General features: G+C 39.9%; 2 protein-coding genes across 2 annotated transcripts; one reads left to right on the forward strand and one right to left on the reverse strand.

Moving 5' to 3' along the window:
• The first annotated feature begins 640 nt into the window (after positions 1–640).
• On the forward strand, positions 641–80920 carry XRN2 (5'-3' exoribonuclease 2). Its single transcript, XM_082856291.1, has 30 exons — positions 641–816; positions 18645–18772; positions 18855–18966; positions 20863–20974; positions 22505–22563; positions 22640–22729; positions 23703–23775; positions 23915–23965; positions 24449–24606; positions 25966–26040; positions 26127–26260; positions 26360–26417; positions 26501–26608; positions 30867–30911; positions 32589–32720; positions 38266–38384; positions 41528–41663; positions 42915–43022; positions 43121–43210; positions 44362–44434; positions 48481–48564; positions 49619–49716; positions 50369–50448; positions 51703–51759; positions 59641–59709; positions 59803–59934; positions 61776–61903; positions 72767–72830; positions 77899–78037; positions 80383–80920. The coding sequence occupies exons 1-30, from the start codon at positions 742–744 to the stop codon at positions 80446–80448; spliced, it is 2853 nt and encodes a 950-aa protein (XP_082712417.1). The 5' UTR covers positions 641–741; the 3' UTR covers positions 80449–80920.
• Positions 80921–87272: 6352 nt separating this feature from the next.
• NKX2-4 (NK2 homeobox 4) lies at positions 87273–88653 on the reverse strand (the record flags this gene model as incomplete). The annotated part of the gene is made up of 2 exons (XM_082856190.1): positions 87273–87883; positions 88200–88653. The coding sequence occupies 2 exons, from the start codon at positions 88651–88653 to the stop codon at positions 87273–87275; spliced, it is 1065 nt and encodes a 354-aa protein (XP_082712316.1).
• Between the last annotated feature and the right edge of the window lie 55526 nt (positions 88654–144179).

Raw genomic sequence — 144179 nt, forward strand, 5'->3', positions numbered from 1 at the left:
TGGCCTTCTCATCTGTTACGTGAAGATGATAAAAGCACCCTCAGAACGCCCAAGTGACGATCAAATTTGAGAATCCCTTAGCCAATGCTTTAGCACATTGTAAACGCTCAATTAAATGCTGGAGAGTGATACCAGTAATTATTTTATACGCATAAATGTAGCTGGATGCTTGAATTAGATGCTGAACGGTACATTCCATTTTACAACTATTTAAAGTGAGTTACTTATGCAAACCAGCCATCATTAGTGCAAAATACTTTTTAAAAATACGGTTGCTAGTCCAGATACGTACTGTGGCATAAAACCGGGAGAAAGCAGGAAGCAGAAATAACGAGTGCGTGTAGATGCTTAGATTCTACGTGAATCAAGATAGGTGGGAAAGAGGAGGAGACCAAAACGGCCAAGGCTCCCTGGCGGCCTGCGGGGCGCAGGGATCCCGCCCGAGGGGCGCCCGCCGCAGAAGAGGCTCCGGGACACGTACCGCCGAGAACGCGCGCCGAGCCGCGCCGGCTGCTGCCCTCGCCACCCGCTCCGCTGGCCAGCCCCGCCCCCGACCAGGCCCGCTCCGCCCAGCCGGGCCGGAGCTTCCTTCCCGGCTTCCCAGGCGGCAGCGCCATCACCTCACTTCCTGTCGCCGGGTGCACGTGGGAGGAAGTGCCAGTGCCTGTGGCCCGCTGCTGCCTGTCTCTCTGGTTACGTCCGTCCGCGGGCCGGGCAGCCGCCTACAGCTGCGCCGCCGCTATGGGAGTACCGGCTTTCTTTCGCTGGCTCAGCCGCAAGTACCCGTCCATCATTGTCAACTGCGTGGAAGAGAAGGTGAGGAGGCGCCAAGAGGCCGCCACGCCAGCGCCAGGAGCCCCGGCGCGTCCAGGCCGCGGTCCTTGGGGCCCGCCGCCCGCCCGGGGGGCGTCGTGCGGGGGCCCGCGCTGCGTTCGCCCCCGGCAGCCGCGGCCCGCCGGGCGCCAGGCGCGGGCGCTCGGACTCGGGCTCCGGGGGTGGCATGGGCGGGGCGAGGGTCGAGCGGCGGAGCTCGCGGAGGGATGCTCCTCCCCGGTCCGCAGATTCCCCGGCGGAAGGCCCCGCCCACGGCTTTGTTTCTTCCCTGCTCGCCCGGTTTGGGTTTCGAAAGCGGCTCCCCGGCCGTCGGGCAGCGCGCGGCTGGTCAGCTGAGTTAGCTGGTTAGGGATGCGCGGGTGCTCCTGCCAGCCTCTAACCACTTTGTGAAGTAATGCTGGGGGGGAGGGGAGGCAGCTTTTTGTCGTTTCCTGTCCTAGCCTGAAAGGTTTTCTGCTAGGGGAGAGGCCATTTGTTGCTGTTGTCAGGTCCTACGGAGAGAGCAGCACCTCGGAAATGTCTAGGATAGGACAGAAGTCCCTTAAGTGCCCCCTTGTCTAGGTGCCCGACTGCTGGGCATGCCTTTGACATTTTCAGAATTCCTGGATGCACTTGGACAATAAACTTTTTGCTGTTGGTTTGTTAGTGTTACGTAGACTGTTGGCCGTTCTTGAGTTTTGTATTTGTCGTTTCCTTGTTTCCGTCCCAGTTCGATTTTGTACACTTAATGAGAATTTCCGGATTGGGTAGTTCAGGGGCACATTATGCTCCCCACCCCTTCGTTTTTGAAGGAAGTGCCCAGTCGACACTGGGAACTTTTTGCTTAGGCTAGTGAGATTTGTTTGTTCGTTTGTTTGTTTTTTGGACAGGTAGATGGATCTCCAGGGTTCATTCGATGTGAGATCTTGATTTTGCTTAGTTTCTATCCTAGGAGGAACCGAAACTCCTGATGAATTTCCAGTACTCTCTGTGCTTTTCTCAAAGAGAAACTGTTAAACTGAATGCTCATGTCCTTTGCTTTTAAAACTTTTATCAAACTTTATTTAAAGTTTACTTACATCTTATCCCATTTCTACTCTCCAGTGATAACTTCTTTAAACTATGTTTGGTTCTATCTCTAAATGTCCTGCTGACATCTGATTTATTGATTTTGAGTGTATCTGTTGAATTCTAGCTATGATAGAAGAGGATGTAGTCACTTATACAGTGCCCTTCCCCACATGCCCCCCCCATCCTCCTAATCATTATTTTTATTTCTTCTATTGGTAAACTTGATAAATTTAAGTAATATTCCTTTATTGTTCTACTCCATCTCCTTTACAAAGTATCCCGTGATTCTTCACATTCTGAGGTTAGGTATTAGCTTTTCTACTGCTGTTTCCTTACTCTTCATCCCAAGCTTCTCAGCTGTGCTCTTGCTTCTTTGGCATCCAGAATTAAATTGTCAGGGCTTTGGCTATACAGGTTTGTTTCAAAACATGAAAAATCAAATAGTATTGGTGATGATTGCCACTGTGTAGATTCAGATTATGTACTGTGACTGTTTCTTCTCTTGTGCTACTTTTGTCTTTTTCTGTGTGTTGCCTGTTTTCCATTATACATCGTTCCCCATCTAGACTCTCCTTCATCAGTTATTCTGTCGAGTCCTCTTTCTAGTTGGAGACTGCTTGAAGTCTTTATTTCTGTTGCTGTCACACCTGGTTATTTAGACTTGCTAGAAAGCCGCTTCCTGAGATTTTTAAAAATTTCTTCAGTTGGAGGTACTGTTTTCTAATCATTATCTCTCTTGGCTTAAACCCTTCCTTGGTTTTTGTTCTTACTTGAGTTCTTAAGAAGTGGTGTGTGGTATGTGAGTTTTCTAAGTCCATTCTACCCTTGTATACGTGAATAATCATTAGCTAAGCAGAGTTTGAAAATTACTTTCCCTCAAAACTTTGAAGGCATTGTTCTTTTGACTTCTGTCATCCAGAATTGTTGATGAGAAGTTGAATGTTAATGTGATTTATTTATTTAGCTAACACTTATGTAGTGTTTAACATGTACTAGGCACTTCACAGATGAATTTATTAAATCCTCATAACAACTACATAACTATTTCTCCTTCTCCTCCCCCCCCCTTCTCCTTCTTATTACAGATGAGAAAATGAAGCACACAGGGGTTAAGTAAGGTACTCAAGGTCTTGTGGCTAATAACATGTCAGAGCCAGTGTCAAAACCAGGAAGCCCATGCTCTTGGTTTCTGTGTTCTTTTGCTTTCATTCTTTTGTAGTTGATCTGTTTTTCTTTCTGAATTTTTAAAAAATCTTTATCCTTGGTGGTATAGCTTTTGTAATTATGTACTTAGGTACAGATTTTTTTTTAAATTTCAATTCATTTTGATCAGTGCTTGGCTGACTCTGAGTCTGGAGGCTTGTGTTCTTTAGTTCTAGGGAATGCTCTTTGATTTTTTTCTTGTTTTCCTTTTACTCTGCCTTCTCTGAACTCTGAATACTGGTCCTCCTAGATTGATTTATTTTTCTTTTCTCTGTTCTCTCGTCCCTCCTCCACTGAGGTATAATTGACCTAGAACAAACTGCACGCATTTAAAGTGTACAATTTAATACATTTTGACATATGTGTATGTTCATGAACCCATCACCACAATCAAGATAATGAACATCATCTCTGAAACATTCCTTCTGCCCCTTTGTTGTTCCTCCCGATAACCCCTTCCCACTGCCCATCTTTAGTCAACCACTGATTTATTTCTGACTCTATAGATAAGCTTTCATATCCTACAATTTTATATAAATAGAATTATACAATATGTACTCTTTTTTTTTTTTAACCTGACTTGATTACTTTCATTCAGAACAATTATTTTGAAAGTCATCCATGTTGGTACTTATATCAGTAGTTTATTTCTTATTATTTTTGAATAGTATTCAGTGTTGTGCATATATCACGTTTATTCATTCACCTGATTGGTGAACGTTTGGATTGTTTCCAGTATTCGACTATTAAAAAAAGTCTATGAACATTGGTATACAAATCTTTGTGTGAATGTATGCTTTCATTTCTTTAGAGAAAATACCTAGGAGTGAATTGGTTGCATTGTATGGTAGGTGTTTGATTATTTAAAAAGAAAAACTTGCCAGACTGTTTTCCAAAGAGGTTGTACCGTTTCATTGCCACCAGCGGTGTATGAGAGGTCTGGTTGTTTCGCTTCCTTGTCAACACTTAGTATGGTTAGTTTTCCTAGTTTTAGCCATTCTAGTGTAGTGTTATCTCAGTGTGGTTTTAATTTGCATTTCCCTGATGAGAAATGATGTTGAGCATCTTTGGGTGCTTATTTGCTTTCCATATGTCTTCTTTTTTTTTTTTTGCGGTATGCGGGCCTCTCACTGTTGTAGCCTCTCCCGTTGCGGAGCAAAGGCTTCGGATGCACAGGCCCAGCGGCCATGGCTCATGGGCCTAGCCGCTCCGCGGCATGTGGGATCTTCCTGGACCGGGGCACGAACCTGTGTCCCCTGCATCGGCAGGCGGACTCTCAACCACTGCGCCACCAGGGAAGCCCTCCATATGTCTTCTTGAGTGAGGTGTCTATTCATATCTTTTGCCCATTTTTAAGTTAGGTTGTTTGTCTTACTGAATTGTAGAGTTTCTTACATATTGATTTTTTTTTTGCAAATATTTTCCCTTAATCTGTGGCTTGTCTTCTTATTTAGTGCAAAGAAGAGCAAAAGTTTTTAATTTTAGTAGTCTGCTTTCTTTCTTTTTCCTCAGTATTCCTGCTTTTTGTGTTATATTTAAGAAATCTTTGCCAAGGTCACCAAGATTTTTTCTTGTGTTTTCTTAGAGATGTCTTATTATGCTTTTAGTTCATACTATGCTTTCTGTTTTTTAGGGGTTTTTTCATGGTGAATTACATTGATTTTTAAATGTTAAACACACCTTGCATTTCAGGTGGATAAATCCCACCTGGTCATGGTGTATTATTTTTATATACTGTTGGAGTCAGTCTGCTAACATTTTCTTGAGAATTTTTACATTTATGTTCAAAAACGATGTTTGTCTATAGTGTTTTTATAATTTTTTTTTTTTTGCATTACACAGGCCTCTCACTGTTGTGGCCTCTCCCGTTGCGGAGCGCAGGCTCCAGACGCGCAGGCTTAGCAGCCATGGCTCACGGGCCCAGCCGCTCCGCGGCATGTGGGATCTTCCCGGACCGAGGCACGAACCCGTGTCCCCTGCATCGGCAGGCGGACTCTCAACCACTGCACCACCAGGGAAGCCCCTATAATGTTTTTGTCCAGTTTTGGTATCAGAGTAATCTTGGCCTCATATTGAGTTGCGAGGTACATACCCTCTTTAGTTTTGTGGAAGCGTCTGTGTAGAATTGGTATTATTTCTTCCTTCAGTATTTGGTAGAATTCATCATTGAAGCCATCCGGACCTGAAGTTTTTTGGGAAGGTTTAAGCTAAAAATATAATTTTTTTAGTAGACATAGGGGTATTCAGATTATCTTTTTTTTTTTTTTTTTTTTGCGGTACACAGGCCTCTCACTGTTGTGGCCTCTCCTGTTGTGGAGCACAGGCTCCGGACGCGCAGGCTCAGCGGCCATGGCTCACGGGCCTAGCTGCTTCACGGCATGTGGGATCTTCCCGGACCGCGACGCGAACCCGTGTCCCCTGCATCAGCAGGCGGATTCTCAACCACTGCGCCACCAGGGAAGCCCTGTCTGTTTTTTTAATGAGCTTTTGTAGTTTGTATCTTACACAGATTTTGTTCATCTAAGTTGTCCAATTTGTTGCTATAAGGTTGTTCATAGTATTCCTTATTATCTTTTTAATATCAGTAGAAAATGTAGTGATGTCACTTCTCTCATTCCTGCTACTAATTTTGTCCTTTCTCTTTTATTCCATTATCAGTCTGGCTAGACTGATCTCAGAGAACTAGCTTTTGGTTTCATTGATTTTTCTATATATTTTTTTCTGTTTTCTACTTCATCGACTTCTGTTCTTATTTTTATTATTTCTTATGCTCATTTTGAGTTTAGCTTGTGTTTCTTGTCCTCTTAAGGTGGAAGCTGAGGTCATTGTATTGATGCTGCTTCTTTGAGTTGCATCTGTTGAGTGCCATAAGCTGCCTGCTAGGTGCTGTTCCAGTGGCACATCACAAACATTGACATGTTGTCTTTTCATTTTCATTCAGTAAAAAATACTTTCTCATATCCCCTTGACTTCTATGGCCCATTGGTTATTCAGAAGAGTGTTCCTTAATTTTCAAATATTTGGGGGATTTTCCAGGCATTCTTTTTCTGTTATCGACTTCTAATTTAGTTCCCTTGTTAGAGAACATAACTTTCCATAATTTGAATTACGTATTTTAAAGCTTAACTGATTTGTTTTATGACCCAGAATATGGTCTTGGTAAATGTTTCATTTTGACTTGAAAAAGACACAAGTTCTGCTGTTGTTGGGTAGAGTGTTCTGTAAATATTATCTTGCTGGTTGATAGGATATGGAAGACTTGAACAGCACATTGATTTTCTGTCTCCTGTTCTATCAATATATATGGAAATCTTCTATAATTTTTTTGGATTTGTCTGTTTCTTCTTTCAGCTTTGTTGGTTTTTGCTCCTTGCATTTTAAAACTCTTTTATTAGTGCATAAATGCTTAAGATTGTTAGGTCGTCTTGATGAATGTTTCTTATTTTTTGAAGATTTGATACTTCTCTTTTTTAAAAAATTTATTTATTTTTGGCTGCATTGGGTCTTCGTTGCTGTGCGTGGGCTTTCTTCAGTTGCGGCGAGCAGGGGCTACTCTTCATTGCAGTGTGCAGGCTTCTCATCATGGTGGCTTCTCTTGTTGTGGAGCACGGGCTCTAGGCGCGTGGGCTTCAGTAGTTGTGGCATGCGGGCTGAACAGCTGTGGCATGCAGGCTCAGTAGTTGTGGCTCGTGGGCTTAGTTGCTCTGCAGCATGTGGGATCCTCCCAGACGAGTGTCCCCTGCATTGGCAGGCGGATTCCTAACCATTGCGCCACCAGGGAAATACCTGAATGTGCTCCTTTATCATTATAAAATGATCTTTATCCTTGGTAATATTCTTTGCTCTGAAATCTGTTTTGTCCAGTATTAATATAACCAGATCTTTTGACTAGTGTTAACATGGTCTATTCCCCTACTTTCTATCTTATGAATTTGTCTATTCTAGGAGCTAATATAAGTGGAATTATATAATATTTGTCATTTTTTGTCTGGTTTATTTCACTTTTTCATTTCTCATAGTGTTTTCAAGATTCATCCATGTTTAGCATGTATCAATTTCTTTCTTTCTCTTTTTTTTCGGATTTTGGAAACGTTTTAATTGAAGTATATATACACAAATACATATATGCATGTATAGTCACTTAAATGTTTAAACTCTTCATATATTGAAGTTATATAACTGTGTATAGCTTGTTAATTTTCACAAAATAAAAATGTATGACTTGCATCCAGATTATGAAACAGAATATTATCATAGTATTAATACCCCAGAAGTTCCCTTTTTCTCCCTTCTAGACAGTGGCCACCCCACAATCCTGTCTTCTGATAGCAAAGAGTAGTTTTGGTAACGCTTATCTTGTTAAAAATGGTACCGTAACCTCTACTTTGTCTTGTATCTGTGTTTATGAGATTTCATGTTTCTTTGATTTATCTAAATTTGTTTCGTTACTATGTAGTATTTCACTGTGGAGCCCATTGTATGAAAATGCAATTAATTTTATTGGAAAACAGTTTGGGAGCATCTGTAAAACCTGAAGATACATATATTCTATAACTGTTAATTTTTAAGTCTGTATAATGATATCCTGACACGAGTTATTTTTACCTTTTGGCTATTGTGAATAATGCTACTGTGAACATTGGTGCACAGGTATTTGTACCATAGATCAATACTTTGGGTATATACCTATGAGTGGTCCCTGCTTTTGATTCTTTTGGGTATATATACCTATGAGTGGAATTGCTGGGTCTTATGGTAATTCCATGTTTACCTTTTTGAGGAATTGCCAAACTGTTTTCCCAATCTCTGCCTTGTAAATCGGGCATTTAGAACATTTACATTTAATGTGATTATTGATATGGTTAGAATTAAATTTGTAATCTTACTATCTGTTTGCTGTCTGTTTCATCTGTGCTTTGTTTCCATTTTACAATTGTTCTCCTTTTTTATGATTCCATTTTATTTCTTCTTGGCTTTTTAACTACTCTTAATTCATTCAACCATCAGTTTCTTTACTTTGTGTCCTTGGCTTATACAGTCCTCCACTCATTAGCTTTCTGGTCTTGGGAAAATGACTTAAACTCTCCTAAACGATGAAGAACTGGAGTTTCTTGCATTTCACCACCCTGTTCCTACAGTCTCTATGCTCTGGTCATCTCTGTATGAGAGCTGAAATAGGGCAGAATGTTGCCTTGTTTAACATCAGTTGGGAATGTGTGTGTCAGTGGACTCAAATTTTTCACACTTCTTGTGTCTGTGAATGACCTTGAGAGTGCAAAAATTGATTTGGGGGGGGTCACAAAAAATTTTAGTGAGCGGGTGAATTAGCAAATATGGAATTTGTGAATAAAGAAGATCAGCTGTATATGTGCCACATAAGGTGGTTGTGTGGATTAAGTCAGTTAATCCAAGTTAAGTGCATGAAACAGTGCCTTGCACTGATATTTCAGAATTTTACTTGGTAAGTTAATTTTTGGTAGTTTATATGTCCAAGTAAAAGTGGGGATATTTTCATGTCTAACTCTTGGTAACGTTGTGTAATACAGAATTGTGCTGTTTGCATGTAGTGAAATCTAAGTTTCCCACCTTGCTTTTTTTCTTTCTTGGTCAGACTTGCCAGAGGTTTGTCAATTTTGTTGATCTTCTTTGGTTTCATGGATTTTTAAAAATTGTTCTTTTTATTCTCTGTCATTAAATTTTTCTCTAATACTTGTTGTTTTCTTCTTTCTGCTTGCTTTGGGTTTAGTGTGCTCTTCTAGTGTCTTAAAGTGGAAGGTTAGGTTTTTTTTTTCTTTTTTTTTAAATCTTAAACGATATGTGAAAAGATTTACGGGTATATAGGGCTCTTAATTTCATAAAATAATAATTCAAGTCATATCAATACATGTTAAAAAGAAGCTTCTAATTTTCCAAATATTTTGATACAAAAAAATTTTAAACAAATATTTTATAGACCTTTTGTGAGAAGAATATAAGGATAGTTACAAGAAACATGCTGTTCAAGTGATATTCAGTTCACTTGGCCTTCTTCAAATCAGTTATAATCAACATGATTCCAATGAAGGTTAGGTTGTTGATTTGAGATCTTTCTTATTATAGACACTTACAGCTATAAATTTCCCTCTGAACACTGCTTTTGGGCTCTACACTGTAAGTTTTCATATGTTGTGTCTTCATTTTTATTCCACTCAAATTATTTTCTGATTCGCTTTTGATATCTTCTTCAATTTATTGGTTATTCATTAGTGTGTTGTTAAATTTCCACATGTTTATGAATTTGCCAACTTTTCTCCCATTATTGAGCTCATTACTTTGTTGTGGTTGAAGAACATACTTGGCATCACTTTTATGCTTTTATTGAGGTTTGTTTTATGGCCCGGCGATTGGTCTTTCCCAGAGAATGTTCCATATGCAGTTGAGAATGTATATTCTGTTGAGTGGAGTGTTCTGTAAAAGTCTGTTAGGTCTGGTTGGTTTATAGTGTTGTTGCAGTTATCTGTTTCCTTGTTGATCTTCTGTTCAATTCTGTCCATTATTGAAAGTGGAGTATTGAAGTCTCCAACTATTATTGTTCAATTGTCTGTTTCTTTCATTTTTGTCATTTATTAAAAGTTGCATGTATTTTGATGCTGTTACTAGGTGCATGTGTTTCTAGGTGTTATGTCTTCTTGATGGATTGACCTTTTTTATCATTATCAAATGTCATTATTTCCAGTAAGTCTTTTTTAAAGTCTAGGTATTTTGTCTGATACTAGTACAGCCACTCCAGTTTTCTTGTGGTTGTTGTTTGAGTCTCTTTCCCCATCCATTTACTTTCACTCTGTATCTTTGAATCTCAAGTGTGTCTCCTGTAGACAGCGTATAATTGGATATTTTTTAAAATCCAGTCTGACAACTTTTGTCTTTTGATTGAATTGTTTAATCCATTCACATTTAATGTTATTGATATCACTGAATTTACATTTGTCCTTTTACTTTCTGTTTTCTATATGTATTTTTAATGTAGCGTTTAGATTTCATTAGTGATCTTTTTAAAAAATATATCTTAAGGGCTTACTATACACATTTTAATCAGCTTTAGATTTTTTTTTTTTGTCTTTTGGCCGCACCACGCTTACAGATCTTAGTTCCCTGACCAGGGATTGAACCCAGGCCCCTGGCAGAGAAAGCCCAGAGTTAGCTTTAGATTTATACTAGCTGAATTCCAGTAATATACAGAACCTTTACTGCTGTATGGCTTGATTACCATTTTCCTTTTGTTTTTAATTTTATTTTTGGCTGCGTTGGGTCTTTAGTTACAGCATGCAGGATCTTTTGTTGCGGCGTGCGGGCTTCTCTCTAGTTATGGCACATGGGCTCTGTAGTTTGCGGCACACGGGGCTCTCTAGTTGAGGCACGAGGGCTCAGTAGTTGTGGCATGCGGTCTTAGTTGCCCCGCAGCATGTGGGATCTTAGGTCCCCAACCAGGGTTTTGAACCCACGTCCCCTGCATTGCAGGATGGATTCTTTACCTCTGGACCACCAGGGAAGTTCCCCCATTTTCCTTTTTTTATATGGTATTGTCATTATATGTATTATATCTGTTAATGTTACAAACCCAACAGTGCATTGCTATAATTATTACTTTACCATCTGTGGTTACTTCCATAGCATATTGCTATTTTGCTTCTACCCACCTCTTTTTGGGCTGTTACTAGGAAATATATTACATTTATATTAAAGTGTGTGTTGTAAGCCATAGTATTTTACAAAATATCATTCATCCAACTGTTTTTTTGCAATAGCAGTTAAGAAAAGAAAGGATTAAAAAAATGTATTATTATCTTTAGTGGGGTCACTTAACTTTCAGCCTGAAGAACTTCCTTTAGTATTTCTTGTAAGTCCAGTCAGCTAGCAACAAATGCAATTTTTGTTTATCTGGCAAAGTCTTTATTTCACCTTCTTTTTATTTTTTTGCGGTACGTGGGCCTCTCACTGTTGTGGCCTCTCCCATTGCGGAGCACAGGCTCCGGACGCGCAGGCTCAGCAGCCATGGCTCACGGGCCCAGCCGCTCTGCGGCATGTGGGATCTTCCCAGACCGGGGCACGAACCTGTGTCCCCTGCATCGGCAGGCGGACTCTCAACCACTGCACCGCCAGGGAAGCCATCACCTTCATTTTTGAACAGTGGCCTTCCTGGATATATGATTCTTGGTTAACATTTTTTTTTTTCTGTTTCGGCACTTTATATATGTAATCCCACTGCTTTCTGGCCTCCATTATTTCTTCTTTTTTTTTTAAATTTCCTGTGGAGATTTTATTGAAATCATATCAAATTTATAGATTACTTGAGGGAAGGCTGACAATTTTGCAATACAGTTTAAGGGGCTACTCTTTGTTGTGGTGCACGGGCTTCTTATTGTGGTGGCTTCTCTTGTTGCAGAGCATGGGCTCTAGGTGCATGGGCTTCAGTAGTTGCAGTGCGTGGGCTCAGTAGTTGTGGTGCACAGGCTCTAGAGTGCAGGCTCAGCAGATGTGGCACACGGGCTTAGTTGCTCCGTAGCATGTGGGATCTTCCCGGACCAAGGCTTGAACACGTGTCCCCTGCATTGGAAGGCGGATTTTTTTTTTTTTTTTTTTTTTTTTTTTTTGTGGTACACGGGCCCCTCTCACTGCTGTGGCCTCTCCCGTTGCAGAGCACACGCTCCGTTCACGCAGGCTCAGTGGCCATGGCTCACAGGCCCAGCCGCTCCGCGGCATGTGGGATCCTCCCCGACCGGGGCACGATCCCACGTCCCCTGCATCGGCAGGCGGACTCTCACCACTGTGCCACCAGGGAAGCCCTGGCAGGCGGATTCTTAACTGCTGCACCACCAGGGAAGTCCCTGGCCTCCATTATTTCTGCTAGAAGCCAGCTGTTAAATTTATTGGGGTTCCCTTGTAAGTGACTCGTCATTTTTCCTATTGGTTCTTTGAAGGTTTTCTCCTTGTCTTATACCTTCATCATTTTAACTCTGATGTATCTGTATGTGGGTCTCATTGTGCTTATCTTACTTGGAGTTGTTAGAGCTGCCTGCACGTGTAGGTTATTGTTTTTCAATACATTTGGGAACTTTTTTGTTATTATTTCCTTGAATATTTTTTCTGCTCCTTGCTCCCCTTTCCTTCCAGTACTCCAGTTGTATGTTCATGTATTTATTTCTGTCTCATATTTCTCTCAGGCTCTGTTCGTTTTTCTTCATCCTTTTTTCTCTCTACTCCAGCTTGCATAATCTCTATTAATCTAAGTTTAAGAATTCTTTTTTTTTTTTTTTTTTTTGGCACGTAGGCTTTCTCTAGTTGTGGTGAGTGGGGGCTACTCTTCGTTCCGCTGCACAGGCTTTTCGTTGTGGTGGCTTCTCTTGCTGCGGAGCACGGGCTCTAGGTGCAAGGGCTTCAGTAGTTGCAGCACGCAGGCTCAGTGGTTGTGGCACGTGGGCTTAGTTGCTCCGCAGCATGTGGAATCTTCCCAGACCAGGGATCAAACCCATGTCCCCTGCATTGGCAGGCGGATTCTTAACCATTCAGCCATCAGGGAAGTTCCAAGGATTCTTTTTTTATTTTTTGGTGTTTTTTTTTTTGGCTGTGTTGAGTCTTTGTTGCTGCACGCGGGCTTTATCTAGTTGTGGCGAGTGGGGGCTACTCTTCTCTGCTGTGTGCAGGCTTCTCACTGAGGTGGCTTCTCATGTTGTGGAGCACGGGCTCTAGGTGTGTGGGCTTCAGTAGTTGTGGCACACGGGCTCAGTAGTTGTGGCTCGCGGGCTCTAGAGTGTAGGCTTCAGTAGTTGTGGTTCACGGGCTTAGTTGCTCCACAGCATGTGGAATCTTCTGGGATCAGGGCTCGAACCCGTGTCTCCTGCATTGGCAGGCAGATCTTAAGCACTGCGCCACCTGGGAAGTCCCAAGACTTCTTTTTTTTGCTAGTTCAAATCTATTGTTGAGCCCCTGTAGTGAATTTTTGATCTCAGTTATTGTATTTTTCAACTCCAGAGTATCCATTTGTTTTTTATAATTCTTGTTTTTGTTACTATCTCTATTTGATAAAAGTCATCATACCTTTCTTTATTTCTTTAACCATATGTGTCTTGAATTCTGTGAACATATTTATAATAGCTGCTTTAAACTCTATTCTGTTAAATCTGACATCTGGACACTATCACAGGTAGTTTCTTTTGCTTGACTTTTTTCCAGCATGTGGGTCATACTTCTCTGTTTTTCTGCATGCCTGGAATTTTTTTTTTTTTCCTGCGAACAGGATATTTTAGGTGCTGGTCCCCCCAAGCCCTTCCCAGATATGTTATTGTTATTTATGTTGCTACTGGCTGGATTATTTTAAGGAGGTGAGTTTCTTTCTCAACGTGTTGTTATGCCTCTAATACTGATCCTCAGGGAGGTGCAGTTTTGATGTGCCCACAGTCACCCTGCGATGACAGTGGCACACATAGGGCTGTCTCCTACTCTCACCCACTTAACTGCTGCGTGTGATCACCCAGCAGTTAAATTCCATGGATTTTTGTCCATTGCGCCATTGTTTTCAACAGCGCTCAGGGAATAAATTCCTCTACAGACTAATGCAGTGAAATTGTGGCACCTTCCAAGGATTAGCTTCTGAGATTAATGTTATTCCCCAGTTCTCTCCTGCAGACCAGCTGGTCTGTGGTCTAGGCTGTATCTTCGTTAGATCCCTGATTCTCTACTCAGTTCTTTTCACCACACCTTATGCCGTTCTTGAGAATGAATGCCCTTGGGTGTAAACTTCTCCATGCTCTGTTGCAAATGAAGTCATTTCTGAATTTTCAAAGCTTTTCTTGACTAGATTGCTGTTTGCTCCTTGGACTGTTTCCAAAGGCTTTAAATGTTTTGGTTTTTTAAAAGATTTTCTCTAGTTCAGCTGGGGAGCAGGTAGGCAGAAGTCCTCATGCAGTCATGCTGGTAGCCGAGCTCTCCAATATGATCTCTGTCTTGGAGAGTGAAGATCAGATTCACACATCTTGCATATTATGTGTCCCCCATAGTTCTGGCTGTAGTCCTTGACACACATTATAGGTGTTCAATAAGTTTATGCTGAATCTAGTGAAATTGCAATTAATCAGTCTGACATACCGCTTAAGATACCAGCTCTGAATTCAGATGACTGGGTTCAATCCTGGTCTCTGAACTTGGCAGAAGTGTGACTTTGGAAAGCCACTTACCCCCTCTAAGCATTTGTGTCCTCATCTGTAAGTGGGATACTCTGTACCTCACAGGGTTGTTGTGAGGAGAGAGGGAAATAATCCATGAGTAAAAGCGCTTAGAACAGTATCTATCCCATTTTAAGTGTTCTGTAAACGTTAGTGATCAGTAGTAGTCCTGCGTAAAAATGGAGAGCTGATATACATGCAACTTGAAAAAACACTAATCACTAAAAATACTAAGTTTTTTTTGTTTGACAGCTACATCAAAATTTATGGCCCGAATTTTTAATGCAAATACTAAATTTTTCAGTAGCCTTTTGACCCTTTCTCCCCAAAATGTCACCTGTGTTTTGCAGTTCTTTTTTGGAGTTCTGAGCTGCTTTAAGGGAAGTCTAAAACCAAGTTCTACAGTATGTTATCTACTGTCCAACAGTGGGAGCTCTCGTTGCAGTGGAACCTCAGGCATGAGTCCTGATATTCCTAGTCCTGCTGTTAAATATTGTGCAGACTTACACAGAAATGCATTTAGTTAGGTATTACTGATAGTAGTGGTTTCCGCCTTACATTTGAAGAGCCAGAAAGCCGTATAATGTTGACTGGAACAGTAGGTTGATGTGAAGCTCATTCTGGGGGTTTACTTCAAAACCTGTGGAGTGTATTTTTATACAGATTCACTGTTTGTGTATGTGTACCATCTTTACTTCTTCAAATACCTTCTTTATTTTGATTCCTTGGCATATTTGTGCACAACCAGGGTAATTTCTCAACTGCTTGTTTGGGATACATATATCCCTTCCTCTTTCCATGCAGTGGGCTTCCTGCAGGGCAGAACTGCCTTGACGGCCAGCCTTTGGGTGGGTGTGCTCCCTGCCCCTGCGGGGAACTGCTGCTCAGCCAGGGTACTGACTGCCCTTCCTCCGCAAGCACTCGTGTTTTATGGGAATAACTGTCTCAAGTTGACTGGTCCACATGGGGCCTGAGAGGGCCAGGGGAGAGGAGAGTGCAGGGCTTGACCCACTGGGCTGTTCCTGCTGCTGCTGCGGGATCATCCAGATGCTGTCCTGTGAGCCCCCTCTGGGCCCAGAGCCGTCTTGTGTTCTCCCACTTCTGCATGTTTGAGGCTGTGTGTTCCATCTGATCAGATCTACTAGTTTTCCACATTTTGGGCATCCCCTGTGATTTATCAGTCACAGACGGATCTCCTTTTGGTTTTTCAGCACAGTTATGCAATTGTGGTTATTTGTTTGTTTTTAGTCATTTTTTTAAAAAAAATTATTTATTTATTTGGTTGTGCTGGGTCTCAGTTGCAGCACGTGGGATCTTCGTTGCCGCGTGCGGGATCTTTAGTTGCGGCAAACGGGCTCTTAGTTGCAGGATGCAGTTAGTTCCCTGACCAGGGATCGAACCCAGGCCCCCTGCATTGGGAGCGTGGAGTCTTAATCACTGGACCACCAGGGAAGTCCCTGTTTTTAGTCTTTTATGTGGTCTGGGGATAGAAAGGGAAGGCTGCAATGTGTGCTCAGTTTATCATCTGGAAAACCCGAAAGATAATGAAAAGCTATTTGAAATGAATTGGTTTTAGGGTTCAGAGTAGCTCTCCTTTTAGCTACTCTTTGATTGATTAAGAATCTCTCTTGAACCTAGCAGGAGATAACTGGCATTGTATTTAATGGCAAGGCTCTTGAAGAGTGAGTACCTTTGTTGAGTATCAGAATCTTCCCTTGAAGAAAGAAACTCTAAATTTATATAATTAATGTGTTGAAGATATCCTCAGAACTCTGGAGAGAAAAATATGTTCCATTTTCTTATTGGGAATGCTTGTAGCTCTTTTCTCAAAATTAGGACCCACCTATACCTCCTTCCCCAGGCTATACTTTCTAGGTAGTGGAAGTGGAAATTCTCATGCAGCTGCATTCAGCATTCATTGAAGAGCTGCAATATAGCAAACCAGTGGTTTCCTGTTTTTGTAAAGTTTTATTGGAATGCAACCATACTCATTCATGTCCATCTTGTTTAGGGCTGCTTTTACTTTATAAAGGCAGATATGAGTCATTGCAACTGAGATCATTCAGTCAACAAGTCTAAAATACTTACCATCTGGCTTCTTGGAGAGCATAAAGAAAGTGTGTTTGGATTCTCCTGAGTGTGGTGTCTGCTTGGCTCAGGAGAAAGGAAAATGTGGACTTTGAATGTAGAGGTGAGGTGGAGAGGCACAGAGCCTCCTGCCTTCATTGAGCTTGTTTTTGTTTTGGACTCATCAGATTATCTTGTTTGATAGACCTCCTGCTTTCCTCCCCACTTATCCCATTCACTGCTTCTGATCAAGCCCCTCTTTCCTGATTTACAGGGTGTCTGCACAGATCACTGATAGCTTCTTCCCTGTTTTGATATCCGTTTCTCCCCATTATACATACAAACTGAAGCCCAGTCTCATTCCTTCCCTCTCTCGAAGATCCCCACTTGTCCTGAAATTGGTGTTCATCATTCCCCTGCTCTTTCCTTTGCTTTCACTGCATCCGTATTCGTCCCTGAACAATGCCTAATACTGTTTTGTGTATTTTATAACTTCCTGTAAGTGGTATACTGTGTTTTTTCTTCTTCACCTTGCTTTTTTGACTTAAGATATTTATGACCTTCCAGCCCTATTTCTTTGAATCTTAGTTTTGTCTGGCATTCCGGTGTATGGATGTACTACAGTTCATCAGTCCTTTCTACAGGCTCTTTTTTTTCCTAGTTAAGTTGACCTTTTGTTTTTATTTCTTTTTTAAATAGCTTTATTGAGATATAATTTATATACCATAAAAATCACCTGTTAAAACTATACAGTTCAGTGGTTTTTAGTATATATGCAGTGGTACAGCAATCACTGTTATCTAATTTAGAACATTTTCGTCATTCCCCAAAGAAATGTTGTAACCGTTTTTAGTCACTTCCTATTTCCCTCACCCTTTCCCCAACCGCAGATTGAAGGTAGTCTATTTCTGTCTAAAGATTTGTCTGCTCTGGATCTTGTAAATGGGATCTTTTGTGGTCTTTTGTAACTGGCTTTTACTTAGCAGAATGTTTTTTTTTTTTTTTTTTTTTGCGGTACGCGGGCCTCTCCCGTTGTGGAGCACAGGCTCCGGACGCGCAGGCCCAGCGGCCATGGCTCACGGGCCCAGCCGCTCCATGGCATGTGGGATGCTCCCGGACCGGGGCACAAACCTGTGTTCCCTGCATCGGCAGGCGGACTCTCAACCACTGCCCCACCAGGGAAGCCCTAGCAGAATGTTTTTGAGGTTCATCCATGACGTAGCATGTGCCTGATGGGCTTTTAAGTTGTTCACAATTTTTTATTATTACAAGTGATACTTTTTATGTTATTTTTTAAGTGACTTTGCTATTAGTAAGAGTAAAAACCAGTCTTATTGTTATCATTTGCTGAAGCTCTGGTAGAAAAAGAGAAAGATAATGCTTACCACAGAAATACAACTGAGTGCCTCCAGGAGTGAGTATGGCGTGGTCCTTGCCTTTGGAAGAACTCACAGTGTAGCTGGGGGTTAGAATGACAAACTAATTATAAGACCATAAAAGTGCTACAGGTGAATAAGCAAAATTGGGAGGAAATGCAAGCGGAGCAGTTAATTTTTTGAGGGATGTGTACAAAGTGTTATAAAGTGAATGGCATTTGATGTGAGTCTAGACCTTGGAAAATTAATAAGGTTTCCGGAAGTGGGTGTTGGTTGGGCGGAAGAAGGAGGAGCAGAGGTGTTGAGAGATGGAAGGGCGTCTTCCAGGAACTGGGGAGATCTGGCGGCCTGAGCAGTGTTTGGCAGGACAGGGTGGGTAAGGGCTGGACTCATTGGTCTGCACCTGCTGTGGTATCATTGGAAAAATTAGGGAAGATGAAGACACAGCCACATTTGTATTTAAGAAAGAAAACTGACAGCATAGAGTGTGGGCTGGAGACAGTAGAGTCTGGAGGTGGGGCAGCCCATATGAAGCCTATTCCAATCTCTTGGTGAGAGGTGATGCCTGATGTTGGTAGTGGGAATGAGAGGAGATGGTGTGGAGAGGCGTTTTTCAGGTTAAATTGACAGGACTTACTGGTAACAGGCGATAAGGGAGAGAATTCTAAGATGACTCCCATGGTCTCTGTCTTGGACAACTGAGTGATTTGGGAATTTGGTAACTATCCCCCACGTAGTCAAGAGTAACTTGTTGCGATGGAATCTTTAAGGACTAAAATAGCCTATCTTATAATTTAAAGATTACTAAAAGTATTTTATTTCCAATTCAGAAATGAAGCAGGTTCATACTGAGCCTATGATGTGTCAGTTTCAGACTTGAAAGTTCAAACTACTATTAATTATCACTTCCTTATAGCCAAAAGAATGCAGTGGTGTAAAGATCCCTGTGGATGCCAGTAAACCTAATCCAAATGATGTGGAGTTTGATAATCTGTATTTGGATATGAATGGAATCATCCATCCCTGTACTCATCCTGAAGACAAGTACGTAACCCATTTTTGTTACTGATGTCACAAATTACAGAGGAGTACTATTTGATATTACATCGTTTGCTTGTCATTGTAGACCAGCACCGAAAAACGAGGATGAAATGATGGTTGCAATCTTTGAGTACATTGACAGGCTTTTCAATATTGTAAGACCAAGACGGCTTCTGTACATGGCAATAGACGGAGTGGTAAGTGCTAAATCCCCCATTTTTGTTTTTGCTGTGTTCCCAGTGTCTAGAATGAAAGTAAGCTAAATCGTGAAAAATGTTGACTATAGTGAATTTGAGAAAGAAAGCCTCATCTTTCAGTTATTCATTCAAATGTATTTTGTGTATGTGCCTGTTTTGTGCCGCATCCCGTGAGGGGCTGGGGATGTCAGTGACTGCCCTTGCTTTGAAGGGCTCGCCACTTAAGGGACAGAGGCAGAGGTAGACGTGCAAGGTTAGATACCCAGGGCCTTCCTCGGGCCTTAGACGGCACTTGCGGGGGCCCTTGAAGGAGGGGGAGTCAGTGCTACAAGGGAGTGAGGAAATAGAGAGGAGGGGGCGTTTGTCCCATTTTTTGAAGAGTTAAGAATAATTGGAGATTGGGAGGGCAGGGGCAGAGGAGGGAGGTGGATGTGACAGATGTGGGGAAGGAGGACCTTCCAGATGTCTCAAATGTGCCAGGTCACACACTTTCTGTGTCTCTGGCCACACTGACATGCTGGGGCAACTGCAGGTGTTTAGATTGGAAAGAGAAGTAGAGAGAGGGGCTTGAGAAGGCCTTTCTTGTCACACTCAGTTTGGCTTTTATCCTATAGGCAGTGAGTAGTCATCACAATAACTTCGGAGGGGACTAGCTTATAATAATACCAAGTGGTTTTAGTTATAAATGACCAGCAAACTGTATATCAGGGTTCAAGGAAAATTAGGGTAAATCATAACCCTAAATTTATTTAGCCATATGCACATTGATTCCCTTTCTTTTAGATTTAATAATTTTGGTGGCTAATGAAATAATTTTGAAAATCTGGGAAACTTGGGTCCAAGAAGCTTAACTTTTCTGTGAGATACTATTTACTCAAAGAAAAATCTTAGCTACCTGCAAACTTAGGTTGCAGTTAAAGTGTAGTGAGGAATAAAGGGAACAGGAATATGTCCTATTTGGAGCAGATTGCAGTTCACATTAGCTAAGTTTCTTGAAGAAGCTCTTTCACTGTACTCCGTTGTGCGCTTCTGCTGAATCAGGTCTAAGTTATATGCACATTCGTATGTGTATGTACACGCTCTTGTCTATAACTCATGTTGTGTTAAAATATAAATGTAGATCATAGAACCTAAAAGAGTTAGATTAGGTGGTCTCATTTTACAGGAAAGGGAACTGTTTAAAGAGGATATGAAATAACTTACTTCATGTAGGCAGGATACTTGAGAGTCCCTTCCAGCCCCAAACCCAGTTCAGTAACTGCAAAACCTTGCAGTTCACTTCACTTCATTCAGGCGTACCCAGTGATTGTAAGTTACATTTGGTTCGAGTGATTTAAGAGTACTTTTGATTAAAACCTTGCTCCTTTTCTACCTGCTGTGCCTTATTATAGACACAGAGTGATAATTATGAACCTTATTGTGGGAAACACAAAAAGACTTTTAAGGTCTTGTGAATCCCATTTGGAGACCATCCTTCCTTTTAGTCGTGGACAAAGGGAAGGTCTTCCTGATCCTGGTTCTGTAGAAACCACTCACTTGCTGTGTGCTGAGTCTTTTGAGTAAAGTGGGTTTTCCGTCTGGGGCGCCTGAAAGCGTTGTAACCCAGTGGAACTGGCCTTGGGGCATGGACCCTGCAGTATTAAGTGCTGTGGCCTCATAGGATGTTTGTCTTTTTGACATGTCCCTCACTCACCTAAGTTCAGTGTTCAAGGTTCTTGGTCCAAATATAAGCTCCCAGGATCTACTGTCTGTCATGAAAGGATTGTTTGGACATATTGCTTAACTTTTCCATTTTAGCATACTATTTTTGTAAGACTAACTGATTCAAAATAATGTACAGATTTACTTACGAATGTTTGGAACAGTATTATGTCACTATGAAATACCTGTTTTCAGGCGCCACGCGCTAAAATGAACCAGCAGCGTTCAAGGAGGTTCCGAGCATCCAAAGAAGGAATGGAAGCAGCAGTAGAGAAGCAGCGAGTCAAGGAAGAAATACTGGCAAAAGGTAAAGAACATGCACCTTGAGGTTGGACTTATCAGATGTATGCAGACGGGGGTGTAGGGGTGGAGACTTCTCCTTACAAATAGGTACGGTTTTAATTTAATCAGGACCCCAGGATAGCCAAGGGAAATTGACGTTCACTGTTGAGGAAAAGTAGTTAATAGAATCATTTATTCCATTAATAAGCTTGTTCATTTCCAAACTCTATAGTAAACGGGAAACTTGGGAATAAAAGGAGGGAATTCTGGTAGGGAGAGCAAATTGTCCACTTCTGTCAGGGCGAGTGCAGCCCTTCAGCTCACTTTATAGATCTGTAAACTAGAAACACATGAAGAGTGCTTCTTCCTTCCTTTTTCTCGGGGGCTGTTAGGGAGCTACAGTTGTGTAAGCATTTTCCTCAAGTCAGTCTTGGTGGCATGCTTGCTGCTTCTCCCTAGAACTCAGGTCTGGATGAGGAGGCCTGGGATGATGGGACCATGTTTCCAGGCTTTCCCTGAGTCATGCACACTCTCACTTTGGGTTGAGGCAGCAGGCACCGAGGTAGTGAGGTGCCCAGGCCTCCCTCAGTTCAGGGAGGGGGTTGTGGGTGGAATGTGGTCATCTTGGCAGTTCCTCAAAGCCCTGATGGGTCCAGAGGTGGGAGTTGGCTGAGTGTCATAGAGGAGGATGACCAGGGCCCTGACGCCCCCGGGACCGCTTCTTCCAAGATGCCTGTGGGTGTGGTGCAGTGCAGGGCGGTGCTGGCAGGGTGGCTTGTTTGGTGTTTTGTTCCATGAGGCAAAATGATAGACCAGGAAAGCCACGATTATTGGTTCAGGTTGTTGCATTTGGCAAGTGGAAAAAGAGACATAGTGTAGTTGGCTGACACTTATAATTACACTGCCTTTAATGTTATTTTAATTTGCTGGAAGTGTGCAAGTATGTGAGTATTTTAGCTGCAGCTTGTAATTAATACTCTAAAACCTGTTTATATTTATAACAGGCTGTCTTTGCTTTTAGAGATGTCTTCTTTCTTGAAGATGTTATAAAATATATTTGTGTCTTGAGAAAAAGCTAATCAGTGATATAGAGGAAAAAATAGGATTTCTAAATCCCTCTAGGTGATATAAAGCTGTGATAAATTCAGTATTTTAACTTTGTTTTTCTAAGGCCCCTTCATCTTAAGAACTGTTAGTAGGATCAGAGCCCCTAACCTCTGTGTGTGTGTGTGTGTGTGTGTGTGTGTGTGTGTGTGTGTGTGTGTGTGTGTTCTGCTGCCAGGGGCATTAGGAAGAATGTCATAATTTTTGTATTTTTATGTAACAATATAGTATCTTTTGTGTACCATGTATTGTTTGACAGTCATGTTAAAGCTTACTTTAAATTTGAGGGGAGGAATCTTATTTTCTTCGGAAAGGGGGATCATTGTTCCTCAGGTGACAATACTTCTCCTTCTTTTGTATTTCAACTTATTGTTTTTGTTGTTCTGGCCTAATATCGAATAGTTACCTCACTGTTTATGGGGAGAACAAAGCATTGCCCCTTTTTCTCTAGGTGGCTTTCTTCCTCCAGAAGAAATAAAGGAAAGATTTGACAGCAACTGCATTACACCAGTAAGTAGTCTCATACTTTGCTAGTTATTGCTAACTCTTAAATGATAGGTTAATTTATTTCCTTCTATCATTTTAGGGAACTGAGTTCATGGACAATCTTGCTAAATGCCTTCGCTATTACATAGCTGATCGTTTAAATAATGACCCAGGGTGGAAAAATTTGACAGTAAGTTTCATATTTTCGTACTTCAAAAAGATTAGGGTGGGGCTTCCCTGGTGGCGCAGTGGTTGAGAGTCCGCCTGCCGATGCAGGGGACACGGGTTCGTGCCCCGGTCCGGGAAGATCCCACATGTGCAGAGCGGCTGGGCCCGTGAGCCATGGCTGCTGAGCCTGCGCGTCCGGAGCCTGTGCTCCGCAACGGGAGAGGTCACAACAGTGAGAGGCCCGTGTACCACACACAAAAAAAATAAAGATTAGGGTGACGATTTGAGGCTGTCCTTTGATACGACTGATATTATTTGTCCTTTTCCCCCCATAAAATACTGGTTGGCTGTTAGAGGAAGGAGAAGCTTCCAGGGTTATTAGAAATGGGGTGCCTTGCATGGTTCAGTTAGAGACAGCTGATTTTCTCTCAGTGCCAGTTTTGTACTCTTACCATCACTGCGAAGCCATAAGATGGGACTCATGATTTAAAATACATATATATGAAAGTCATTTCTGTTATTAGAAATCAAAATACAGCAAGATTAAAGTCATGGGACTGCCTCTAAAGAAAATTCTCCTGAGAATTTAAGCAAAACTTTTATATAATAGAAATTATAATAAGCTTGTTTCCCTATTAATTAGATATGGTACATTATATTTAATGGATATCTCTTACTGATTACTCTCAGGGCTGATATCGTTCGATGCTGTATACTTGAGTAGCAGTGAGAAGAGTAGAAACTTGTGAACTGAATCTGTTTTTCTAATGGCTAAGTTTGACACAAACATTTCATTTTTTTCTATTCCAAGTAGTAAGTTAACCAATGAAATAATTTTGATGTTTAACACATGCACACCTAATTAAGAAAAATTTCTAATTAATAACACTGTCTTAATAGAATTATCCCAGTTTATTTTAAGACATTCAATTCTGTTGATTTTTGTGCTAGAAAACTGGGGGTGAGCTACAAATGTTAAAAACTGTTTTTTATAGGTTATTTTATCTGATGCTAGTGCTCCTGGTGAAGGGGAACATAAAATCATGGATTACATTAGAAGACAAAGAGGTAAAATTCACCTATAAATATTTGATTATATGTTCCATTTTAAAAAAGACAAGCCATTGTATAGAAAATATTTGGTAAAATGTGATATTCCTATAGTATAAAATATATTTACTTTAATATATATTTCCCTTCTCTCTAGCCCAGCCTAACCACGACCCAAACACTCATCATTGCTTATGTGGAGCAGATGGTAAGTTTCTTCTTTGGGATCTGAGTCTCTTGGATTAAACCATAGCAAGTCGATGGGTTGGTGTGTAGTAATGGATTATTTGTGGTTGCCTGGAAATTCTAAAATGCCTTGCTTATTTTATGTGTGAGGGGGAACTAGTATAGAGTTGTTGTTCAATCTGTGATTAACATTCACCTATCTAGAATTTTTGTTGTTGTTGTTACATTTTTTCAACTTTTTAATATGGCCGCACATATCTTTAAAATGGAATGTTTCCAAGTGTTGACTCCTGAGTGGTAGTTAGATTCTAGGCCCACATTTCTGTAGGAGATCTTGTTGGCCTCTAGGAAGTTTTAGGCTTTTTGGCTTTGCTGCCTCTGTGTGCTCATTTGGGCTTTTCTTTGCGTTGGTGTCTTGTGTCATGATAATGTCTTGCCTTTGGTTATGGGGTAAGGGTCTTCTAGGGTGCTCACTGTTTGCTGTTTCGTTGTTGTTGATTGATAGCTGATCTCATTATGCTCGGCCTTGCTACACATGAGCCCAACTTTACCATTATCAGAGAAGAATTCAAACCAAACAAACCCAAACCCTGTGGTCTTTGTAATCAGTTCGGACATGAGGTCAAAGACTGTGAAGGTTTGCCGAGAGAAAAGAAGGGAAAGGTAAGAACTTCGAGGTGGTAGTAGCCTCATTTAAAATTTCTTAATTTTATTTTTTATTGTGATAAAATATTGATATATATCAATACAACAGAGAATACACCTTTTTAACCACGTTTAAATGTACAGTGCGATGGCATTAAGTATATTTAGGTTGCCTCATTTTAAAAATGGATAAAGAGAAGACAGTGGTTGATTAGATTTTTACCTACTTGCTCCGTTACCCCTCATAGAGATGTATCTTCCAAAGCTCTTTAAAGTAAACACAAATTAACAACCACGCATGAACTCATCCTTTCTACTCCCCACTTTCCTAACACAGCTTATAATCTACATGAGGCTGAGGTCATATAGGTAATAATGCCCATTGCACTTGATTTGTTTGTAGAAGTTATTTGTCTCAAATGGTTATTCTTCTTAAAAGGAACTATAAATCAGGTATGTTAAACTTCTTGGTATTTTTTAACGGCATATGTATTTTATTTTATTTATTTAGTTAAAAAAACTATTTTATTTATTTATTTTTTGGCTGTGTCGGGTCTTAGTTGCGGCACACGGGATTTTTCTGTTGCGGCGCGGGCTCTTCGTTGCAGCACTTGGGCTCCTCTGTAGTTGTGGCATGTGGGCTCTGTGGTTTGCAGCATGCAGGCTCTCTAGTTGAGGCGCGCAGGCTCAGTTTCTCTGCGGCATGTGGGATCTTAGTTTCCCGCCCAGGGATTGAACCCGCGTCCCCCGCGTTGGGAGGCAGATTCTTTACCACTGGACCACCAGGGAAGTCCCCTTGGTACTTTTAAGTTACTCCTAGTTTCTACATATTCTGCGTTCCCTTGATTATATCCATTCTCCTTTAAAGGGGTTTCTGTTTTAAGAATATGGTACCTCTTTAAAAGACATGTTGAGTGAAAAAAGCAGGTAAGAAGTATACGTATTCACAGAGAAGGATGAGGCATATACATTAAAATGTTAATATTGGTTGGGTGAAGGTCAGGGTTTGGCAAACTGCAGCTCTCCAGATTTGGCGTGTGAGCTAAGAGGGTTTTTTTTCGTTTTTTCAAGACTTGTAAAAACAAAACAAAACAAAACATGAAAGAATATGCAGCAGAGACCATATACGTCCCGCTCCCCAGGCTAAAATATTTAGTGTCTGGCCCTTCACAAAAAACGTTGGCCAATCCCTGGTCTAGGTCTGATTGAGGTTATGGGTAATTTTTATTTTTAAAATGGTTTGGTGAGTTCTTTTTTATTTAATACTTGTAATATTAAAGTGAGTCTTGCTTTAGAAAAAGCCATAATGTTTGTGTGGGTGGAGAAAATTCCAGGGTTCAGAGTAGATGTGTTGAGTCTTCATCCCCTTTCTTGCAGCACGATGAACTGGCAGACAGTCTTCCTTGTGCAGAAGGAGAGTTTATCTTCCTTCGTCTCAGTGTTCTTCGTGAGGTATGTAGCAGTGACTCTTGGCATCGGGCCACTAAACGAGGGTGCCTTTTCATGGCTTTAATGGCAACGTTCCTTCTTGGTTGCAGTATTTGGAAAGAGAGCTCACCATGGCCAGCCTGCCATTCACATTTGATGTTGAGAGGAGCATTGATGACTGGGTCTTCATGTGCTTCTTTGTGGGAAATGACTTCCTTCCTCACCTGCCGTCCTTAGAGATTAGGTATGTATGTTTGTGTCGGTCTTCAAACTGTTGTTTTAGCCTTCTTGCCTTTACAGTGCACGCTGGTCCTAATACATAATGTTTGTTTCCTGGTGGCAGGGAAGGTGCAATTGACCGTTTGGTTAACATATACAAAAATGTGGTACACAAAACTGGGGTAAGTTCACTCTTGAATAATTTCAAAACAGAAGTATTTGCTTTTATAAGAAGATCATTTTACATGTATTTTATCACTTACAGGGTTACCTTACAGAAAGTGGTTATGTCAATCTGCAGAGAGTACAGATGATCATGTTAGCAGTTGGTGAAGTTGAGGATAGCATTTTTAAAAAGAGAAAGGATGATGAGGTAAAGTGTTTCTATTGCAGTAGCTAAATTGCTCCTGTCTCTAATAGGCTGTGATGATCCTGTGATTGTCCTTTTAACCTCTTTGAGTGCGCTGTTAAATCACTGTAGTGTATCAAACACCAATGTAATCACGAGTGGTCAGTGCTTTGATGATTTTATAAAGGCTGTGATGCTTGCTGTGTGGAACTATGTACTGCACCCTGTGTGAGTTGCATTGTAATTTCTTCTCTCAATCTTAATTAAGGTATAAATCCAAACACCTGTCTAATCAATAGGACATGAAATGAGGGTTCCAAAGCTAGAAGAATGCTGGAATTGAACTAGTGTGTTTTTATAGGCACTGTTTATGCTCTGAACCTAGGAACTCTGTACTCTGGTGGCAGAGTATAGGGGGTCTGGGTGGGATTACATCAGTCAAGGCAGGTGGTTTCAGCTCTGTGTAAGAAATGTAGACATAAAAAAAGGAAATAAAGTCACAAAGCACCCGGGAATTAGTTACCTGTGATAGGGTGAGTGCTTAGGTGAGAAGTCCAGGTTTCTGCCTGGGGTAGTTGGGAGTTTGCTGGTGCCATTCACCAAGGTAGCAAGCCCCAGGGGTAGAGCAGGATGGGGTGGGGATAAGGTAGAAGTGAGTTTCGTTTTGGAGGTACTGAGTTTGAGGGGCCACAGGACACCTGAGAGGAGAAAAGTCCATGAACCTATTAGATGGATATATGTAGAGCGCAGGTCATAAGTCTTTTGAAAGGAGATTTGAGAACCATTGGCATGTGGGAGATGCCTCCCGTCATGAGTGTGAACTTGATGTCCCTGGAAGCTCACATAGCGTGAAAGTGCCTCCGTGAGGAGCCTTGAGGAGTGTGGACGTTTAAGGAGAAGGCGGGGCCGGGGGAGGACGTCCCTAGAGAGAGGAGAAGCCTTCCGCGCTGCCTGAGGTGTCAGAGCAGGACGGACAGGCCCCTAGTCTTCAGCCAGGGCTCGAGATGCCCTCGGGAGCTGAGGGCTGGAGGGGCAGCAGCCTGGAGGCAGAGTGGGCTGGAGGATGACCATGGGGAGTCGCCAGGGAGACCAGCAGTGGGTAAAATGAGCAGAGAGCAAGTGGAGGAGAGCGCTTAGAAACTGATTTTCTACAAGTCACATGGCTCTTGTGAGCAAATAGCAACATAATGTCACTACCTTGTGTCACGATTTCCTAACAGATTAAAACATGTCATTGTCTCTGACAAGATTTTATGTTCTCTTCAGTTTTGTGTACTGTAGTTAGGGGCCTCTTCTTTAGAACTTTGGGTACCATTTTGTGTAACAGTGAGTGGACTGTAGGCATTCTTTCAAAGCCTTTGGTATTTGATAATCTTCACATGTAAAATTCAAATAACTAACTTTGGGATATCAAATGTCTACCAGAACAGCCGTTTTTAACTAAGTCTTCAACAATTACAGTGGCTCCACTCGAACTGCTGCCATTTTGCTTAAGGAATAAACTATATATACTGTGTACTACTTGGTGTAAAAATCTCATGTTAGACAAGTCCTTTGAGGTGGCTTTAGCAGATTCTGTACTATTAAATATTGATGGTATTTGGCATTAGAATTGGATGTATAGGATTTGATAGACTCCAAAGTGCTTCAGATTTAAGTATGTCATGTGGTTTCCAGCTGGCCTGGCAGAGAGGGCGTTTTACAGCTTTGGATCTTTTTTGGTGTCCTTGACATCATATGATGTCTGTTAGCATGGTTGGGCATTGGGGAAATTAATGAACCCTCGGAAATTCAATATAAAAGTATCTGGCTCACTTGGTGGGGAAGTGTCTGGGGAATTCAATATAAAAGTATCTAGGGAAGTGTGTCCACGGCTTTTGACAGATTTCGAGAGGAATTCATAGCACACAAAAAGATTAAAGATCAGTAAGGTCCGTCCAGGTGGACTTGTTCTGCTTACGCAGCCACCTCCCTTAAAAATAGCAAAATAGATAGTAGAATAGGAATACATCAATATTTGTTATTAAAATTGAACAGTTAGGTCAGAAACGTATAGTTTTTATTTAATGAGTTTTGATGTTTGCCTTTCATCTTGCAAATGTTCATTTACTCAGCAAATATTTCTTGTTTACTGTGTGTCAGGTAGTATTCTGAGCGTTACTGATACAACAAAAAATGAAGCAAAAAAGCAGACGAAATTTCTGACCTCATGGAGCTAACATTCTTCCGGGGGAAATGGACAATCAACACAAAAACGAAGTGTAGTGTGCAGGGTGTTAGAGAGTGCTGAGTGCCATGAAGGAAACTAAAGCAGGGCAGGAAGTGTCTGGGGAGGTTGCAACCCTAGAAAAGGTGGCTGGAGAAGGCCTCACTGACGGATGGCTTTGAGAAAAGACCTGAAGGATGTGAGGGAGTGAGCCAGGCAGATGTGTGCGGAAAGAGCATTTCAGACAGGGAACAGTCCGTGCAAAGGCTCTAGGGCAGGAGCATACGCAGGATGTTTAGAACAGCGAGGAGCCGGGAGCCACTGTGGTGGGAGCAGAGGAAGCAAAGGGAAGCGAGTAGGAGAAGAGGTCAGAAAGACGATGGATCTGGTAGAGCCCTCTAGGTCACTGACAGGACTTCAGCTTTCAGTCTGCATCACTGAAGCATAAAAGTGACAGATCTGACACGTACTGTAAAGCCATCACTGTGGCTGCTGTATGGAGGTAAAGGCAGAAGCAGTGAGCCCAGTTAAGAGGCTCCTTTGCAATAATCCAGGGGAGCCAGCACGGTGGCAGTGAAGGTGAGAATAGGTGGCTGGATTCTGAACGTATGCTGAAGCAGGAACCAATGGGGGATGAAATCCTAGGTGTGAGAGAAGGAAAGGTGTCAAGAATGACTCTAAGGCATTTTTTCTGAGCAGATGAAAGACGGTCTGGTCTGAGCAGCTGTGATGAGAAGACTGGGAGGTGCAGGGCTGGGGGTGGGGTTCTGTTTTGGACACGTCAAGCTTGAGACGTGAGGGTGGGGGTGTTGAGTTGGGAGAGGCTCTGGCTGGAGAGTCATGAGACGAGAGGATTCCTTCTGTGAGCGCAGGGAAGTGGGGAGGTCCAAGTATCGGGCCCGGAGGGGCGCCAGCGTTACAGGGACAGCATGGGGGCTGGGAGGCTGTTGAGTGAAGGCAGCAGCAGGAGTGAAAGAACCAGGTGAGTGTGGTGTCCTGGCAGCCCAGTGCAGAGGGCACCATTCCAGAAGGAGTCGTCGTGGTCAGATAAGAGACGTTTCCTTAACAACAGGGGCAAAGCTTCATCAGAGAAGTGGGTGGTGTTCACGTCTTAGGAGGTTTTCAGGAGTAGGTCCCCAGGTATCCAGCATTCAGCCCCTCCTGCAGAAAGCACAAAGCTCACATCTCGTTAGGTGTCCTGTTGTGGGTGGAAGTGCTGCGAGTAGGGTGACAGTCAGTATAGTACCTGCCGTGGTCACCTTAGCTGTCGTTTCAGTGCCTGGACACTCAACAGAAATGCAGGCGTGGGAGGAGTGCTTTCTGGGGAAAGGGGGCCTTTGAGTGGCTCACCTGGGGGAGAGCAAGGTCAACCCTAAATCCTGTCTAGTTGAAACTATGGCTACATTTTGAAAATGAGTGGAGGGAAGAATCAAGGCAGACTGGACGCTTTCCTGTGAATTTAACTGGCCCAGAATAAACAGTATAGACATCTGAATTTTCTTCCTTCTTTCATTAGGTTGACTTGTTGCAATCTTGGTGGGTAGTGTTTGCATAGAGCCCCACTGCTCTCTTTACCCACTTGTGCCACACATGTGACAGCGCTAGAAACTGTCCAGCCCTTTTTAGGTAATAGAGGCCCATTATTAAATTGTCGTGTTGATTTTTAAAAATTGTCATCTTCATTATTAACTATCTTCAGCTACAACTTAAAGAATTGTTTTCTTACTTATGTGTATCTTCTCCATTATTGGCAGCCTGTTCACTCCAGGGAAAAACCAAGGGTCCTTGTCATGACTCTTGCATTCTTTCCTGAAATGATGTTAAAAACTACCTGAAAAAAAATTTGAGGAACATTTTAAATTGTATCTAAACTCAATTTAGAATGCTCTCTATCCATCTGCAGTTCTGATAAGCAGCACTTTGAACATACAGTCCATTGCCTGGTTTAATTATGTACCTAGGTTTCTGGGGTCTTCCTTTAAAACTTTAATTGTCTCCCGAATCATTCCTGGTAATGTTTAACTCTTACATTTTTGTGTAATTATTTGACAGAATATGTGGATTTTATACTTTTAGGACAGTTTTAGAAGACGACAGAAAGAAAAAAGAAAGAGAATGAAGGTGAGTTTTAGCTAATATCATAAGACTGGCAATGGTATCAGTTTACGATTTGGGAGGAAGATGTTCATTACAATAGCTCTTTATTCCTTACGGGCTGGGAGTTGGTTAGGGACGTGGCGCCCACCCAGCTGCCTTCCTGCCTGGTATTGATTTTAAAGAAGTCCTTTCTAAGCTCTCTGGAGTCTGAAGGGAAACACTTGATGGGCAGGAGGGGGCAGGTTGCATTTAGCTGTTGAAGAGGTTTTTTTTACAATAATCAGATACTGTTTTTGTAATAAAAGCAGTCAACCCTTTGTTTCCCCTTACAAGTCACTATACTCTGTCTCTATCTTTGTCAGGTTAATCTTCCTAGAACAAGATACCCATAGCTTTGTTGTTTCTCTGCTCGGAAATCACCAGTGACTCCTTAGTCCCCTCAGAATCCAGTTCTCTCTCAGTCTGCCTTGCAGAGTGCACCGTGGCCTGGTTGAATTCTGGCCTCCAGCCCTTCCCCTGCTGTCCTCTAAATACACCATGTTGCTCCTGACCTAGAGCCTTGCCCCCCTTTGGCTGCTCCAGAAGATTCCTACTCCAAGCCCCGCACACCTTGTCTTCTCCACGGCCTCCCTTGCTGCCTCTGCTTGTGGTCCAGGTTGAGCAGTCCTTTCCTTTATCTCTGGTGAATGTTGTCTTCCTTCCTGGATTTTAAATTCATGGAGTTGAGGGACTGCCTCTTATTATCATATTTTATTGGATTTGAGCAATTTCAGGAACCTAGAAGGGAGAAGAGTAATTTATTGTTGCAGGTAGTTGCAAACCACTTAGATTGGGAGGAGCATATTTGGTTTCTACTTTATTTTTTTTCTTTTTTTAATTAATTTTAAAAAATTGAGGTATATTTGATGTATAATATTATATAATCAGGTGATTAGAGTATATTATGTACAGTATAGTATATATAATAGTGATTCACACTTTTTAAAGGTTATATTCTATTTACAGGTATTATAAAATATTGGCCATATTCCCTGTGTTGTACATTCTATCCTTGTAGCTTATTTATTTTATATATAATAGTTTGTACCATATATTATTATTTCCTTTCAGTCAATGTCTGTTTTTAAAACATCTGTTTATCAGTCAGCCACAACCGTCACCTAGTATAGCTATAGCTATAGTATAGCTGTAATTAATTGGCAATAAAGAGTTAAATTCTAGCAAGGTGAAGGGTAAATAAAAGCTGTATTTCCTGAGTAGAAGTTAAACTCTTGACTTATTTTTTTTACCATTAAGGTAAATGTTATAGTTATTTATTATTTGTTATTTTTATTTGCCTAAAATTATGTCTTGAATGTGTTCAGAAATTGTAAGTAAACGTAGTAGAACAGCCTAATGAGACTTGAACAGTTCCACAGGGTGGAACTGCAAGTGACGGGCATTCTCAAACTCCACGTGTATATACCAGAACAGTGAATTATATGTACTTTTAGAGCAGAGTTACTATTACAAACGGTTGTTTACAGAGTAAGTTACCATTATATCAAAGTGTAGACAACCCTGTCATGTTAACAGAAATCCATTTCGTCTTTTAAGTGCTTACAGTGGGGACTCTTTCTATTGCCCTCTTTTCTTCCTGTCATCTAACTGTGTTGTGATTTAATTTTAATTTCTACATTCATTTATTTCCATGTATGTTAGAGAGATCAACCATCTTTCTCTCCTGGTGGAATATTAACCCCTCATGCCCTTGGTTCAAGAAACTCACCAGGATCTCAAGTAGCCCATAATCCGAGACAAGCAGCCTATGAAATGAGGATGCAGAATAACTCTGTAAGTGACTCACTTTTATGTAGCTTTGAAGGGTGGTGACTTATCAGATGCCCCTGTAGTTGTGTGTGAATTTGATCATTTAGCCTGGGGTTGTTTTGTTTTATAGTTTTTCTCAATTTCTTTTGCCTTGAGAGATATTTTTAATTCTATTAAATTCTTTATCAATATGAAAATATCTAAATGATGTGAAAAGAAAGAAAATGCATGTAAATACAGTTGGCTAAGTGGCTGCAGTGTCTCTGTAATGCACATGGGCCACAGTGCTTCCCTCTTCCCCCAAAGGTACAGTGGTGATGGTGCTAGAAGCATGAGGGGACATCCAAATGTCTCACGTCTCTGGCGTGAGAGACAAGGGAGGGTTTTGCTGCCTAATTTCCCCTTTCCTTCCAGGGATCAGTTATGGGCATTTTGCAGAATGGTATTCCTCAGTCTGTTAAATACAGGTACTCCTTACTGCCTAAGCTTCCCTCTCCAACTCAGTCATAGAATAGATCCGAGCATGTGTTTTAAGGTAGTTCTCACTACCGAACTCAGAATGGATTTGCCTCATGGTATCCCTCCTTATTTGAACTTTGTAATCCAAGCTGCGTGAGCAGATCATTTCAGCCAGCAAGGCTTTACTCTGTCCATTAGCTTCCTGTTGTATTGACAGAAGACCAAGAGCTCAGAGCACACGGCAAGACAGCAAGCAGGGGTGAGGGAATAGACCATGAACTAACACACACATACAGCAGATAAAGCTATTGCTTATTTCAGGCTAGTAGGCATGAGAGAGAGAGAGTTTTGTAAAGGGAGAAAAGATACTATGTAAACTTTTACTATGATAGATGCAAGGAAATTGCATAAGTTTGGATATTTAAGTTTTATTTTTCTATTAGTTATCCTATTGATGATAAAATCCCTTTTTATAGGGCAATCCTGTATGTGGAATTTTTGCCATATCAAGAGACTGATTGAATTTATATTCCCATAAATTCACAATTAGAAGTTTTAGGACCTTAGATTTGGAATTTGAGAAATGAGGTTTTGCATCTCCCAAGAGAAGAAGCCTGCCTTTTTGTTGTGTTTTTTTTTGTTCTGTTTGAGTTTTGTTTTCTTTTTTTAATTTTTATTTTATACTGGAGTATAGTTGATTAACAGTGTTCTGGGACTTCCCTGGTGGCGCAGTGGTTAAGAATCCACCTACCAATGCAGGGGACACGGGTTCGAGCCCTGGTCCGGGAAGATCCCATATGCCGCGGAGCAACTAAGCCCGTGCGCCACAATGGCTGAGCCTGTGCTCTAGAGCCCCTGAGCCACAACTATGGAGCCCATGTGCTGCAACTACTGAAGCCCATGTACCTAGAGCCCGTGCTCCACAACAAGAGAAGCCACCGCAATGAGAAGCCCGCTCACTGCAACAAAGAGTGGCCCCTGCTCGACGCAACCAGAGAAAACGCGCATGCAGCAATGAATACCCAATGCAGCCAAAATAAATTAGTTAAAAAACAAAACAAAACAAAAAAAACAATGTTCTGTTAGTTTCAGGTGTACAGCAAAATGATTCACTTATATATAGTTGGCCAAAAAGTTCCTTTGGTTTTTAAGTAAAAATAAAAGCACATTTTTAATTTCCACCAAGAACTTTATTGAGCAACGTATTCACCGTTTCGTTCCACTACCTTCTGCCATTTTTCAGGCAACTTTATAATTCCATCTTCCCAAAACTTTTTATCTTTTTGAGCAAAGAACTGTTCCAGGTGCCTTTTACAGCCTTCCAGGGAATTGAAATTTTTTCCATTAAGAGAATTTTGTAAAGACCAAAATAAATGGAAATCCACAGGTGCAATGTCTGAAGAGAGCAGATGACTCAGAACTTCCCAGCCAAGTTGTAATAGTTTTTGCCTGGTCATCAAAGAAACATGCGGTCTTGCGTTATCCTGATGGAAGATTATGCGTTTTCTGTCTTTTCCGGATGCTTTTCGTCGAGTGCTGCTTTCATTTGATCTAATTGGGAGCAGTATATGTTGGAATTAATCGTTTGATTTTCCGGAAGGAGCTCATAATAGAGGACTCCCTTCCAATCCCACCACATACACAACATCACCTTCTTTGGAGGAAGACTGGCCTTTGGTGTGGTTGGTGGTGGTTCATTTCACTTGCGCCACAATCTCTTCCGTTCCACATTATTGTACAGTGTCCACTGTTCATCACCCATCACGATTTGTTTTAAAAACGGAACGTTTTCCTCACGTTTCAGTGGAGAATCACATGTGGAAATACAGTCAAGAAGGTTTTTTTCACTTAATTTATGTGGAACCCAAACATCAAAGCAATTCACATAACCAAGCTGGTGCAAATGATTTTCAACACTTGATTTGGATATTTTGAGTATGTCAGCTATCTCCCGTGTGGTATAACATTGACTGTTCTCAGTTAATGTCTCGATTTGATCTCTGTCAACTTCAACTGGTCTACCCGACTGTGGAGCATCGTCCAGCGAGAAATCTCCAGCATGAAACTTCGCAAACCACTTTTGACACATTCGATCAGTCACGGCACCTTCTCCATACGCTGCACAAATCTTTTTTTGCGTTTCAGTTGTGTTTTTACCTTTCTTGAAATAATAAAGCATAATATGCCAAAAATGTTGCTTTTTTCTTCCATCTTCAATATTAAAATGGCTACACAAAAATTCACCAATCTTGATGTTTTTTTTAAAATGCACACTGATGTGACAGCTGTCACAATACAATCTAAGAAAATTGTTTCGGACTTCCCTGGTGGTCCAGTGGTTAAGAATCTGCTTGCCAGTGCAGGGGACACGGGTTCGATCCCTGGTCCAGGAAGATCCCACATGCTGCGGGGCAGCTAAGCCTGTGCGCCACAACTACTGATCCCATGCTCTAGAGCCCACAAGGTGCAACTACTGAGCTCATGTGCCACAACCGTTGAAGACCACACGCTCTGGGGCCCGCGTGCTGCAACTACTGAAGCCCGCGCGCCTGGAGCCTGTGCTCCGCAATAAGAGAAGCCACTGCAATGAGAAGCCCACGCACCGCAAAGAAGAGTAGCCCCCCCCCCCCCCCCCCGCTCACCTCAACTAGAGAAAGCTGCGTGCAGCAACAAAGACCCAACGTAGCCATAAAAAAGAAAAGAAAATTGTTTCAAATGAAGTTAAAGACAACTGAGCGCTACTAGAGCCATCTTAATGGAAAAAGACCAACAAACGTTTTGGCCAGACGTATACATGTACATGTATCTATTTTTGATTTTTTTTTCTTATACAGAGTGAGATGTGGAAGGTCAGTGAAAGGGATTGCAGTGAGACACTTGAGTAGAACAGAAAAAGCTGATGTCCATCATTTAAGATCATAGTGACTACAGTCCCCACAGAGTGGAACTGAAAGTGACTGGCATTCTCAAACACCATATTGATGATATGATAGAATGCTTTTTTCTTAATGTCAGGGAGGCAGTAGGTTTAAACTTTGTCACCTGTGATTGCCCTGAGAAGGATTGCAGTATTACAGTCCTGCTCCACAGAACCAGATCCACTGTTGATTAGTAACGTCTCCCAGGGGAGTGAGAGTGGGGAGGTTGGTGTTTACGTTGCTTATTTGATCCTGTATTAATTCCTCTTGACAGTGTATTTCTTTTGGAGTCTTTGCAAAGAGGGATTTTCATCTAGAATGTTCTGAATTTAAAGTAATCATGAAGGCATATTACCAGTTCAGTTAAAGAGGGCCTTTAAAGTTATGGAGTTTTGCTCTTTTGGTGTGTTTTTGTTTATTTTTGTTTACTGATTTTTTTGAGCTGTTTGGGCGTGTTAGTCTGCAGTACTTGACCAATGTCTGCTGACGGTGAACATTGACAGTGTTTTATCAGACGGCTTCTGTTTCTTCATAAATATGTGTTTTTAATTTTTGCATTCTGAAGTATGGTTTCATTATATCTGCAGCCATTCTCAATTAACAGAATATGATTACAAAACAGCATTTTAAAAAAATTTTTATGACTTGTTATGAATCTGGTATGTTTAGGAAGGAATCCTTTTGTTGGTAGAGGGAGAGGAGAAAAGAGCAGTGGGGGGGGTTAGCATTAAAGAGCAGACACCCGCCTTTCGTGTTTTCCTTGAAGGTATATTATTTTTGTTATCTAAAGATGGAATTTATATTTTGTCAATTTGGGAAAGTTTGCTTTTTACCCAACTTCCCTTCATAATTTAATCCAAATGGATCAGTGTGGGGTTTAAAAATAAAAGTGATGACTTAGTGAGTCAGGTGTGCTATTGATCTTCCACATGTGGTGTTTCTGTTTAATCCCTGCAGTAATCTGTTAAGATAGAGAACAGTAGCATCTCCATTTCAAGTTGAGGCTGACAGGTTAAATAAATTGCCCAAGGCCATACACGGAGAAAGGCTGGTTTGGTATTTCAAACCCAGGTCTGTCTGACTGAAAATACCCATCTCATTTTCCCAGTGCAACAGTGCCTTCCTGGATTTATTTTTTTACTGGGTTTTGTGAGGGGTTTTGGACAGTATTGGCCATACGATATCATGAGTAAAATTGATACTATACGTTTTTAGAAGGAAAGTGTTATAAGCTCTATGTGAAATATAATTTTGCTTTGTTGTAACAAACTTTCTTAGCCTGTGGTATGAACTGCCTTTATGCTAATTATAGTATCAACAAAATAGCCTCCTGAGCTCTCAATTTAAAAAATTCAATTTACTCAAAATATCTAATATATTGTGAATAATAGAACAAAACCTTTACTATGAAAACCTTTTTTGCCACTTGTGTTTTTGGTCATTTAACATAAAACTAAAGTTGCAGAAGACTTTAATTTTTTAGTTAAAATTAAAATACTGTAGGGTGTGCCTATCTTCGTTGAGTTAAGTACAAAGGGAAGAGATAATACTGAATTTAAAGTGGTATCCAAGTCTTTGAAATACTAATAAGATGTGCATTTTTCTAAGATGACCAATAGATTTTTATTTGTACATTGAATTTTAAAATAGTGTATGTAAAATAATTTAACAGTTATCTGGCAGAGCCTTATTACTAAACTGTTGCTTTCCAGAGTGGTTATACTAGGTTGAACACATACCATTTAACTTTATTTTCACCCGCTTGACTATTTTATGTATTACTAATTTATTTATCTTTTTCCCCCTTTACCGTTTTGCTGTTTGATTGGTGGAAGGTGATCGTGAATTCATAAGATCAGCGAATCACCAAAGAAAATAAATATTTAAGTATTAATTTTTTAAATTTATAAAATTAAATTTTTCTTTTTTCTTCTGAAGCAGTTTTTACCCTAAGAATGTTCAGATTCTTTTGAGTTTAAGCATAGGAAGCTTGGTATCATATTACTCTTCTTTGGGGAAGTGCAATAGGCCAAGATCAGTCTTTGTGCTTTCTAAATACGTTTACTAATATCTATTTAACAGCCTTAAAAAATGTATTACCGTGAAGCATGGTGGTAGTAGCAGTTGGATGTAACTTCTTATGTGAAATGAATAATTAAGTCCTTCCTCTCTAATGTCATAATTGCCTGCAGAGTCCTTCAGTGTCTCCTAATGCGAGTTTCACTTCTGATGGCTCCCCATCTCCGAGAGGAGGAATTAAGCGAAAAGTGGAAGACAGTGACAGTGAACCTGAGCCAGAGGATAACGTCAGGTGAAGCCATTTTTTGGTAGCACCTTGTTAGCAAATTGCTGAAATAGAGGCGGTCTAATTAATGCTATTAGCTCAGAGCAGCAGTGCCTTCAGATGCTTGCCTGTGATCTTTTTATCCACAAGTAATTAATGTGGAGGGTTAGAATAGTCAGTAAATTCCAGTGAGATGTGTAAGCTATAGCTGTTAAACCTAAGTATCTAGATTAGTATGCAGGTTTTCGTCCTCCAAGCCACTTTTCCCTCTGAGAGCGGGCGCTAGATGGGCTGGGCATGAGGTGTTTAGCTCTGACTGTGTGATCTGAAGGTCACTGCGTGGAGATTACATTTTCAAGCTGCTTAACCCAGAAAGTTCAGTTACACTTGGATACTTGATATGGTTTGCTTTAATCTTCTTAGTTGAAAAGTTTCTTCCTCAAGATGAAATATGTAGAACTTATTTGGTTAAGAAATAAATATGTATATTTTTTAAAAAACACAGACTTGTATATGCATAGTTATATTTCATGACAGAGAAGTTTCCCTGTAGCTGTATACTTAACATTTATTTTATTTTTTAAAAAATTTATTTATTTTTGGCTGCGTTGGGTCTTCGTTGCTGCACGTGGGCTTTCTCTAGTTGTGGTGAGTGGGGGCTACTCTTCGTTGCGGTGTGCAGGCTTCTCACTGAGGCGGCTTCTCTTTGTTGCAGAGCACGGGCTCTAGGCCCATGGGCTTCAGTAGTTGTGGCACACAGGCTTCAGTAGTTGTGGCTCGTGGGCTCTAGAGCTCAGGCTCAGCAGTTGGGGCACATGGGCTTAGTTGCTTCATGGCATGTGGGATCTTCCCGGACCAGGGCTCGAACCCGAGTCCCCTGCATTGGCAGGCGGATTCTTAACCACTGTGCCACCAGGGAAGTCCCATACTTAACATTTATAATGGGAAACTTTGATTCTTTAATTTGTCCAGAAGTTGGAGATCATTATATAATAAGATTAACAGCCTCTCCTGTAATTAAATCTAGGTTTGAATCCTGGACTCCAAGTGCAAAAGGCCAACAGTCTTAATAAATGTAACTCATTAAGAATTTAGCAAAAATGATATAGTTCAGAGTTAAGTAAACAATGGTGGTCCATATCTCGTGCTTCTTATATAGGATGTGGGTGGTGTGTTTATAATTAGAAATGTTCTTTGATGTTAGATTCTAATATCTGTGATGACTGGTCATCGAACATTTACCTGACCTGAGTTTTTATCCTCTGCTTCTATAACAGTGGATTTCCTCTTAGAGTATCTTTTGTTTTACTCTGAGGTCATCATGATCAATACTAGCTTAATAGTAAACTTGATTTATTTAGTACTTTATTATTTAATTCAGGTGCTGGGGATAATCAAGGTAGAAATGCTTCTCAAGAAATGCTTGGGATTCTTAGCATTTATTTTGTTCATATTTTCTGTAAAATGGTGATAATCCACATCATGGATAGAGGATAGTTCTCCTGATTGATGTTCTGTGAATCCTTTGTGTATGCGGGAAATTAAAATTGGTAATATGTGCGGGTTTCCCCCAGTATCCGAAAGTGGATGGGGCCTATGAAATCTTTCAGAGCCGAAATGGCGTAAAGAAGGAGTTACCTTAGGTCACGTCTTGCTGCACAAAATAAATGGAGATAAAGCCCAGATGCTCACAGACACAGCTCACAGCTCTGGCGGCAGATGCTAAGACGCTGAGTGTGATTCCTGGGGAAGGGGCTGGCGGGGCCACTCCTTCTGGGGTGCACGCTGAAAACAAATGTGCTAAACGAGATTCCCATTTTCTGCCTTTTTTTTTTTTTAAGCGAAATCTCTGCATTTCTTTCTATTAGAGAAAACAGGTATTAATGAGAGTCTTTTGTAAAAGCAAAGTGGTGTAAAGTGAACTTTTGAAAAGCAGGGCATACCTGTATTCTGAAACATGACTGCAGTTAATTTGTAAGCTCTGGCACATGGTACAAAATGGCCTTACTGTAGAATCATCTTGGTGTTCTTGATCTGTGCTAATTAAAAAAATTTTTTTTTGGCTTCTTTGTGTTCCTTTAAGAAGATGTTTTCATCTCTTGGAGAATGAGAAATGAGTAATTTGTGGTTCTTCACATTGTATTTTCAGTGATTAATGATAAATTAGTGAATTAATTGACCTGCTTTTAAGTTTTACCAGAATATACATACATACATACATACGTGTGTACATGTGCATGCGTGTCCTTCCCTTCAACTCTTAGCTCAAAGAGGCCCAAGCATAGGGAGAGTAGGTTAGTTATACATATAATTTCTGCCTGGTTTCTAGATTATTCTTTTATAAATCACTTTTTACCTTTAAAAGAATTACCCATGCAATTCTTTTTTTTTTAAGTAATTTAATTGACTTTCTCTGTATAGTTTAAATATATTTTAACAAACTGAGGAACTTGAACTATATAAAAATATCTTCAGCAAATTTTAAAGTGTAGCTTTAGGGACTTCCCTGGTGGCGCAGTGGTTAAGAATCCGCCTGCCAGTGCAGGGGACATGGGTTCGATCCCTGGCTTGGGAAGATCCCATATGCCGCGGAGCAGCTAAGTCTGTGCACAACTACTGAGCCTGCGCTCTAGAGCCCAAGAGCCACAACAACTGAGCCCACATGCCGCAACTACTGAAGCCTGCGAGCTCTAGAGCCTGTGCTCCGCAACAAGAGAAGCCACCGCAATGAGAAGCTCACGCGTCGCAACTAGAGAAAGTTCGCGCGCAGCACCGAAGACCCAATGCACCCAAAAAGTTAATTTAAAAAAAAAAATGTAGTTTTAGAATTATTCCACAATCAAAAAGCATGTAAAACAGTGTGAAAATTCGAGCAAACAAGTGTTCTGTATCTACTTTAGCATAAGTGATTATTCTTTTTTTAAATGTAGTTTTATAATGCTCTTACTGGAATCAGTGTTTGAGTTTTTGATGTTTAACTCTCTTTAAGTTGGTAATAAATCCTGTGAAAGCGGACTTTTTAGAAATCGTTAAATGAAACCGTGTTTGTTAGCATTACTGTTTAACTCATTTACATTTCACCTGGACATTAAATATAAATTGATTTGGTGATAAACAGGTAGACAGTTACCATGTTAATTCAGCATACACTGGCTTTGCCTGGTTTGTAGGTTATGGGAAGCTGGTTGGAAACAGCGGTACTACAAAAACAAATTTGATGTTGATGCAGCTGATGAGAAATTCCGACGTAAAGTTGTGCAGTCTTACGTTGAAGGACTCTGCTGGGTTCTTCGATATTATTACCAGGTACAAAGAGAATATTTTCCTCTAAACCTCTAGTTAGTCATTTTAGGAACATAATTTCTATAATAATGTGTATTATTGAGCTGTATTCTGAGATTAAACCTAGACTTCTTTTTAAGCTTCCTATTTAGAAATTCATTACTTTGAATAATATTTGTTTCTAAAGCTCCTTAGGTGTTAATATATAAACAAAGCTATTTTTTTGCTGTGTCAAAAGATTTCAACACCAGGGAGTATGGTTGAGTATACTTTGTCTTTCAAATGACTAAAGTGTAGTGTTTTTTTAATTGGAATAAAAAAATAAGTGAGGAACTAATAGATAGTCACTAAATGACTGAACAAAGGACAAAGCCTGGAAAATACTATTAAGAATTAGAAAGGAATTTGAATGATACCATTTCCTCTGTATAAGGTAGTGATGTTACTTGAAGTGCTTTCTAATTGGAGTCATCTGTATCTGACTTAAAGCCTTTGATAATTGGGATGTCAGATTGATGAGAGGTTAGGTAGACATGGGGATTGTAACACAGATAGTTAATATCTGGTTTTGTGCTCGGAGGTGAAGCAAGTTCAGTTTGGTGTGATCTGAAATTAGTAAGTAGAAAGTAATTTAATGTGCTGAGTATCAACTATAAAATATTTTAATTTCATGTTTTACTCCTACCAGGATTTTAATTCACCAGGCACAGAGTGAAAACATATATCAGGGAGACTTCTTTTTTCTATGAGTATAACTTGTTTCCGTTTTGATGGGCTTACTTAAATATTTTTATAATGAAGATAAAGTTTTCCCTGAAAATACAGGGAATAGTAAGATGAAGCTTTTGCCTGTTTTACTCTCAATCACAGTGATGTCCCTTCCTCACCTGTAGGCTCAGTAAGTGTCAGCTGCAGCTGCTCTTCATTTTATTTGATGATGGCAGCTCTAGAGTTGAAAGAAATGCCACCAAACACATTATAAGGATAAAAATCTTCACCAAATTGTGTTTGTGAATATAAAGTTTGGTATTAACTACTGATTATTAAAGGTGTTTTGCAGTATTTTTTAAATCAAGGGGCCATTGATTCGAAGTAAAAAGTTCAGATTTAATCAAAATAACTTAGGACTCGTGGAAAAACTTAATGCATGGAATATATACTAGAAGTCGTGCTTTATAAATAGAATATATAGGTTAACAGTCTAATTTTTATTTGTTTTTTTCTGTGTATATCATTAACATAGATTTTTGGGTTTGCTGTTTTTAATGATTGCAGGGTTGTGCGTCCTGGAAGTGGTATTATCCATTCCATTATGCACCATTCGCTTCAGACTTTGAAGGTATTGCAGATATGGCTTCTGATTTTGAGAAGGGTACCAAACCGGTAAGCTTAACTATTTAGAGCCATAAAATTTATAGAATTTTGGCTTAGATAAAAATTGTGTGTTGTATGCTAAAGTTTTTTTTTTTTCTTTTTTACAGTTTAAACCACTGGAACAACTTATGGGGGTTTTTCCAGCTGCAAGTGGTAACTTTCTACCTCCATCATGGCGGAAGCTCATGAGTGATCCCGTGAGTCTTTTAGTATTTTGAGTGTGTTGGTAACTGGATTTTTGTCGTACATTTTACCAACATTAGCCACAATTCGTCTTGCATCTCATAGTTAAGAGAGCGAAGTGCAGGAAAAAAAGTAATAGTATTTGAGTTCCGTATATTTTTCACCACTTTATTCTTTTTCTGCTTTCCTTGGCCATCAGGACCCAACTTAGTAAAAAAAAAAATCATTTGTGTTTGGGAGAAATTCTTAGAACAGTTTTTTTATTCTCAGCCTACCTGTAAGCTATTATTTTTGGTTGTTCCAGCCTGTGTGGTGGCTGCTAGAGCTAAGGCTGGCCCGCTTGAAATCCCCGCCCAGCTGGTTTTGTGGGCGAGGAGTGAGACCCAGCTGGGAGGTGGGGTAAGTAAGCTCTTCACTCTACACTGGGTCCACAGCTGTCTGCTTTAAAATTCCTCTATAATTATGCCTTTTTTCCCCTCTTTTAAAATATAATTGTTGGGGCTTCCCTGCTGGCGCAGTGGTTAAGAATCTGCCTGCCAATGCAGGGTACATGGGTTCGAGCCCTGGTCCAGGAAGATCCCACATGCCATGGAGCAACAAAGCCCGTGTGCCACAACTACCGAGCCTGTGCTCTAGAGCCCGTGCTCCGCAACAAGAGGAGTCACCGCAGTGAGAAGCCCGTACACTGCAAAGAAGAGTAGCCTCTGCTCGCCGCAACTAGAGAAAGCCCGTGTGCAGCAACGAAGACCCAACACAGCCAAAAATAAATAAATTTATTAGTTAATTCTGTTTCACTAGACCTGCAATTTAAAGAATACTTTTTTTTTTTTTTTTTGTGGTACGCGGGCCTCTCACTGTCGTGGCCTCTCCCGTTGCGGAGCACAGGCTCCGGACGCGCAGGCTCAGCAGCCATGGCTCACGGGCCCAGCCGCTCCGCAGCATGTGGGATCTTCCCGGACCAGGGCACGAACCCGTGTCCCCTGCATCGGCAGGCGGACTCTCAACCACTGCGCCACCAGGAAAGCCCAAGGAATACCATTTTTAAAAGGAAAGGATGCTCATTTTCTTATCAGGCATGATAACGTGATCAAATGTTATGTCCAATTCTTTGTAACAGAAATATGTGACTTCACTTTTTGAATCTTTACTTGTCTTCCTGGTATAGGATTCTAGTATAATTGACTTCTACCCAGAAGATTTTGCTGTTGATTTGAATGGGAAGAAGTATGCATGGCAAGGTAAAATTTAGACATTATTCCTTTTCGTTAAAATAATTTTCTCTTGGTAAAGCTGTGCACAAACGTGATTTATGGGATGAAAGAATTTCTATATTTTGCCATCCAAACTGGGATTAGCAATGATTGATATTTTAATAGTCACACTGTGGTAAACAATAAATGGGTTGAAATACATTAATCATATTTTTTATCTCCTTTGTGATTAATTAACGGGACTTGGGACTTGCTCCTTTCAGTCACTGACGCCTTGTGAGATTGCTGAGCAATGTAGAAACATGAGAGTGTCCATGTGGAGATCTACTTACACTCTGTGGAAACTTTTGAAAAATGTATTAGAAATTTAGTTTACATACTTAACATTAATCATACTTAGTTTATTTCTTATTTATGTGTATATTATTTTCTCATTCCATTCTTTTCACAGACTTTGTAGAAAGAATGGCAGTAAAAATTAGTACTAAATGTAAGGTGATATTTCCCACTCAAAAAATGTGTGATGACAGTAAAACACAAGAATGCCTCTCACACAGTAAGCCAATTGTTGTTTCACACCAAAGTCCCTTTCAGCAAATCATTTTAACCTCTTCTTCCACCATATATTTTTCTAGAATGATAAGCATGTTTGGTAATACCATGCTTTCATTCTTTTTCCCTGATTATTCTCTGGGGTACAGAGACCAGTAAAATAACTCAAAGAGAACTGTGGAGGAAAAGGGGAATAAATAATAATTTACCAATTGAAATAATTATGAGATTTTAGGGTTGACTTTTGATTTATGTAGTAACAGGAATTTCATATTACTTTAACAGAATGATAGTGGGAAATGCAACCCGTTGATTGGGGCTGTGCAAGTGTTGTACTCTGTGGGCATATTGTGTTATAGGTAAAAAGATTGGGGACTTAGGTTGTTTTTGAAGATGCTTTGTAGAGGAGTCACATAGAGGGAGAGGAGGCATAGGAGAACAGGAAGTAGTAAAGTAAAAATAAATAAAGTTATTTATGTAAGTGTTCGTTAAATGAATAAGTAAGTATATAAACATGCAGATGACTTGCTGACTATCACTGTAGTATAAATTGTCTAGAGGAAAAGTAAGGCAGTGCACATCAGTTAGTTTCTCCACACCCTTGCCAGTATTTATTTGGTTTTTTGATAGTAGCCATCTGGATGGGTGTGAAGTGGTATCTCACTGTGGTTTTGATTTTTCATTTCCCTAATGATTAATTATGTTGATCATTTCTTTTTGCATGTGCTTATTAGCTATTTATGTATCTTGTTTTGGAAAATTGTCTTTTCAGGTCCTTTGCCCGTTTTTGAATTGGGTTTTTGTTGTTTTATTATAGGTGTACTTTATATATTATTGATTTTGATGAAGTCCAATTTTTGTTGGACTATTTTGTTGTTGTTGCCTTTGCTTTTGGTGTCTAAGAAATCACTGCCAAATCCAGTGTCACGAAGCTTGCTCCCTACATTTTCTTCTAAGAGTTTTATAGTTCTGGCTCTTACATTTAGGACATTCAGCCATTTTGAGTTAATTTTTGTATGTGGTGTAATGTAAGGGTCCAACTTCATTGTTTTGCATGTGGATATCCATTTTCCCATGACCGGTTGTTGGAGAGACTGCCCTTTCCCCTCTGAGTGGTCTTGGCACCCTTGTTGAAAATCATTTGAGTGCATATGATGGTTTATTTCTGGGCTGTTTATTCCATTGGTCAGAATGTCTGTCTTATGCCAGCACCATACTGTTTTAATTACTGTAGCTTTGTAGTCAGTTTTGAAATCAGGAGATGTGAGTCCTCCAACTTTATTTTTCTTTTTAAAGATTCTTTTGGCTGTCTGGGGTCCCTTAAGATTCCAGATGAATTTTAGCATGGGGTTAAACTCAGACCTTTAATATTTTTATATTTTATATAAATATTTTCATTTATTAGACTCTGTAGCAAGAACATACCTTTCTTGAGGTAAAATTTACTACTGTTAGGAGATGTAGTTTTTTCTCCATACATATCTTTAAATCGTATGGAAAGTAATGATAATACTTAGTTAAGTTCTTGCCTAAGTTGAGTACATCTTAAAGTGATAGATGATAAAATGTATCTGGGTATTTTTCCAACATTTATTGACCATGTGTACTTACAATTATTATATATAATAATATAGCGTAGGGCTTCCCTGATTCCGCAGCGGTTGAGAATCTGCCTGCTAATGCAGGGGACATGGGTTTGAGCCCTGGTCTGGGAGGATCCCACATGCTGCGGAGCAACTAGGCCCGTGAGCCACAACTACTGAGCCTGCGCGTCTGGAGCCTGTGCTCCGCAGCAAGAGAGGCCGCGATAGAGGCCCGCGCACCGCGATGAAGAGTGGCCCCTGCTTGCCACAACTAGAGAAAGCCCTCGCACAGAAACGAAGACCCAACACAGCAAAAATAAATTAATTAATTAATAAATTCCTACCCCCAACATCTTCTTTAAAAAAAAAAATAATATAGCATAGATATTTCGAATGCTGTGTATTTTATATATGAACAGAGAATTTAAGTAATTTGATCAGAGTCACACAGTGTCAGAACTAAGATCTGAACCCAGAGAGTCTGACCACTGTGTTTAACTAAATATTACCACTATTTGGGCTGCCTCTGGGCTGTTGAGAGGTTTAAATGAACCAAAGCATGTAACATAGGAAATAGGTGCTCAGAAAAAAGTAGCTGCTGCCGCTGTCATTTTTACTATCAACTCATTCTCAAGCACTACCACTGTCACACCTGGGTGTAAGGCGTTCCTTCCTCCCTTGGCCAGTAGGGCTCATTTGTTACTTGTTAACCATATGGCTGTCATTAGCACTGCAAGTTGCTTACTGTTTGGAATTAGCTTCTGGAGTTGATATTGTAGGAAAGTCTTTCTGATAATTTGTTTAGATCCTAAATCTAGTAGGTAGAAAATGAAAGCTAGATAATGTTGTAGTTTTTCATGTTATAACTTTTGTTAAGTGAATGACTAATTACCACTTGAACAACTTTCTAGGTTTTTTCCATCTAAGTGTTTACCAGTTTTTTAGGCCCCATAAAATTCACACTAGAAGTTAGTATTTTCAACTAGGTATTCTCCTTACTTGTAGTACAATTGAAGACGTTTCCTAACTTTGAAAATATGGTAGCTAAATAATTAATGACAACTTTGGAAACCTTTCATTTCTCATCATTTTAAAGGGAAAATATCACAAATACAGCAGTTTTGAGTGGGAGTAGTTTCAAAATTATTTAGCTTTATTTAACATTTCTCTTTGCTATTTATCTTAAAATTTTTATTTGGCCAAAATACTATTTTTACTGTATACAGCAGCACTTATTATGCTTCAATAACTTCGTATATTTTTCTAGTAATAGATATCGTATTACTGGTGTGCTTCTTTGAAGATTATGCACATGGGTCCAGATAAAGCAATGATGTCAATTCTAGCACACTCCAGGGGACAATTTTCAACCTGAAAATAATCATCTGTTCTACCCGCCCCTAAAATTTAAGCAAACAAGTGTCTAAAATTTTTGTGTGTGTAAGTTAATTATTAGGTCTTAAAATATAACAGAATATTATGCAATTTTAGAGCTGCAGGAGTCATTTCAAGTATTCTAGTTAAACAGAACTTCTGAGTATTTTTGTTGAATGATCTCTGTACAAAAGAAGAAACCAAGGTCCTAAAAAGATGAAAGGATGAACCCAAGCCTTTGGGAGATTGACTGGTTTGCCCGAGGGCATCTAGTAAGGAGGGCGAGAACAGAGAGAGGCTGGTGTCTAGGTGGCCACTTGTTCATTTAATTTAAAAATTTTATTATCACAGAGTTAAGATCAAACATGGTTTTCCATATGAGCCATTTTAAGGGTGGGGAATTTGGAATTTTTTCTTCTACATTTGAATTTTGGCTAAAGATTAGAGTTCAGTTCCCAAATGTTTTTATATTAGCAGGGATATTCTACTAGAAATGTTCATTTGGACCAGTTCAATTTAGGTGACCCTAATAGCTGGGCGGTTGGTGTGCGTTTATGTCCCCAGGTGTGGCTCTGTTGCCGTTCGTGGATGAGCGAAGACTGCGAGCTGCCCTGGAAGAGGTGTACCCGGACCTCACCCCCGAAGAGAGTAAGGCCGACGCCCCACTCAGTCAGCAGTGAGTCTGTGGGACACAGACTTCACGTTTCCTTATAAAATTAGACCTTTTGGGCTTCCCTGGTGGCGCAGTTGTTGAGAGTCCGCCTGCCGATGCAGGGGACACGGGTTCGTGCCCAGTCTGGGAAGATCCCACATGCAGCAGAGTGGCTGGGCCGGTGAGCCATGGCTGCTGAGCCTGCGCGTCCGGAGCCTGTGCTCCGCAGCAGGAGAGGCCACGGCAGTGAGAGGCCCGTGTACCGCAAAAAAAAAAGAAAAAATTAGACCTTTTTTTTTCATTTGTGAATTTTTCACAAAGGGGGCAGAATCACTGATTTTACTTCTTTGTAACAAAAGTTAAATTTGTTTCTTAAAATTTATTACCTGTAAATTGAATAGTAATTAAATGAAACTTTTAAGTTATAAGTATTAGATTTCCTCCATCTCCCTTCTTCCCTTCCTCCTCCCCTACCCCCCAAATAACAATAACTTTGCTTGAAGGTTAAGTTGAGTCAAAAGCATTTGCTCTCAGAGTGTTAACTTGAAATGTTATTTTTCACAAAAAGTAGGATTTTGTCATTAATACTGACAGTTAAAATATTGGGAAATTGCAAGGCTGGGCTCAATTGGAAAATTTATTTAATACCAGTGTAACAAACCTATAGAAATAATATCTCCATTAACCATCCTTAGGATAATTTTTGTTCTCAGATGATAAAATTAGTGTTTTCTCAGGGAATGTTTGTTTCTTATAATAAGAAATTGAGTTCTGTATAAATAAGAAAACTTTGACCCTTATCTTGCAATCCCATAATAATTCAGGTATATTTTAGTAATTTTTTTGATAGTCATTGATTTTTGAAACCTTATCATCAAAGTTTTTTTTTCTTCTGCAGAGACATATCACCTATTTAGACCTATTGTTAAATTATTTTTCACAGACTTTAAGTTTTTAAAATTTAGATGCATCTTTTAATTTTGTTGTCATAAAAATTGCTCTTGCAGATACAATGGTTTGATCTTTATTCTTTTCCTACTTTCCCCCCAGCTAGAAGAAACAGTCTTGGAGGTGATGTCTTATTTGTGGGGAAACATCACCCACTGCACGACTTCCTTTTAGAGCTGTACAAGACAGGTTCCACAGAGGTACGGTCTCCCTTCCAACATGAAGTGTTTTTAAACAGTATATTTATTTGGTTAATTAATCAGGAATACCTAGTTAATTAATCAGGAATACCCTTTTTAAATTTGGTAAAATATAAACATGATTTACCATTTCAAGCATTTTTAAGTGTATAATTCTGTGGCATTAAGACCATGTACAAAGTTGTGCAACTACCACCAACTGTCCGTTTCCAGAACTTCATCTTCCCCATCAGAAGCTCTGTACCCATTAAACAACATTAAACACTGCCTCTCCATCCTCCCCTCCTCCCAGCCTCTGGTAACCTCTCTTCTTCTTTCTGACTCTATGAATTTGTCTAATCTTGATACCTCACGTAAGTCGCATCATACAGTAGTATTTGTCCTCTTGTGTCTGGCTCACTTGGCTTAGCATAATTTTTCAAGGTTCAGCCATCTTGTGTTAGAATTTCCTTCCTTTTATGGTTGAATAATATTCCATTGTGTGTATACGCTACATTTTGTTTATCCACTCATCTGTTGATGGGAACTTCAGTGGTTTCCACCTTTTAGCTGTTAGGAATGTTACTCCTGTGAACGTTGACGAACAAGCATATGTTTTAGTCCCTGCTTTCCAGTCTTTCGGGTGTATAATCAGGGCTGTGTTTTTCCACAGTCAGTGGATGTACCACCTGAACTATGCCATGGGATTCAAGGAAAGTTTTCTTTGGATGAAGAAGCCATTCTTCCAGATCAGTAAGTATTCATTGTATATAATTGAAGCGATTGGGAGGATGTATAGTTAGCATTTTTACTTTGTTGCCTAAATGTTTCATTTTCTAGTAATAATGAGAAAGTAGTGAGAAAACAAAACAACAGCAGAATACCCCTGGACTAAAAAAAGACTTGGGGTCAAAGCCCAGCTCTTGGGGCAATCCGCAAGGTCAAAACTATTTTCATAATAATACTAAGGTGTTATGATGCTGTTTGCCTTTCTCTTTTCCTCCCTTGAGTGTATGGTGGAGTTTTCCAGAGGCTAAATGTAGTGTGATACCTCAAGAAATTGAATCAGAAGTGGATAACAGAATCCAGCTATTAAGATAGATACTAAGCCATGTATTAAAGAAAGTTAAAACAGTAACATTCTTCTCATTTGTTTTTGTTTTGCTTTGTAAAATATAGTGGTTTTTTTCATAAAAATGTTATATAAATTAATGGTAGGTTTATTACTAAATTGTCTTATTAGGTTTTCAATAGTAGGTTTATTAGTATTATCTTTAAATTAGTGTTTAAAAAATTTCTTAGTTTTAATTTTTAATAGGTAAATATTGACAGATATAACCAACGTGAACAGAAGTTCTTTGGGGTCCTCAATTGATAAGAGTGTAAAGGGGCTCTGAGATCAGAGTTTGAGAACTGCTGCTCAAGGGTATATAGATCCAGGAATAGAATTGCGGGTCATAAAATATGTGTATCTTCATCTTTTCTAGATAATATCGGGGGGGGTTTCCAAAGTGATTACACTGTTTTATAATCTGTGTCAGTTTGTGAGCGATCCTGTTGCTCTGTTCTCGTAAACTCTTGGGATTGTCACGACCTTACGTTTTGTCAATTTGGTGGATGCTTGTTGGGATCTTGGGGTTGACAGTTGTATTTCTCTGATGACTAATGAAATTGAATGCTGTATGGTATATCTCTTAACTATTTGGTTTTCCTCATTTATGAAATACCTGTTCTGTTTTCCTGTTAAGTTATCTGTCCCCCCACCTCCCCCTTTTTGGTTTGTAGGTATTCTTTACAAATTCTGATAAAAGCCCTTTGCCCATAATTGTTTTCTGTTAGTGAGATTACAAGCAAGGAAGACAAGGCCCTTTTTTAAAGATATATACGATTATATTGTTTTGCTGGTGCATTTTAATGATTTCCTCAGAAACATAGCAACATCTTGCTTCCACTTATCCAAAAGGTTACGATTCACAAATAGATGGTTCTTCTCTTGTTTCTTTTTAGAATAGTATGTTCTCCTGTTCCCATGTTAAGGGATCTGACACAGAACGCTGCGATCAGGTAAGTTTCCCCAAACTGCTGACATTTGCCCAGAATGCAGCTCTGAACTTGCAGATAAGTTTAAGAAGACTGGTTCACCGGGAAATGGTAGCTGTATTCCAGCAGTGCTTTGAGATTGGAGAGTCCCTGTGTTGCAGACCTCCTAGTAGAGCCTCTTGACTTTAAATTATGTATATTGTTAAGGTTACTGATTTAACAAGCTTGCTTCTCTGCTTTCTGGTTTCCCCTAACAACCTCTAATTCTTCCTGGATTAGAAAAGTGGGAGGTAGAAAGTAGGAGTTTCCAGGAGTAGTTTGCTGTGTATGTGCAAACAGACCTCTTCACCCCAGAGGCCCACACAGCTTCACCGTATTGTAAGACTATTTATTACATTTATGGTCGTGGCCCTGCTGAGTTTAGAAACAAAACTGTTAATATACTTTATTTTGGTTAAGATGAGATAGACGAATTTGTGGAATTTTTTTATCAACAATTTTAAACTTAAGGGGCTAATTTCTGCTATCTGGAAAACTTATACTTCATTTCTTCAATGGTGACAGCATTTTCTACTGAGTATGTAAAATATAGTATAGCTATTTAGATAAAAATCAAACTTACTACTCATTTATGTAACTGTTGTATGTAATTACTAATCTTGATGGCAGGGTTTATGTTTTTGTTTTCTTCAGTCTTTAGATGAGAGGAGGGCAGATATTCTAGTAATTCAAGGATTTTGTAAAAGCTCTTCCTGAATACTCCCTTATTTCTCTCATTCTCAGGGAATATTTTGGATTTTACTTAGATTTCTCATTGTGACGTATAAGCATGTTTATTTTCCTGTCTTTCATGGCTTTAGAGAGCAACTGCCATTCTAGAAAGGCTTTTACGTAAAGAAAACCATTGTGAATTTGGGAAATCTTCCTAAACTAGTTGCCTTTATTTATCTCTACCCACAATTTTAGTTTATCTTTGCACATAATTCGTCCTGGCTCTTTGTCTGTGGGCTCTTTTGTTAAGGGTGGGATTCAGAACCGTAAGCCAAGCTGCTGTGCCCACCACAAACAGTCTGGCTGCGGCAGAGCCAGTGTGGACTCTGTGTATTAACCCCTGGGGTCTTTGGCTCCCAGCCGAGCTTCAGGCCAGTTAACTCCCACCTGTCCTCTCTGTTTGCTGTGCTCCTCAATTTCTCAGCATGTTCTCAAGGGTCTTCCTTCACAGCCCTCTAGAAATAGTTAATTCATCTTAACTATCTAATTAGGATAGAGACTTGCGCAAGGGAAGAGTTACAAACTTGACAGATCCCGGAGTTTTTGTTTGTATGATGATATGGTGGTGGTGATTTCTGAGCCTGAAATGGCCTTTGGTGTTGTTTGGTATCCACTGTTTTTACAAGATTTATTAATTTATAAAAGAAATCTGAGATTCAGCTGTATATTCAAGTATATATTGAATATAACTTCATAATAAAATTGACTTAATTGAGTTGATTTCCTAGAGATTTTGTGAAAGACCAAAGTGTTAACTCTTACCGTATGAGGTGATTTTCAGTGTTTTCTCTGAGGGGTCATGTTGAGGCTGAGATGCAGTTTACTGTAGTTTTGCGTGTGTTTGTTTCAGGGTTTCTTGTGTAGCCCAGTGTTTTTTTTTTTTTGCTTTATAAACAAAAAATCTGAAAAGGTAGCTTCCATAGTCAGCTGCCAGTTCTGTTTTGACTCTTGATATTTTCCCCCTTCTCTGTTTGCATGCATCTGGTATTGCATTCCATGTTTGAGAAGTTGTTTCCTCACATTGACTTTAGGTAGATTCTTCCCATCGTGTTAGGTCTTATCTATAGTATTGAGAAAGTATATTTTAGAAGTTATTGAAGTGTCTTAAATTCATAGACGGATTCTTAGAGAATACAATCAGCAGTTACCTAGGATTTTTTTTTCCAATTCTGATTCCATAAGTCGTTCAACATAGTAGTAGTTTAACTTCGAACAGAGCTGAGCTATCTCCCTGAATTTTCCTCAGTCTGCTCTTCCTCCACCATTGTAATTTGCTTAGCATAGTATTTTAGAATAATTCTTTGTCAAATTTAAACATATAAAACCTGTATATGATTTTTAAATTACAAAAAAGTTATCTTCCTGGTGTAGCAGCACAATTTTCTATCCATCTGGGGGAGTACATGCACACACACCCCCTTGGTCTCACCTCGGACTCTGTGTCCACACTGGCTGCTTTGTTCTGCGCCCCTCACACGCCTCCTTGCCCATCTCTCCGTTCTGTCCCTCGACCTCCTGTTCCCCCAGATGCCCAGACTTAGGAGCTTTGGCTTCTCACTTTACAGGACTCCATGTACCTACACCACTGCTCTGGAATATTTTTTTCTTCCCAATTATTTTTCATATCTGGCTTTTCCCAGTGAGCCTGTTCTGTACTCGCTCCTCCTGGATTACCGTAGTGCTCTCCCAGCTGATTTTTTTTTTTAATGCCACCTTCCTTCCCACTGAATCTGTTGTCTCATCTTTCTTAAACACTGCCACCCCTCGGCGATCTTTGGTTCCTGCCCTATTTTGGTGGAGCCGTGCTCTGTGCCTGAGTGCCCACAGCTCCTCAGGGACACCTCCTCCTTGCTCTCTAGGCTGGTCCCTTCCGTGTCCCACTCATCTCTGTGCCTTCCTCCCAGTGCTTGGAATGCTCTTCCCTTTGCCTACCCTTCTTTGCTTTTCTTCTCTTCTCAAAGGTAATCTGGGTTTATGTAATCTTTAGAGATGTTTTCATTAGTAGCATTGTCAGATTTCTCTTTCTCTCTCATGGCACCTGGCATCCTTCTAAACCCATGTAAAAGCCTGGCTTTCATAGTGTTGGAACCTGTGTTTGCCAGATTCTTCTAAGAGCCCAGACTTACTTCTTCAGAGGACTGCTTCTCAAACGTTCTGTGTTCACTTTTGGATGGATCAGGCAAGGGATAGAATGTTTTCTGTCTTCAAGGAGATGTTTTTAAAATGTGGATGTACGTGAAGATAGATTTTTAATGTAATGACCATTACTGCCATGTTTGTAAGACTCATGGTTGGCAAGCAGGTAACTTGAGATCCAAAACCTGAAGAAGTGGAGGACACACGGAATCAGTAACAGTTGATGGTTGGGAACACTTGGGAGGGTTTAACTTTCACTGCCTGTAATACTTCATAGGACACAGCTGGTTAACCTCCTCTGATAGGATGTCAGAAAAGACATTGTTAAGTCCTATAAACTCTTTAAGTGCTTTAAAATGTCAAGTATATGAATCGTGAACAGTTTGCAGTGGTTTGCTGATTGAGCATTAATTATGGAATGTATCAGGGAAAGGTAAAAATGAAAAGATTTCTGGAGTTTTCTGCTTTCTTTGTGATGTGTCCTAGCACTCTCAAACAATAGTAGTACTTAAATAGCGTTTATAAGGATAATTCTTAAAGTGAATGGAATTGGAAAAGGTGTTGTGCATTCTGGTTTTTTTCTATTGAGACTTTGCTGCAAAGTGTCTAAAGTGCTACTTGTGATAAAAATAAAAGCACTGTTCAGTTTCCTTACTTTACAACTATGCTTAGGTTTAAAATTTTTAATTTATATTGTCCTTAGTGTGTTTATGAAGACAATTAAGTGATTAAAATAATAGGGAGGTTACCTAACCAAGGAGGGGATCTACTGTACAAGCCCTCGTCGGAGCTGGTCTGGAGGGTAGAAGCTTATGCTGGCTGACTCGGCGCTGTTCCACCTCGAGGGAGTGGTTAAACCCCCTCCGCTGTTCACCAGTTAGATGAAACAATATGAATCTACGCACCGTTCTCTGACCTTAGCCGGGCAGCCTGTTGGGTCCAGAGGTTCTTCTGTTAACTCGTCTCCTCCCTGAGGGTGCTTCTGACTTTATCTCCATATTACTGCTTTCCCTCCCCAGTAAACTCTCCACAATTAATGCCTCTTGTTTCTAATGGTGGGAATTTCTCAGAGTAATCTATATTTTTTCCCCGTTATTTTTATTTATATTAGTATAATGGAATTATTTCCATTATTTTTAATGCTCTACCTATAAAAATTTGAATTACGTTAACCTGAAAAAAACCAAAAGCACTTTGAAAGTTTGGATCCAAATAAAAAGTTACCCTTTGGACCTTTGCCTAATGGGTTCCTGCCTAAGTCTGTTTTACTTTTAGGAAGTTTAAGTTGTGGCTGATGTTATCACATTGGAAAAAAGTACAGTAGAGTTGTGCTTTAGCTTCTGTTGTTACTTTAGTTTCTAGAAACATAATAGTTCTTAGTATATATTTTGGGGAACAAATTAAAATACAAAAAATATCACAACCAGTCAAAGCTTAACTCTTTCTAGGAGAGAATAAGTCTTCAAATTGTTCTCAAAGATGCCAGGGGAATGAATGCTTTAATCTTTCAGATCATAAGTTGTGTCCTTTGTCCCTTCAGTGGGGGACCTCCAAACTTATTTTTAAATACTCCTTTTCTGTCTCCCAATGGCTTGAACCATATTAAGTATAAGATCACACTGTTGAGTGTAGTTCTGAGGGGAAGTGGGAGAGATATTGGAGATTGTTTTCTTATTAGCTTGGAAATGTTTTCCCTTTCAGAGCATGAACATGAATAGTGGAATTTTAAAAACAGTTTTATTGAGGAATAATTGACATATAATAAACTGCACATATTTGATGAATAAATGGATTTGTTTTCTCAAACATTACCTTCAGCTCTCTTATTAAACCTCTTGTAACCGTTGTCTTTCGAGAGAGATTATCCCTATGACCTGGGATTCTCTCTTCTCCCTGGGAGCTTGTTACTTGGCTGTTTCTTTCACTTCTTAGTTTCAGCTCTTTCTATGCGCGCCTTGCAGGTGTTCCCCTAGAGCCCTCACCTAAGCATGATCTTCCTTCCAGCTCCAGCCCTGCCATTTCTTTAGCTCGCCCAGCATTCCCTAGGCTAGGACTGTGACCTCCTTTTGGTTCTCGCCCCATCTTTCTAATGCAGTGTGGCCGGGTGGTTCTTTCTGAATTGCATCTTGGATTGCTTTTACTCTCTGACAACTTGAAGTGGCCTTACGTTGTGGTCAGAACAAGCCCTTCATGACAACATTCCAGTTCAACCAGGCCGTCTTACTGCCCACTTCTGTTCACATACTTTTTCATTCCAGTTCAGCCCTTCTCAGCCGGGGTCCCACCTGAGAATTAAGTCTTGAGAACTTAAAGCATCTACTGCATGTAGTGAACCAGTTTGTATCCTGTGCCTTTAGAATGGCACTGGTTATGTATCTTCCTTGGGAGAACTGAGAATGTATGTAGTCACTCAAATCATTTTTTGTAGGGCTTGTTACTTCTCTCCCAGATCCCCATTGAGAAGGCTGCTCCAATTAAACGGAGCTACCCCTTTCCATGTCTGTTCCATCCTGCAGCCAGTCCTGTCCCACCTTCAACCATAGCCTGTTAGGTGCTGTCTTCCTTGGTCCCAGGTGAAAGGCCCCCCTCCCCCATACATACATGCATTTAGCCCACACTCACAAGGGCGTGTGTGTGGAAGGCATGTGCACTCACATGCTTTGATTCAGCATCTTTCCTGTGCCTGTTGTTGCCTTTTCCACTTTCTTCCTTATTAAACTGTTATTAAACCTTTTCTGTCTATTTCCCCTATTAGAAGGGGAGGCAGGCTCCGTGCTTGGTCAGCGTTTGTGCCCCTGATCCCACCGTGAGACCGTGTATGCAGTGGGCACTCTGAAAATTTGTTTGGTAAACTGCCGAAAAGGCCTGCTGACACTAAGAGAAGTATTTTGAGATACTTTAGTTGCAAGTCTTGCTTTATCACCAGATTTCTCTCTCTCTCTCTCTCTCTCTCTCTCTCTTTTTTTTTGGCCACTCCACGTGGCTTGTGAGATCTTAGTTCCCCGACCAGGGATCGAACCTGTGTCCCCTGCAGTAGAAGCTCGGAATCCTAACCACTGGACTGCCAGTGAAGTCCCCAGTTTTCTCTCTTTACTATGTATCTGCAAAGCCCTAACAGACCCAGATACCTATCTCTTTCTCTTTCACCCTCTTAAACCTTTCATACTGCCTGTCGTGCCTGGCCCTGCCCTAAGCCATCTGGAATAGAGAACATCTGAGATAAAGACAGTTGCGGTGAAGAGTGAGTTTGTAAGAGGAACAGATTGAATAAATGAAGTGTTGTTCAGCTGTTCTTGAGCTTATAGCATCTTTATTATAAATGAAACTATTTTTGTGTACTTAAAATATACAGTTAAATCCTACTGCAACGAAAATTTCTCTATAGCAGATGGGCCCTAATTATTTTAAGTGGCAGTATTTGAAGAGGAAAAAAAAGTTAGCTATCTAAAATGTCAACCAGTTCAATAAAACCTTTTTTCACTGATTGCAACTGTAATCTGTAATCTTTGGAGGATCTTTGGAGAATATAAAAAAGCAAAAAGAAGGAAAGGAAATGGTTGAATGTGCAAGTAACCTTTTGGTGAATGTGTGTCTAGTCTGTTGCATGTGTACTTTTCCCACGTCATTAAGTATTTTGTTACATTTTAAAAAATATCAATTGAGCATACCGTTTTTAGAACCATAGTTTCTTTAACCAGTCCACTATTGTCCATACACTTAGGTTTTACAGTTTTTCAACATTATGAATACTGATGTTATGAGCATCCTTAAGTATAAACCAGGCGCGTATCCAGAGTCCTAGAAGAGACGTTGCTGCGTCAGAAGGAAGACTTGTGTGCTTTGGGAGGCGCCTGCACACACACACACACACCCCCCACCAGAAAGGAGTTTGGCCCAGCTTGTTAGTCTGAATGTACAGCCTTTGTGTAGTGTTCAAATGGTGACTGTTACATTATCACAGAAACACACATTAGTAGAGCAGGATACAGGCTTCCAACTGGGATGTTTTGTGTTTTTTCCCCTGTGGATTATTTGTGTTCTTTTTTGATTTTGCAAATGTTTCTGTTGTTGTTTGCATCTTTCTTGTAACAAGAGCTGATCTTCTCTAAGATGCCAGAGGGAGGGTCTTTGCCATGGCCTGAACAAAATGAAAGGTGTTTTTTATTTTTTGTTGTTGGAAACCTCTTGGACCTGTCTCTGATATTATACTGGAATTTCTCAAGAGTTGGGCAGGCAGTGTCTGTTATTTCTCTGTGATCACTCACAATTAGCTTGAACATGACTGTTGCACAGAAAGTTACACGAGGGCCATCCTGGAAATTAGTGGCGGTTTGGTGAGGAAGATGTTTAGCCATTTGGCAATTTGGCAAAATCCAGTGACTAAGATAATTTTTTTTTCTTTTCTTTTCTTTTTTTTTTTTTTATGAAAGCTTATTTATTTATTTATTTATTTATGTTTGCTGTGTTGGGTCTTCGTTTCTGTGCGTGGCTTTCTCTAGTTGCAGCGAGCGGGGTCCGCTCTTCATTACGGTGCGCGGGCCTCTCACTATCGCGGCCTCTCTTGTTGCAGAGCACAAGCTCCAGATGCGCAGGCTCAGTAATTGTGGCTCACGAGCCTAGTTGCTCCTCGGCATGTGGGATTTTCCCAGACCAGGGCTTGAACCCATGTCCCCTGCATTGGCAGGCGGATTCTCAACCACTGCGCCACCAGGGAAGCCCCTAAGATCATTTTTGGAGAACATTTGAATTTTAGTTATTCTGTGTAAAGGTCAAAAGTGCCTAGTTCCTTGGTGGCCTAGTGGTTATGATTCCAGGCTTCCACTGCCGGGGCCCAGAGTCAGTCCCTGGTGGGGGAACTGAGATCCTGCAAGCCACGCAGTGAGGCCAAAAAAAAAAACTTAAATAAATAAAATAACGGTGAAAAGTACCTGAGTTTACGTGATAGTTAAGTGAGGCTAATCCAGTGTAATCACTAAATTGTGTATTGTTCTCTTCTAGTATTAATTTTAAAGACCCACAGTTTGCTGAAGATTACGTTTTTAAAGCCATAATGCTTCCGGGAGCAAGGTAAACAACAGTGCATTTATAAAACTCTCCAGGTTTATTTTGTGTAAACGAAGTTCATCCCTATAACTAAAATTTGTATTTTCAAATGGTTAGAAAACCTGCACCGGTACTGAAACCTGGCGACTGGGAGAAATCCAGCAATGGGCGGCAGTGGAAGCCCCAGCTCGGCTTTAACCGGGACCGGCGGCCCGTCCACCTGGATCCAGCGGCCTTCAGGGCTTTGGGGTGAGTAGTAGGTTTCTCTGTGTGTGTATTTTGCTTTTTCTGGGTCTTCCACAAAGCATTAAGTCAGCATTTATGCCACAAATATTTAATATTTAATTAAATACAACTATTTTGCAGATATTTTAATGACTTTGATACTTTTCTGCTTTTCTTCATTTTTTAAAATTCACTTCTGTTTCTTTGGTCTGTATATTGCTTTATGTGTTGCTTGAGAATTCCGTTATTTTCTCTTAAGAGATTTTGCTGTCTAGAAGACTGTTATTTCAAAAGAATAAAACATGCTCTTTACCCTCAAGAAAGTTCTGGCCGAGTTCATGTCCGGGTGTCCCCAGTACCTCTGAGCAGAGCCATCGCCTCCGGGGCTTGTACCCAAGCACTGATGTCTCCGTGCTGCCTTAATGTGTTTTCTGGCCTGTTAGTCAGGTTGAGTCTCTTTTAAGATGTCTGCTGGCCATTTGTATCTCCTCTGCTGTGAATTTCTGATTTTTATCCTTTGCCCTTATTAGCTATCAAATTGTCTTTTTCCTAGTTATGGAGACAACCGTGTATAAAAGAGGGAGCTTTGAAACGGTAACACATAAAGCTGGGATAAAAAGAGCAATGTGCTGGGGTAAATATTAATGAGTTATCATCTATGAATTAATGATGACAACTCAAAAATAGATATTTCCAATTCATAGGAAAACCTTAAGATTCAAAATGGGATTTAGGCAGTAGGTTACCATCAGCAGCGTGTACTTTATACAGTGGCTAGTAAGGGACAGTGGGGTCATGGGCTTTGGATCCTAAACGTCTGGATCAGATGCCTTGTCTACCACTTGATATGTTTGTTCACGTTACTGAACCGCCCTGTGCCTCCATTTCCTGTGTGTAAAATGGGAATCATAATCACACCTACTTAACTCATGAAGTTGTTGTGGGGATTAACTGCTTAGGATAGTTTCTATTGTGGTTGGTTGGTCGTCTTCATTCTTAATAGTAAAAGAAATGCAAATCTAAAATATTCTTAAAAGATTTCTTTTTTGCATTATTTCAGCCATTTTGGAAAGCAACATAGAAATACCTCTAAATAGAGTTTTAAGTTCTGAAGGTACTCTGAACTTTTGATCCAGATTCCTGCTTATTGGAATTTATCCTGAGAAGATATTTTAGAGGAGCCTGGTTATATGCCCAGATCTCTCTAGGCATTGTTGTCTATACTACTGGTACTAAATGGTGGACTAGTTTAGTAAAATACGAGATATCAACATGTAAATATTCTATAGGTATAGATGTTAACACCTAGGAAGACTATGAAAGATATAGGGAAATGTTTGATATATCAGTAGTAAACTGAAAATAGTAAGATATAGAGTAGTAGTATATACAGTTGACCCTTGAACATCTCTGGGGTTAGGGGCACTGACCCTCTGAGCAGTCAAAAATCCTCAACTGTGGATTGTATAGGACTCTAGTATTTACTATTGAAAACAATCCACCTATAAGTCGACCTGCGCAGTTCAAACGCACGTTGTTCAAGGGTCAACTGCGTAGCGATAGCAACAGCATGGGTCTTTGAGGACAAAACAAAATATAATGCAAAAAAAGAGAAATAGACTCAGATTATTTTTTGCATAAAGTAATTAATATTTACATGATTATTAAAAATCTTTGGTGTGATAAGTGAACATTTGCTGTCACCATTATCAGGTACTGTTTTGAACTTTGTCCATTATAAATCTTTTAAATTTGCATTGTCTTAATCAGATCTAATAGTACAAAGACGGCTGCCAACATTTATTTATTATGTGTTGGATATATGTCTATATAATTGTTTTGCTGGCTGGGGGGTCCTTTTATAGCCATGTTATGCCCAGAGGCTCTGGAACTGGAGTTTACAGCAATGCTGCACCACCACCTGCGACTTACCAGGGAAACTTGTACCGGCCACTGTTGAGAGGACAAGCCCAGATTCCAAAGCTTATGTCAAGTAAGTTTTCAGTAATGGATTATTTTACCTGCTAAATTAAGTACTGCAACAAAGGGTGGCTTCTGATCTTCATTGCTAAAAAGATTTATTATGTCAGTGCAGACATAGTGGACTTAAAAACGTAATGTTTAGAAGAATTATAAGAGAATACTTCATACAGACTTTCAGATATTTTTATCTTATCTGTATATAGTTAATTGAATAATATGAATTGGATTTCTTATTTTCATTTCTAAATCTGCTTCTGGGTGAACATATGCAGAAAAAGGTATGCCAAACAAGCTCCTGTTTATCCATTAATACAGGTAATGGGGCAATTAAATCAGGTGCAGTAGACATGGAATTGGAATTACTTGAAAGACAACAGTATCTGTTTCTTAATTCAAATCGTATCTTAGTAACTGCCTAACATAAAGACAGGCATTGCCTTAGGTAGAAATATGCCTTTAACCTTGTGGTTCTGTGAAGACTGTGGCCTTTCCTTGACCCCTTATAACTTGTTTTGTGGGCAGAAGTGAATCAGAAATGTTAACTGTGAAAGTGATTATATGGCATTTGGATTGCAGTGGAAATGGGAGAAAATAGTTGAGTGTTGGGCTTCGGACTTTGTATTAATTTTAAACTGTATCCCCATTAACTGTTGTGTCTGAGCTCTGTGGCCGGGCTCATTTTCAGGGAAGTGTAGGTCACGTGCCAAGTTCTAAGAGCCCTTCCTTTGTGAAGCCTGTGCTTCTGCGTTCCGGGTTGTCTGGTTGCTGCCCCACCAGTCAGCCCCTGCGTGGGGAGGAGGGAGACAATGCGGCAAGATGCTAACATTTGTTAAATCCAATTGTTGTAGCATTTAAGTTTTTTTCTGAATGTTTCAAATAGTTGATAAAAATTAAATTTAGAAAAAACAGGAAGGGCTACTCTATTGCAGAGAACCCTTAGAACTCCTTTTAAACCAGTTACACCTGTCAAAGAAAGAACCAGATTAAAGTGAGGATTGTTGGGAAATACTTATGCTTTGTACTTAGTATTGTTTGCATGCTGATTTAGTTACAAAACCATTTTTAACCTGAAGCCCTGTAAGAAAGGAGTTCTGATGGTCTCCTTCTCTCAGGGTCCTGTTTTCACTGTGTTCTGTCTGTCTGTCTGTCTGTGTGTCTCTCTGTGTGGCTTAATGACACTGAATGGCGCATTGTTAGACTCCACCATGAAATCTGTGGACTTCAGCGGTTTTATTCTATTTAGTGAAGGAAGCACAGAAGGGGCACAGGGTTTAATGGGCTTCTTGGAGATCTGCTTGGTTACAGTAGTTCCCTCAGCTGCTTTCCCCCCGAAAATTTAGCAAATAGCATTTCTGAGTATTTCCATTTGTAATGCATGCGGAATATGTATCAACATGTACCACATACAACAGAAAAGTCTAATCACTTTGTAGGAGTTATCTGTGCCCTGAGATCTCACCAGTGAGCGGTGAGAGCATCTCCAGCTAATTGTTAAAGCCAGCTGTTTACTCAGACGTTCTTTATCAGTTCCTTTTTCCTTGTGGCTCTTTGCCATTTACTTCTATCTCTACTGGTATCACAGCTTCCAAATACGGGGACAAAATGAGATGCAAGTGCTAGAACCAGGTATAATCTCTGTGGATTAGTTTAGCCAGTACTCCGCAAGACCATGGTTGTGGGGAATTTCTGAGGTTGTTGCATTCAGTAGACTTTCCGAGGTGTGGCAAGAGGTTTGAGTAGCAGAGGTGAAAGCACACGTGCTCTGTGTTAAGTGGCTTCCTTCCACCTCCTGTTTCCTAAGGCCCAGTTGCTGGCCTGCTGCCAGCAGGATAAACCATAGTTTATCCAGATGGCACCTGGACATCTTACTTAAAACTTTGAAGTCTTTTTTTCCCACTAACTTAAATTGACTTATTTTTAATTTGTAAAGTGTATCAATACATTATGGTTTTGATGTGCTTGCTGTATGTTTTCAAATATACATCAAAATGAATACAACCACGAAGAGAACAAGCTTGTTCATGGACCCCCAGAAAATCATCTTCTGTACCACCTGTGACATGTATCACACTTGGGGAAATATTGCCTAGATCAGTGGTGCTTAATCAGGGAATCATAGGCCATATGAGAATCTGTAAAAGTCATGGAGTCCCTTCCCAGAAAATCACTCAGTGTGGGATTCATATAAATCCAAGTACTGCATCCGAGGTCCCCTTCCACCCTGCAGGATCCTGTCCCAACAGTAAGAGAAAGAAGTCAGAAAGTTCTTTTATTTATCAAGGTCATACCAGAGGTAAAGAATTTCATACCTTTCAGGGCCTGCAATTCTAGAGTTCTTAGTTTGCCTTTTGTGGAAACAGACAACTCTTGTCAGCATCTGGGCATCTTATTTAAAATAGTGGGGTCCCCTCTTCCCTTTTATTACTTTGACTAACTCGTCATTTGCTGTTTTATAGCACTTAATTAGATAAAATTTGTTTATACTTACAAAGAAGCTTTGATTAGAAACTTTGATTAGAATCTGTTCCACTTAGAATCTCTTTAATTACATCATTAAAAAATAGGAAATATGCTTTGTGAAGTAGGGATTCACTTTGAGCAAGAAACAAGTGGCCCTCTCTGCCTGGTGACTTGTAAACATTGAGTCACCTGAGGATCAGTGCTGGGACTCTTATTGTATTAACATATCTTTTCAAAGGGGGTGGGGATGGGAGGAGTGAAAAAGTTTATGGAAAAAAATCAGCCAGGATGCGATATTTAAATTGAGCCAACAGGGGGAATTTGGAATACTCCAGGCTGAGAGAAAATAATGAGCTTGAAGTACACTGCAAGTAGTCAGGTGGTATTAAGCTTAGAATATAAAATTAGTCACAGAGTATGCATTGGAACTGATTATGAAGGTAGGGAGGCTGATTTTTTTTTTTAACTGATGTTTTAAATGTATGTTAACTGTAATACACATTAGTTAAATAAAATATGGTGTATAATAGTAAAACATTTTAAAAACCAATAAATCCATGATCGTGAAATAAGCAGTTTCTCTGTTAATTCTTCATATATGCAATTTTTGAAAATTAGGTTATTATACATGTTTTCACATATACTTTTTATTAAAATGTAACATACATAAAGTGCCAAATCATAAATGTACAGTTTAATTTTTTTTTTTTTTTTTTTTTTTTTTGCGGTACGCGGGCCTCTCACTGTTGTGGCCTCTCCCGTTGCGGAGCGCAGGCTCAGCAGCCATGGCTCACGGGCCCAGCCGCTCCGCGGCATGTGGGATCTTCCCGGACTGGGGCACGAACCCGTGTCCCCCTCATCGGCAGGCGGACTCTCAACCACTGCACCACCAGGGAAGCCCTACAGTTTAATTTTTATGAAATGATTACAGTCATGTAACCACCACTCAGATCAAGAAACAGAAAGTTGGGACTTCCCTGGTGGTGCAATGCTTAAGACTCCGTGCTCCCAATGCAGGGGGCCTGGGTTCGATCCGTGGTCCGGGAACTAGATCCCACATGCGTGCCTCAACTAAGAGTTTGCATGCCACAACCGGGGAGCGGGCGAGCCGCAACTAAGGAGCCCGCTTTGCCTCAACTAGGGAGCCTGCCTGCCGCAACTAAGACCCAACGCAACCAAATTAATTAATTAATTAAAAAGTTACTGGTGCCCAAGAAGCCCCCCATTGTGTCCTCCCCCAGCCACTGCCCCTGCCCATTAAAGGCAACCTGACTTCCATAGATTAGTTTTGTCTTTTTTTTTTTTAACGTAGTATCTAACAGTCTCTTAACACCGTTACCCTTTTTAAATTTGTCCTAAAAAGTTGTATGTTTTGCTTCTGAGATTTATCTGCCTGTCGCTGTAGCGCGAGTTCATTTGTTCTCATTGCTTCCTGTGTCCCATTATGTGACTGACCGTCATTTATCTGTCCAGTTGGGATAGTGTGGAGTTGGTCCCCAGCTTGGGGGTGCTTGGAATGGACCGCTGTGAAGCTCTCACATCCTGGTGCGTGTTGTAAACGCTTCTGGTCGGTCCGTTCCCAGAACTGCAGGGTCAGGGCTATGTGCACGGTCACCTTTCGTGAGAAGTGCCAGACACGGCCCGGTTTACATCCCCGCAGCAGTGGGGGGGAGGTCCAGCTGCTCCCTGCTCTAACCAGCCCCTGGTGTTGTCAGCCTGTTCGCTTTTAGCCACTCTGTTGGACGGGTAGTGGAAGCTCACTCACGTTGAATTAGCCTCTTCTTGGTGACTTGGAGCAATTTTTCATGTTTATTGACTGCTTGGATTATCTTTTTTGGTGATGTGCTTGTTTGGGTCTTTTGTCCATTTTTCTACAGGGTTGTCTACCTTTTTCTTTTTACTTTGTAGGAGTTCTTTTATAGTCTGGTTATGAGTTTGTGTGTGGGTTTTTTGTATTGGAAGTATCTTTTTCCACTTGAAAACTTGCCTTTTCCTTTTAGTGTCATCTGATGAGCCAGCATTTGGGGAAAGTGGGTGAGGCGTATGTGGGAACTCCTTGTGCCCTTGTAGCTTTTCTCTGGGTCTTGAATCATCACAATAAAAAACCGAGGACGAAAAAAATTAGTAGATATTTCATGTATTTTGATGTTTTTGTAAGTAATATCTTTTAAATGTCATTTTCCTATTGCTTGTATATATAAAGAGTTGATTTTTAAATATTGACTTTATCCGACAACTTCACTAAAATTCGTGTATTCCAAAAGTTTGTGTGTTCTTTTGGATTTTTTCCCTACTCAGTCATGTCCTCTGTGAGTTGTGACAGTTCTATATATTCATTTTCTAATCTCGATGTCTTTTGGTCTTTTTGTTTTATTGCACTGCCTGGGACCTCCAGTGTGAGTCAGTGTAAGTGGTGATGGTGGGCATCCTTGTTTCATTCCCAGTCTTAAGGGGAAAACTTGTAATATTTCACCATTAAATATGATATTTGCTATAGTTTTTTCATTTATAGAAGGAGTTTCCTTCTATTCCTTGTTTCTAGTGGGTATTGAATTTTATCAAATGCTTTTCCTCCATTTCTTGAGATGGTAATGTTTGTTTGTTCTTTTCCTTCTGTTACATGGTGAATGTACACAGATTGATTTTTGACTGTTAAGCTAACCTGGCATTACTGGAATAAGCCTAATTGTTTGTGATATATCAATTTTGTGTGCGTGTGTCAGTATAGTGTGGGTTATTTTTTCATCTCTATGTTATGAAAGATTAGTTTATAGCTTTCTTCACATGCCTGGCCTCATAAAACAAGTTAGAAAGTGTTTCCTACATTTTTGTTCTCTAATAAGGGTTACTGTGAGCTTGTTGTCATGTCTTAATCCTTAGACTCACACAAACCACTGAATTCTTCTATCTCTTTTTTGGCAAGAGTTTTTAAAAACTTTTTAAAGCAAAAAAATGTGCAGTTACATCTCGTTTCTAGAACCACAGCTTGCTTGTGGAAAGACTTGGTGGTGGTTCTGTTTAGGGAGAGATGGTGAAAGTCTGGACTGATCTGTGGCGAAGTGGATTCCAAGTGGAGAAGGTGGGAATGGAGGCACTAAAGGACTGCATAGTTGAACGTGCGAAGTGCAGGAGAGAGAAGATTCCAGATGAGGCTCCTTGTGCACTGAGGGCACCTGGGGGACTAGAGAGTTTGGAAGCACAGGAGGATGGAGGAAGATGGAAGAACATGATAGTTCTGATTTGTGTGGAAGTTGAAATGCCTGAAGACATTGATGCCATCTGCCTGGAGGTAGCGATAAGGATCTGATACCTGCTCAGGAGAGAGGAAATTGGGAATCATATCCGTATAAGCCAGAAGTGTAAAAGTTTAAGCAGGATTGCGATAGGTTAAAGATTTCTAATTGCCCTTGGTTATACGAGAACGTAGAAAAGCCTGGGGTTGTGAGATTGGATTTCCTAGAAGGCAGCCATGTCATTTGACACAGTATTCCCTGATACCTTTGTAAGAGATGTGTTGGAGAAATAACCGGCCTAATCTAGAATAGTTGCTGCATGGCAGTAAACTGGCCACAGTTGTATGATACGCACAGACAAGTGCTGCCAACTGTCAAGAAAGGAAATTCCATGTTCTGGGATGTTTTCCCCAATACTCTTTACATGTGGCTCAACAGAAGATTTGGTTTTTCTTTTCTTTTCTTTCTTTCTTTGTTTTTTTTTTTTTTTTTTTTTTTAAGTTTACTGTCATTAATATTTTTCTGGCATATTTATTTCATGGTCTCTTGTGACCTCTATCTTCATATTTATGCAGACAGACCTAATCCTTACGTATATGCCAACCAGTCCATCCATCCATCCGTTGATCCATCTATCCATTCATCTCTCTCTGTGTATTTTCTCTTCTAATTTGTATCTGATCCCTTACGTTTACATTTATATTTACATATCTTTTTTGAATACAAAGTGTTTTAAGGTAGTATTACCCTTTTAAGCAGAGCAGTGATTCCGGGGCGGGGGGTTGTGGTGGGATGAATTGGGAGATTGGGATTGACATATATACACTAATATGTATAAAACAGATAACTAATAAGAACCTGTTGTATTAAAAAAAATAAAATGAAATTCAAAAAAATTAAAAAATAAAAATGGATACAAATGAACTAACAAAACAGAAAAAAAGTAATTATGGATTTTCAAAAAAAATGTCAGATGTCAAAAAGGATTATTTTCTAATGTTTAACTGTTTCCACATTAAATTACTAATAAAGTGAATGTAAAAATTGTATTAAAAAAAAGCAGTGATTCCAGATGTTTTACCCAAGATCTTTTATTTTCTCCCCATGAATCTGTGTTTGTCAAGATGCTTACTCCTGAAGTGCATGTGTTAACAAAGTATGTTTATTTTTCCTTCCTGTCTTAATTGGGTGGGTGTAGTCATGTGAATTCTAAACTTTGGAAATACTGAAAGTAGTTTGCAGAGATACCCAGTCTTGCCTTCTTGAGACCCTGAGCTTCTGAGCCTCCTGGTTGAGGAGGCAGCTCTCCTGGTCCTTCTGACATAAAATAACATGAAGAGTCACCTCAGCTGACAGCACAAGTGCACGTGAACCATGGAGCAGCATAGTGTGTTGTGGGGGGTGGTCCTGGCTTTCCCTCCACCCTTATTAGCCTTGTGACCTCAGGCAGGCTTTTGTCAGTACTCCCTTTCCTCATGTCTAAAATGATACAGAGAACACCCATCTCACAAAATATTCACAGTAAGTGAGTTTAAGTTATTAAGTACTTGAAACAGTACCTGGCACATAGTAGATACTGTGAAAGTATTCAATGATAAAAGATCAGCATTCCTCTTTATAGAATTTTGAACTTCAAAATTTGTTTAGAGGGCTTCCCTAGTGGCGCAGTGGTTGGGAGTCCGCCTGCCGATGCAGGGGACACGGGTTTGTGCCCCGGTCCGGGAAGATCCCACATGCCGCGGAGCGGCTGGGCCCGTGAGCCATGGCCGCTGAGCTTGCGCGTCCGGAGCCTGTGCTCCGCAACGGGAGAGGCCCGTGTACCGCAAAAAAAAAAAAAAATTTGTTTGGAAATAGTTTTAGTAAAATTGAGATCTAAACTGTTTAGTCAGTTTTTTAAAATATTTGTAGTATCAATATCATAACTGGTTTTTCATGTGGGGCAGAGTTAAATCAAGGAGAGCCATTGGTCATACTTCCAGCTCTGTTGAGTGTCTGCTGCAGGCATTTCTCACTGTCAGTCTTTGATGTGTCAGTTTTTGGCTGACGGGTGATTGTCCGGGTACTGGGAACTTGTCAGAGTCAAGTGCAGCCCCAAGTGCTCAGCATGAATAAAGCGTTCGCTTCTGCAACCTGGAGAACGTGACATGTCACTTCTCTTCATTTCAGTCGGTAAACTTGTCAATTAGCTGCATTTGAAAAGTGATTTTTGATTAGTGCAATCAGTAAACATGGAATCTTTTCCATGATTGCTACGCTGATTAGGTAAATTGTCACTTGAGGAGCTATTGGTGAAGCCTTGGTTTCTGTGGCTGTAGAGCTCTAGAAAAGGGATATGTTTTTAAAGACCACAGGAAAAAATTAGCTGTCATTTTTTTTCTCTCTCTCTTGCTTGTACCTTTGTGAAGTGCAATTCACTATCTCAGATTTTTTTTTCTCCCTCTCAAATGGATCTTCTTTTAGAGCCATACAAATGAATGGTAATAAGTTTGTTTTACATTCTACTTCTCAGCCAGGAAATAATTTCTGCTTTATGAACACTTAAGGGCCATATATATTGCTCAGAGCCACATGAAGAGATTTGTTTAAAGGTAGCCTTGAAATTTGTCTTCAGTCCTTTTTATTTTTCTTCTTGGGTTGAAAGCAAGAGATATTTTAAAGTCTTAACACAATTTGTTTAGGTTTTTAACAAAAAACTATAGTTTTTGCATGTGCTGAGTTTGTTGTATGGGAAAAAAAAAGTTGTCCTGGAGGTGAGAAATAGTGAAAGCAAAACAGAGTGGGCAGCACCTGGCATACCAGAATTGGTGGGATAGGAGCTCTGGCTGTTTTTCTAGACATTTACAGGTATACAATTAGACTACTGAGAAGGGCTCCCCCTCTCCAAAAAAAGCATTTACACTTAGTGAACATTACATTCCAATTCTACTTAGAAATACTGGTGTGCTTAATCTAACACGCAGCGTATTTGGATCTAGTGAACATGTATTTCCTGATGGTGAGGACTTTCCCTCCACTTAATACTGTTCCTGGGAGGAAATATACCAGCTTTTTCCCTGACTTTATTTTTCATAAAACATTAGGATAAACATTTCTGAAGGCTTTTCTTAATGTAAATGTGTTTTTTTATTATCTTCATTCAATTTGATATTTATTAGGAATCCTGTGTGGAAGCTTTTATTAGTACCATGGAGAGTGTATTCTGTGATGACATCATATATAAAGAGACACCATGCAACCAGAATCATGGAATTAAGTTTTTATGTTAAAAAGAGGCATGTTTCCAGGGTGACCACAGTGATTCTGGGACATGTGAAGTACAGAGCTAGACAGGCGTCCAAATGAAATTTACTGTATTTCTTTTGACCTTTGCTATATTAGCTAGTTTTTTATAATAAGACACTAAAATATAATACTTCTGGGAACATTTTAACCAATTTTCACTGACCTAAGTTTTGTGCAGTATCTGAATAGTTACGGACTACAAGTTTAACAAAGTAATCATCAGGAAAAGTGGCCAAAATGTTGGTTTTACTTTCGGTAGATTGCTTTCTCGTAACTCATTGAAAATCGTGTAGTGTATTTTAAGTTTCTCTATAGAAGTAAACTGCACAGGGGGTTTGCTGTCTTGTAAGAATTTCTGGTTTTCCCTCCTCCGATTTAGATTTTCTGGTGGTGTACAGTCTGCATAGTGACTCAGAAGTTATTCTGCGCCCAGACTAGGGATCCTGGCCCTGTTTCCTGTGGATTGTGTGGCAATGAGCTTCCTGAGTTTCCATTCAGGTTCTGAATATCTAATGACCAACGGGAAACCTCCTCAGCATTGTTCTCAGTTTGACCGCTACTAATTTGGTTTTTAAGAGATAAAAGGGGGACTTAATGCAGATTGACTAGGGATGCCACCTTTCTTTCAGTTCAGAATGGAATTCTGCTTGGAAGTGATGGTGGTGAAGGCCTCGCGCGTGCACTGATCGCTAGGCCAGGGGCTGGGGTGGCTCCCCTGGGGTGGTTTGTGCCTCTAGGAGGCTTTCTTGGGGCCAGTACCTCGACTGTGTTGCTTCCAGAGCAGCGACAGCTGGGTGTTTCATGCTGGAACCTTTGTGAGCAGCCAGGTGCTTTACTTGTTCCAGATTCTCCTTTGCAGGGGGTTTTAAAGCACAATTCTACTTTTCTTTCTTCTTTTCTCCGCACCCCCCCCCCGCCCCCAAGTAAACCCAGATTGCATTTTTTTGGTTGGTAACCAGAGATAAGCTTTCATTTCTTCTTTCCTTTAAGAAAGTAATTTCGAAAAGCATGTTTCTAGTTTGTGTTTCCATTAAAATGTGAGCCTGAATACATTATGGTAAGCCTTGTTGTCCTTGGGCCTTGGGAGTCTGGAGGAGGTTACTGTCCTCATGCGGAGACCTCATTAGACAACTCCTGGAACAGCTGTTTTAATTAGGTCACACTCAGACCCTGCTGGAAGGTGGCTGAGATGACTGAGACTGGGGACTGGAATGGTGGTTGGTTGATACCAACCTGCCGACTGTGCTGGGGGTGCCCTTCATCCCATTTACACAGAGGACCAGCAGCCACTTAACTATTCCTTGTAATTCGTTCGATGTTCCCAGCTTAGCTTCTGTTAGGGGAAGAGGTTTGACTCTCAGAAAACAATAGGGAAGCGGGCAGTCCCTTTATGAACATGTCTTCTGACCTGTGTTCGAGAGATTGTGTACTGTCTGCTTCATGTTAGCACAGCTAGGTAAGTCAGCGTTCTTTCCAGTTTACACATTTCGGGGGCAAATTTTAGGATTTCTATTAAAGTTACTATTCGTTCAGTTTGTATTTACGGATGAAACCAAAATACCATCGTTTTGCACAGCATTTAAAATAGAAATGTAAAACACATGTATAGCTTTATATACACAGATAGTGAGGGAGAGAGAAACGTGAGTTTAATGACCAAGGCTTCTAAAACTATGTTTTGTTATCAAAGGAGAAATAATTTAACAGATTTACTGACCCTGTTGGTTTCATATCTTTTTACATTTCCAGGGTGTGTAATTATGCTAGTTATTTAATTTATATTCAGTCTCAACTTTTTTCAAGAATTTTTAATTATAATATATGTGGGTAGCTGAATAGTGATTACTTTTCAAAAAATAAAAAATCTCCTGTTCAACCCTTTCCTGTTTATCTTCCAGATATGAGGCCCCAGGATTCCTGGCGAGGTCCTCCTCCCCTTTTCCAGCAGCAAAGATTTGACAGGTAATATTAAAGCAAATATGACTTTTCAGTAACTTTTCACATCAGCATTTGAAGTTTGGGCTTTCTCTGTGGTATGAAATATACTTTCTTCCCTCTAAATAGTTTCTCTTGTGCCCTTTCTTTAGGAAAATAGATGGTTAACATGTTGAAGTAAAAGATTCATGCCTGTATACTTTCCTGCTTTTCTTGGTTCTTGGCCTTTATTTTATTGATGCTTTTGAGGTGCCCTGAAAAATGCAACACAGAGAGCTTAAAGTTGTATTAGGTTTTGGTCAGGCTAAACAAATTTCTTTTTAGAAGTGTTGTGCAGCTTAATGAGGCATAACTAATGGAGTTCCACTTTTATCATTTCTGTGCTGGCAGCGCAGCATCAGTACAGACCAACCATTGATTCTTGCTGCAAACCTCTTGAAGTCCTAATCAGCTTCTTTGGTACAACTTTTTCAGGGCTGACAGGCCTATTGTAGTGCAGTGTCACTGTAGGTCAGTAGTTATTAGTTGCCACTGAAAACAGTTTCTTTAACTACTTAAGACTGAACTGAATTAAATGCAGAAGGGACTCAGAAGAGGATTATGGGATCTGCAGTCTAATAAGTACCACGGACGAGGAGGAATGTGACATGGTTTAATAACAAGGGATGTTTGACATGTGTTCTTTCATTGATAAGTTGTGCTCTCCGAAGTCAGGTGGTCTCTGCACGACAAGGCAGCCGGGCGTGTTATGAATAATTATATTAACATCTGAAGAATAATTTTTTAAGGGCAGCTTTAAAGTCTGTCGTCTCATGCTGGTCTTGCCAGCACCAGTAAATGCTAAGACGAGTTTAAGCCCCCACATAGTACGGCTTCCTTCTTTGCCTTCCCAGTTCTGATCTGTTTTGTTTGCCTCTCTTCTGCCGTTTTAGCAGTCTGAGCTGTTCACATCTGAAATGAATGAAGTGTTGTTATTTGAACAGGGTTATAACCTCTACCCCCTTTAAGAAAGGTCTTTCTTTAGAGACTCCAAAACCTCATTTCATTATTTTCTTCAAGAAGATAAAAGAAATTATGTTATTCAATTGTTTATTAATAGTATCAGCTACTTAGTGCAAGCTGCATTTTAATTTAAAATAACTGCTACTGCCTGTGTTTATGTTTTGTTTTCAGTATAAGTGCTCAAGGCACATGGTATGTACCACTTCAGCATCCTCAGAGTAGCACCATTGTCAAACAGATTAAATGAGTGAGGGGTAAATTTTTTCTAAATTACATATTACCACATTCACACCGATCTCATTTTAATAACTGTCTTTCTCCATTACGTTTGTCAAGTTTGATCCTAAGATTTGGTTTCTCCACTTTGTTGCTTGCCTTTTTCCCATATTATTAATAATCACCAGTATTATCATGTGCTTGGGAAGTGCCAGCACTGTGCTAACATGCTTTTAGAAACGCAAATTCGCTTATTCCTCTTAGCGACCCTTTGAAGTGGATGTTATTTTTACAGATGAGGAAACTGAGGCACACAATTCAGTAGCTTATCTGAGGTCTCTCTTCCTCACCATCCTTTACTAAGAAACTTTTCACTCAAGCGAAACTCATCAGAAAACTGACTCTAAGCATCATATTCCATAATGCCACAGGGACTTCACAGAAGAAAAGGAGCCCCTTCCACTTTCAAGGCACCCTTTCTTCAGTCCTAAAGCTTTCCTTCCCTCTACACATTGTTTCCCTAAGATTATCACCTTGTGTCCTGACATCCATCGGGTTTTTTTGTTCTGCCCTAGCCAAGTTGGTATCTTCTGGACTGACTCTGTGAACCCAACAGATCTGGGACATATTTTGTGGATGTTTTTGGTTTAGTTTTAGTCAGAAACTAAAATCATGCTGTAGAGCAGAAGTTACGTGTGAGCGTAATATAATTCTTTCTTATGTCTTAAATCATGGTCATTTAAGACACACACCATTTATTCATAAAGAAAACAAAGTTTGAATTCAGCCTCCTAAACTTCACTATTAGCCAGCCTCTTAGCAAATACAGTACATCACTCGTTTCTATAGCACGTGTCAGTCTAACCTTTCTGACCTTACAAGACATAGAGGAGAAAATACAAACTCATAGTCACTTTGACTTTGCTGAGATGTCACAACTGGTAAGTAGAATTCTTCCTAGAACCAGGTTTTACTGATGATTAGTTTAGTACTTTTCCACTGCACAGTTTTGAGTGTTTGGTTGAAAACCCTATTAGAGAAGAAAATTTTGAGTGTACTTTTTTTTTTAATAAACTACACTGTTTCTTGAATTAATTCCTACTTTGAAATAGTATATATAATTCATATATTCATTTCACTTAAAAATACACTGGGCGCATCCCTGCCCCCACCTTCTTCTCCCCACACAGAGACAACCTAGCGATCATTGTGTTGATGGTGAGTGAGGTCCAGCATGTGCCTCCTCCTCACCTGAGTTTCTGCCCTGTTGTCTGTGTCTTTGCCAGTGGAGCATTGTCTTTTCTGGCCGTATGCAAGGTTTTTTTATCCATTTAGTTTTTAACTTAAATGGGTGCTAAGCTCAAAGCTGATTTGCCACATACACACACACAGACACACACAAACACACAGACACACACACACACAGACACACACACGCACAGAGACACATACACATAAAGATACCCCAGTGGTAGTATGTAGTTATGTCACATTACCAGCTACTTTCCAGAGCAGTAATTTAGAAACTTAAGAATATTGTTGCTATTCATGATGCCAAATGCCTCAGTTAAGTTGCCTCAATCGATGGCTACTGATTTTAAAAAGTTAAAATGTGTCAGCCTCAGCGCTTCCATCCCAGATTTAAAATGTATTTTCCAGGGTAAATTTCAGTTTGTAAGTATTTGCAAACTAATATAATTAGTACAGTGTAGAAAAATGATAAACTTGTGTAAAATAAAGGCCTTTCTGCCACTAACAAGCAAAAGAGAGTAGTTAGTACATGTCCCTCTTACTTGCTCTTTCCATTTAATTTTAATTAAATTATTTTTATAAATATTATTTTTGTCAAAAACATTTCAAGTAATCATTTCAAACAAAAAGGAGAACTTTGTGCTTTTAAATTGTGGCTTTGTTCCTAACCTATTTTTAAATCATAAAATAATGTAAAATTGCATTTATAATGTATTTTATCCATACCAGCAGATTTTCCTGAAACTCAGTTGAGTGAGTTTTAGCATTATAAAACTGTAAAGAAAAAATGATCACAGTTAATACAATGTGTGAGTTGCACTTAATGCAAGTGGGTTTTGCATGCTCAGTTTTGATGAGCCTCCTTGGTCACAGCACAAACCTCAACCCCTCAGTCCTGCAGAGAGTGGAAGAGACCATATGTTCTCTACATATGGAGCTGTTCTTCCTAAATAGATGAGGCCTTCTCACTAAAATATAGTTGTATTAATGAATCCAAAAAATAATTAAAAGCCCTGAATATATGCATATTCTTTCTGAGGTACAGATTTTTCATTTTATTTTGACTCACAGAAAATTATATTATTAGAGTCCTGATTTCACCACGAACTGTGAAGAATAGCATTGGCCTTTCTAGAGTTCTTAAAAGAGCTGTTCTTAGAGCCATCACACAAAAATAATTATCTTTGGTGTTTGAAAAACAAAACAAAACAAAACAGGCAAGCTCCAAGTGAAGGGAGGAGAGTGGGGGGTAGAGAGGATGGATTCAAGCTTGAATAGCTGTGAGAAGAATGCATTACACAGTGAGCCCAGCTTTGGGCTTTTCCCCCTAAGACCTAGGAAGTGAAATTCATAAGCTGATCAGTTATAGCTAATACCAGCTAGTCAGTGCTTTAGCAAATTTAAAGTTTGCTTATAATTCCTCCCAACATCTGTAATGGCCCCAAAGCTTCTAATGCTAAAATATACTGGAGAATTTTGCTACTGTTTATTCTTTGTAGTGACTGTTCTATAAACTGGAAATTGAGGAAAATGCCTCAAGAAAGTTATGTCATACATGGTGATTGCTTTTAGAGGGTAATCTTAGCTACATTGTTTATGTGACAGTTTTAAACTGTTATGATTTAATACATCATACCTGTTGCTTTGTATCTGCAAAGTTAAAATAGGCACTTGAAGACAATTAAAACATTTCTTTTGACCATAATCTGGGCCAGCAAACTGGGTTATAATAGCTGTTGAATCTGTGTTCCCATGTAAACTGTACACCAAATGCCAGTCAGCCCATGCCAATTAGTGCTCATGTTGCTAGGTCACCGTGGTCAATTGAAAGCTGCATCAATAGAACTTGAAAAGGTTTCCTCCTGATCAGACCTTCTGACATATTGAGCAGAATAATGGATGGGAAAAAACAGCCAAGTCCCCTACCCTAGATTCAAAATACTCAGCAGTAAGAATTCATTTGCAGTGTGCAATTAACTAGAAAGAATGGACTCCAAGAACCAGCCTGGACATTTTTTAAAATAAAGCCTCATTCTCCTGTCTTGTACATGTTTACTCTTTGGATAGCATCTTATTATTATTATTATTTTTTTTTTTTTTTGCGGTACGCGGGCCTCTCACTGTTGTGGCCTCTCCCGTTGCGGAGCACAGGCTCCAGACGCGCAGGCTCAGTGGCCATGGCTCACGGGCCCAGCCGCTCCGCGGCATGTGGGATCTTCCCGGACCGGGGCATGAACCCGTGTCCCCTGCATTGGCAGGCGGACTCTCAACCACTGCGCCACCAGGGAAGCCCTGGATAGCATCTTAAAATGTAGCCAACTTGGTGATCTTGGGTCCAAAACTTTAAGTGACTAAAAAGAAAACTTGACAGTTGAAGGTGAACAAAATTTTTTTTAAGTCAGACCTTTCTGATTCAATTGAGTTTAAACATCCTTTTAAATAAATGCTGATACTTCCTGAAACATGTTAAACAACACTCACTGTGAGGGACATAAAGGCCACTCTGATACTACATATCCCCTACGACAAATCCAGGCAGATTGGATTGTCCTCAGATTTGGAGATGATGATACCTGCCAGATTTTAGGCTTCTGACTTTTAATGCAAACATGATGCTTTTCCACAGAGGCGTTGGGGCCGAACCTCTGCTGCCATGGAACCGGATGCTCCAAACCCCAAACGCAGCCTTCCAGCCAAACCAGTACCAGATGCTCGCCGGGCCGGGCGGGTATGCACCCAGACGTGATGATCGCGGCGGGAGACAGGTGATGCAGCGGGGACTGTGGCATGGAAAGCTTACTGGTCACTTTGAATGGAACCGTGCCTCTTGGGACTCCATGGTTTGGTTTGGTTTTGGTTTTGGTTTCCTTAAACATCTGTGGATAAGTTACTGATAGAGTAGCTCAGCGAACTTGGATCCCTCATTAAAAATGTATACGGGGTGAGTATCTGCCTCACTAAATAGGTTATCCTTTGATGATGCTGAAGAATTTTCAGACCAAAAGCCCCTTTAATCACAGCAATCTGATATTTAGCACAAATATGGTCTGTCACCAAAACATGTTTATCCTTAGGGTATTGCTTTTTAGTTTCATAGAAACTAGATCTCTCAAAATAAATGGTAATGTTCTAGAAGCTGAAAGTAATATTTCACCTTTTCAGCTGTTATCTTTATTCCTCTTGGGAGTTTTCTGTCTTGATTCATCTGTTCTCTATCTTCATGGAAAGAAATCTTTCCTATCTAATTTCCCACTTTTTTTTTAAACTAAATTTAAACAGCTATACATTGAGTGAGTATAATAATTCCTAGACAAATTCAGTAAATGTAAGCTTTATTTCCTTCTCTTTATAGCATCTACTTTTAGCAGCATTTAAGCCTGAGGTCTGTTTGCCTCAGTCTGTTTGTCCCCCAGCCATTTGACACCCTGGCCAGTACTTACATGCTTTTTAATCAAACGCTTGCCAGAGAACAGGATCTGAATGCCATGATTCAGAATGTGTGCTATTCCTGGAGTTGGCACCTGTGGTGATGTGAAGTGGTTTTTAAATTGCTTACCTGGTGTCGCCTACAGCCTTTTGCAGTGCTTCGAATATTAATTTTCTAACTCAGGTTCTTGCCATGTGTCCCTTTGTTCTGCCAGCTGAGAAAAATCTTCTGCCAGCTAAGAAAAATCTTTTTTTTCCACGCTTTTTTGGTGTATTCTTACAAGTCTCAGTTCACTTTACAAGAAAGTAATCATCTTGTCTTTTGAGAGAATTTTGTTACAGTTCTTTAGAATCAATTTGTAGAATATGACTTTGCATACTCTCAGCCCGAGATCTCTACAGATGCTATTGGTAGGTTCAGTAGATTGAGACTATTTATGCTGCTAGTGTGAAGGGGACACTGGGCCAACTAAATGATGAATATTTTTGAAAGGAAGGCACACTTGGAACTAGAAGAAGTTCTGGAGGAAGTTCAGTCCAATCACCTCATTTTTCCAAGTCAGGAGTCGAAAGCTTAACCCTCCTGCCTCTGGGTTGGGCAGCAGAGCTGGGGACGCCTGTGACTTCGGACCCTAGTTCAGCGCCTCCCCTGCCTCCTTTAGGGGAGCACGTCCCTTTAAAGGAGCCTTCTGCTGTTACACGAGGTAAAATTCTTATTCACTTAGGAGATGCAAACTGGTTGTACATTATAATTCTTTTAGGACCTTTTGGAAATACATTTCTTTCTTAAGTCTTTTTTCTGTGGAGATTTTTTTTTTAAAATTAAATCAGAATTTTGAAGCGCTGTTAAATTGTAGAAGTTTATTGTTAAAAGCAGTAAAATTATGACTTCATTATATATTTAGTGGAGTTTATATGACTAAACAAGTCCTTAGCCTACATTATGACCTTGAAGGACTACATGTTATATTCATGTTATAATTTAAACTAGTGAAGCGCTCTGAGTGGCAACATGGGGAAGGCGGTCCATTTCAGAATCCTCCATAGAAAGGGAATTGTGATGGGAGACACATCACATTTACCTTCAGGTTGTACAGAAATGTTATTTGCAAGCATATTAGGAACTGTTATGAATATTGCCAGTAATTGATTATGTAATAACCTAATGTGGTACACTATTATTTATAGCTAAACAAACAAAAAACCCTAAAATTAATAGTTCATTAGGCCTCAACTGATGCAGCAAGCTCCTGCCTTTGTTAAGCAAAACGACTTTCCTGGTATATAATATGTGTGTGTGAAGATGATGTGGGCACCTTACCACAGTGTGGCTTGAATTACTAGCTGGGGAGGGGGTGGTAGGGAGAATTGAGAATGACAAGTGTTTTACACAGGACACTTAACGATCCTTCATTTGTGTGCATTTTAAGGAATTTCTCAAGCGCTTGTTAAGGCTTGTTTGGTTAGTTATCAGTGATAGCATTTATGCTGATGTCCCACTTTGCATGCAGCTTTCTATGAAGCTGCAGACCAAAAGCACCCGTTCAAGGAGACCTTCCATGTGATATACCTGTGAGACATATTCACCTTCTTTATAGTGTGTTTTTCCACAGAGAAGTAAGATTAGTTTCTTTGCAGGAGTGTTAATCCAGAAGATAAACTCTCTCTTTTGCTCTTTTTTCAGGGATATCCCAGAGAAGGAAGGAAATACCCTTTGCCACCACCTTCAGGAAGATACAGTTGGAATTAGGCTTTTGTAAAGCTTTCCCAAATCCTTTCATCATTCTACAGTTTTATGCTATTTGTGGAAAGATTTCTTTCTCAAGTAGTAGTTTTTAATAAAACTACAGTACTTTGTGTATTTCTTTTAACTGTGTATATTTCTACTGATCCGATCTCACTGTTTTATGTTGCTTTCCAAAGATGTGTGTTGCATAATACAGTGGATCTGAATTTATTATTGCTTGTAAAACACATTTGATGGAACAGGAATACTGGTTTTTCATTATGTTCAAAAATCAAACCAGCTGTGGATTTCAAAACACAGTGGTATTCTAGATCATCTAAGATCCATGCTGATTTTTAATGCACAATTGGGTATGAACTATTGAGCTGGAACTCTCAGCTAACTAGAGTGTATATTGTTCAGTATTTCTTTGGGAACATTTCATTAATGTACTTGTCATATGGAAATTTCTGGACTTTAGTAAAAAAAAAACAAACTTAAAACCCTGGCCTCTTGTTTTTCTTTTACAGTATTTAAACTTTGAAAATCTTGGCCAAGCATGTGGTTTTTTTTTTTTTTTTTAATTTTTTATTTTTTTTTTGCGGTACATGGGCCTCTCACTGTTGTGGCCTCTCCCGTTGTGGAGCACAGGCTCTGGACGCGCAGGCTCAGCGGCCATGGCTCACGGGCCCAGTTGCTCCGCGGCATGTGGGATCTTCCCGGACCGGGGTACGAACCCTGCATCGGCAGGCGGACTCTCAACCACTGCGCCACCAGGGAAGCCCTTTTTGTTGTTTTTTAATCAGTATATCAGAAAACAATTTATTTCTACAATTAGATGTCAAAAGAAAATCAGTGAAGAAGTAGATTTTAAGAGGATATGGTCAGCAAGACAACCCAACCGACCCATGTATGTGTCTGCTACTGATTTGGCAAATTATAAAATCTTCATGAGAATAAAGTATTTACGTTTTACAAATTTCATTTAGATTTATACTGCAGTTTTAAGGACTGGTTTTAAATCTCTAAGAAAAGTTGAAAAATTCCGGGGAGTGGTTATGAGTGAAATAGGTGAGAGGGATTGAGGTACAAACTTCCAGTTACAAAATAAATGAGTCATGGGATGGAATGTACAACATGGGGAATATATTCAATAATATTATTTTTGTGTGGTGACAGATGGTAACGACTTATTGTGGTGATCATTTTGTAATGTATAGAAATATCGAATCATTATATGCACCTGGAAGTAACACAGTGGTGTAGGTCAGTTGTACTTAAGTTGAAAAAACACTACACAGAACCCAATGGGAGGGCAGAAAGAAAGAAAGAAGAAAGAAAACTTAAAAAGTTTAATTCCTAGCTAAATTGCCGATGTTCCTTGGCAGGTTTTTGCATTATTTCACAATAGATTCCAATTTGTACTTATCTTTTTCTTGCTACTAAGCACACTATAATTCCTTACATTTACGCTTGCAGTTCACGTGCAGCACTTCCATATGCATTTTCCTTGCCACAACCAACCCAGACACACGTATGAAGACTTGCTGCCTTGTTTCCACCTTTCCATTGTAGCCTCAGATTGTAAAGTAAGGTTTCTCTCTGACTTTCTGACCTCGGACATTTTTGCTTTAGTATTCTACAAAGGCACACTTGTTAATCTTAAATCTATTCAGAAAAAGTCCCACCTTAAACCTTGGATAGGAAGGTATTTTGAAGCTATTGAGTTCATTGCTGATGATGGGTGAATAGAGCAGGGTCCTTTATTGTTGAGGTAAAGAGTCTCTCTGCTGGGAATTAACACAACCATTATATATTACTTCACAATACATTAAAGTGGGAATAATACCTTCTGTTAGATTTCTCTATCTTCCAAATACTGAAAATGTATAGCGCCTAAATCAGTATTGCATACTCCAAAGGAGCCCACATACATGTCTTACTTAGTGTACAGAGCTTCCTAAGTACACCATACCCACACTTCTGCAGAACCTATATTTTCTCAGATCTTTAATTTTGGTCTAGTTTTTGTTTTAAGCTATCGTGAGTGTGTCTAAAATAACTTTCTGATTTGGCTCTTTCACCATTACATGTAACGGATCAAAACAAGTTTGAAAATTAATGTTTAAAGTGTTCTGAAGACACCTAAGCAAAAAGCCTGATGGAAAAATTAAGCCGGCTAGAGTCCCACTAGCCGGTGGTGAGACCTCGCTTCCTTCCCTCTCCGTACTCTGCATCTCTTTCTAACTTGTCCCCACGTTTGAATCTCCCAGAAAAATGCCCTGTTATTTCAACAAGTACACGCTTTTTAGAACTTTAAATGGCATGTTTAAAGCTATAACTATCCCCTCCATGTTCGGGTGTAAAGTCAACGGGTCAATTTTATGTAATTAACTCCACTGTAGTATGTTTACGTAGGGCCAAGTTTTTTCAGGGTCTCATTAAAGATTTGTAAGAATCTTAGAACCTGGAAACAGCCCGACTTCATCGCGGCGCTAAGAGCCCATGGTGAGCAGCTGTCTTCCCCGTAGGGTCCAGTGAGGCAAAGCCTTAGAGCCCACGGCCATCCATCGGAAGCTCTGTCCGGCCGCCGTGCAGCGTCGGGGAGGCAGGCGGGGAGATGACCGGCAGGCAGAGCCCGAGTCAGGGCCGGGCGGGCGGGCTCGGGGGGCGCTCGGCGGGGGCGGGGACGCCCGCGGCCCCGAGGCTCGGGGGACCCGGCATCCTAGCCCGGATCCCCGGCCGGACCCCGCGCCGCAGCTTCTCCGCCAGCCCAGCGTCGTCTCAGCTCCGCACGCGTTCGAATACCGGAACCTGGACGGAAAGAGCGGAAAGGGTCCTCCCCCGAGGCTGCTGATTTAAGTTCCAAGCCTGAACGTAAGCGAATTTCGCTTTGCTTCGAAATTAGAATGTAGACATTCTCCGAAGTCACCTGGACGCCCGGTTCACAGGCGGCTTGCGGCCCCGGCTGCATCCCGCTCGTCGGCGCCGCTTCCCGCCCCCAGGGCGGCCTGGAGCCGACCCACCGGACGCGTGCCCGCGAGCGACGGCTCTGCTACTTCTAACCGGGAAAAAAGTAAAACTAATGAAGTAGCAAACGCCCCACTCGGGGTGAAGTGAATGCCTGCGTTGCTTGTTGTCTGACACCGTATACATGCACGAGGGCCAAAGAGGAACATGCTTTAATTTGTGTGTGTGAAATGGGAATGGAGCTATTCACTACTCCAAAATAGCTTGCACAACTTAGACTTGGGCAAATTTGTGGTTGAACTTTTATTAGAAATCATTTAAGCAACTACTGAAATAAGAGGTTACATGGAATTTAGAAACTGAAATAAAAGGCATTTCATTCAACTGCAGGTAAACATTCTAAAGCAAAGACAAATGAAACCAAAACACCTCTTTCAGAAGCTTCCATTTAAGCTTACCTCCAGGCTTAAAAATAATGACATAAAAGTGATCTTAAAATCACAAAGTTATCTTAATACTTACTGGAGAGAGCGAAATTCCTGACTTCAAGTCTTCTTTGAATCTTGTCCAGATGCTCACCAATTCTCACTAGCAAAAGTCTATTTATTTAATTCAGTTTTAATAAAATGTATCCTACTGCCCTGTCTCATTGTATTTGGGCATGGCAAGTAGCAGTTATTTTTAAAAACTGGACTAGTAATTAATATACAGGGTTTTATCCACACGTTAGTGTTATATTAAACAGTTGGGCAGTATCATTCATGCTTTGAACTACATCTGAAATTTATACTGCCACTACACAGTGCACTATCTGATGCACAAATTCATAGCTAAAAATCCAATCAATGGGTCTTTATGTGACTACGGTTCACCAATTTATTCTAAAAGTTTATAAATCATCAGTATTCAATGCAGCTAACAAAGCAAGTCTTTGGAAGTTGCTTGCATTTAGTGAACAGGATTGAGTCTCTGATTTGCTTTAAATTGAAAGTAAACAGTCGATAGCAGAATGGAGTTTGAACACAACATCTGTGTTGATAAAAGTCTGATTGACTTACTTGTTCTGACCATTAGGTTTTAGTTCTAAGCAAAGCCTTAAATAGAAGACAACTGGGTTTCACACACCATCCCCCCTTCCATATACAAAACACCCTTCCTGTATCCTTCAACATTGCGCTCACACACACATACACACACACACCCCGCTTTAATTTACATCCCAACACAGATTTCAGAAAAGTACCTGCAATCCCTGCCGTTCCTCTCTGCAACTTTGATTCTGGATCTTGGTTTCTGTGCCTCAATTGGAAAAGATACGTTAGAATGCTGTAAAACTCCAAAACATTTAGGAAAGTGTCACATCTGCAGTTAGCATTTCTGAAACCGCGTTTTACTGTGGCCTCTGCGAAACTTTGGAGGGGCTTTGTTCCACTTAGACCCTGCGCCAGCCCTCCCTCTTGGTCGTGAAGACACTTATCCTCCTCTTCAGTTAATGAGTTTCACCTAGTCTGGCCGTTTGTGTTTTTATAAAAGATCTGCAAAGCATTAATTGCAAAAGAAGAAAAAAGCTCTTGTTTTGCATTAATCAGAATGTGGAATTCTATAATAAAAACATTTTCTATTTTAATGTTTCAAAATCAAACCTTGTCCTAATTTCAGGATGTGCACACATAAACTCAGTAAGTTTCTGGGTATAGAATGTTAAGCCCTCTGCAGCAATTACTTCTGGCTTGGGTCCTTTACTATTTAAAGGAACACTGAAAGGAAAAAGATATGCCTGTACCAAATACACTTTCAGAAAATATTGTATAAAGAAGGCTGTTTCTTCTTAATGGTCTTTTTGATAGAGAGTTCCCTTAGTCTAAGGGATTTTTTGTTCCAGAAATTAGCAAGGAAAAAACTGTCCACGAAGATTTATTTTCTTTAAATATGTTACTTGGACCCCTTAGTCCCATAAGCTATTCTTGCTTTTGTTGAGTATTGGGCTGTAAAAAAAAAAATTACAAACCATGTGAACTTTTAGAACATGTTTTCTAGAAGTAAAATTTCAGAATCTGAAGGAATCCGATCAATATAAACAAGCATTTTGAAATGTGGCACATCAGTAATAGTTATGCTAGCTTGGCTAATATTTTGAAAGTCAATTTTATTAGTATGCAAAAACCCAAACTGGGAAAATTTCCTTCAGGTGTATTGCACCATTGTCATACTATTTTTTTCTGCTTATTTTTTTATGTAAAATGTTTTAAAAATCAGTTACCATTTTACAAAAATGCATTCACAGCCCCTTGATAAAGACTGATCCACTTGCTTCTTTAGTGTTTCGGGTTTTTTTTTTCTTTTTGTGGAAGGAACTGGAGTTTTTAATTACTATTATTATTATTTACTATATAAAATACATTTAGAGAAAGTGCAACTTTTAAAACACCTTCTTAAAGAATGCACTTTGCACATTCAGAAAAACACCCAAACAGTGAAGTTAAATAAAATGTTTTGCTTCAAACTATAATTCTAAAACTTCAAATGTAGAAGAGCTTTAAGGTCTCTGGTAGATGTTTTGGTCATTTATAAATCACGTTTTATCCATGTTAACGTCTTTAATTTTTCTTCATTTCATAAGCTCACGTTCTTCAGCTTTTTAGTATTTTTACTCCGCTACCAGTTCTTTAAATCATGAGTCAACTGAGCTGTGTTGTCACATCATGCCAAGTAGTGTTAAAAAAAAAAACAAACCTATACAACTTAGTGTAAAATAAATGACCATTTGACTCTTACCAAAAAAAAAGTACTTAAGGTTCTTTTAAGTTATATTTAAATATCCTTTTGAAACACAGGAAATATAAATCATCATATTAAAGAGTAAATACATTATTTGTACAAGAAAACACCAACAAAATCGGTGTGTAACCCCTATTAAGTTCTAAATATGAAAAAATTATAAATATTTTAGTTACTTATTCTTTACATACTGATTACAATTCAGTAAATCACCTTATTCTCTTCTTGACATGCTTTCAAACAGGTTAATTAATTGATGTCTATCTTAGGAATTTTGCTTACTTGTTCTAATGTTTTATCACGGTATTCAAATTAAGATAAGCAAATACCTTAGAAAGAGTAAATAACATGTCTACAGAAAGACAGGGTGTCATTTATTTTATCCATTCATTGGGGAGACCAGTTTCCATATAAAAAGTAGCTTACAACCCTTCTTTCTTTTGATGAACTGCGTATTAGGGGGAAAATCCTCTTTTAGGGTAATACACAAACACTCATTGCCAAATAATGATCAAAACATTTAAAAAACAGCATTAAATTTAAAAGGCTATATCAATTCGTATAAGCGATATTTTGATTAAGTTTATTCCATTTCTGTAAATGGCAATAACTCCTCTGCAATAATGTTGCTATGTGCATGATCCACCTTGAGCTACAATTAAATTTACTTTCCATCAAACATTAATGAAATTGCACTTAAGGGGAGGGGGATTCGAAAATTAATCTCCCAAGGTAAGTTCCACTCCAAGAAGAATTCATTGCTAAAGCTGGGTTGGTTTTTAGAGCAACAAACACCAACGAAGTCTCCAACGTTTAAAACTCTGAGAGCTTTGGTTAGGAACGTGGTGGATCTGGATTCGGCCGGCTTTTCACATAATTTAGGAACCTCTGGAAGGAGGAAATAACCACCTCAACCACCTCAAAGCCCCCTGGCGCGATGCTCGTGATTCGATCCTGGGGCTGTCGCGTCCCCACACCCAGTAGTAAGGTTCCGCGCCCGTCCGCCTCCACGACCCGTCCGTCCGTTTGCGAGCTCCGCGTCCGCCGTCGGTCCAAGCCGACCCTCAGGCGTCACGAGGGACCCCGCCCGGCCCGCGCCGTCACCACGTCCTGCCATAGAGCAGGTTGGCGCCCAGCGCGCCGCCGCCGTAGTCCCCAGCCGCCGCGTCCAGGGCCGCCAGGCCTCCCCCCGGGCCGTGCAGCGCGGGCGGGCTGGGCGACAGCTCCTCCAGCTCGGGCGCGGGCGTCGGCGCGGGCGGTTGCGGGCCGGCCTGGCCGGGCGTCGGCGTGGCCGCGCCGTTCTGGCAGGGCTTGCCGTCCTTGACCAGCACGGGCACGGCCACGCGGCGCGGGGACGGCGGCGGCGGGCCCAGGCCGACCTCCTGCTGCAGCTGCTGCGCCGCCTTGTCCTTGGCCTGCCGCTTCATCTTGTACCGGTGGTTCTGGAACCAGATCTTGACCTGCGTAGGCGTCAAGTGGATCATGCTGGCCAGGTGCTCGCGCTCGGGCGCCGATAAGTACTTCTGCTGCTTGAAGCGCCGCTCCAGCTCGTAGACCTGCGCCTGCGAGAACAGCACGCGGCGCTTCCTCCGCGGCGGCGCCGCCGCCGCCGTATGCAGGGGCGCCAGCGACTTGGCGGCGTCCGCGATGCCCGGTAGCGACCCCATGCCGGCCACATTCACTCCCGCTGACGGCCCCATGAACCTGGAGACTGGGGAGGGGCCCAAAGGGAATGCCAGTCAGCCGCCACCCAGCTCGCTTCACACCGCTGCAGCCGCGACGCCGGCGTGGCCCCGGCGGGTCCCAGGACGCCCCGCGCGCCCAGGGGCCCAGCACCCCCCGCGCGCGCAGGGGCCCAGGACGCCCCGCGCGACCCCCGCCGGGTCCCAGCGCCCCCCGCGCGCTCAGGGTCCCAGGACACCCCGCGCGCTCCGAGCCCGGTCCCAGCGCCCCCCGCGCCTCGGACTGTGGCGGGAAAAGCCCGCGCGGTCCGCTGCCCTCCGTCCCGCGTTCCCGGCCCCGCTCACTTGACGAGAAGCGCGGGTCCGGGTTGGCGCCGTACCAGCCGGTGGCCGCGGCGGCCGCGCCGCTCCGCATGCCGTCCGTGTAGGCGGGCAGCTCGCCCATGTTGCCCAGGCCGCCGTTGCAGTAGCCACCCATGGCGCCGTGCGGGAACTGCGGGACGCCGGGCGGCATGTGGTAGGTGGCGGCCGCCGCCGCCGCCGCCGCCGCCGCTGCCGCCGCCGCCGCCGCGTTGTGGCCCGCCATGGCGTGCGGGGGCTGCATGCCCGCCACGGCCGCCGCTTGCGAGGAGGGCCCGGTCGGCGGCGCGCGGTAGGCGGCGGCCGCGGCCCCCAGAGGCGCCCCCAGGCCGGGCGGCGCACCGTCCATGGCGCCGCCGAACTTCTTGTAGGTCTCCTCGATGGGGCTCAGGATGTCGGACACGGAGAAGGGCGTCGTGTGCTTGGGGCTCAACGACATGGCTCGGCGGACGGCCAGGTAGGGGGGGCCGGGGCGGGCGGGACGCGGCGGCCGTGGGTCGCCGCCACCTGGGCCGGGGCGGCAGCGCCTGTGACCAGGAGTCGGCGGCGCGGCGAGCCCCCGGAGCTGCGGGATCTGGGGTTTATTTTAGTCCCGCGCCAGGTTTACGACAGACTCGGGGGGCGGAGCAACATCGCACACGAGCAAACAATGGTCATTGACATCTTTTTCTCTCGGCCCCCCACCTCCCCATAGTGGAGACAAAAAAGGTAAAGGGGGCAGTTGGGTGTTTCTTGAAAAGATCACTCCCCTTTGCTTTCTCCATGCTTCCCGCCTCCATCCCGGCCGTTATCCCAACCCTGGAGCACCAGAAATAGAAACTCCGAGGCCGGCGTCGAGGCTTGAAGTGAAGGATTCTGCGCCTCTGCCGATCCAGACCCCAGTTTTCCTAAAACTACTGACTTCGTAGCAAAGTCCAGTGTAATTGGGGAGGGGGTATGTGGTGTTAAGTTGAGGGGGGGATGGTGCAGGGCTCGCCTATTCGTCTCTAGCTACCAGCCTCTCACTCGCTCCATCATCTAAAGTGTTAAAAAAAAAAAAAAAAAAGAGAGAAAGAAAGAGAAAAGGAAAGGCTCTTGGGTCCCACCATAAGAGCGCATAAAGAGTGAGGTACAGTGATCGTTCTGTGCCTTTGTAGGGCTTCTAATTTATGCATCCTTAGATTCTCAAGCATCATTTTGTGGACAACCAAACGGGCACTTCCAAATTAGCTCAAAGTATCCAAATCCAAAGAAGAGAGAAAACACATAGAGATACAAATACACAGATGCTAACTTGTAAGTATTCTGTTTCTTCTCTGTGGGGATGGAGGTCGGGTAAGGGAAAGAGGGTACATTTTTATCTTTCGAATGTTTCCTGTTCAGCTTGCACCTGCAAAGTTCTTTACAGGTTTCTTCCCCCCCCCCCACTTTTTTTTTCCCCCGCATCCGCCCGAGTACAAATATCCAACTTAGGGATTACTGGCCTATCACTACAATGATCAAAAAGAAGAGAAAGAAAACACCGCGAAAATCCAAATATTTCTAGCTATTCGAAATGGGTCTTTTTATTGTTTTATGAAAAATATAACCTGCTCAAGGATTATGAAATGGATGCACAGATCAGGTGAAAATGTTAGTTTCTCTTGAAAAATACTGTAGATAAACTGATTCCAAAAAAACCTTTGTCATCCTTTGATTTGCATATTTACCTGCATAGCAAAGAACTTAGACATTGTGAACTTTCCTCTGAATGCTGAACACCACAAAGAATAAGACAAAAGAAGTGTGAGAAGCATACTGACTAAATTTTTAAAACAGCCCTGCAGTTAAAAAAATGAAACAACCAGGGAAATGAAGATGCACTTTTTAAGTTTTCCTGGAGACTGGGGCAGGAGAAAGAAAAACAAGGAGAGTGCTTTCTTAAGCAAGATTTTATTGTTTAGAAAAAGAAGAACAGGATGTATGAAAACAATTCCAGTTTAACCTGATAGAACATAAAACCTAATAGTACACAGTCTTGAAGGGAAGAACAGTTACCATTTCCTTGTTTGGTTTCAGTGCTTTGGTTGAAATGTCTTCCATGGTTTTGCTCTTATTATTTTAATCATTGTTTTGTTTATTTTAGTGAGTTTTGCAAAGAATCTGGGGGTGGGTGTTGGGGGGGAGGGACCAGTATTCACCTATGGGAAGAAAGTGTCAACCAGGCAAGTGTGTAGAGTATTAGTATTTTAAAATACTGAAAGATCCAAAAGACAAGGTATCATGATTGTTTCCAGATGTCAGTTGATGACTTAGTAAGATTAGTATTGCTACAGTTTTTGCACCACACTACTTCTACAGGTCTTTCCTCAGCTTGAAACACTTGGGCTAGGTCTTCATCCTCACCTGCACTGGAATTGCCTACTTAATTTTTTTAAATTAGTGATTTAATACAATGAAGTATTCATGTATCGTATGTATTTAAGTAGTTGCTAGAATCTTAAAAACTGCAGTTTGGTTTTTAAGTTCTGGTTTCATTCAAATTGTATTGTTTACTTGATTCTCTTAAAAATAGTAAGAAGTCTTTCCTTTCAAACTTTCCTCAGAGACAAGAGAGTAAGTAAAAGTAGTTTTTATAACATCTATGGATATAAAAGTCATTTGTGAACCGTTATATTTTAGTTTTCAAGTCGAAACATGTTTTAGAAGTGAAACCTATTATCACAGTCTTCATTCGTGTTGTTTAGTTACCCAAAGTGCAAAAGTGTTTACAATTATAGTTTTTTTTAGACAATTATTATTTATTCTGTTTTCAGGCTATACATTTCATCTTGTGTAATATTTTTATAGAACTTTAGGGTAGCAGTTCACATTGAGTGGTTAAACTACAGTTTGTTGCTTATTTTGTTTTTCAGCTGTAGTGGGTCCTGCTACAAGTTCATTTACATCTGGAAAGTTCCCACCTTTAAATAAAAAAGCACTTTATCATATCTCGGGGCTCTCTGCAGATAGTCACTTTGTGGCTGCTTGGGAACTTGATACCCTAATTAGTTCTCCTTTACTGGAGGTGAACAGTTCTGGAAAAAAAATCCACAATCTTCAACATTTTTCCCTATCATTTGTTTGTGTTTCATTCCAGAAATTACATAACTTCATGCTGGAAACACTGTTTGGATGTGTGCAGATGATTCTGGAAATAGGTGTAGTCTGGAGGATGTGTATCTACATTTATATACAGATACAAATTAGAATAATCCAATTGATGCTCCATTAAAGCTCTTTATCAAATTCATTTCATCATATTGTTGTCTGCCTAAATTATGTATGGAAATTTATACTCAGTAGATTCTTGAATACTATTGACTTGTGAAATTGGATTTCATAGGAAATACGTTTCTGAGAAATGTTTTCTTGTTGGTTTTTTCTTTCCTTAAAAACAATGCCGGCACTCAGAAAAAAAACCCCAAAACCAAATACTACCAAAGAGAACAAAGTGAAAAGAGATGTTCCTCCCCTTCCCATCCTCCCACTTTGCCTCAAGCCTCCCATTTTCCCTCCTCAGAGGCACTATTACCTGTTTCTTCTGGCATAGTCTGTACATCTTGAAGCATACTACCATTTTACACACAGGGGGTAGCATATAGTTTGATACCTTGCTCTTTTCACAGTTTAGGTTTTTGTAATTTTATATATCACACCACTGAAAACTTAATAAATGGGCTGTGGCAGACATATAGAAACATTTCCTAGATAAAAAGATTCAGTAGAATCTCAGCTTTCTGACAAAAATGTGGTAGTTAATGAAAATTTCTCATGTGTTTGTTAACCTTAGGGCCAAAATTATTTGGCAAAAACAACTCTGAAGTAGGAGCCTTCCCCAGATAGAGGATTTGCTGTTGTCAGACAGGAGCTCAGAGAAAGGGGCCTGAGAGACTTTGAGAAACCAGTCAGTTACTTAAAGGGAAATGTTGTTTTTCTAAGGTGGCAAGTAGATTTCTAATGTATCCTGAATTTCCTTATAAAGAAAAACTGTGTTTGAAAATATAACTTTCTGCTTGACACTCAAGAAGATAAGTGCCTTTTAGAAATGAGACACTTGCTACATTTGTGATTAGTTTAAAATAGTTGTGAAATAATTTGATTAGTAAAATTCTCACTTTTGGGAAGTAGCTTTAAAATATTGTCTTTGCAGTTGGGAAGGAATAAAATGAAGCAGGTCAGGATACTAGTATTTTGTAGCAAAATTTATGATTATAAAGAGGAAGCAAAACTGTTACAAAGATGAAACACAAAGTTTTAAAAAAATTATTTTTAAAATGTTTGCCAATTTCTGAAATTTGGTTTCTTTTTAGTCCTTCTAAAAGACTCTGTGTTTTTGAATGTTCATTTCAATTATTATGAGTCTCTTATGATAATTTTACACTTGTATTTATATGACTTTGTTATTTCTCCCTCCTCCTCCTGCAACGGGGGATGGCAGAGAGGAGGGTTTCCACAATACCCACATGCCTCCCCTCCAAGCCTCCGTCTCTTAACCCTCAGCTCTTTCCCTGGTGTGCTGAAATGCAGCTAGGGCCGAGGGGAGTGGGACTCTCTCTCCTTGGGAGGACAGGAGGAAGAGACTAGAGAACTGGACAACCCCCCACCTCATCCTTTCATAATTTCTTCACAAATGCAAATTCCTTGCAGTTTAACTCCTATTAAAAAAATCTTGAGTCACTCTTTCCTGATACTCAGATTTTTAGATTGAAAATAGTTTTCTGACCAATGAATACATTTTAAATTTAAATGATTTTTAGTACAATGTGAGAATGAGTAGAGGGTGTTAAGACATGATTGTTGTTGGAATCATCATAATAATAAGGGCCAATTAAATGGTTCTTAAAAAACAAAAAGAAAAACTAGAAACCTCCCCTTCTAGGGGATAATAACGTTAGGCTACACCAAAGGGGTAAAAATATGAAAATTGACCAGTATGGCACAACTCTCTCACCCTAGGACTATGAACTTAAGCTAGAAATTTAAATTTTTCTATGTTTTAAAAATTATTTTTATTTTTATGTATTTATTTTTTAAATTAATTAATTAATTATTTTTTGGTTGTGTTGGGTCTTCATTGCTGCTGGCAGGCTTTCTCTGGTTGCGGCAAGCAGGGGCTACTCTTTGTTGCGGTGTGCCGGTTTCTCATTGCGGTGGCTTCTCTTGTTGCGGAGCCCGAGCTCTAGGTGCGCGGGCTTCAGTAGTTGTGGTTCACGGGCTCAGTAGTTGTGGCTTGCAGGCTCTAGAGTGCAGGCGCAGTAGTTGTGGCACGTGGGCTTAGTTGCTCCGTGGCATGTGGGATCTTCCCAGACCAGGGCTCAAACCCGTGTCCCCTGCATTGGCAGGCAGATTCTTAACCACTGTGCCACCAGGGAAGTCCATAAAAATTATTTTTAGAGTAAATATTAAAATAAATACATGATATGGGAAACAAGGGCAATATTGAAATATATTCTTTATTGTGATAACAAGTTTACTTGTATATCTTGCTTACACAGAAAGTTTAAACTTTTTAGAATATAATAGCATTTCCATTGAACAATATCTGACATTTTTTACATGTCTTGGAATGTAATTAAATGGTTCTTTTATAGGAAAAAAAGAATGCTTTGAATTTTAAGCAAAATGGTATTTCTATTTATTATTTTGTGTGAGGAGCTTGTCATTCTAAAGGTTGTACCATATCTCTACACATACCTGCCTGAATACATATAGCTTTTTTAAATATATACTTTTATAACTTTTTTTCTCAAGTGCAGTCAATTTTTCCAAATCTAAGTTTCATTGAATTTAAAGTCTCTTTCTCTCCTACACGTCACATTAAAGATGTATCACCTTACGTTTACAAATTAATTTGTGATTATCAAGGAACGTATCAGTCTTTACACCTGCTATCATTTACTTGAAGGAGAAACTTCAGTTTGGGGCATTTTTGATAAATTATTTGTTGCATTTATTAATAAAGTTTTACTATACACATTTTAGAAGAAAGAACTATGAAATTAACATAATTAGAGAATGTTGCTCAATGTTTCCCTTTTTGTTCTGTGTACTATGAATGTTGTGGAGCTATTTGTTATGTCTCTATCTGCATTCTTCGTTGAGAATTGTGCTTGATGCAGTAGGCTAGTGTTCACCTCATAAATCAATGTCAGTTTTGGTAGATTTTAAACAATTTAATTTTTGGTTCAATAATTCGCTTTACAAAGCTTGATATGAAATAATTTTATTAATCTACTTTATACAGACACTGAGTGCAGTGAGGAGAACTGATTGATGAAAGTTTCCTCATAAGGTTTCCTTTAAAAAAACAAAAAATAAAAACCTAGTAAAATGAGTCTTAAATCACAACATATCTGTCAGATGGACTTGAAGTTTACTGAATATTGCCTCAAAATACCCAGTTAAGTGAACTAACAATGAGATGACTCTTCAGTAAACCTAGTGTTTATTAAGTATTTGAAAATTAGGTACTAAATTTGATCTTGTAACTCTGTAGGGAATTACATGAGGTAATACTGAAAAGATGATTCAAACTTTTTTTTTTTTTTTTTTTGCGGTATGCGGGCCTCTCACTGTCGTGGCCTCTCCTGTTGCGGAGCACAGGCTCCGGACACGCAGGCTCAGTGGCCATAGCTCACGGGCCCAGCTGATACGTGGCATGTGGGATCTTCCCGGGCCGGGGCACGAACCTGTGTCCCCTGCATCGGCGGGCGGACTCTCAACCACTGTGCCACCAAGGAAGCCCTCAAACGGTTTTTTGCTTTTAGAATTAGTGGAAATTTCACAAGTGTCACAAGCTACTAGCTATTGGAATTTGGCCAAAAATGCCAAGTAAGAATTACTTGAGAAAATCAGTACCAGCTTGAATGAAAGCAGTTTATCATTGGTATACAGCATGTCTTTAGAAATAAATATTATCTCACAGAAGAAATAGGTAAATTTGGGATAGGTCATCTATTCTAAAATAAAAAGCATATATGTATATGCAAAATAGTTTAAAAAGCTAACAAAACTAACTTAACTGTAAGAATAAATGGCAAACTTCAGTGGGTGAGAGATTTTTAAAAAATTACACAGTATAAAAGAAATTTAAAATAGAGTTTATAATTGTTTAAAGTTCACTTTTTAATAGGATAAATAAATCTTGAACTGTGAAGGGTGTATTACGGTTGGATGTTGTGCATAAGTTGTTCTAGGAGTTAGATGATGGAATACAAAGTCATTGTTTTGATTTGTGTTTTGTATGCTTACTGTTATAAACATATAAAATACTCTGAAAGATCTGAAAGAAAACTATTTCACGTGCGAAGTTTTAGTTTTCTATAAATAATCTGGTATGTGTGATGATTTCTTCTAGAGTTAATTCTTTTAAATGCAATGTTTCTTTAGAATAATCAGTGGTAGTGCATATATGATTGAACTGTCATTATGAACATAATTGATGACAGACTGCCTTGCTGCAGCTCTTATGAACAATTTGCAGAGATTAAAAGGGTGATGGAAATGGTGGTTTAGGAATTGCTTTCTAAAGACACGAGAGGATCGAAAAGAAACCTGGGGTTTCCAGTGCCCTCTGAAATCATTTTCACATAAAACCCAGGTTTAGTAGGTACAAGTGTTGTTTAAGTGCTCTGCTCTTGAAACAAAAAATTATGTGGCATAAAGAGATGATTTGGTCATGGATCTTAAATGATCAAATCAGAGTGTCTATTCTATACCCGTTTCAAAAGGAGAAATGCAGAATGTTCTGTCTATTCAGTATTCCATATGTGCCTGCATTTAACTACGTAGGCAATAAATGAATATAGGTAAATACTCATGAAAATCAAACACTTTTCATACCCCAGAAAGGCTAACCACAATTGTCCTTAGCTATCTATATACATAGATTGCCACATTTCCATATATTCAAGCAGAAAGTTGTATCTCTCATGTAAATGTTTTGACATAGACTCGGAGAATTAGTTATATGATGCAAAAAAGAAAAGCTTAATTATATACTTCTTCTACCTTGATTCATAAAGGATATGAGGCAGCTTTTAAATAAGTAGGTTTGTGTACTTCAAACATTTAGTAAGAATCATGACCTCTGGGCTTCCCTGGTGGCGCAGTGGTTGAGAGTCCGCCTGCCGATGCAGGGGACACAGGTTTGTGCCCCGGTCCGGGAAGGTCCCACATGCCGCGGAGCGGCTGGGCCCATGAGCCATGGCCGCTGAGCCTGCGCATCCGGAGCCTGTGGTCCGCGACGGGAGAGGCCCCAATAGTGAGAGGCCCGTGTACTGCAAAAAAAAAAAAAAAAAAAGAATCATGACCTCGTGGATAAGGATCTTGTAATAGTAAGAAGTTAAGATATGTCTGAAAAAAACATCAAATCTATGGGCCATAAAGCCTACCAAGTTCCTGTAGTTGAACCCCAACCTTGGCTGTAAGCGTCCTAGTGGTCATCTGGAAAAGCCAGTTACACTTTCCTTATTTTTAGGGGAAAAAACAAAACAAAACCAAAAACAAACACCACCCCCACCCCCGCCTCGATTCTTCAGGAAAAGAAGCACTCTAAAAGAAATTCCTCACAGGGGGCTTCATATAGGAAACACTGAATACTGTAACATTCTTAATAGTTTTCTAGCAGAGTTATTTCATAAAGTTAGCTTGTTTTAGCGGCCATTCCTCAAAAATTTGAGACCTCAACACCAAATCAGCTCAATTAAGGTAACTGAGGGGTGGGAGCAAAGTAAGTGATATGGTCCAGATGGGTAGCCTTCTGATGTTCCAGGACTGAACTCCACACTTTTCAAAGAAGATGTCATAAAAACCACAACATTGTTACGCTTTGGTTATTAGAAAGTTCTTATACTGAGGCTAACTATGTCCCTCTCATTTGCAGATATCAGTCCCAATTCAACCTTTTGATGCCAAATTATAAGTCTGGTCTCCCATAAAGCCCTCTAAATATAAGAAGATACTATATTAATCATATTATGTTTTCTCCTTTTCATATAAAAAGTGCCCCAAAACAAAAAAAAGTCTGTAGTGAACATACACAATTATTAACCAAGAATTTATCAAGTGATTACTATTTATCAGGTGATTATCAAGAGTGTCCTGAGTGCTTTAGAAAATTGGGAAGGGAGCCCTTCTGGTACGAGAAAGAGGAAACTTATTCTTGGCATCCATATTCTGATCTTGAAATGGTACTTTTAAATTGTATGTACGTATGTGTGTATTACTTTATTATTTTAAATTATATGTACATATGAATGTATGCTTGTGTGTACATATATATGTGTGTGTATATATATATATACATGCCAGGTTCTAAGCAATTGACTTACTAATGAACTTTTTAGAACATATCCCATTTATAAGGTGGAGATAAGGCTAAAATCCTGAAACCCACTAACAGTAATCTTTACTAATGTGCTAGGTACGTTCGTGAACTTTAGGTGTTTATCTCATTTGATAGTTACAATAGAAGAGAACTTAAAGTGTGACTGACACTGACAGTGATTCAAGTGAAAAAATATTCTTTTTTTTCTTCCAGGTGTATTGAGATATAGTTGGCATACAGCACTGTATAAGTTTGAGGTATACAGCATAATAATTTTATTTACATACATCATGAAGTGATTCTAAGTTTAGTGAATTTCCATTATCTCATATAGGTACAAAATATGAGAAATAAAGAAATAGAAACAACTGTTTTTCTTGTGATGGGAACTCTTAGGATTTACTATCTTAACAACTTTCATATATAACATATATCAGTGTTAATTGTATTTATCATGTTGTACATTACATCCCTAGTGTTAATTTATCTTATAACTGGAAGTTTGTACCTTTTGACCACCTTCATCCAATTCTCCCTCCCCTCACCCCCCACCTCTGGTAACCAAAAATCTGATCTCTTTTTCTAGGACTTTGGTTGGTTGGTTTTGAAGTATAATTGACCTACAACACTATGTTAGTTCCTGTTACACAAAATAGTGATTTGATATTTCTGTGCGTTTCAAACTGATCACCGCGATAAGTCTAGTTTTGATATGTTACCATACAAAGACATTACATAGTTATTGACTATATTCTCTACACTGTACATTTCATACCCATGACTCATTTATTTTGCAACTGGAAGTTTGTACCTCTTAATCTTCCTCACCTATTTATTTTTGTCCCATTACTCCCCTTCACCCTGGCAAACACCTGTTTGTTCTTTGTATCTATAATTCTGTTTATGTTTTGTTATGTTGGTTCATTTTTTTTAGATTCCACATGTAAATGAACTCATACAGCATTTGTCTTTCTTTGTATGACTCGTTTCACTTAGCATAATAGGTCCATCCATGTTATCACAAATGCCGAGATTTCATTCTTTTTTATGGCTGAGTAATATTCCACTGTATAAATACATCACATCTTCTTTATCCATTCATCTATTGATGAACATCTAGGTTGCTTTCATATCTTGGCTATTGTAAGTAATGCTGCAGTGAACATAGGATGTATATATCTTTTCTAATGAAAAATATTCTGAAAAGGAGTGGGAAAGAGATCTCAAAGATACTTCTTTCCTGCATCTCTACAAGGGTGATAGATTAGGATTTATGTGATATTTGAGTATTGTTAATGAAACTATTAATGAAACTATTCTTACATTGTCAGACTATTCTGATGGCTATCTAGATAAAATTTAAAAACTTACTATTCAGCTGGATATTTGTTTTCTGTACATTTTCTTTATAAGGACAGCAGAAAGTTTGGAAGTTTCTAGTGACTATAAGCAGAGTTAATAGAGCAGTGATAAAAAGAGTTTTTTCTGTAGTTACTGCAGTAATAAAACAATCTCCTTAAAAATATTTACAACATAATTTCTCAAAATTATGTAAATATTTGATTTGTAGATTATAGGCATTATTGATATCTGCTCAATATTATTACAGTTACTGAAGTAATAGAATCTTGTTGAAAAACAATTCAAAATACTGTTGAAGTATATTATTGTAGAACAGTTGTGTCCAATACAAATACAATGTGAATCACATACGTAATTTAAAAATTTCTGGTAGCTACATTAAACAAAGTAAAAAGAAACAGGTGAGATTAAATAAAAATGTATTTTATTTAACCCAATATATTAAAATTTTATCTGTAGCTCCAAAACTATAGCCCCCAGGCCAAATTCAACCAGGCACCTGTTCTTCTACAGCCCAGGAGCTAAGAATGGTTTCTACATTGAAATGGTTGAAAAATGAATAATAATATTTTGTGACATGTAAAAGTTATATGCAATTTAAAGTTCAGTGCTCATAAATAACATTTCATTGAATATACCCACACACCTTTATCAGTGGCAAAGTTGAGTAGTTGTAACAGAGACCATATATGGCCCACAAGCCTAAAATATTTGGTTGCTGGTGCTTTTACAGAAAATGTTGGTCAAACTCAGCCAAGGTAAAAGTGAAAGTGAAAGTCACCTTTACAAATACCCAATCCCAAGCCAATCTCCGGAAGTAATCACTATGAAGGTATGAAGGTTTTTCTGTGTGAGTTTTTCTAGATCTGTATGACTACACATATTCTGTAGTTCTGTTTCTTTATGTATCTAGAACTTATATTCACACTTAAAAAATATAATGGCATCATTTCATATATATTCTGATTTCTTCACTTAATGATATTTTATATCAGTTTCAAAATGAGTACTTTTTTTTTTTGGCCGCGTTGTGTGGCATGTGGGATCTGAGTTCATCCACCAGGGATCGAACCTGTGCCCCCTGCATTGGGAGCATGGAATCTTAACCACTGGACCGCCGGGGAAGTCCCTCCAAATTAGTACTTATACATATGTTCCTTGTTAGTACAAATATGTGCTTTCATGGCAGTGCACGTAGATGTTCTCATTCTAGAATCTACTTATTTATATCCCATGATTCAGGTTTACTATATGTTATTTTTTCAGTCCCATGTTAATGAGTTTAGGCTCTTGCCTCTCCTTTCTTCCCCTCCTGTCTTTCTCTCTCTCTCTCCCTTTCCCTCTCTCTTTCTATTACAAACAGTGCTGCAGTGAACATTCATGCAGATCTGTGTGTACTGGTACAAATATTTCTGCAGGATAGATTTCTAGAAGTAAAATTGGATCAAAGGGTAAGTTTATTATACATTTTGGTAGGAGTTGCCAAATTAGCCTCCAAAAAAACCAGCATCAGTTTATGTGTCAGTGGTGTGTGATGTAACCTTTTCTCCCTACATCTCTCACCAACACTGGATAATCATTAAAAAAAAATTGTTTTTACCAGTCTAGTTCAGCTTTACATACATAACTTAGTATTTCCTTAATAGTCTTCTATTTGCTAAAGTACTGTTGCTCATTTAAAAAAATCAAAAAAGAAAAGAAAATTAACCAAGAATTATATAAAGTGCGAGGGGCAAGTCCTCTGAAATAACATTCAGAAATAACCACTCTTAAATAAGAATTCAAGCTAGAAGATTTAGCTTAGGACTCTGATATATTTGTATTTTCATCCTGATTAGTTTTCTTTGAGAGGAATATGGCATAGTAAAAAGCAATCATGCTTTAGAATTAGACTTCAGTTGACTCCTACTCTATCAAACTGTAAAATTTGATGGCAAATTTTACTTTATCTTTCTGAACTCAGTTTTCCCATCTGTAAAAATGTGAAGGTTAGATTAAATAGGTTTAAATAATAGATGAAGTCACCGATCATAGCTGTTGCATAGTGTTTGCTTTATTTATTGCTTCCTTTCTTTTTCTCTCACTGCTTTCTTTCTGAGAACAACAAAAATACACGTTTCCTAAAATACCATGTTTTATTGCAGAGGTTGGCAACCCATGATACGTCAAAGGAGATAGCTGAGAAGTAACGTTAGTATAGTAATGGATATGGACTTGTGGAGAGAAAGATTTATTCCTTTGAGGACTGAGTCTTCTCACCATCTCCTGACATCGCCCCTTCAGGTCATCCCCTCTTGTCCCATGACATTCTACAGCCAAAATTTTTGTTTGTTTGTTTGTTTTTAAACCTCAATATTGAGTAGTGATTCCTTCCACTTTAAAAAAAATTTTTTTTAATTTATTTATTTTTGGCTGCGTTGGGTCTTCATGACTGCACGTGGGCTTTCTCTAGTTGCTGCGAGGGGTGGCTACTCTTTGTTGTGGTGCATGGGCTTCTCATTGAGGTGGCTTCTCTTGTGGAGCATGGGCTGTAAGCGCACGGACTTCAGTAGTTGCGGCAGGCAGGCTCAGTAGTTTTGGTGCGCGGGCTTAGTTGCTCCGCAGCACGTGGGATCTTCCTGGACTAGGCTCAAACCTGTCTCCTGCATTGGCAGGCGGATTCTTAACCACTGCGCCACCAGGTAGGCCCCTCTACAGCCAAAATGTTGAATAACATTATCCTCCCTTTGGGGAAAGCATGACTCTTCAGGCATAAAGGAAGTACCTTAACATTTTTTTTTATTGAAGTATACTTGATTTATAATGTCGTGTTAGTTTCAGGAGTACAGCAAAGTGATTCAGTTATACATACATAAATATCTTTTTTTTCAGATTCTTTTCCCTTATAGGTTATTACAGAATATTGAGTACAGTTCCCTGTGCTATACAGTAGGTCATTGTTGGTTATCTGTGTTAAATATAGTAGTGTGTATGTTAATCCCGAACTCCCCCACCTTTCCCCTTTGGTAACCATAAATTTGTTTTCTATGCTGGTGGGTCTATTTCTGTTTTGTATATAAATTCATTTGTATCATTTTTTTTTAAGATTCTGCATATAAGTGATATCATAAGATGTTTGTCTTTCTCTGTCTGGCTTACTTCACTTAGCATGGTAATCTCTAGGTCTATCCATGTTGCTGCTAATGGCATCATTTCATTCATTTTTATGGCTGAGTAATATTCAATTGTATAAATATACCACATCCTCTTTATCCATTCATCTGTCAGTGGAAATTTAGGTTGCTTCCATGTCTTGGCTCTTGTCAGTACTGCTGCAATGAACATTGGGGTGCACATATCTATTTGAATTATGTTTATTCCAGATACATGCCCAGGAGTGGGATTGCAGGATCATATGGCAGCTCTGTTTTCTAAGAGCTCCATACTGTTTTCTAAGGAACCTCCATACTGTTTCCCATACCCATAGTGGCTGTACCAATTTACATTCCCATCAGCAGTGTAGGAGGGTTCCTTTTGCTCCACACCCTCTCCAGCATTTATTATTTGTAGAATTTTTGGTGATGGCCATTCTGACCAGTGTGAGGTGATACCTTATTGTAGTTTTGATTTGCATTTCTCTAATAATTAGCAATGTTGAGCATCTTTTCATGTGCCTACTGGCCATCTGTATGTCTTCTTTGGAGAAATGTCTGTTAAGGTCTTCTGCCCATTTTTGATTCGGTGGTTTGTTTTATTGATATTGAGCTGTATGAGCTGTTTGTATATTTTGGAGATTAACCCTTTGTCAGTTGCAGCATTTGCAAATACTTTCTCCCGTTCTCTATGTTGTCTTTTCGTTTTGTTTATGGTTTCCTTTGCTGTGCAAAAGCTTTTAAGTTTAATTAGGTCCCATTTGTTTATTTTTGTTTTATTTCCATTATTCTAGCAGATGGATCCATAAAGATATTGCTGCAATTTATGTCAAAGAGTGTTCTGCCTATGTTTTCCTCTAGAAGTTGTATAGTATCTGGTCTTATGTTTAGGTCTTTAATCCATTTTGAGTTTATTTTTGTGTGTGGTGTGAGAAAATGTTCTAATTTCATTCTTTTATATGTAGCTGTCCAATTTTCCCAGCACCACTTATTGAAGAGACTTTCTTTTCTCCATTGTATTTTCTTGCTTCCTCTGTCATAGATGAATTGACCATAAGTGTGTGGGTTTACTTATGGGCTCTCTATTCTGTTCCATTGACCTATGTGTCTATTTTTGTGCCAGTACCATCCTGTTTTGATTACTGTAGCTTTGTAGCATAGTCTGAAGTCAGGGAGCGTGATACCTCAGCTCTGTTATTCTTTCTCAAGGTGGTTTTGCCTACTTGGTGTCTTTTGTGTTTCCATACAAATTCTTAAATTATTTGTTCTAGTTCTGTGAAAAATACCATTGGTATTTTGATAGGGATTGCATTGAATCTGTAGATTGCTTCAGGTAGTAAGGACATTTTAACAATATTAATTCTTCCAGTCTATGGACATGGTATATATCTTTCTATCTGTTTGTGTTGTCTTCAGTTTCTTTCATCAGTGTCTTATAGTTTTCCAAGTACAGGGTTTTTTTTTTTACCTCCTTAGGTAAGTTTATTCCTAGGTATATTATTTTTATGTGATTGTAAATGGGATTGTTTCCTTAATTTCTTTTTCTGATAGTTCATTTTTAGTGTATAGAAATGAAACAGATTTCTGTATATTAATTTTGTATCCTGCAACTTTACTGAATTCATTGATGAGCTCTAGTAGTTGTTTTTTTTTTTTTTTTTTTGGTAGGATTTTCTATGTATAGTATTATGTTGTCTACAAACAGTGACAGTTTTACTTCTTTCTTTCCAATATGGATTCCTCTTCTTTTTCTTGTCTGATTGCTGTGGCTGGGACTTCCAATACTATGTTGAATAAAGATGAGAGTGTGCATCCTTTCTCATTCCTGATCATAGAGGAAATGCTTTCAGCTTTTCACTGTTGAGTATGATGTTAGATGTGGGCTTGTTATATATCACCTTTATTATGTTTAGGTATGTTCCCTCTGTACCCAGTTTCTGGAGAGCTTTTAATCATAAACCAATGTTGAATTTTGTCAAAAGCTTTTTCAGCATCTATTGAGGGGATTATATGGTTTTTAGTCTTCAAATTGTTAAGGTGATGTATCACATTGATTGAATTGCATATATTGAACCATCCTGGCATCCCTGGGACAAATTCCACTTAATCATAGTTTATTATCTTTTTAATATATTGTTGGATTCAGTTTGTTAAATTTTGTTGAAGATTTCTGCAGCTGTGTTCATCAGTGGTATTGGCCTGTAAATTTCTTTTTTTGTTATATCTTTGTCTGGTTTTGGTGTCAGGGTCATGCTGGTCTCACAGGATTAGTTCAGAAGCATTCTTTCCTCTGCAATTTTTGGGAATAGTTTGAGAAGGATAGGTGCTAACTCTTCTCTAAATGTTTGGTAGAATTCAACTGTGAAGCCATCATATCCTGGACTTTTGTTTGTTGGGAGGTTTTTGTTTTGTTTTGCTTTTTTTTTTAATTACTGATTCAATTTCATTACTGGTAATTAGTCTGTTCTTATTTTCTGTTTCTCCCTGGTTCAGTCTTGGGAGATTGTACATTTCTAGGAATTTGTCTACTTCTTCTAGGTTGTCCATTTGATTAGCATATGTTGTTTTTAGTAATCTGATGATCCTTTGTATTTCTGTGGTGTCGGTTGTAACTTCTTTTTCATTTCTTTTTTTATTGATCTGAGCCCTCTGTCTTTTCTCTTGATGCATCTGGCTAAAGATTTATCAATTTTGTTTATCTTTTCAAAGACCCAGCTTTGTTTTACTGATCTTTTCTATTTTTTTTGGTCTCTATTTCATTTATTCCTGCTTTGATCTTTATGAGTTCTTTCCTTCTACTAACTTTGGATTTTGTTTGTTCTTCTTTTTCTAGTTCCTTTAGGTGAAAAGTTTGGTTGTTTATTTGAGATTTTTCTTATTTCCTGAGGGAGGCTTATGTCACTATAAACTTATTTCTTAGAACCTCTTTTGGTTGTACCATAGATTTTTTTTTTTCTTTTTAAATATTTATTGGGACTTCCCTGGTGGTCCAGCGGTTAAGAATCTGCCCTCCAATGCAGGGGACGTGGGTTCGATCCCTGGTCGAGGAACTAAGATCCCACATGCCATGGGGCAACTAAGCCCACATGCTACAACTACTGAGCCCATGCGCTCTAGAGCCCACACACCACAACTAGAGAGCCCACGCTCTGCAACTACTGAGCCCGCACGCTCTGGAGCCCGTGCACCACAACTAGAGAGCCTGCGCTCCGCAACTACTGAGCCCATATGCTCTGGAACCCAGGCGCCACAATTAGAGAGAAGCCCGTGTGCTGCAACGAAGAGCCCACATGCTGCAATGAAAGATCCCATGTGCTGCAACTAAGACCCAGTGCAGCCAAGAATAAATAAATAAATAAATATTTATAATTTTTTTTTTTTTTTTTTTTGCGGTACGCGGGCCTCTCACTGTTGTGGCCTCTCCCATTGCGGAGCACAGGCTCTGGACGCGCAGGCTCAGCGGCCATGGCTCACGGGCCCAGCCGCTCCGCGGCACATGGGATCTTCCCGGACCGGGGCACAAACCCGTGTCCCCTGCATCGGCAGGCAGACTCTCAACCACTGCGCCACCAGGGAAGCCCGATATTTATAATTTAAAAAAATTCTTATTTCTTTTTTATTTATTTGGCTACATTGGGTCTTAGTTGTGGCATGTGGGGGCTTCATTGCGATACACAGGATCTTCGCTGTGGCATGCAGGTTTCTCTCTAGTTGTGGTGTGTGGGCTTTCTAGTTGTGGCTTGTGGCTCCAGAGCACATGGACTCTGTAGTTGTGGCACCTGGGCTCCAGAGCGTATGGGCTCTGTAGTTGTGTCATGTGGACTTAGTTGCCCCATGGCATATGGGATTTCAGTTCCCCAACCTGGGATCGAACCTGTGTCCCCTGCATTGGAAGGTGGATTTTTAACTGCTGGACCACCAGGGAAGTTCTCTGTACCATAGATTTTGGATCATTGTGTTTTCATTTTCATTTGTCTCAGGTATTTTTTTTAATTTCATCTTTGATTTTTTTTGGTGATCCATTGGTTGTTTAATAGCCTATTGTTTAGCCTCCACGTGTTTGTGTTTTTTACATTTTTTTTTCTTGTATTTGATTTCTGGTCTCATAGTGTTGTGGTTCAGAAAATATTCTTCATATGATTTCAGTTTTCTTAAATTTACCAAGGCTTGTTTCATGGTTTAGCATGTGATCTATCCTAGAGAATGTTCCATGTGCACCTGAAAAGAATTCGTATTCTGCTGCTTTTGGATGGAATTTTCTGTATATATCTATTAAGTCCATGTGGTCTAATGTGTCATTTAAGGCCAGTGTTTCCTTATTGATTTTCTGTTTGGTTGATCTGTCCATTGATGTAAGTGGGATGTTAAAGCCCTGTACTAATATTGTGTTACTGTCAGTTTCTTCCTTTATGTCTGTTAGTATTTGCTTTATGTATTTAGGTGCTCCTATGTTGGGTGCATATATATTGACAATTGTTATATCTTCTTCTTAGATTGATCCCTTGATCATTAGGTAATGTCTTTGTCTCTTGAATGGTCTTTGTCTTAAAGTCTATTTTTTCTGATACAAGTATTGCTACCCCAGCTTTTTTTTGGATTTCCATTTTAATATTGATCTGCTTAGGAGTTGTGCTGTGTTTAATGTTTTCTGTAGTTGTAGGTGCCAGAGGCCTTCACATTTTTCTAGTGAAGTCCTTGCTTTTGTCTCTCTTGTTGTTTTAGGGCTGCACTAAGGACTTCCTTAAATACAGTCTGTATCTCAAAGCTCTTTCAGCTGCAATCCCACTGTTACTATACTGTAATACTAATGATATAGTGGTAAAACATAGGGGAGGGGAAGTGTTCTATAATCTTATGATTAAATCTCAGTCTTTTAGTGGGCCTGTGTCCCTGGGTGTGACTTTCACAAGTGTATTTTAGCTCTCCCCAGCCTTCAGTGAGGCAGAAAAACTAGAGAGGGCTGGGGTTAGAGAAATGCCCTTTCCCCAGATCAGATACATCTTCAGCAAAGTCCTTGCCCTTGAAGAATGGGCATTTGCAGGGCAATGCTCTGGGTATATTTCACAGTGATTACTTTTCCCCTCCCCCTGCCACAGCCCTGAGGGGATCTTTCTTGGCTTTTTATCACAAGAACCTGGTGGGGTTCTTGGAGGTAAAACCCACAGAAGTGTGGACCCCCCTAAGGCTGAACCCCCCAAGAGATTCTCACTCTTGTGTTAGTTTATCCTCAGCCTCCAGCGATTCATCACATTTACCATTTATGTGCCCCTACCAGTTTATGGCTCTAGCACTTCTGCTCCAGTTAAGCACATCTCAGCTGTGAGTCTGAGAGTTCTCCCATCTTGCCAGATTTCAAGGTGGCAGATAGCCTTGCATCCTCAGTTCTCTAATGGGTCCAAGAAAAGCCACTGATATTTCAGTTTGTTCAGGTTTTTGCTCGCTGTAAAGAAGAGAATGATGACTTCTAAGCTCTTTACTTTTGGAAGTGAAATATGCTAATAAGCACTTAGTAGCCACTAAATAAGCAGTTTATTAGACAGTAGAATTTTATGTATTTGTTTAAGAACTTTATTTTTTTTGCTGTTCTGGGAATTGCCAGCTTACATTAAACATTTTTTAATGCAAAATTAAAGCTGTCTGAAAATACTTAGAGTTATAAAAGGGAGATTCGATTTGTTATCAGTAGCATCAAAAGATCTGTTGGTTAACACAACATTGTAAATCAACTATACTTCAGTTAAAATTTTTTTGAAAGATCTATCGGTGGAAATTTTGTATATGTAGGCTGATCTTAATTCAACATAAGAAGCTTCTGGGAAAATTATTCAACAATGTTGGGCATATAGGTGGTAGTTTATGTATTTGAAAATCCTTTCCTAATTGTGAATTGATTTGGGAATGCCACTAAGTTTTTCCTATTCCCCTAGGTAAGTATGTAAAAGCAGAAGCTAAGTGACAACTCTTCAGGTACTTACAATAAAGAGTAACTATCTTGGATGAGAGGGGGCACTATATAACTTCCAACGTAGAGATTCTTTGATTCTCTGACACTGTGCCCTTTCAACCTCCCAAAGTGGAAAAGTCCACTTCTCTTCCAAATTTTTCTAAGTAGAGTTTAAATCCATTTATACACTTTTAATGGGATGGCCTAGAGGAAACTGATGTTCAGTGTCCTAAATCCCATTCCAGCTTTGGAGCTAAGCGTTAGGCATGGAGCTTCTGTGCAGCAGGAGATTGTTATGAGTACCAGCCCAGCCTGGAGCCATGCATCTAAATGAGACCCCAGTGGGCAAGCTTGCATATGTGTGTAGTGCTGGGCTGTGGTGACATTGCTTACAATATGCCTGTGAGGCAGAGGACAGAGGATATGCGTTGTGCCCAAGCTCCTGTGAAGTGAATTTCTCCTTTTGCAGGAGGTTATGTGCAGGGAAGAGACAGGCTCAGATGTCTTAAAATTTATCTCCATTGCTGGGAAACTGCTGTGTGTAGCAACCTTGCTGAAAATACAAAGCTTATGGTCAATATAGCTACTTTGTATTGCTTTTGACTAAAAGCTTTGTTAGTGACAAAAGAAAGAAAGACCTTGGTTGGTTGTTTTACATCTTACTGTTTTATTTTGAAGAAACAAACATGTTCCCAAATGTTAAAAAATAAACCAAATCTTTTAAATGTTGTTTTCAAGGGCTGGGAAATATTTTGAAGTAATGATGTTTCTGAATTTTATATAATTCATAGTCTCTAAATTCTGTACAATTCATGTTCTTTTCTCCTCTAGTCAACCCCAGATATATTTATAAACATATTTATGTGTTTCAGGAACCACTTACGTTGACTTCAATATACTTACTAAAGAGTTGAGCCCAGAAAGTTTAGGGTTTTGCCGGTCACTTTTGATGGTTAGTGGCAGAGTTGATAGGTTTTATGTAAAGTGATCCTTTCTTAACACTCATAATTTAAAAAAATTTTAAATTAAGGTATAATTTACGTACATTAAAATTCACACTTTTTAGTGTTCAGTTCTGTGAGTTTTGACAAATGCATACAGTCATGTAATCACCACTACAATTAAAATATTTCCACTAACAAAAAATCAACTCTGCCCTTTTAAAGGTTTAGATTTTACTTTAAGGTCTGTGATACATTTTGTGTCAACTTTTGTGAGACTGTGAGGAAGTGTGGATCTAGTTATTTCCTTCCTTCCTTCCTCTCTTTCTTCTGTCCCCCTCCCTCCCTCCTTCCTTTCTCTCTTCCTTTCTTTCACAAATGGATATCCAGTCATTCAAGGACCATTTGTTGAATAGCCTTTCTATTTTTGTTGAAAATTAATTCACCATATATGGGTATATCTAAAGTTTCTGAGCTCTCACTTCTGTTTCACTGATCTCTATGAGTATAAATCTCAAAAATTTTAAATTCATTAGTGTGGTTAAGTTATAAATGTCTTTGGTCCCATAATTTCTAGTTTCTAGAAAATCTGTTTTGATATTAAAAGTATTCAAGAGTAAAACATTACAAAGAAAGTAGAAATATTTTTTTTTCTCTTAACTCCTAGTAAGGGTCTCTTTGTTTTTGTCTAACTTCATCTTTTCTGGCCTGAGTTTGAATGGCAGAGTGTGCATCAAGATGGAGGATGGAGCTTCTCCCCCGCCTACATTCAAAGCAAGACATCTCTGGTTTCTTTGACAAGAGCTGTATTTCATCAGAGATTTTGTTTCTAAAGTACTGTCTCTCTGAGTCCATATTTAGCTGTAAGTGGATTTTGTCTCTATTTGGGGGGTGGTGGGGGTGAAGGGAGCAAGGGCACCAACCACTAAAAAACTATGCTCCATACACCTCCAGGGTCTGAGCTTCTAAATTAGTCACTCGCTCCTGGGGATCCCATGGCTATGGAAGAGACAGGAATGAGAGGGGAAGTTTTTTGCTTTAACCAGAGAACCCTGATCTACTATATTCTCTTCCTCAGTGACTCTTGTTCTCTAACTGCCATTGGGTGGGCTTTGTGTAGTCTTGGAAACGTTCACCTCTGCCTTGACACTGGATGAGCATGGTCACTCACAGACTGTGGGGACCTCCCACTCTGTTCCATGCACATGGCTGAGCACCAGATTCCAGAATGTTGCAGCTAGGCTTACAGATAGGGACATTCACTGCACCTGCTAAGGGTGGCACTAGGTTGCCTCCACTATACCGTGGTGTTTCCTGCTTGACAAATTGCTTGTCTCTCTCTCTTCCCATCGACAGCTTGCAGAGTATGCCTCTAAAGGGACTGTGCCTCAGTGTGCTCCAACAGTTCCCAGAAGGCAAGCCATTGCCCTTTTCTTGATGTCATTTCCCTCCCTCCCTGATATAGTGAGTAGTCGTCCTTACCGTCCCCTCTGCTTAGGTCAGAGCCAACTCACGAAGTCAGCCTTGGGCTGTTTACAGAGTTCCTCAGAACTTTGTAGCACCCCCAGCCCCCATCCCCATCCCACAGTGTTACAACAGGCGCTTTCGTCTCCCTTCTCTTGAGGGCAGTATACCCAGGAATAACTGGCTGGGTGGTGTTAAATGAAAATGCATCTCAGCTACCTGATTCAGCCACCCATCCTTATTGAGCTCATGGTTCCTTATTTGTAGGGCTGCTGTCAGTGGAAGACATCTCCCTCTACCCTAATGGCCCAGTACTTGGAGCAGCAGCCATCTGGGGCCAGAGAAGAAGCTGATTTTACCTGCAGTCTTCATCAGTCCATTTCGCTTTCCAAATTTCAGTCTTCTAGGAAGGCACCTGTGTGCAAATGATCCCAGGGCCTTCAGTCATGCTGCCTCTTGCCCTTTTCCAAGACATGACTTCAGAGTCAGCCATTTAAAAATTTAGTATGTAGTCTTCTAGATTCTTTTATGCATTAAGAAAAACATACATGGGGTGATACTACACAGACTGTAGTCTTCTTTATGCACTCCTGTGTCGATGGCATTTTTCATGTTATAAGCTGTGTGAAATTCCATTGTGTAGTTAGTTATAGCATGGGTTACTTCACCAGTGCCTCACTGACTGATGTTCACGTTGCTCCGGTTTTCAGATATTGTGAACAATACTCCCACAAACATCCCTGTAGGTACATCTTAGTGCACCTGAACAATGATTGACTGAAGATGTATCCTTAGAGGCGGAACAGATAAAATTTATATTTTGATACACACTACCCTTTAGAAAGACAGCACCATTTATGCTCTCACTAGCAGTACATAAGGTTCACTTTTTCCCTATGCTGTGGTCAGCACTGAGCTTTATCATTCTTTTTCATCTATCTCAGACTATACCCATACTAGGGCAAACAGAGTATTTTATTGTTTCAGTTTGTATCTCTTTGATTATTAATAGGGTTGAGCATCATTTCATATACTTAATGGTCAATTGTCTGTTCATATATTTTTTCTACTGTAATATTCATCTTTTCTGTTTTTTTAAATTATTTTTTTAAACTTTTAATTTTATATTGGAGTATAGTTGATGAACAATGTTGTGATAGTTTCAGGTATACAGCAAAGTGATTCAGTTATACATATATCTATTCTTTTTCAAATTCTTTTCCCATTTAGGTTGTTACATAATATTGAGCAGAGTTCCTTGTGCTATGCAGTAGGTCCTTGTTGGTTATCCATTTAAAATATAACGTTGTGTAAATGTCAATCCCAAACTGGGTAACATTTTTTCTGTTTTGATTTGTAAGAGTTTTTATGTGGTAAAGATGTTAACTCTTTGTCTTGTGTATACATTGCAGATATTTCCCCCAGTTTGTTGTTTGTCTTTTAATTTTGATTCTAGTGTCTTTTGCCAAAAGGACTTTAAATTTTTGTACAGTCAAATGTGTTATTTTCCTTTGTGGCTTCTAGTTTTTCACTCTTTTCCCACGCAAAGATTATAAAATATTTAAGTGTATTTATTGCTACTGATGATTTTTAAAAAAATCTTCTTCCAGGCTCAATGGAGGAGGGTAGTATGAAGTTACTCCTTGACAGGTCTGGTGAAATAGACTCTCATGAGCACCACAGAAGTTGAGTATAACCAAGAGCCCAGTTTGATGACATTGGTTGTGTCTACAGAGTTGTTAATACAATTGTCCCAGATGTTTTATAAGTAAATGAAAGGTAGAACATATGATTCTCTTGTTATTAAGTTGAACAAATCTTTTGTTTCCAGCTTTGACCAAATATATACTAGCTTTATAATTTTTAAGCTACTAACCAGTTGGCCTAGAGTTTTCTGTATAAGGGGAAAGAAACCTCACTAAGCAATATGTTATTAATTACTGTTGCAGCCACTCTGAGAAACAGAATGGACACCCTCTCAAAATTTGTTTCAGTTGTAGCACTGATGGTGCCACACACACACCAAGAGGGTATGAAAAGTGTAATTATGTCCATAATAGGAAGTCTCTAGGGAGAGCAGGGCAGGCAGCCAAGGAGGTCCAGAATGGGTGAGAGAGTAAGGAAAGGAGATACGCCTGTTTCCTGTGGTTGAGGTGGGGCTGGGAACAGGGTTCCTGCATGTGGGCAGGGCCTTGCCTGGTTTGAATCTTCCTCTGACGTCAGCAGAGGGAGCACTAAGGTTTTCCCATCCACTTGCCCAAATGTGGGGCAGAGGGGCAGAGGGAAGGGTGTGGCTTAAAAGCTGATAGCAGTCAGATTTCTTATTGTAACCACCAATCCCTGAACAGTTACATTTACATATCCTTAGGTTCCCAGAAGAGCTGAAAGGTAGGAGCACCTTTGCATATTGAAGAGTCCATCCCCCACAAAATGCTAGTTCATGCTCAAAGGTGTTTCTGTAGTTGCTAATAGCTGGAGACAACCAACAAACCAAACACCTTTATTTATTATGTTTTTAATTTTTTAAATTTTTATTGATTTTATTTATTTATTGGCTGCATTGGGTCTTTGTCACTGCATGCGGGCTTTCTCTAGTTGCAGTGAGTGGGGGGCTACTCTTCGTTGCGGTGCACAGGCTTCTCAGTGCGGTGGCTTCTCTTCTTGGGGAGCACGGGCTCTAGGCCTGTGGGCTTCAGTAGTTGCAGCACACAGGCTTAGTAGTTGCGGCACATGGGCCCTAGAGCGCGCGGGCTTCAGTTGCGGCGCGTAGGCTTCAGTTGTGGCATGCAGGCTCTGGGGTGTGCAGGCTTCAGTAGTTGTGGTGCGCAGCCTCAGTAGTTGTGGCTCGCGGGCTCTAGAGTGCAGGCTCAGTAGCTGTGGCGCACAGGCTTAGTTGCCCCGCGGCATGTGGGATCTTCCCAGACCAGGGATCCAACCCGTGTCCCCTGCATTGGCAGATGGATTCTTAACCACTGCACCACCAGGGAAGTCCCCAAACACCTTTAAAAAGCTAAAAATATATGTGTCAGGAACTCCAGATACTAATGTTGTAGGCATTCATCACACCTAACCTCAGGTTCCTTGATAGCCTAGACATTTATGTTGAAACAGATTTTAAATGACTTCCTCAGCCACACTGATGTACATGACCTTATACTCCTCTAACGATAATGCCTCAGTCCTGAGTTTTTCCATTACTTGGTGATTTAGTTACTAATGTCATATGAATCAGATGTCAGCAATGCATTTATTTCCAGAATGCTGAGTATCAAGGCTTGGATAAACTATTTTTTTTGTAAAAATTCTATTTGTTGATATGTAATTTTCCCATTTCCTCCTGAAATCACTTCATCATTGTCAGTAATTTCATTCTCTCTCTTTAGACAGCAGTTACTGCCCTTGACTGCTTGCTTTTTAGATTTTCTGCTTTCTCAGTAAGCACTTTCAACAATACAAACTGACATAATGGAGTATTTATTTCTTAGATATTTTTGCTTTTGTTGAGAGTGTAAATGCCCATTTGATTTCAGTGGGTTCTTTGACTTAGATTAGTTACATATATCTTTGTGAACATATGTAGTTCTGAGATATATTGGGCTTCATGTCCAATACTAATTTTCAATGCCTGAATGATTAGTTGGGAAAACTGAAGAATCAAATATTACTCATTTTTTCACCACTTAATGCTATGTTATGTAATTAATTTTTGCCTTTTGTAAAAGCTTGTCATATACCAGGTTCTTGAGTCAAAATTCCATTTGCGGGGCTTCCCTGGTGGCGCAGTGGTTGTGAGTCCGCCTGCGGATGCAGGGGACGCGGGTTCATGCCCTGGTCCGGGAAGATCCCACATGCCGTGGAGCGGCTAGACCAGTGAGCCATGGCCGCTGAGCCTGTGCGTCCGGAGCCTGTGCTCCGCAGCGGGAGAGGCCACAGCAGTGAGAGGCCCGCTTACTGCAAAGAAAAATAAAAAATCCATTTGCAGTTATTTGTTTTTAAAGAGTTAGTATCCTCTCTTTTTGTTTGTATACTACTACATCTTCTTTAATCCTTTGATCCATGCCCCCAACATAGGTTTTTATTGTACATACAAATAGTTTGCTTTCTTTTTTGAGGTTTGCTCAAGTGCCTTTCACTGCATAAATCCTTTTTATTCCTTGTTTCTGCTTGGAATTCTGGAGATTTCTGAGAGATCGACAGGAATTTCACAGATCAAGTTCATCGAGGTGAGAGATTTTTTTACTAGACATATTTGGCAAATATAGAAAGTGTTAATATAGAAACCTCAAAAATTAAAAATAGGAAAGTAATGGCTCTTGGTCCAGTTTTCCTGGAAAATGTTGAGTAAATTTTCACTTAAAATGGGACAGTAGTGCTTCCCTGGTGGCGCAGTGGTTGAGAGTCCGCCTGCCGATGCAGGGGACATGGGTACGTGCCCCGATCTGGGAAGATCCCACATGCCATGGAGTGGCTGGGCCCGTGAGCCATGGCCACTGAGCCTGTGCGTCCGGAGCCTGTGCTCTGCAACGGGAGAGACCACAACAGTGAGAGGCCTGCGTACCGCAAAAAAAAAAAAAAAAAAGGGACAATCATCTTCCAGTCAAAAGAGTAACGTTGGCCGCCTGTAAACCAGAAACTTGATAGTAAAATACAAAGGGACTGTGCTATCAGCATTAACATGGATTAGATTTATTTCTTTAGTCAAACGGAATTAAATCACTAAGCTCTGAACTCAGAAAAATTTCAGCAAGTACAATACAATCCTGACAGAATCTATACTACACCATGACCAATGTAATCATTATGATCTTCTATGAAAATTATATTCAACATACCTACACATCAATTATTGAAAGGCAACTGTATCTTGTTCCCTATGAAAATAAACATACCACTAATATGATGATGAAAGGTGTAATCAGAAATAGCTTCCAAGAAAAGGTGTCTAAAGTGTTAAACTTTAATACAATATGATGATCCTCCAATATTACTATTTAATGTTCTAGTTTATGCCTAAACTCATAAGGTGCTATGGCAACATCAGATATTATCTCGTTCACCATTAGAATGCTTCTATTGCCTTTTAAGATGTCTTAATAAATCACGGAGCCTTGTTTTAGAGACTGCTATATTAGTAAATAATTAAATATTTTTCTTGGTCAGTGACTCAGATTCCAATTTGTGATTGAATGGCATGTTAAAGCATTTGGAGAGGCTGGAATTAGGAGTACCATGATGTTTGTATGTTTCTAGTATGTAGAATCCATACTAATTCTATTTTCTTCTATTCTAAATTTCTAAAACTCCACTGGTGTGATGGTTAATTTTATGTGTCAACTTGCCTAGGCCATGGTGCTCAATTGTTTGGTCAAACCCCCGTCAAATATCTTCAGAGAAGGTATTATTTTAGATGTGATTAGCATTTAAATCAGTAGACTTTTAATTAAGCATTTTACTATCCGTAATGTGGATGAGACTCTTTCAATCAATTGAAGGCCTTAGGAGAAAAGACTGAGGTCCCCAGGAGAAGAAAAATTCTGCCTCCATTTTGCATTCAGGCTCAAGGCTGCAACATCAACTCTTCCCTGGGTCTCTAGCCTGCCGCCTGCTCTACAGATTTCAGACTTGCCGGCCCCCACAGTCTTGTGAGCCATTACTTAGAATAAACCTCTCTCTCTCTCTCTCTCTCTGTCTCTCTCTCTCTGTCTCTCTCTCTCTCTCTCTCTCTCTCTATATATATATATATATATGATATATATATCATAATGGTTCTCTTCCTCTGGAGAACCCTAACTGATACAACTGGTAAATTAAAAATGAATAATCTGAAATATAGAAGACCCCTAGAAGAAAACATAGGCGGTAAGCTCCTTGACATTGGTCTTGGTGATAATATTTTGGATCTGACTCCAAAAGCAAAGGCAACAACATGAAAAATAAACAAATGGAACTACATCAAAATAAAACACTTTTGCACAGCAAAGGATATCATCAACAAAAAGAAAAGACAACCTATTAAGTGCAGAGAAAACTTCACTTATTTATGATGTTAAGTTTTCCAATTCATAAACATGGTATGTCTCTCCATTTGTTTAGGTTTCTCAATGTTTTATAGTTTACTTTGTAAAGATATTGCACATATTTTGTTAGGTTTATTTCCAGGAAAGTGATTTTTTAAGTGTATTGTTTAAGGAGTATTCAAAAATTCTTATTTTCTAGTGATTGTTCATTATAGAAATACAGTTGTATAGAAATACTTTAAATCCAGCAAATTTGCTAAATACATTAATTCTAATAATTTATTTGTAGATTATTTTGAACTTTTACATACCCAATCACACACTTTGTGAATAAGGACAGTTTTAATTTTTCCTTTTCAATCCTTATTGAAGGATAGTACCTCATTTACAAAGCAGTCCAGTTCAGTATTAAAAAATCAGTCAGTGTAATTAACTCACCATATCAACATATAAGAGAAGAAAAAGAGTGTGATCACTTCAATATATGCAGAAAGACCATTTGACAAAATTCAATATCCATTCATGATAGAAACTCTTCCAAAATTGGTAATAATAGGGAACTCCCACAACCTGATAAAGGGTATATTCAAAAAACCTACAGCTAACATCAAACTTGATAAGATCTTGTGCTTTCCCCTCTCATACTGGGAACGAGGCAAGGAAGTCCACTCTCACTAGTCCTATTCAACTTTCTACTGGAGATCCTAGCCAGTGCATTAAGGCAAGAAAAAGAAATACGCATATGTCTCACAAAGGGATATAGGAAACTGCCTTTATTTGAACGTGACATAATTGTCTATGTAGGAAATCTCAAAGTGTCTTTTAGAAAAAGCTCCCAGAAACCTATGGAAGGGGAAAAATAATATATATGATGAGGGATTAATATCCAAAATATATAAAGAACTCACACAACTTAATACCAAAAAAAAGTCTGATTAAAAAATGGGAAGAGGATTGGAATAGGTATTTTTCCAAAGAAGACATACAAATGATTAACAGGTACAAGGAAAAGTGCTCAGCATCACTAATCATCGGGGAAATGGAAATCAAAACCATGAGATATCACCTCACACATGTTAGGACAGCTGTTATCAAAAAGACAAGCAATAAATGTTGGCAAGGATGTGGAGGAAAGGGAACCCTTTTGCACTGTTGGTGGGAATGTAACTTGGTGCAGTCACTATGGGAGACAATGTGGAGAGTCCTTTAAAAATCTAAAAGGCATATGACGCAACATTTCCACTTCTGGGTACTTAACCAAAGGAAATAAAATCGCTATCTTAAAAAGACATCTGGACACCCATGTTCATTGCAGTATTATTTACAGTAGCCAAGATATGGAAGCAACCCCTAATTGTCCATCAATGGATGAATGGATAAAGAAAATTATTAATATTCAACTATAAAAAAGAAGGAAATCTTGCCCATTTGTGACAGTATGAATGGACCTTGAGGGCATTATTCTGTTAATGTGGTTAAATTACACTGATTATTTTTAAAAAATATTATGCCAACCTTGCCTTACTGGGATAAACCTCACTTAATTATAATATAGTATCCTTTTTATAAAATGATGGATTTCATAAATTTTTGTGGATTTTGCATGTGTGTTCCAATTCTCCACTTTTGAGCTCTAAGTTTTTTCCCCCATCTCTTGGTTGACTGAAGTATTCCTTTTAATGCTTCTTTTTTAAGATCTATTTTAAAAAATAACCATAATACTATTATCAGACATAAAAGTAAGCAATACTTCCATAATATAAAAATATCCAGCCAGTGTTCATATATGAAGATATATATATATTCTATATATAAATGGGAGTATACTATACACATTTATTTTTACTTCACTTTTTTCACCTAATAGTGTATCCTGGAGGTCACTCTATAGAGATACAGATATATTTCCCATTCTTTTTTACAACTGCATGATACTCCATGGTATGGATGTACCATAATTTATTCACCTAGTCCCCTACTGAAGGAAATTTAGGTTGTTTCTAGTCTTTTGCTATTACAAATGGTGCTTCAGTGAATAGCATGTATCATTTTGTGGTTTTGCCAGTATATCTTTGGGGTAGATTCCTAGAAGTGTGATTGCTGGGTCAAACGGTAACTGCTTATGTAATTTGCTACATGTTACCAAATTCCCCTCCAAAGGGGTTGTGCCACTTTGTATTTCCACTAGGAATGTATGAAAGTACCTGTTTGTTGACAGACTTGCCAACAGAGTGTGCCAAACAGTTGGTAATATTGCCAGTCTGATGTGTGAAATGGTATTTCAGTATTGTTTTAATTTGTATTTCTCTTGTGAGTGAGGTTGAGCATCTTGTCATATTGTTAAGAATCATTTGAATTTCTTTTTGTGGAATTGTCTGTACATATTCCTGGTCTATTTTTCTATAAGGGTTTTGGGTTTTTCTTTTCTATGTCCAGAAGTGCTACATATGAAGGATGTGAACCCTGTGCCTGTGATGGTAATAGCAAATGTGTCTTCCCAGTTTGTCATTTGTCTTTTTACTTTGCTAATAGAAATTTTGACATGCAAAACTTCTTAATTTTTATTTTTTGGTAATTAATACCTTTCCCTTTTTCTTTGTGGATTTTTAAGTCATAACCTTACTCCCAGGTTACAGAGAAATTCATCTTGGGACTTCCCTGGTGGCGCAGTGGATGACTCTGCACTCCCAATGCAGGGGGCCTGGGTTCGATCCCTGGTCAGGGAACTAGGTCCCACATGCATGCTGCAACTAAGAGTTCACATGCCACAACTAAGGAACCCGTGTGCTGCAACTAAGGAGCCTGCAAGCCGCAACTAAGACCCAGCACAACTAACTAACTAAATAAGTAAGAAATTCATCTTGTTTTTTCTAGTATTTGCATGTTTAATATTTTTACGTTGAAATCTTTGATCCATTTATTATTTTTAAAAGAAATTTATTTATTTAATTTTGGCTGTGTTGGGTCTTCGTTGCTGTACGTGGGCTTCCTCCAGCTGCGGTGAGCAGGGGCCACTCTTCACTGTGGTGCGCAGCCTTCTCATTGTGGTGGCTTCGTGTTGCAGAGCACAGGCTCTAGGCGCGCGGGCCTCAGTAGTTGCAGCACGCGGGCTCAATAGTTGTGATGCATGGGCTTAGTTGCTCCGCAGCATGTGGGATCCTCCTGGACCAGGGCTTGAACCCATGTCCCCTGCATTGGCAGGTGGACTCTTAACCTCTGCGCCATGAGGGAACTCCCCTTTGATCCATATAGAATTTATTCTGATGCATGATGTGAGGAATAGATCCAATTTTAACTTTTTCCATATGATTATCTAGTTGTCCTACCATCTAACACCTTCTCTTTTCTACTGAAGCAGCTAAGATGCTGTCTTTATCATATACTAAATTTCAGTGTGCATTTGGCTCTATATTTGTGTTTTTATTTATGTCCTTTTGCAGAAGGGTATGTGAATGGTACATTTTGGGCCTCTATATGATAACTGTGTTGCCTTCATACATCTTCACTTGCTACAAAGTTCTTGGTTCACAGCCTTTTGCCCTTAGTGTCTATGGATATCTAGACTCTGGTATTAGCAGTGCAGAGAAATCTGAGGCCAGGCTGATTTTTGGTACTTTGTAGATAACCATTTTTTAGGAATGAAATCTAGGATATTTTTTTGTCTTTATATTTACAGTTTAAAATTGCTCTTAGAAATTTTTTGTCTAATTGTGGTTTTCTTTTCATTGATTATTTTTTATCTATATTGCCTTGATCTTTTTTCAGCTTTAGGAATTTATTTTTCAGTATCTTTGGCCTTTTTAGTTTAATATGGTCTCATCTCTCAGAGGCACCAGTTTCCCACATGCTGACTTCCAGTCTCTTGCTTCCGTTTGTGTTACCTTTTTCTCCTTCATTTCATTCTTTCTTATCCTTTCACTTTGTGTAACAGGAGAGTTTCTTCAATTTGTCTATCTATCCAGTTTTATTTTCCACATCATCAGTTCAACGTCTGTACTCTATACTTGTGAATTTTAACGATTGTCTTTTTAGTTTCCTTATAATTATCCTTTGGTTAACCTGTATATCATGGCATTAGAGTCAGACAGGCAAATCTGGATTCAGATCACTACTCTGACATTTACAGCTGCTTGACCTTGAGCAAGTTATTTCACTCTTCGAACTCTCAACTGTCTATTTTATAATAGAGATGATTTTTAGGAGTAAACAAATAATATATACACTGTGCCTGGCATATAGTAAATACTCAATAAATGATAGCTATTAATAAAACTTTATTCCACTGTCTTTTTATCTCTTTCTGTTGCCTTTTTATTTCAGCCTGTTATTTCCTTACAGACTTCTGCTACCATAACTACAGGTAATATCTTCTTGCAGAGTAACAAAATATTACTAAAAACTTTTTAACCTGTATACTGAATTATGTCATTTCCAGAGAAAGAATCTTCCTCTGGGTCATATTGAAATAGTTTTCTTTCCCTTTCTTAATGATATTTCTTCATAAGCTCTATGTGGGTTTGTATATCTTTTACTTATGTTTGGACAAGGTAAACTATGTTCCAATTTGATGTTCTGAAGCAGACAGTGTGTGAAGCTTGCCTTAGCTTGGCCTCTGTTCTCCTCCTGAGACCCAGTGCAGGAAAAGTGGCTGATGGGCATGCACAGCTCTCAAACTGTGTCTGAGCTGCAGCAGCTTCCTCCAGTGCTCCAGTGACGTAGCATCGCCTTCATCCTGCAGTTCTTGGTCCTCTGTGACTCCGAACGGATGTATATGTACAAGAAAAGAAACCCCTGACTCCTGGAAGTCCTGTTATTGAGACTCTACCTGCATTCCCACCTGACACGTTAGGGGAGTTCACCCTCTGGTTGCCACCCACCACTGCCAGCCTCCCCCATTACCCCTTTCCTCCAGCCACACTTTTTGAAGATGTTTTCTAAAAATTGCCTTCTATGTGGAAAGATAGTAAAGGTTAAAAAAGTGAAGAAAGAAATAATATTCTGGGAGCTTCACACTTCAGCATCTTCAGAAAATTCATCAACTTTCTGACTGGTATAGGTTTTTAAAAAAACAGCTGTATTGAGATATAATTCACACACCATGACTCACCCAAAGTTTATAATTCAGTAGTTTTTGGTATTGGCATAGGCTTTTATTTATTTATTTATTTTTTAACAAATTACCTGCAGATACTATTTTTAAAATTTATTTATTTATTTTTGGCTACGTTGGGTCCCCATTGTTGTGCGCGGGCTCTCTCTAGTTGTGGCGAGCTGGGGCTACTCTTCGTTGCGGTGCGCAGGCTTCTCATTGCGGTGGCTTCTCTTGTTGTGGAGCACGGGCTCTAGGTGCGCGGGCTTCAGTAGTTGTGACGAATGGGCGTAGTTGCTTCACAGCATGTGAGATCTTCCCAGACCTGGACTCTAACCCATGTCCCCTTCATTGGCAGGCAGACTCCTAACCACTGCGCCACCAGGCATAGGCTTTTAAAAGGTACCTTCCTATTCCTTTTTAGATATTATCTTTCTTAGGTGGAGCTTGGGTGGATTTTTTCTAAGGTTTACTCCATCTGCCTCATAATAAATGAAGATTCTGATATAAAGCATCTGTTAAATAGGAATTCATAAGTCCTTGCTGATAAAAGATGAGTTAATAAATGGAGGAGATTGCAGCTCTCTTGCTTGGAGAAGGCTGACTGGGAAATGGGGAGGGAGTGCTAGAGTTGGAAAAGCATCATTTTTCAACTGTTACAGTAAAGATGGGGTCAGGAAAGAATCACCACAGGTTGCTAACTCTAGGGAGACTTTTGATGAGGAGGAGTATGTTTGTATGATCTTAATCATACAAACATACTCACCGATTGTTTATTAATTAGAAGAAAAATAAACCCCAGTTTATTTCAGTGGAGAAAAATGGAGAAATCGGGCAGTGCCTTAGCCAGGTGACCAAAATTAACAGCCCCAATGAGGGGCAGATAGACATTGTTTGCCTTCAGTGTGATACCCTGAGAAGGACGTGACCTCATCCATGCAGCATTCCAGCTGAGTAGTCTCATTCTAATCACACACAAACATCAGACAAACACAAAAATGAGAGTTCTATTTAAAGGTGGGGGCACTGTGTTCTTCAAAAATGCCAGCATCATAGAGCACAAAGAAGGGGTGTGGAAATGATCAGGTAGAAGGAGGCTAAGAGACATGATGACTAAATGCAATACCAAACCCTAGATTGCATTCTCTACTGGAAGTGGAAAAAGTCTATAAAGGACATGATTAGATTAATTTCCAAGCCTAGAATATAGATGGTGGGGTAGATAAAAGTATTATGCTAGTGTAAATTTACAAAGTGGGCAACAGTTCTGTGGTAATGTAAAAGAATATTCCTCTTGGGCTTCCCTGGTGGCGCAGTGGTTGAGAGTCCGCCTGCCGATGCAGGGGACACGGGTTCGTGCCCTGGTCCAGGAAGATCCCACATGCCGCGGAGCGGCTGGGCCCATGAGCGATGGCCGCTGAGCCTGCGCGTCCGGAGCCTGTGCTCCGCAACGGGAGAGGCCACAACAGTGAGAGGCCCGTGTACCGCAAAAAAAAACCCAAAAAACCCAAAGAATATTCCTATTAACCAACAAGGACCTACTGTATAGAACAGGGAACTCTGCTAAATGTTATGTGGCAGCCTGGATGAGAGGGGAGTTTGGGGGAGAATTGGATACATGTATATGTATGGCTGAGTCACTTTGCTGTGCACCTGAAAGTATCACAACATAGTTAATCGGCTATACTCCAATATAAAATAAAAAGTTAAAGAAAAAGAGTATTCGTATTCATAGGAAATACATACTGTAGTATTTAGGGATAAAGGGCCATGATGTATGTTACCCTCATGGTTCAGCAAAAAGTATGCAGGGAAAAGAGAGAGAGAGGGAAGACAATCTGGGTACAGGGTTGCCTTGTGCTATTTTTATTTTTGCTGCTTTTTGTAAGTTTTAAATGATTCCCAAATAAAAGGGTTGTATCTTATTTTACAGAATTTTCCTTATAAGCTTGTGGTATTTAGAAGTCACCAGTTTGGAATAAGGATGGAGGGGGTGGAGGGGGGTCTAAGAGGGAGGGGATATATGTATGCATAGAGCTGATTTACATACAGCAGAAACTAATATAACATTGTAAAGCAACTGTACCCCAATAAAAAAATGCACGTGTGCGGTTGAGAGAGATCATGCACATGTTCTTTCACCTGTTCGTATTCAGCGCTATTTGGCATGGCTGAACTTGGAACAGGAGGGGGCAGGGTTCCATAGGATGTAGAACATGTACGTTTTGATGAGGAGGAATTAGGGCTGACTAGGACATGGGAGTAGTATTTATGGTGGGAAAGAGATTGATATTGAGTCTGTGTGTGAAGGCAGATGCCTTGGTCAGGATGAGGGTATGGGAATTAGGAATAGAAGGGAAGAAATGTACAAACTGAGGAGTGATATCTTAGAGTAATATCTCAACTCAAATTGAAGAGTTTTGCCTGGGCAGGTCTTAATCCCCCTCCTCAGGATCCCCTTCCATTACAGATGCATTAGTTCCAAGAGCTGATTTAAATCCTTTCAGGCTCTGCTGGTCACGATGACAACCTCACCTCTCTCTAAATACAGTCTTGCCCATTTTTCCTGATCATCTGAAAAGTGAACTTTTTGCCCTTCCTTATGCTGTTTGCATTTCTTACCTCCACAAAGGCTTTTGGGAGGCTGCAAATGTACAGTAGAAAATATTGATACATAAAATAGAATAGAGGGACACATTAAGAACCAGCTTATCCATCAATGATTCAGTTTCATTGTGATACTTAGATTGGTTATGGATTTAGAAGGGCAATTCCTCCCTTCCTTCCTTCCTTCCTCCCTCCCTCCCTCCCTTCCTTCCTTCCACATTGAGCATCTACCACATGGCACACTCTCTGCTGTGTGATGCAGTGATGATCAAAAATGGGCATAGGGTAGATAAGCAATAAAGATTTACTATATAGCACAGGGAATTATACCCAGTATCTTGTAATAACCTATAATGGAATATAATCAGCAAAACAAAACCAAAAGCGAATCACTATGCTATACACCTAAAACTAACACAAAATTGTAAATCAACTATACTTCAATAAAAACAAATGGTTAAGAAGGTAAAAAAGTTTAACCATGTGTGTGTTACCTATTCAATAATAAACACATACATTATTTTTTAAAATGGGCATAAACTTTTTTTTTGGCTGCGTTTGGTCTTTGTTGCTGCGCGCGGGCTTTCTCTAGTTGTGGCGAGTGGGGGCTACTCTCCATTGCGGTGCGTGGGCTTCTCACTGTGGTGGCTTCTCTTGTTGCGGAGCATGGGCTCTAGGCATGCGGGCTTCAGTAGTTGCAGCACGCAGGCTCAGTAGTTGTGGCTTGCGGGCTCTAGAACGCAGGCTCAGTAGTTGTGGTGCATGGGCTTAGTTCTGTGGCATGTGGGATCTTCCTGGACCAGGGATCGAACCCATGTCCCCTGCATCGGCAGGCAAATTCTTAACCACTGTGCCACCAGGAAAGTCCCTAAATAGGCATAAACTATTATAGCACAACTGTGGGTGCCCTGCCCAGATGTCCTTTGCACTCATCATTCCTGTATATGTTGACACTACGGCTTCCAACCATCAGCACCTTGACTTCTTTGCTGAAGGTTTTATTTAGCCTCAGGCCAAAAAAACCTGCAAAATTAATGCCTCCCCACCCCAGCTGCCCTTACACTATGCCAGATGGGGGTGGGTTGGTATTCCCAAGGGGGGAACAAGTCTGAGGCACGTTCCACATAGCATCCCAGAGGTCCCCAGCAGCATTGAGCCCAATGGCCCATAGTGGTGACCTGCTCAGTAATACACCCTCTTTTTACTTCCTTCTTTTCTGTCTCACTTCCTCACTCCCAGAGGTGCTTCCAGCGTTCACCTCCCAATAAACCACTTGCACTAAAATCCTCAGCTCAGGACCTGTTTATGGAGGAACCCAAACCAAAACATTTGTTAATACTTACAGCACTTACTGTAGAGTGAGGGAGACAAATCATCACACGAACGGTTGTGTAATTAAATTCATACTGGGCATCATTAAACTCCTGTTTGTAACTGAATGTAGTTTAAGTGCTAGGGAAGACATTTTATTTTGGAAATGGCTCATGCATTGTTTAGAAGAATTTTTTTTTTTTTTTTGGTAAAAGCACTTAACACATGACAAATATAAGAAGTAGAAAAGGCATTTACATAAGCTACAGGAAGGGTAGTATTAAGTAAAAGTGAATCAAAATAAATAGTTTCTGCTTTCTTTGATTTTTGAATTCTAAAGAAGACAAAAATACACAAGGAGGTTTGAATATAACATGTTTTGTGGATTTCTTCTTAATCACTGCTTTCTGTTTGCTGTATTTTTATGCTCAGAAAACACCTGAAAATTGTAGTTGCTTATACAATCAGACGCTTGATAATAATCCCAGGAAAATTATCCTTATCTTTCTTTTATAATGAATTCCAGGAACAGTCAGGTCAATGGAGAATCTTAGGTGCTGCTGAGAACTACCAATTTTGTGACAGTCATTGAAATTATGCTGCATTACAGCTTTTTTGAGGACATACAAACAGAGCAGGATGTAAATAACCCTCTTTATTTTTCTCATTTCAGCTTTTTTTCCCATGTTAATCAGATCCAATGTTATTGAAGACAGTATGGCATAGAAAACTATATCTGATTTTTTCCCCAGGTGGTTATTATTTTACAATTATCTGGCAAAATAAGGACCAATATTTAGTCAGTTCCCATCTGTGAGACATTGTCCGTCTGCGTTATTTACAATACATGAAAACCTACTTAGCAAACAGAGAGAAATATAATATATTCAGCAATCAAATATTGGAACATGACTGTCTGGTACTAAATAAGATAAGGGGAATCTGTTTCATAATCATGAGTGATGATATGTAAACCTCTCTTCATAGAGGCAAAGTGGAAAAAGCAGTGCACTCAAAAGACTACTGCCAACTGCCAGATGACCTTAGACGAGTCTGTTTATCTCTCTGAGTCTCAATTCCCTTATCTGTGTGTTGAAGGGTTTCCACCAGATGCTCCATGAGGTCTCACTGGGAGCTTAAAGTCAATGTCTGTTTAACCCAGAGTGACCCGAGGTAGAGCACAGCTCACCTGGCGGGGGCTGGGTTATGGGGACAAAAGAATAGAATGGAAGTCTTTGAAGAGAATTGAATGGTTACTTCTACCCATCCTTCCAAGTCAAGGTATAACCCCACCTCTTCCAGAAGCTCAGGTTCCAGAGAAGAGGGCAGGAAAGAGGAAAATGGGACATCAGGACAGTGCAGGACGTCAGCCTGACTGATATTCAGGGCAGAGGTAGGAGCCAAAGTGGAAGCCAAGGCTTATGCATGGAGCCAAGACTGAGCAGCAGAGAAAGGAATAAGGAATGGTAATTGGCCAATGGGCTCCCAGCAAAGGCACTTCAAAATAAGAGCCAAAGATGTTGTTAGAACTGTCTCAGGGCAACTACCATCATCGCAGCAAGCAGACATGAAAGTCCATGTAAACACTTGCTGGGAGCCTACCACGTGCTTGGGAGTTGCTGGAAATCAAAAGTGAATCACATGTAGGCCTGCCTCCTAGGAGTTTAAAATTTGGAGAGACAGGTGTGTACACCACTAACTGGCTATACTTTACTTTGCAGACGGCTCTGAAACAAGAGTCTAAATCAGGTGCTGTGGGAGTTCAGAAAATTAAATCTGGTTCAACTAAACTGGGAAGGATAAGGGAAGGCTTTGTAATGCAAGTGATATTTAAACTGGACCTTCCTTGAGAGGTGGGTAGGATCAGCAGGTGGAGGATTAGGGAAGAGTAGATAAAACAGCAGGTGAAGAGGGGTGAAGGAATGAGATGACGTGATGTACCTGGTTCCAGTGAGAGGCCAAGTGTAGCTGGAGCAGGAGGAGGGCCGCAGACGGGGGAGCAGGTGGAGCCAGAAGAGAGGCTGCCCCAGGACTGGGAGGTGCTTTGACTCTCATGCTAAGCAGTCTGGGCCACAACCCAGTGAGAGGCTGGATGGCGTCGTTCAACCAGCCACTCCCACAGGTGTCTAGGCAGCCAAGCCCAGACGCTGTAAGTGTCCAAGAGGAGAGGAGAGAAGGAGGGGCAGAGAGAGGAAGGGAAAGAGGAGTTAACAGCAGCCTTGCGGTTCCAAGCTAGACTGAGTGGTTAGGAACTTTACTGATTGAGACATGGGCTACAGAAGAAAGTTTGAAGGGAGAGATGATAAATTTAATTTGGTAAAATTGGCAACATCCATGAGAAGCTCATCATTAGGCCATTGATTATATAGTTCTGGAATTTGGGAGAGAGCCAGGGCTGGATTAACTGCTCAGGAGAAAGCAGTGGGAGTGGATGAGATGCCTCAGGAGAGAATGGTGAACAGAAAGAAAAGAAAGTGAAGATGTCTTGGGGGAAAAACCACCTGATGAGGAGTCAGTGAACATACCAGGAAAGATGAGGAAAGTAGGGTAAAGACAAGAGAGAGTTGTACTGTGGAACCCAAAGGAGGTTAAGATTTTACAGAAGAGTCGGGAATTTTTTAAAAAGCTCAACGGAGGTCAAGGTGGATGAGAAAAAGAGGTAATGGAATTGGAACTTAAGTCAACACAAAATGAGGAAGTGAAGTCAGTGAGTATAAGAAGAATGAGACCATAAGAGAGGAGACAAAAAAGTTGTTGGCTTTAGGTGAAGCTAGATTCTAAGGAATGTTTGGTTCATTTGTTATTTCAAACTTGCAGAAAAGTTGCAAAAATAGTACAAAGAGCTCCCATGTGCCCAAATTCACCATTCACCATTTGTTAACATTTTGCCTCATTGTTTTATCATTCTGTCTCTTACTCCCTTTTCTTGAATTATGTCAGTTGCAGACGTCATGCCCCTTTTACATTCAGATATTTCAGTGCAGATTTCCAATGAATAAGGACATTACCTTCCATTACAACAGTACAGTTACCAGAATAAGACTTTCACATGGATATAATGCCATTATCTAATCTACATTCAGTAATCGTGTCTAAGAAGTCCTTTATAGCTATTTTTTCTCCATTCTGGATGCAAGCCAGGATTGTGTATTTCATTTAGTTGTCATGTCTCTTTGGTTTCCTTGAAATGGAACAGTTCTTAAGTCCTTCTTTATCTTTCATGACATTAACATTTTTTGAGGAGTACAGACTAGTTATTTTATAGAATGTCCTTCACTGTGGATTTGATGATGCTTTCTCCAAATTTGATTAAGGTTTCTAATTTTCCAGGACTGCCCCAGAAGTGATTGTCTTTCTCAAGGCATCGTATCAGGAGGCATATGATGTTGTTTTGTTCCCTTATTGGGGATATGATCTTAGATTACTTGTTGATGTGGAGTCTGCCATATTTCTCCATTGTAAAGTAGCTGTTTTCCTTCTATAGTTAGTAATTTATGGAAAGATACTTTGAGACTATGTAAATATCCTGCTCCTCATTAGACAGTCACCTACTATTAATATTTAGTATTCATTGATGATTTTTGCCTAAATCAATTATTACTATGATGGTTATAAAATGTGATTTTTTTCTAAAAATATGTGTTCCTTCTGCATTTATTAGTCGGTTTATTACTATAAGGATGAGCAACTATTTATTTATTTATTTATGTCAGTGTGGATAAATGTTTGTTAAAAGAATGTGGGAAGAAAAAAAAAAAAGAATGTGGGAAGACTTGAATTTTCTTATAGATGGAATGAAAAGACCCAATGGGTAATGTAAGGAATATAGGGGATAATTAAAGCAGTCAAGTCTGAAGAAGGGGTGGGATTAAGAGTGCAAATTGAAGGAGTTGGTCCTGCACAGGTGTGGGAACTAAGCAAAGTGAAACTAGAACGGAAGAAAAGGCAGGGGACTGCAGCAGGAAGGTTAGGGGACTCATTCCTGATGCCCCTCATTGCTTACATGAAGTATGTGGTGACGTCAGCCACACATGTGCCTGGTTCTATTAAGACGAACCTTAAGTGGCTGGTGAGATGACTGATAAAACTACCTTTTAGGGCTTCCCTAGTGGCGCAGTGGTTGAGAGTCCGCCTGCCGATGCAGGGGACGTGGGTTCGTGCCCCGGTCCGGGAAGATCCCATATGCCGCGGAGCCTGCGCGTCCAGAGCCTGTGCTCCGCAACGGGAGAGGCCACAACAGTGAGAGGCCCGCGTACAGCAAAAAACAAACAAACAAACAAACAAAAACTACCTTTTATATCAAATACTGTGGAGAGCACTAAGTATAGGTCTACAATCCATCATCCAAAATTACTGAGACCAGAGGCACTATGGAATTCAGAATGTATGGTAATATGGTACATATACCATATTTTATGTAACACCCCCAGCAGAATCTGGGGCAGTATGTGGTAATCACACGCAGTTTTTATTTCTAAAGTGAAGCCAACATTTCTAAAGTGAAAGGCAAATTTTCACACTGTAAATGACAGTCTCATGTCAGTTTGGATTAGGTGAGGCCACCAAAAAAGTTTGCATCAAAGTTATAAAAAGAAGTTTTGGTTTTCACAGCATTTTACATTTCTGAACTGTGAATAAAGGAGTGTGGACCTATGTAAACAGTCCTCTGAGAGCAAGTACTCCCAAATCAAGGAGTCAAGGAAGGCTTTGCACCTGAGCAGGGTCTTGAAGAAGGTCTAGGCCTTTGATTAGCAGAAACTGGGGATTAGAGGTAGGATAGAGGAAAGGACGTTCCAAATAGAGGGAAGAACTTGAGAAAAGTCACAGAGTGAGGAAAGTCCCTGGCTTGTCTGGGTGATTATTGGTAATTTCGGGTTACTGGATCTTAGGCTGGCAGGAGGGAGTGTCAGACCATCCAGCGGGAAAGGTGGCTTGGAACCTGAACGCAAGAACTCTGAATACCATCCTCAAGGTTTGAAACTTTATTCTGTCATCACTGGGGAGTGACATGGTCACATCTCTGCTTTTGTTAAGTGGAACCTGGGCTGATTGGATTCTCGCTTTGTGCCAGTGCAGAGGATTGACTGGAGTCAGGGGACAGTGAGGCAGGAGGCAGTTGCAGTCATGGAGGGGAGATTTGTTAAGAGCTGGTGTGAGCGCAGCCAAGGGGAAGATAGAGATGTGAAAGCCAAGTTAGACTCCATGGGACCTGAGTGATTGAATAAAGGGTGTGGAGGAAAGAGAGATTCAAAGATTGGCTCCTGGCTGAACCTCAAGGACAGAAAGCAAGACAGTATATGAGTGATGAAGATTAAGGGCTCAGGTATCCACCCAGTTGGGCTCATGCCCCAGCTGCAACTTCCTACCTGTGGGAAGTACAGCCGAGAGCTTAATCTTCTCATCTGCAAATGGAAATAGTAATAGCATCTTCCTGAAAGGATAATAGTGTGGCTTAAATGAGTTAATCCATATAAGTAAATACTAATCACAGGGCCTGACACATAGAAAATATACCACAGATGTTTGTGAATATTGTTGGTGATTTTGATGATGGTGACATTGAGAGAGAGATCCCAAAAGATGTTGTAATTCTGGAATTGTATATAGATTGACTTGTAGTTATAAGGTCATTAGAGGAAAGTTTCTGATTACCTCTTTGACTATTTAATATTCCTAGTTTCTTCAAAAAAATTTATGCAGAGTAAAACAAAAACCTGTTAACATTCTTTAGTGTATGATAATAGAGAGGTGTTTCCTGGCCTTAAGATAACATACATACTCTATACCTCTGTCTATTATGTGTACTTTTAAAACTCAGTAACTCACCAAAACACTGCTATTAACTGGAAAGAAAGCTTTCTAGAGGGAGTGGTTGCTGTAGGCTGTAGGTTGAAGGTGCAGCGGAAGAAAAAGAACTGCTCACCAATAGACTTTTATCAAGGTGAAATTCAGAAAACTAGTCACAGATATTCAAAATGGTATTGACAGTATGACCAATGTTGTAAGATAGTTTGGAATTTCAGTCTGATTGGAGAGCTGCCTTCAGAAGAAGGCCCACGTGTCTTGGCCTCTTTAAAAATTCTTCAAAAGAATTGCTTAGGCTTCTGGATAAAAAATACATCATTGGACTTGTCCCTATCAAGCAGCGTCCAGCTCTCCTGAACTTAGGTCAGATGACCTTGATGTTCAACCCTGTGTGAAGCAGAGATGTGATCAAGACTTGTGAACATCCTGCAGAAAACATTTGTTGCAGAGAAGCGGGGAGAGTTGATACAGATGTCTATCGAGGTGTGTCTGAAGTGGAACTTAAGCAAACTGTCAAAAAATTTCAAAAATCACTCACCACAATCAAGTACTTAAAAGTGTTGCAATTGCTGAGACTCTAGGTAGAAAATTCAAGTGCAGAGTAAGAGGCATGCGGGAAAATGTTTCTGTGGCAGTTAAGCTCCATATATACTGTTACGTAAACTTATAAACATTTGGAATGAAAGACTAGTGTTATCTATAAAACACTTTCTCTTATGTGCCATCATCTTTAGCAAAGTGTTCTGCATTTGGAAGACATAGTTTCTTCTAAGTGAAGAATGAAAACTCTCTGATATAAAAAACCATTATCATATTTTCTAGAGTTAAAAAATGTTTGAGAAGACAAGTTTTTTCATTTTAGGATGTAATTAATGCACCTGTTCTATATAGAAGCCAGTGGTGACACTCATGTATTCAGTATTAACAAATAGGTGTGCCTGCAGTTCTCTAAGAACGAGATGACGAAATCACCAGTATGAAGTCCAAATCCCAGGGAAAATGAATCACCCTGAAACAAAACTATTTGGGGGGATTATGAATACAGTATAGTAATAACAAACATAATGCAATGTTATATTTCTATATAGACCCCTGCATTTTGGAGGAAATGTATTCTTCAGTGGCTTTAATGTTAGAGAGTCAGGTTAACTCAAACCCAGTGCTTTAGCTATGTTCAACAAGCACTTTGAGCATTTAACTTTGTACATGCTACACAGATGCATAGATATTAAGCTAGAATAATCATTACAAAATTAAGTAGTATATCTTTTTTTTTTTTGACCACATGGGCTTGCGGGATCTTAGTTCCCCCACCAGGGCTTGAACCCGGGCCACGGCAGTGAAGGTGCTGAGTCCTAACCACTGGAGCACCAGGAAATTCCAGTAGTATATCTTTTAATAAGCTATGTCTACTTACCGAAAGTTAAGACCTGTACCAATGATCCAGTTGAAATAAGCAGCACTTTCCTTTCTTTCCCTTTTATCTGAAATACCCATGTAAATTTTCTTTTGGTCTTCAATTTGTTTCTTTATTATATTTTGCCTGTATAGATAGAACCCAAAAGAGACAATTAGAGGTTTACATTATTGAAATTAATATGGAAGCACACACACACAAGCCAACCAGGAAAAAAATCAGTTCACTCTTTGAAGCTTCAAGACTATTTACATTACATCTAATTTGAAAATATTGCAGATAATGGGACTAGTGTACTTAATTTAAAAAATAAATCTCTATTCTTAACAAGAAACCTCAGTAATGAAAGAGAAATATAAAAGAAGCTTCAAATAAATGAAGACACTTGTGTTTCTGGGAGGGATGGCTAGTGGCCATGAGTAATGAGACCTAATTCTTCTCAAATTAGATAATTTATTTAAGACAATTTAAGGTCTGTTTTTGAGGGCTTTGAGAAAATTAAAGTTAATCTGCAAGAGATAAAAAGACAGATATTGTCAAGCCAGTGTTGAGAGATCCCCTATAAAAGCATGCTTTAAAGGTATGCTATTTAAAACACAGTGGCTAAGGCTTAAAAATAGATAAGTGCAGCAGAATAGCTAGCTACATGATTGTAATTGTACATGAAAACAACATTTGATAAGAGAAGCATCACAAATCAATAGGTAAAAGGTGGATAATTCAATAAATGTTTCCAAAAAGTTGGCAGGCTATTTGCGGGAAAAATATAGATTCTCCTTCTCTGCCCAAACCTTATGTATAAATTTCAGATAAATTTAGAATTAAATATAAGAAAATTAAGTAATAGTATTTGAAAAAAATTTGATGAATATATAACTAATCTCTAGAAGAAAAGACCATTTTCTAAACATAGTGAAAAATCACAAAGGAGAATATCAATATTTTTGAGTTCATAAACTTTTATCTCTATGCTTAAGAAATGACAAAATACTAAAAGTAAACAATTTATGAAAAAATATGACTTTCAAATATAATGGCTTTAAATTATAAAAAGTTCATATATTAGAATCCCTATAGATACATGGGTAAAGAACAAGGATAGTAATATTGCAAAATAAATATAAATGAAAAATAAATTTGTGAAAAATTCAGACTCATCTGTAAAGAAAGAAATGTCAATCAAAACAGCTATGAGATACCATTTTACTGATGAAATTACAAAAGATTAAAAATATATGATGCTACTGAGGCTGTGTTAAGACAGAGGCTTTCATAATGGCTGGTGGGAGTGTGAATTGGTACAACTAACCTGGAAAAGGACTTGGCACTGTGTACCAAGAGCAGGATTACTGAGAAATCATCCAAAATGCAGTGAGAAATACAGAGTTGTTCACTGCAGTATTATCATTATTATTGTCATTATTTGGTTCATTAGAAATACAACATACTATATTTGTGTTTTACCAAATATCAAAAAATTGAAATTATCATAAGGAAAATGAAATTTCAGTAGAATTATATGTACTTAATTTAATAACCAGAAGCAATTGGGGAAGTTTTTTTAAATTGAGATATAATTGACATAGAACACTGTATAAATTTAAGGTGCACAAAGTGTTGATTTCATATATTTATATAGTGTGACATGATTGCCACTGTAGCTTCAGCTAAACACCTCCGTACATCACATAATTATCTTTTCTTTTTTGATGAGAACATTTAAGGTCTAGTTTGTTAGCTGCTTTGAAGAATATAATACGATATTGTTGACTATAATAATGCTGTGTATAATGCTGTGTATTAGGTCTCCAGAACTTATTCATCTTCTAAATGGAAGTTTGGGCCCTTTGAACCACATCTTCTCAATTCCCCCATCACTTCCAGCTCCTGGTAACCACCATTCTACTCTGTTTCTACAAGTTTGGCTTTTTTAGATTCCACATAAAAGTGAGATCAAACAGTATTTGTTTTTCTGTGTCTGACTTAACTCACTTAACATAATGCCCTCAAGGTCCATCCATGTTTCTGCAAATGGCAGCCTATTCTTTCTCATGGTTGAATAATATTCCTTTGTGTATATATGTATCACATCTTTGTTCATTCATCTGTTGACAGACACTTCAGTCGTTTCCATATCTTGGCTATTGTGAATAATGCTGCAATAAGCTTGGGAGTGCAGATATCTTTTCGATATCCTGTTATCATTTCCTTTGGATATATACCCAGAGTGGGACTTCGGATCATATGGTAGTTCTACTTTTAATTTTTTGAGGAACCTTCATACTGTTTTCCATAGTGGCTGGACTAGGGAAGTTTGTGACGCACTGAAGATGTTAAGGACCAGAATAGGGGCATCTGATGCAGCCCAGTTGGAAGCAGAGGCTGGAGAAAAAGAAAACAATTTCTGTCCATGGCCTACTAGTAGGGACTGCTTAACCATCAATTACTCATGTATCATGCCCTTCCACCAGATTTTAAGGTCCTTAAGGGCAGGGAATGATCCTAATGCTTTTGAAGCAACCAGAGGCCAGCTCTGTGCTGGGCATAGAGTAGGACCTTCAGGACATGTGATGCTTGAGGAGGAATTCTCCACCTGGCTTCTGCCCGATTTCCTGGGTAGTATTTACTTTCTGCTTAGTCTGTTGGTGGCGCAGTTGTTTGTTTGTTTGTTTTAAACTAGGGACTTCTCATCTCTGGAGCGGGGGAGGTTATTATAAAATAAATACATCTCTGAGCTAAGTTATTTGCAGTACCTGAGCAATATGGCACTGGCAACAACAACAAAATGTAAGCTACTTTACACTTTTAGAAGGTTATGTTTGACTCTGAGACTGGTCATCTATGAGCCCACAGATAGTCTCTGTCGCCAGCCCTTGGTGCTCCTTGGCAGCCAGTGATAACACTTAGGGCCTGTGAATATCAGGTGTTTCTATATTGATCCTCAAAGTGTGAGCAGTCTTGGAGGTCTTTATTAATGTCTTAAGTCAACCAACCTCTCTGTATTTAGAATGCTGAAAGGGATTCCAAGGTGGAAAGGTCCTTATTATTGAGTATATATTGCAATTACACACCTTGAAATCATTGTGCTGAGGAATTAATTAGATGAAACATTGCAGGACAGTTTATTGCCTCAACTCTCTTGTATCGACCTTTGTTCTGAGACTCTTGGAGTTTCCTCGGGAACATGATGGAGGGGCTTCTACACCCCTCCTCTAAGTCAAGAGGAGAAACAAGTGTGCTGTTTTTAGTGTTGAAATGAGTGCTGATACAAACATTTACTCTTTCATATATACTCATGATCTAATGAACAGTCGGAAAATATGGCCACAGGGAGGAGGGTTGCCAGGAACGATAAATGTATAATGAAATAGTTTAATATGCAGAAAACTGTTTCTGATATATACTAGCTGGTGCTTACAGAGGAAAATAATTACTCCTAAGATTGCACCATGCCTCCTTTCTATATCTTCCTTGGTTTTACAAAAATATTTATTTTTATGGTATATTTCCCTAGAGTCTTTTTCATATTCATATTGTACAAGGATATAATCATATATATACAATTTTTAATTTTTTAATTCATTTAACATCTAGCATAAATGTTTTCACGTTACTAGTTTTGATGACCATAATTCTAATTGCTGAAAAATATTTTGTTAGGTAATTTATAATAATTTATTAAATATAACCTAATGTAAGAATTTGGGCTTGCTTCCAATTTTATTATTACAAAAATTCCATTTTTGCTATTATAAAAATGTATTTCTGTGACATGTCTTTTTATTATTTTGAATTAGAGTAGATTCTCAGAAGTGAAGTTTTGGGGCACAATGTTTGAAGTCTTTTTGGTTCTTTTTTTTACTGAAATATAGTGGCTTACAATATTATATTAGTTTCAGGTGTGCAACAGTGGTTCAATATTTTTATAAATTGAAGTCTTTTTGGTTCTTGATAAAATTACCGAATTTCTTTCCAAAGTGGTTATATCAATGTATAACTCTACCATCTACAACCTTCTTTTTATGGTCTCGTGAGAGTCTCCTTTTATTTACTGAGAAAAAGGTGAAAACAACTTGTTTGATGATATGCATGATACCTTCCCCAGAGATGCCCCAAAATAAAAATGGAATTCGCACATATTTGTAGAGAGAAGAAAAGGTGGAGAAGTGTGGTATAGGACTATCACAACAGTGTGTGTGTGTGCACGGTAGGCAGTGTGGAGAATTGGAGCTTAATGTGCCTAACAAGAGATTACTCTTTTGCCTGAAAAATAGGCTGAGCTGACCATATGGTGAGTGGGATGAAGTCACTTTCCTAACATTGTGTGCAAGATTTCTAGGTCTTTGTCTTCACTCTGTCCTTAGCTAGTAAAGTCAATGGGGATGCCTCCTTGCAAATGGCAGGAGGCAAAACCCCATTTCCGCCCTAATTTGTCATCATTTGCCCAGAATTCATTTAGACTTTTGTTTTTAATACATGTATTCTCCTTTGGCAATACCATAATGTCTTTTTCCCCCCGTTGGTCTCTCTTTGCTGTAATCATGATGAACACAAATGTAATGGGCGTAGTATTCCTTCATTTGAGTCCTGCTTTTATTCTTTTAATTCTCAACTGCTGCTCTTCCTGAAGGAGGACTGTGTTACAAAAGAATGGAATTTTCCAGACAATGTTTAGTACATAATAGTTTTAAGAGGCTTCATGTTTGCAAGAGACAAATTAAGCAGCCTCCTCTAATACGTAGACAACATCTGTTACACAAAGTCACCATTAATGATAACACCGGGATCTCCTTTGTGGCTGATTTTCATCCAGCTGCACCTACCCATAAAAGGCGTCAGCAAAGAGGGCTACATATTTATCTTTCAGTTCAGAATGACTTTGGAAAATGGCACATAAACCCAAAGCAAATCTTTGTTAACCTCTGAAATCAGAACTTCCATAAATCACTGCTAAGAATAGCTTATAACTTCCTCACAGCCAACTCACCATTTCCATTTGGTGTTTTATAAGATGCTCCAAATTTCAAATTGGTAATACAGAAGAAAGCCACACACCAAGAAATGGAGCCATTTGGCACCCACCTGTAAAGGGACCAACATGCCCCTTGGTCTGTCAGTTACAAGTTCTTACCCCAAAGCTTTATTCAGACAACATTCCCATTTGTACCAACAGAGCTATCACTCAATAATAAAAACCCTACAAAATCCTTGAGAGGGCTAGTTAGCTACGGTTAACAGTTTGATTTAATGAATTGTCCTTATTTACTTTGATATTAAACATTAAGTTTCTTAAAGGAAAGCCACCCAAAAGACTTGTAGAAGGGTTACACTTTCTTTGCAAGAATGAGCTGTATAAATTCTCTCTCTTATTTGGTTGTGGAATGTATTCCAGTATGTTTTCATCTCCTCTGTGGAGATGGTTTCTCTGTGGATGTATAACTTACAGTGTAACATGTCAAATTACTCATTTAATGCCTACTGAGTGCCTGCTCTTTCAGGCTTGTTGCTGGTTGCCAAGGATGCACTGGAGAACAAGATAAAGTCTTTGCCCTCTGGTCTTACCCCCAGATGGAGAGAGAAACAACAAATGACTAAAATTGTAAATAAGGCAAGAGCGATTGAGTGGTGGCACCTTAAATGAGGTGTTCGGAGACAGACTCTATACAGAATTTTAAATGAAGCAGGGGAGCGAGTAGTGTAAATATGCAGGAAACACACATTCCAGGCAGAGGGAACAGCAGCTGCACAGGCCTCAAACTTGGCAGGTGCAGGAAACAGAATGGAAGGCTGTGTGGCTGGATGTAGGGAGGATGGGAGATGAAGGCAAGGCTGTGAAGGTAGAGGCAGAGGTCAGTTCTTGGAGGGCCCTGAAGGCCACAGGAAGGGTCAGGGGTTTTACACTGTGTGAAGGAACACCTCAGGAGGTTTTAAAGCAAATCCAACCAAACACATACATTTTACACCAGCTGAAAGACCTCTTTGAAGCATAAAGAAACCAAAATGTAACTCAGTTTCCCCACCTGTCACAATGAGAAGTTTGCCTTAAAATGCAATTTTAACCAGGGCTCATAGATGGTTTTCAGACAGTCCACACGAGGCTTATAAAATGTTATATGTTTATGAATGTGTGTAAGAAGAATCCAGACCTCAGGAATGCTAAGAACCACTGGTCTAGATGACCATAAATTAATAGAGTTCCAGCCATATAGAACGTGATCCTCTAGGTCCTAAACATAGCTGGCAGTCTTCCATTAATAATTTTTTTTAAATGTGGGACTTCATTTTTCATTGACTTATTTCCTTTCTTCATCATTAATCAGGTGTATATTTTCAAGTCTCTTTGTCCCACCTGGTAGATTGCATTACATTCTTTATCCCTTTCTACATCTGTGCTCTTCACCATGTAACTTTGTAGGGCAGGGCATACTTCCATACACCTTGGCTCTGGCCAAATGACCTGCTTTGGCCGATGGGATGTCAGCAGACGTGACACAAGCAAAATCCTGGACAGCACTTGTGAATTCTCGCTGTTTTGCTCCTGCCACCATCATGAGAAGGACCTGCCTATGCTAACCTGCCAGTCCCAGGAGGGGAGTGAGAATCCTGGGGGCAGCTGAGTCACCCGAGCCAGGCCCAGGCTAAATTGGTCGATGCCCAGACACACAGATTTGGGAGCTAAATGAGTGTTTATTATTGTATGCTGCTGAGACACTTTTGGAAACGTTCATAACACTGCAATAGTTAACTGATATTGCTGCCATACTTGTAGTCTCCTTTTAAAAACACCAAATTGGACATCCTGAAAGTTATGCTCATTTGTACCCATTTGGGGCTTTGATTCAAAACTGAATCCCCAATTTCAAATTTCATAACCATGTTAACCCTGGTTGTTTGCACTTCCTTACTGGCACCCTCTCAGGCTTTGCCTTCAAAAACTGGCGCAGCTGCTCCCGGAGGCCAAGTACTAGAGGGTTCCACTAGTGGCAGAAGGATGAAGTTTGCAGCCCTAATCTCATAATACTGTGACACAGCCTGACGGTGGCGTATGCCACAGCATCCTAGCCTGATACAGGATGCTAATGAAGGCTACAAATCCTCCTTCAAAGCAGGGGTGTAAGCTGTAGAACCTTGCTAAACGTCTGTAATTAATGTAAACTGCAGCATACCAGCTGAACCTTGGGATACGCTTAATTGCCTAGGGTGGCTTAATCTTCAGCCCTGCCAGTTGCAGAAGGATTACTTGTCTTTGGTGAACTCAGTTGAGAGTTGAAAGTAAATTTGCTTAAATAGTAGAGTTTAGAATAGGCATAACAGCAGATTCATAAATAACTGCTACCGAAAAGTAAACTACAGCTAAATCTAAGCCTGTTCTTTGTCTAACCAAGGACTGCCACCTAGAAAAAAGAGGGAGCATCAGAATCTCTTGATTTAGGCTTTTATTAAACTACAGTGTGAGTCACGAGGAGAACAGTGGGTTCTGTTTAAGGTCATAGTTATGACCAAAGCAACATTACCTTAATATCAAAACTACATTTCCTTTCATGAGCCTTCGAAAGTGGAGGGACCTAAGAATTTTGCTAATTCTTCACTGAGCTTCACAGTTTTTTTAAATTAATTAATTAATTTATTTTGGCTACATTGGGCCTTCATTGCTGCACGCGGGCTTTCTCTAGTTGGCGCGAGTGGGTACTACTCTTCGTTGCGGTGCGCGGGCTTCTCAGTGTGGTGGCTTCTCTTGTTGCGGACCATGGGCTCTAGGCGCATGGGTTTCAGTAGTTGTGGCACACTGGCCTAGTTGCTCTGTGGCATGGGGGATCTTTACAGACCAGGGATCGAACCCATGTCCCCTGCATTGGCAGGCGGATTCTTAACCACTGCACCACCAGGGAGGTCCCGAGCTTCACTGTTATCAATACTGTTATGAAGATAATTCCCTAGCTTCAACTCTACAGACTCAGTTTAAGTGCAAAACAATTATGAGCATCTTTTCCAAATATGGACTGCCATAAAGAGTTTTTTAAAAAATATAACTAACTCTATTAGTAGATAAAAATATGTGTTGAGGATAAAATTATTGTAAACTCTTCATATACATTGGCTCCTGCAGAAGGCTGCTGTTTGCGTACCACTAACCTCTTCTTTCCTTCTCCCTTTATAATAGAAGCTCAATTTTATTTAGGATAAACGTGATCCACTGAAAAGCGGCATTTCCTAACTTCCCGGATGGGTGTGGCCATATGACTAGGTTTGGGCCAATGAGTTGAAAGTAGAAGTGTTGTATGTTCCTTCAAGAGACGAGGCACATCTTTCTTTGTTCTTTACTTTAGCAGCTGGCCTGGAACATGGATGTGATGGGTGGGCCTCCAGCAGCCGTCTTGGATCATGAGGACAAGGATAATTATAGGGGTAGTAGAACAGAGAACTCCAGAGAGCCTGAGTTCCTGAGTACTGTGCGGAGCAGCTCTGCCATCCTGGACTGCCATTCAGTACTGTCTCTGTGAAATATTAGGTTCTCTGTCTTTAGTGGACTGGGGAGCTTGTTGCACACAGAATAGTTCTCAGAATACAAATTTTAAAAATTGTTGCATTAAAATTTGCAGTGGATTTGCCTGGCAAGAACCTGACATCTGTTTTGCAAAGCAGGTGGCTCGGCCAGTGTACCCTCTGCTCTGTGGGGAGAAAACGCTGGTGAGGGGACTCCTGCAGAGACACCTGGGGGCCTCAGGCTCATTCTGGCTTCTCCCCAGCGAGACTGTGATAACTGCAGGATAGCTCTTGTTTACCTCGGCCTGCAAATGGAAATCAACTTAAACATTCAGTAGTCAGGATGATTAAACTTGGATGATTAAACTTCTCTAAGCTGTTAGAGAAGATTGGTGAGAAAACTTGGGGAAATGTTTTTCAATATATATTAGGTGGTGGAAAAGAGTAGACTCGAAAATTGCACTTATTTCACAGGGACAAAAGTAGAAGGAAATATGCTATACTAAGATGGTTCTGGTAGTCAAAGAATTACGGCTAATTAAACATTTTATTATTACTTTTTCATTTAAAACCCTTTATTTTGAAATAACTTAAGACATAAGTTGCAAAAATAGTCATCTCACAGAACCACAGTACGCTGTCAAAACCAGGAAACTGACATTGTACAATACTATTAAGGCAAATATAGACCTATTACTCTACTATTTTTATAATAAAATATGATCGAAGTTGGTCTATGTTTAGTGTGTGATAATTTGGGATAAATATAAACCACTTTATAATATATATTATATAATACATAATAGACTATCCCCACCCCTCAAGTAATTAGGAGTGAAAATTGCACATAAAGTAGCCTGGTAATTCAGAAGTAAATTTTAATTCATCATTAAAAGGTAGGGTTTGTGGGCTTCCCTGGTGGCGCAGTGGTTGAGAGTCTGCCTGCCGATGCAGGGGACACGGGTTCGTGCCCCGGTCCGGGAAGATCCCATATGCCGTGGAGCAGCTGGGCCCGTGAGCCATGGCCGCTGAGCCTGTGCGTCTGGAGCCTGTGCTCCGCAATGGGAGAGGCCACAATAGTGAGAGACCTGTGTACCGCAAAAAAAAAAAAAAAAAAAAAAGAGTTTGTTTCAGTTCTTTAAAGAAAAGAAGGTGAGCACCATGAACCATGTTTGTGAACAGGAGTTGATTTTTTGTTGGTGTGTATAAAACTATGCTCCCTTCTTTACTTCAGGACCTTTCATTTTGATAAAATAGTTTTGAATTTTAGTCTATCTGTGACTTTTTAAAAATCCATCATAAATTTCTCTTGGGAACAGGTGATATTTTTAAAAAGAATCTAGCAATTCCACTCGTAGGTATATATCCAACTGAGATGTATACATCTTTTCAACAAAATACATAGACTAGAATGTCCGTAAAAACAGTATTCATAATAGCCCCCAAACTGGAATCTACCCAAATGACCATCTATAGTAAATGCATAAGTAAATCGTGCTATACATACTCACATAACAAATGCAACAATGAGAATGCACGAACCACAACTACACGCAAATATATAGATGAAGTTCACAGTTATAATCTTGAGTAGAAGAAGCCAGGCACAAGAAAATACATACTGTAGAATTACATTTATATAAACTACAAAGCCGGGCAAGACTAATCTTTGCTGTTAGAGGTCAAGATAGTGGTTACCCTTGGGTGGGAGTGACCGAGAGGGAGCAGGAGGTTGTAGGGATGCTGGGAGCGTTCTCTTTGTTGATTTGGATGCTGGTTTCACTGATGTGTTCACTTTGTAGAAGTTCATCAAGTCATACACTTACCATATGTGTCTTTTATTTTTAAGGTAACATTGGTTTATACCATTATATGTTTCATGTGTACAGCATTATATTTGTACTTTTGTATACACTGCAGCATACTCACCATCAAAAATTTAGTTTCAATCCATCACCATACAGTTGACCCCTTTCTTTATCTATTTCACCCTCCCCTACATCTTCCCCGCTGGTAACCACTATTCTATACTCTGTACCTGCATGTTTGTTTTGCTTGGTTTGTTCTGTTATTTTGTTTTTCTGTTTGTTTGTTTATAGTCCACATAGAGTGAAATCCGGGTTGATGTGGATGGTGGGAAGAAGCCCAAGAACACCAGTAAGAACTCGGGGTCTGGAGCGCCAGCCCAGGGTAGGTTCTTGATAGAACCAGGGTCTCTCAGTGGTGGGTGTTCTGTATGCGATATGAATTAATTCAATGATACTTCTTTCCTCCTGACATTCAGAGCTGCTACTCTGGGGGAAATAAAAAATTTGAAAGAAAAATGAGTGGAAATCTAGGTGATGTTTATGTGGACCCTGTGAAGGACATGGCAGGGTACCTCTCCCCCACCCTCTTTCCTCCTCTAACTGTCTCTCTTTTGTCGCTGCTTCCCAGCCTTCTCCTCTAGCACACTTGCCTCCTTCTTGGAAGAAGGAAAGGAGTCCCAGACTTCAATTCCTCCTTCTTTCTTGAAAACTCCAGTAGCTTGGGGTTTTCCTTGCCCAGGGCTCTGCTGATCCAGAGAGTGAGGGCCCTTCAGGCTGTGGTCCCTGGGGGCCAGGAGCATGCTGTGGACATGGCCCTCCTGTTTCCGCTCCTGACGGTGATGCTGCTGCTCCTCTCTTCTGGAAGTCACCTGCAGGAGAGCACACCTAGCCACAGCCAGGGCCTGTTCATTTCCTTCCAAAGACTCCAGTCTCACGGAAAGAATGCATGTTCCTTCTAGTGGCATTACTTTAACCTACCCATGTCCACAACTATCCAGGATAATTATATTAAAAGACCTTTTTGCCTGCTTTGAGGCTTATTTTCCTTGAAAGAGCCCTCATGTTAGCTGAGATTGGTTTTGTCTGGAGCCTGTCAGGACATTGAGTGCTGATGACAAATGGATCCTTTCTGATCCCCATGCTCCCTCCTTGATGGAATGCAAGGGGGAAGGGAGTTGTGTTTTAGGTAAGGCTGCACTAAGGTGTGAAAATGCACCTTTGCTTCATGCCTTCAGTATGGCCCAGAGGAGCTGTCCA

Source organism: Leucopleurus acutus (genome assembly GCF_964270905.1).
Source record: "Leucopleurus acutus genome assembly, chromosome: 16".
NCBI lineage: Eukaryota > Metazoa > Chordata > Mammalia > Artiodactyla > Delphinidae > Leucopleurus > Leucopleurus acutus.

Bases quoted from the DNA above. Each gene is read 5' to 3' on its own strand.
- XRN2 (XM_082856291.1), top strand. From the start codon at position 742: ATGGGAGTACCGGCTTTCTTTCGCTGGCTCAGCCGCAAGTACCCGTCC. The intron at 38,385-41,527 runs GTGAAGCCATTT...CCTGGTTTGTAG, and splicing joins GAGCCAGAGGATAACGTCAG to GTTATGGGAAGCTGGTTGGA. The intron at 72,831-77,898 runs GTAATATTAAAG...GCTTTTCCACAG, and splicing joins CAGCAGCAAAGATTTGACAG to AGGCGTTGGGGCCGAACCTC.